Source organism: Trifolium pratense, linkage group LG4 (assembly GCF_020283565.1).
Source record: "Trifolium pratense cultivar HEN17-A07 linkage group LG4, ARS_RC_1.1, whole genome shotgun sequence".
Classification (NCBI taxonomy): domain Eukaryota; kingdom Viridiplantae; phylum Streptophyta; class Magnoliopsida; order Fabales; family Fabaceae; genus Trifolium; species Trifolium pratense.
In genome coordinates this window covers 32115608-32259254 of record NC_060062.1, presented here as the reverse complement: position 1 = coordinate 32259254, position 143647 = coordinate 32115608, and the positions used below count along the sequence as shown (strand labels likewise).

Below are 143647 nucleotides of genomic sequence, written 5' to 3'. Positions count from 1 at the left end.
TCAGTAAAGTTCATCCATCTGTGTTTCCCTCCTACCCACATGTATACCAGAACATCGACTGATCTCAATATAGATCTTACCTTCAGTGGATTAGTCAAAAAGTTCACAGACGCCTCTTTCATCACAGAAGTTCCCACGCACTTAAAAATGTTAAAAAAAAATTCAAAACAAAGTCATGTTTGTATTTGAAGCCTAGAATTTTCGACAATAAATTATATGCTCCCTAAATTTATTTATTTATATTTTTTAATATATATAAAATAACTAATTAAACCACTAACTTTGAGAGGAGAAAGAATTATGTTGTGGGATTCATGACATTCATTGAATAGTTGATGAATCTGGACAATCAAGATTTATCAAGTCCAAATTCATCGACTATTCAATGAATCTATAAAATAGTTTTTGCTTATAATTAAGAATGTAGTGAGTGTATTGTTTTTTAAGTTAAAAAAAAGTAGTACGTTTTTTTTTTCTAAAATAATTACAATATCATGATGATGATCATAATCACAAAAGGCAAATTGAAAAGAACAAAACATTTTCCATAAAAAATGATCAAACAGAACGAAACACGTGTAAATGGTTGAATACTGAAGGTTCCAGCTCATGCTAATGATGGTACGAGAAGAAGGACCACCTCAAGCCAGACGCCGAAAAATGCACTTGGAGTTCGACACGCTTACATTCCCGTGTTAATCTTTTTTTTACAAATCATTCCCGTGTTAATCTAGTAGTAGATTTTTTTATTTATTTTTTTTTTGACAGAAAGTTAATCTAGTAGTAGATGATGGAAGTTTCATTTGCCATTCAAAAAATATAGGGTTAATTATATTTATGCTCCCTTATCTTTATTTTAGATTTTAAGTTGATCCTTATCTTTTCTGCAAGTTTTAAGTTAATTTCTCCCGTCAAATTTTTCAGTATTACCGTAAATTTGGACATGTGTCATCTGTCCAAGTGTGATTTATGTTTGTCACGTGTCCAAATTTAACGGTAGTAGTAAAAAAATTTGCGGGAATGACCAACTTGAAACTTACAAAAAAGATAAGGGATTCACTTGAAACTTTTAAAAGATAAGGGACCAGCTTGAAACCTAAAATAAATATAAGGGACCAAAAATGTAATTAAGCCAAAAATATACTCTCATATACTATTAAGAGTCCAATTTTTTTTAACCCATGATTTTTAGAAAAAATGCTTTAGTAGTTAGAATTCGGCCGTGAAATAAATAAAATTTGAGTAAAATGTTGTTCTTGAAGTGGTAAAGTTTTTTTTTTTTTAAAAAAACAGACGCTTCAATAGTGTTCCTTTTAAAATTTTATTTAAAAGTTAATAATGCTAACACTTAAAAACACTTTAACTATAATCTGATTCTGACTATGTAAAGAAAAATTGGGAAGTGTGTGTAGAGTGAGTATTCAAAGTATAAGCATAAGGGAAGAGAAAATCAAACACTCAAAGAGTTGAATTCACCTCTTAAGTTTGGAATACCAATAAATTTGTATTCTAATCCGTTTACTAACGGGTAATTGAAATATTCAATTATCTTATTCACGGATATTCATCGCGGATACGAATATTTTTGTCATTCCTAATCCCCAAATTCACTATAATTGATTTTGAGATGTTACAAATTTAAGATCACAAAACTTCTTTGATCTAGACCTAAGATCAACAACTTTCAAGCTCATAGAACATAATGCACTTAGTCACAACAAACTATACTCGATCAATAGTTACGTATTGACTTGAACAACTTACAAATATATGTTTGGTTTGATTCTAAGCTTAAGAAAAACTCAAGACAAATTGAGAAGCTTTAATAAATACCATTCTATTTACAATAAGTGAAAATCCTATATCTTGACAATGATAGCTGAGAATAAGAGTGATAAAAAAAGGTCAAATGCATGTATAGGTCGTTTATATGTTTTGTATTTGTAGTAGTTAGGTCCTTTATTTTTTTTTAGGTAATAGTTAGGTCCTTTAAGTTTTTTAGGTAACAAATAAGTCTTTCAAGTAAATAAATAAATAAATCATGTATTTAGTCTTCCAAAATTTTCAACCTGTGAGTGATTCTATGAAGTCCCGATACGTGACACGATACCGATACGTCAATACGTAAAAATTTTCAAAATTCCCATTACGATACGACCGCAATACGTTATTTAAAAATTAAATTAAAAATTAAAAATACAAATATAAACATAATTAAAATTGACAATGATAATAAATTAACATTCAAATTACTCAAACCGCGCAAACAAGTGACAATTACATATCTTAAGTTAAGTAAGTATTACCTAGGGATGACAACGGGCGCCCATGGGTGCGGGTTTGACACTTACCAAACCCACACCCGAAATCATCACCTAAATCCAAACCCAAAGGCTGTTCGGGTGGCAAAACAACACCTACGCCCACACCCATTGGGTTCGGGTTTTTTCCACCCAAACCCGCAACACATTTGAAAATAATTTGCAAATTTAAAAAATTAAATTCCAACATAGACTTTGAATTAAATTACAACTAAAATTAAGGTCTTCCAAGAAAATTCAAACATAGACTTTCAAGAAATTACAACATAGACTTTCAAGAAATTAAATTACAACTAAAATTTAAGGTATTCCAAGGAAATTGAGGGAGACTATGAGGGTAATTAGGTAATTATAAAATATTTTGGGTGGGTGTATGGGTTTCGGGTGTGGGTTTGACTGATACCAAACCCACACCCATATTATTGGGTTTTTTTGCCATCCCTAGTACTACCCCAAAAAAACATAACTAGTACCATCCAAAAAAACATCATCGGTACCACCCAAAAAGACATAGTTGACAATCTATAAAGAACATCATACTCTAACATTTATTATTTAAGAAGAAACGCATATTGTATCAATCTCTTCTCCTCCATTATTTCTACCATCAAAGAACATTAATTGTCCGATACTTCTCCAATACGCGTATTGGAGAAGTATCCGACACGTATCGGTAATTTTTTAATTTAAAAAATAGTATTAATTGTCCGGTACTTCCCGATACTCGTAATGGGATATATCGGACGAATGTCGATATCGGACACGTATCGGACACGATACTTTATCATTTTTAGAGTATCGGGACTTCATAGGAGTGATTAGATTTATAAGGTACGCGTCGTCATAGAATAATAAAAGAAATTTAATTAGGTTCATCACTTCAGCAGTAGCCAATAGCTCATTGGTTAATTAGATTCTGTTCATTGAATTCTGGGTTCATTTCCCGGTTGCGGAAACTTTTTGTTGGTAATTTTTTTTTTTTATGATTTTAGGAGAGGGTTTGTTTGAGGAGTACAAAAAGTAGAGGATTTGATAATTTTATTTTAGTTTTAAATGTAGTTTTGGTTACTCTATTTTATAAAATGCACAATTTTAATTCCTTGTTTTGTTTTCTGTAATTTTGGTTCCCATAATTTAAAAAATGAGTAATTTTGGTTTCCTTATTTATTTTTGTGCAATTTTGGTCCGCATATTTAAAAATTCAAACATTTGGTCTCCATTTTCATTTTTCCTTCAATTTTTATAACATGACTCATTCTTTAAATAAAATCGGTTTAATTACCTTTGTAAGTGCTTTAATAGGCGTAAAGTCAGGCTGGATACCAAGTTTTCAAAAAAAAAAAATAGGCGTAAAGTCTTTTTTGCCTAAAACTACCATAGTTGGCGGTCTAGTCCGTTACTATGTTTGGGTCTTGTATGATTGTTTGTATTTTTTCATGTAACTCTTTGTAAACTTTGGTAGTCTATCTTAGCACATATTGTATTGAGTAGGCTGTTTTTTGTTAATATATATTTCATTTTGACTTTAAAAAAAAAGAAGTCTTTTTTGCCTTGAACTGCGGCACCATCCTCTCACCCTAACCCTACATTTTTATAAGGTTAATATAAAAATATCTAAAATTTCATTTTTAGACCCTATAAAAAATTTCAGCTAGTTTTGGCTCCTCAAATATTTTTTGTCATGATTTTTTGTTTCTACTTTTCAGTCAACTCGTGTATATTATTCAAAATTTAAAATTTTTTCTGCGGTTATATTTAATACATTATTAGAGTCCTTTGCAAACGTTTCAATTTTTTTAACAGGAGATAAATTAAGGGTCCCCCTAATATGCACCCCTTTCTTTAGGGTCTATCGGTGGACCTTTTCATTTGACTTGCTATAGCAGGTTGCACCCATTTTTGGACAGTGGGCCCACAAGAGAGAAAAACAATTTTTTTAAAAGAAAATTGGTTGATTACGTTTTTGTCCTTGGATTGATTCCCAATCTCTTTCCTTCATTCACTTGTAGAAAAGTCTCAAAATGCATTCTCTTCTCTTTCATCCTCTTCTGATTCTTACTAGATATTTTCATCTCACTTGCTTTACTTTTGTTCTCTCACAAGCAAACATAAAAGTCCAAAATACATGATTTCTAGTACTACCAGTAGCAACAAATCTAAATTTATACTCCAATTTCTTCACTACAACAACACAATAACTTGAAATTACAACAAAAAATTAAAATTTGGGGAAAACATAATTTAGGGATTTAGGGTTTGCAGTTGGGTTACAATTATCAAAGAGAGATGAAGATAACATGGAGTTGGCCACCGGAATCGAAGAACACCGGTTGGTGTTTTGAGAGAAAGAGTGAGAGACCCGTGAGAAGAGTGAGTGAAGAGCGAGAAAGAAAAGGAAAAACCGAGAGAATTTTGAGGTTTTGGGGTATTTATACGCATGATGAACCTGTGCGAGTGCGACTACTGCAATACTCGGTAAGCTTTCCATAACAGCCACTAATCTTCATCAGACAGCATAGATTCCTTCCTACCCATAACCTATTAGCACCGTCTGATCCATCCGACGACCAAATTTAATCCAAACTACTTTCTTTTCTTGGCGCCTTTGGGCCTGTATGGACTTGGGCCTCTTTTTCTATACTTGCACAACTTATTTCAGGTTTGAACCTTCCCTGTCATCTCGTTTATATATTTAAATAAGTCATTTTCCCCCGCGTAACGACTCATGAACCCAACATTGGTTGTGATGACCATGTCTTAGCCCTTTTTAGGTTTTAATCGGTAGATTTTGTCAAACTTCATGGCCCTTTCATTAAAACTATGATTCCGATGAGACTGTTATTACGATCTGTCTATACATTCAGAGTCCGATGATCAAAATTATTTTTCTCAATTGTTTATTAGTCCAATTAGGTGATACTGAACGGTCGGATTCATAAAATTCGAAATCTCCTGTTAAAATCGGTAGTTTTTGTCAAACTTCAAGACCCTTTCTTTAAAACTAAAGTTGTGGACATGGTTTGGCAGCATGATATATTGGGATAGATTAGTGGTACAAAATTAGATTCCAATCTCTAAATCTAAGTCAAATTAAGATAATGATTGATAGAGAACTAAAAACTAATGTCTAGTTAATCTGTTACATATTATTATCACTGTCTGGAAAAATATTTTGGTACTAACAACATTAATGTGGTTTTAAATTGTGGTTGCAAATGGTACTAATTGTGAATATGAGCCAATACGGCCGATGCAGCCTCAATTACAGATGCAGAGATCTTTAAAACCATTTTAATGAGGCTGCACTTGCGGTTGCAGGCTACAATTTAAAATTACGAGCTTGAGTGCAAAGGAATGACAAATTAATTTGGTAGGTTCACAAATGAGAAGCCACTTTGTTTTAGAACTTGTTAACCAGAAAATTAATTTCAAATGATGATTGGTGATGAAAACAATTCAATACTCATGTCTTTAACACATGAGAAGACACTAGGACTGGTTTTTATCCATCAAACTATACATAAAATGCGACACTAACATTTACAAGCCAAATTAGATACACAATATTATGTTACAATAAGGTCATGGCACATCATTAAACACATGGAAGATAACAAGAATCAACATTATTTTTGAAAAATTTGCATAGTAGGAAATGCAAAAATAAAAATAAAAACGAAGGATCTTCTGACTTTGCCTGATGCTGATGCTACTGCTGCTCGGACTGTTGAGATTGTTCTTGTAATTCACCTTGCCAAACCCAAACAATATCTTGAAGCGCAGGCCTAATGTCATCATTCAGTATTTTCTGATATTCCAATGTATCTCCATTTGATTTTTTCACTTCAACCAAATGAAAAAATGGAGTAACCTCAAAAATCTCAGCATCAATACACAATATCCCTTTTCTACCTTCATCAACTCCCTCTAATTTCAATAAACCAGCCGCCCTTTTCTTTATTTTCATCTTCAGTCTCTTAGCAATCTCTTCCATCCTCGAAATAATTATCGATGCGGGTTGTCTCGAAGTAAACCTAGCTTCCTTTTTCTTAAAACTGTCTTCAAAGAATCCACATAGATTAAAACCAGTTGAAAGAGAGATAATATCAAAGGCATTTATGCTCACAGGTACAACCAACTCTTGCTTTTCAGTTTCATCCCTTTCATCAGAATGATTTGTCACATGTGTAGGTGTCGTGTCGGTGTCGGACACCGACACACCTTCAATCAGATGTGTCGGTGCTACAGAGTTTGTAGCCAAGGAAGAGATAGTATTGTTTTCCACTTGTTTTTTCTGTCTACCATTTGATCCATACTTAAACCAAGAACATTGTTTAATGTTATCTATACATATCCTAGTGTCAGGATTTGGATCCAACATCTTACACAATAGTTTCCTAACATTTCTCGGAAACCAATTAGGACACTTAAACTCTGCATTACTTATCTTTCTATACAAGTCCATCAAATTGATGTCATTAAAAGGTACATAACCAGCAAGCAAAACAAAAAGAACAACTCCACAAGACCAAATATCAGCTTTGGAACCATCATAACCCTTCCTTTTGATGACTTCCGGAGCAACATAAGCAGGTGTTCCACAAGTTGTATGTAACAAACCGTCTTGCCTTTTTGATTCAGCAAAAGCACTTAAACCAAAATCTGATACTTTCAGATTTTCATTCTCATCTAATAGAATGTTTTCTGGCTTTATGTCTCTATGGTATACTCCTCTACTGTGACAATAATCAACTGCACTAATTAACTGCTTGAAATATTTGTGTGCAATATCTTCTTTGAGCTTTCCTTTTGATACTTTCTTGAAAAGCTCGCCACCTTTAGCATATTCAATAACAAAGTAAATCTTGCTCTTTGTAGCCATGACCTCAAAAAGCTGTATGATATTGGGATGTTTTACGAGTCTCATGATCGATATTTCCCTTTTTATGCTATCAGCTTGATAATTTTTTATAACCTTATCCTTGTCAATCATTTTAATAGCTACACTTTGGTTAGTTACTGTACTTCTTCCATAGTAAACTTTTCCAAATGTTCCTTGGCCTAGTAATCTTCCTAATTCATATCTTTGCATCAACACTTTTGATGTATTCTCCATAGTAAGCCTTAAAATTAGGATGAAATATGAACTAAAATAGCACTTCCTTGGCTAGTTAGAATTTGTTAAATGCGACACCGAAGGAGGTCCGAGATTTAAACCCTGGAATCTAACATAACCACTATCATTTGTCTATTCAAAAGATAATAAGGCACAACAAAAACCAGTGTGCCAATGCATCAAGGATAGAATGTTATGGTTCTTAGAGACAGAGCACATTGATTTTCCTTTGTGTCCCTTGTCTGAATTCTGAAAACCAAAACCAAACAACCATTAATACTCAATTCAATTTTAGTTTCATTTGATTGTTGTATATAAGGAGTTGCTGGTTATTACTTACAAGCTATGAAGAATGGATACAAATACAGACACAAACACCGGACACAAACACAATACAGACACTGACAATAACACGTCAACACCGCTAATAATTTGAGAAAATGACAAATTCAATGTAAACACAAGTGTTGGTGTCGTGTCGATGTTGGACACTGACTCCGGGACGCAGCTAATCCAATGAGTGTTTGTGCTTCATAGCTTACAAGTGAGTTTTGCACATTGATTAAGAAATAATATATGTTTAATTTAGTAATCAGAATCACAATATTCAATGTTTTGAGTTTTTAGTTGAATTTTTGATAAAGTGTGATTTTGATCACAAAGTTAAAATTGGATCTGAAGTCAAGTGTTTTTATATTAGGGTATTTTTCAGAATTTTCAAAATATATGATCTTCAAGCCACTAGGTTTGGTTAAGTGGTGAGAGATTTGGGTATGTCAGATGTCTTGTGTTCGATCTCAACTCCATTGTAAATGAAAAAATATATATATGATCTTCAAAAATTATAAATGAAAATTGAATGCCAACAACAACAATTCTAGAGTTCAAGCATCAAATTTCCAAATCCAAAATCAACTAATCTCTCAACTTCACTCACTCTCTCACTCGATGATTGTTTGCAACCAAAACACACAAATTTGACTTAAGTGGTTAATTAGCTTCTAGCTTAAAAATTAATCTCTAAAATTAAGTTTCAAGACTAAATTCACTACACTGGATTAACAACTTTATGCGCATAAATCATCAGAAAATACTAGAACTAAAGCAATAAAACCGCTAATTAGACAGGATCAAAACACAGACAAAAAAAAAACATAAAATGAATAATGGAAAGTAGTAGACCTAACCTTGAGAATTGAGAAGATGCAGTAACGCAGAGAAGGAAATGAAGAAAAGTTTCTTTTCTTTTCTTTTCTTTTCTTTTTTGATGATGCTGAACTTTTGTGAGATGAAAATGAATATAATAATTAACTATTACAATTTTTTCTTTTTGAAACAATTAACTATTTCAACTTTTTCTTTTGCCAAAAAAATAAAATAAAAAATTCTAATCAATTAACTTGTTATTACAACTGGTATCACTTTTCTGATAATGAACAACTCTCAACTCTGGTATTACTTCATCTTAGTAATTTTCAAATAATTCTATACCTCGTACGTATAATACATTAAATGATAGAAGAACTAAATAAAAAAAAAATAAAGAATGTGAGATTCAGTTACTTTGTTTCAAATCTGTAGATCCAATAGAAGAGAAGAAGAAATTAAAATAGATCTAAAATATATATTAGAATATATTTTACACCTCCTTGTTCGATCGGTTTCGGTTATGAAGAGATAGAATTTTAGTGACTCGCATCCGCCCATATACAACCATTCATGTCTGATTTTTCTTAACTGTTGACCCGAGACACGACCCGCACCCGACCAAATGCGTGATCAACAAACCGCTTGGATACATGTCCTAACTCCTTTACCAAAAACATAAACATTACAAAATTGTAAAGCGTGATCAACAACGACATTTGATAGCGGTCCATGAACAACTAACCAAAGAAGAATTTTATTCTAGATAGATGGAAAAAGGTCACACCCAAAAGACAAATGGTCGGAGGTTTCAATGACTCCACAACCACCTTTACATAAATCCAAGTGCAAAAAAGTCATTCCGTGACGAATCAAATTATCTTTCAATGGTAGTCCACTACAAGAATTCTCTGCATTTCCGACAAACAATTCCTACGAAAATTGCTTTCGTCACCCAAGAATGCATTTCCTACAAAATATTCGTAGGAAATGTTTTTTATGTTACCAAGGGAGCAGTTCCTACGAAATTTTGATGATTCTAGGAAGCAATTCCTATGAAAGTTTGGTAGGAAATGTTTTAAATTTTTTATTTTTTTTTAAAAAGTAACCAGCAACGATCACAAGCAGTATATATAAAGGTTAAGGTTACCGTACAGTGAGAGAGCACAATAAACAGGATATTCATGGAATATGCTCTTAACACATGTATTTGGAAATTTAATAGTTCCACTATTACATGGTCAATATTGGTATTTCTCATCAATTAAAATAGTTGTATTATTAATTTTTAGTTTAAAATATATGCTGGCTCACCGGATTAATAAGTGGTCGAACGTGGAACAATGCTTAAAATTATCAGAAATTATAACGATTATCAATAATATTTTTTAGGGTAAATGATCATTTACCCCCCTGCAAAATAAGCAAATTTTCATTTACCCCCCTATGCAGATTTTTTTTCTGTTTACCCCCCTGCAAAAAATAGATTCACTCATTTTGCCCCCTGTGTGTACAGCAGGACATGTGATTGTGCAAATTTGCTGACGTGGCTTGTACACGTGGAAAAAAACATTTATATTTATTTTTAAATTCCACGTCAGATAATATTTTTTTCAAAAAAAAACTTTTCCTACAAAATTAATAAAACAAATTTTTTTTCCAAAATTAAAAGAAAATCCTACAAATAAATATTTTTTCCCTACAAAATTTTTAAAAATTCCTACAAATAGTTTTTTTTCGTACAAAATTATTATTTTTTTCCTAAAATAAAAAAATGAATTTTCATATTTTTCTCCCAAATAAAGTTTATTTTCAAAATAAAGATTTTAAAAATTTATTTTCAAATCTTTTTGGTTTAAAAAAAAACAGAATCTTCGCCGGTTTGCTTCCACCGTCGTGATCATATTCGTCGTCGTCTTCTTCAATCACCGGAATCGTCTTCTGCTTCTTCTATTTTCCTAGTTCTAGGGAAAATGATTTTGGTATAAGAGGAAAACTCGAATAAAACTTCTTTTTCTATTTTTTTTAATTCAAAGAGATTAACAAAAAAATAATGTTTTGTTTTTAAAAAATAAAGATCATGTTTTTTTAATTCAAAAAGATTTGAAAATAAATCTTTAAAATTTTTATTTTGAAAATAAACTTTATTTTGGAGTAAATATTTATTTTGGGAGCAAAATAAGAAATATCATTGTTTTTTTGTTGGAAATTTTTTAAAATTCTTTGTAGGAAAAAATTTTTTATTTTTTTTGCAGGAAATTTTTTAAAAAATTTATTTGTAGGATTTTTTTGGGAAAAAAAAAGAAAATCCATTTTTTTATTTTGTAGGAATTTTTTTATTAAAAAAAATATATTATCTGATGTGGAATTTAAAAAATAAATATTAATTATTTTTTCCACGTGTACAAGCCATGTCAGCAGATTTGCACATTCACATGTCCTGCTGTACACACGGGGGGCAAAATGAGTGAATCTTTTTTTTGTAGGGGGGTAAACAGAAAAAAAATCTGCATAGGGGGGTAAACGAAAATTTGCTTATTTTGCAGGGGGGTAAATGATCATTTACCCTATTTTTTAAAAGTAAAAATTACGACTCTTCACATTTTTTCAGATAAAAAAAAAGAAGACATTATTAACTTCAATTTAGTACGAGTTACATATTTATCATATGTTGTATTAATTAAATCGGTGTTAATTAAATGATTTTTTAATCATAAAAATGAAAATAATCATTAAATTAGAGTTTCAAACATAAACATAAATTATCGATAATATTTTATATATTTTTTAGTTACTGATCTACCATGGACCAATTGAAGAAGTGATTCATATTCGAAATTGTCATGCTTTTAACACATATATGTGCACTAAAAAATGAACGGGAAAAAGAATTTTGATGATCGGACTCCGAATGAGTAGACAGAGTAATAACAGTTTAATCGTAACTTAGTTTTAATGAAAGGGTCATGAACTTTGATTGAAACTACTGATTTTGATTGGAGATTTCAAATTTAATCTGAAATTCTGGCACACTAGTATTACGATGTTGTACTCAACGCTTCACCACTATAGTACACTTTTAATGCGTGAATCAATGATCCAACATCCAACCGCGCATACACAAGGAATAATAAACTAACAAACTGAAAATAAATTAACACAGTAATTTGTTAACCCAGTTCAGCATAAGCCTACTCTGGGGGATACCAATCCAGGAGTGAATCCACTATGATAGTATTAGTTTGAAGCCCTCAATAAACCTCCCGTTTATGACTTCTCACCTAATCACCACCCGTGCTATATCCTACCTAAGACACACTTAGGTATGAGAACCTCCGCTCACCTCCTCTTGACCACAGCCACTGTGATCGTACAATACTAGATTTAATATGTGAAGACACACTTTAAAACACTCACACCACTTCCGTGCTTAAAAGCTTTGGAATGGTATACACACACTATCTCCTTGCTTAGAAGCTCCAGAGATATTACAATGCACAAACACACAGTTCCTAGTCTAGTGGGAAATCAACACAAGACTTAGAACACAATAGACACAATACTAAAACCTAAACTCACGCTTTGTAAGACTCAAATCTGGTTTCAGTGACTTGAACAATGGTGTCAACATTCTTTAAATAACCTTCACTAGCTCAGGCTAGGTCTTAAATTAGGCTTCAATAGCACAGCTTGATTAATGGTTCCTTCAAGGAATATTCTTCAATTAAAATGTTTTGTTTCCTTAACTTGAAGATCTGATTAGCAAGCAAAACTTGATCACGAGATCCATTAATAATTATGCGTGACAACGCTCCTTATCACAAACGAACATTTATTGTGGATTCCATATTTAGAACTTAGGCGCGAGATCTCACCATACACAGGCCCGCCCTACTGGATGTGGTATCCAATGTTGAAGCATTGTACCGAACATCTTGCTTATACTGGATGGTGGAAGCATGTAGTTCCACATCAGAAAAGATCACATGTTTTAGCAAAATGAGGCCAACCATACAACGCCAACATAATCAATCTGACTGTTCAATATCACCTAATTGTACTGACAAATGAACGGGAAAAAGAATTTTGATGATCAGACACCGAATGGATAGACATATTGTATTAACAGTCTCACCGGAAACTTAGTTTTAGTGAAAGGGTCATGAACTTTGACTAAAACTGCCGATTTTGATTGGAGATTTCAAATTTAATCAATCCGACAATTCAATATAACCTAATTGGACTGACAAACGAATGAGAAAAAGAATTTTGATGATCGTACTCAGAATGGATAGACTGATTGTAATAACAGTCTCATCGAAAACTTAGTTTTAATGAAAGGGTCATGAACTTTGACTGAAACTTCCGATTTTGATTGGAGATTTCAAAGTTCATCAATTTCAATATCACCTAATTGGACTGAAAAACGAAAGGGAAAAAGAATTTTGATGATCGGACACCGAATGGATAGACATATTGTAATAACAGTCTCACCGAAAACTTAGTTTTAATGAAAGGGTCATTAACTTTGACCGAAACTACCGATTTTGATTGGAGATTTCAAATTTAATCAATCTGACCGTTCAATATCACCTAATTGACTGACAAACGATTGAGAAAAAGAATTTTGATGATCGGACTTGGAATGGATTGACCGATTGTAATAACAGTCTCACCGGAAACTTAGTTTTAATGAAAGGGTCATGAACTTTGATTAAAACTACTGATTTTGATTGGAGATTTCAAATTTAATCAACCCGACCGTTCAATATCACCTAATTGGACTAAAAAATGAACGGGAAAAAGAATTTTGATGATCGGACTCCGAATGGATAGACAGATTGTAATAACAGTCTCATCGGAAACTTAGTTTTAATGAAAGGGTCATGAACTTCGACTAAAACTACCAATTTTGATTGGACATTTCAAAGTTCATCAATCCGACCGTTCAATATCAGCTTATTGGACTGACGAAAGGGAAAAAGAATTTTGATGATCGAACACCGAATGGATAGACATATTGTAATAACAGTCTCACCGGAAACTTAGTTTTAATGAAAGGGTCATTAACTTTGACTGAAACTACCAATTTTGATTGGAGATTTCAAATTTAATCAATCTGACCGTTCAATATCACCTAATTGGACTGACAAACGAATGTGAAAAAGAATTTTAATGATCGGACTCGGAATGGATTGATTGATTGTAATAACAGTCTCACTGGAAACTTAGTTTTAATGAAAGGGTCATGACCTTTGACTGAAACTACCAATTTTGATTGGAGATCTCAAATTTAATGAATCCGACCATTCAGTATCATCTAATTGGACTGATAAACGAATGGGAAAAATAATTTTGATGATCGGACTCCGAATGGATAGACAGATTGTAATAATAGTCTCATCGAAAACTTAGTTTCAATGAAAAGGGATGAACTTTGACTGAAATTACTGATTTTGATTGGAGATTTGAAATTTAATCAATCCGACTGTTCAATATCATATAATTGGAGTGACAAACGAATGAGAAAAGGAATTTTGATGACCGGACTCCGAATGAACAGACAGATTGTAATAACATTCTCACCAAAAACTTAGTTTCAATGAAAGAGTCATTAACTTTCAACATGATGTATTTTTCTTTACAAATGTTGTTATTTTTATCTTTTGTTTTGAGTTTCATCTTTTATATAAATTATTTTTTTTAATTTTTATACAACAAAAAAAGGAAAATATTTCCTAGAGAAGCAAAACGAAAATTTGAAAAAATTGGGAGAATATTATTTAATAACCTCAAAGCAAAAAGAGACACTTAAAGGAACAATATTATTCCAGATAATTTCATTATGAGCAACCACTACTAGCGGAACAAGGCAAGTTAGCAAATGATAAGCTCAGCTAAATACCCTTTATCAAGATCAGAATATCAACCTACAAGAAAAATTGCTCCAAAACATAATTAACAACACTTCAAATAAAACTCATCCTCCCATGCAAAAAGACATTGACGCCATCTTCACCCCTCTTCCCCCATCCTATACATGTCTACCACCGAAATAATTATTTTTGAGCTTATTGCAAATTATTGCCTAAGGGTATGTTTAATTATTTTTGAGATTATACAAAAAAATTTGTACAAATAAATAAATTTTTATGTAATATTCATAGGCTATTTTTTGCTAAGGAGAACTTATAAATTAACATAAAAATTTATATATTTGCATAAACTATTTTTCATATGTTCAAAAATAAGATAATACAAACATGCCATAATTGCAAAATTTAATTATATTAGAAATAAGGTGACCCATGTTATTGCAATATTTTTCGAAAATTGCTTTTTAGGCCCCACTAGTTGCTCCGAAACCCCCCAAAAATCCCAAAATGCCCCAATATATGTCTAAGTTCCATTCGGATTCTATCTACCGAATTCAATTTAGGACCCAGCAAACCGCACGAACAACAACAGAGGCACACACAGCAAGCAGGTTGTAATCTAGATTCAGTTTCTATCTTCCAAAATGCATCGATTCGGTTGCAATTATGCTTCCTGAAATGCCAACTTATTCCCTTATTTGAGTTTTGCTTCCTGGAATTGCAATTATTCATGTTCGGAATTATGTTAAAATCAATTTACAGATTGATTGGATCAAGTTACTGTCTTGCTTAGGTGATGTGTGGGCGATAGAGTTTTGATTCTCCCATGGTTTGTGTTGTTTCATTCAATCTTGCAAAGTTGCCTCTTGTGTTGTTGTTTTTGTTTGTGTTTCTGGTGTATGGGCTGGTTTTTGTGTGTTTTTCTAGCTTTCTTTGCGAAACAAAGCGAATTCGGATCATAACTTCTGAAACTAAGAGAATTGATTTCACGGTGAAGGACCGCCTACATCTACAGCTTATGTTGTTGGAAATTATCACATGATAGACAATCCACATATTGAAGGAAGAGGGTTTGGAGCAGAGTTTGAGGAATGGTGGAGACTGTTGGATGAAGAAGGTAGCGACATAGTGAAGAACTTAGGAACAATTAAATTGTTGTGTTGTTGATATGAAATGTTCCTGAAATTGTAATTCATAAAGCATGAACTTTTGGTGTGCATACCATAGGGATTGTGCGACTGTAGTGAACCTGGTGACTTTTGGTGTGCATACCATAGGGATTGTGCGACTGTAGTGGAACCTGGTGCGTGTCGATTTCGGTTCGTAAATACCGAACGACGATATTCTATTATGTTTCGGTTCCTAAATTCCGAAACCAGTTAACTTCGTATTGTAAATTTCGAAAATGGTAGACGTTGGATCATACGTTCTGAAATTGTGCAGTATAGGTGAAAATCTGCATTGAAATCAATTGATCCACAAAAATCTAGGATGTGATTAGTGAATAAAAATTTTGAATGCACAAAAATCTTCGGATCTTACGAAGATTGAATCCTTGCAGCAGACACCATTAGTTTTGCCAAACCTTTGAAGTTGCAGCAGAAAAGATGAGTTGGAGAAGTGGTTATGGAAAATGCCATGGCAAGATTGTGCATTTACTTTACTGAGACAGATTGAGAGAGATGAGATGCGACTTTATTGTCTTACTGGTGAGGTGCTGCCATAGCCACTTTGTCTCTCACTGCCACAAAGGTTTTGTTTAAGCTGTTTGCTTCTTGCTTAGCAGAGTTCGGATCCTATCTGCCGAAGGTATATTAGTTTCGGATTCTAACTACCAAAATTACCTTAGGGGCAATTTTGTCAGTTTGGGGGGCCTGAGAGCAATGCAGCGGGGCCTAAAGAGCAATATTCATATTTTTCCTACAAAGCCCAATTAGATTAGGCTGGCTCGTGTAATTGTAAACCAGATCTTATTTGATTTGGGCTTTGCTCATCTTAATGTTTTTTGTATTTTCTAACAAAAAAGTTAATCAAGAATAAATTATTTTTTTACTTCTATGTACATATTTTAAAATCTCCAAATAGTTCAGCAACCTCCAAATTAAACCAATTAGTTTTCTATCTAAAATCAATTTTATGCTGCAGAAAATAAATTCCACCACACCTAATAGTATGTTTAGTTGTGAAAAAAAAAGTAAAATGAAAAATAAAATATAAGAGATAAAAAGATATGAAAAATTAAATTATATTTCTTATCCTTGTATATATATATAGTGACAACTGTATTTTGAATTGAGATTTTAAAATTTTTTACAAGAATTTTTATGATAAAATAATATTGTAGTATATAATATTCAATCAAAACTTTTAGGGTTAAATATGTTTTTTGTCCCTATAATTTTTCAGAATTTTGCTTTTAGCCCTTAAATATTTTTTTTGCACTTTTTGATCCCCGAAAAATTTTCTTTCTTCAGGACAATGAAAGTTATTGTTATTTAATTGAGATTTCTCATAATATATAAAATGTCTCTTGGTATTATAAAATCTACAAATTTTAATGAATTCTTTCCTAGTGAATTTTCTAAAACATTTTAGTTAAAAATACACATAAAATACTCTTTCAACAATTTTTACTAAAAAACTTTACTAAATCATAATTTGGACATACGATATGGTGCATTTCCTAATTTACTATAAAATTTCTTAGCTATTATAAAGGTCGGGATTACATAAATTATTTTTATGAAAATCTAGTTTTTTATTTTGTTTGTTGACAAGTGACAACCATTATCTAAAACTAATAAACATACAAACTCATAAACATGTTAAAGTTATAAAGTTGAACTCGAGTGAAAGTTTTTAACAAAGTAATATCAACATTGTCAATTGAGCTAAATTTTATAAATATGGATATCTAATGTTTTTTTGTTTGTTGTGTTAACCCTCCGGTTCTAGTGGAAGGTGGTCATAGTAATTCAGAGTTTGATCGCGAGGTAAGTAAAATTTGACTAAGAAATTGTTCAATCCATGAAATCGAACTCGGGTTTTCCTGTACAATCCGTCTATTGATAAAATTCGTTAATCACTTGAACTCAATGTATTCGTTCAAATATATCTAATCTATTAATTAAGAAAAAATTATAAAGATGTTTCATCCATGTGATCATTGAATGCTAAAGTTGCTTCTGAGATTGGTCAAACATTTGTAACAACTTGAGCTAATATAATCGCATGCATATAGTTAATTAAGTTCAATATGCATATAAACTTTGTTGATAATATAATCTAGAACGAACAATAGATAATGCTATATCATTTTCCTTGGTTTATTTGTTAAAGATAATAAAAAAAATCCATATCTTAACCGTGGCTGGAATATTACGAATACATCCATATATATAGCATAGCTAAGTTTCACCTAAATAAATTGTCCTAGATCCATTATTTTTGGTTTGATTTGATCTGAGCTCTAATGTCGTTAACTAGTCATTATTCATGTCAACTAGATCATAAAATGTTACCATACCATTAAAATATAGAAAATGTTACGAGTGATGATTGAGATAGGCTAACTAATTTGATAAGTTTGTTCAGAAAATGCCATTTGGGAGTTGTTAAACATCCTGTTTGACTCTATTTGTCTTTTTAGGCGGCAACTTAATTGAGTAAGAAGTTTCCTTGGTTCATGATATATACAATCATAATTCAGACTATAATTTTTTTTTTATAACAAAAAATTTAGAATGAGAGAATAGTGTCCGGTCCAAAGTAGGAAAAATTTTAGAATTTTTAGAATACTTAAAAAAATAATTATATTTATCTTCTTCTAAACATTAACAGAGCTCGAATTTTTTTATTTTTTTTACAAAATAGAGCTCGAATTTAAAACTACCCGGTTCTAAAACTTGTCATTTTACTATAGTGATCAAATCTTTAGACTTGCATAATTCACTCACACTACTTATTATTAAACTAAGGTATTTATTTATTATTATTCCAAAAACGTGACATAGTTTATTTTGTTCGATAAAATTAAAATACTCATCATTTTTCCTATGTTAAGAGAGGGGTGAGAATATATAGATCCGTAACAATTTGACAAAATAATTTTAAAATAAACAAGGAGACCTGCTGACCAAGGCATGTGTTTCGAGTTGTAGTACCACCACGTGCCCATAATTAATTGCAGAGTTTGTCTCACTCACTATATAATACAATGGCCATGGCCATGTTATTTTGATCTGGTTGTAATGACTTTCCTCTTATTATACGAAGTCCTGATACTTTAAAAATTGTGAGATATCGTGTCCGATATGTATTTTGTTGTGAATTCGATTAAATCACACCAATAATCTTGATGTGTGGAGCAAATACAATTAATCAATCAAATACGTGAGAACGACAATAATAATCAAACCAAAAGATAAAACGGCGAAAGAGAAATGATACAATAAAATTATTTACCCAGTTCGGTAAAAAACGACCTACTTTGAAGGATAGAGCAGTTCTTCGTTCCATTAACAAACTTGAAGTACTTGTTACAAAGAAACTCTTCAAAGAGATTACAAGAATTAACATTTATCCTAATTCGACCCTTTGCCCGAATTTCTTCCCATGGACAAAAAATTCAATATGAAAAGTGTTTCCCAAGGTGATGAATCAATCTCAACCCTAGTGTTTGCCCAAGAGAAGTTCTCTTATAAATCCTAGTCTTTTGTTGTCTTCAGAAACCCTAAAATCCCCTTAAAAAAGCCAAAAAACGCACAACCTATATATAGGTCGTAGGCGCTATGCCTAGGCGTAGCCTCCCACGTCTGGGCGTGAGTAGGCAGAATCTCCCAAAACATGATTTTCTGATTTTTACATGATTTCAAGGCAATATTCAACATATCTAATACTGATACTAGTCCGATACTTTCTGATACGCATATTAGAGAAGTATTGACAATTAATATTATTTATTTAAAAATATATAACCGATACGTGTCAGATACTTCTCCATATGCGTATCGGAGAAATATCGAGCAATTAATTTTTTTGATGATGAAAACAGAGGAAATGAGATTGATACAATTTGTGTTTCCTCTTAAGTGGTGAATGTTAGAGCATGATGTTCCTCGTATTGGGAATTTTGAAAATTTTTCCGTATCGCCGTATTGGTATCGTAACGTATTGGTATCGTGTCATGTATCCGAGCTTCATAGCTCTTACTATATGGATGATGATCAACTAAGATGCGTGTCTAGCTCTTACTATATGGATGATGGTCAACTAAGATGTCATGTATCCTTTCAAATCTGATGTTGGCTAGCTTCTGTCATAGATGTCACTCCACACTTTGACTCCATGACAGACATTTGCCATTTGGCTAAGAACAATCGGTCACCACAATGCAAGGTAGTGATTAATGATGTCTTGATTCATATCTTGTATGCCATTTGGATTGCCATAAATAAGGTTAGATTCAAGAATGAGAAGCCTTGCTGGAGATCTTTAGTGTCTTGGATCTTTGCTAATATTACTATGGCTGGTAACTTCACTAGCAAGTTATCCTTCTCTGCCTTGAGGGACTTTATAACTTTGATGAGATTTAATGTAACTGTTCACTCTCCTAAACCTACCACTCTCAAAGAAGTAATTTGGCAACCGCCCTTATCCAATTGGGTGAAATGTAATACTGATGGTACCTCAACCAATTCTTCTCCTGCTTATGGTGGTTTGTTTAGGAATTCTGATGCTGATTTCTTGTATGATTTTGCCGAGAACACAAGTATTGCTTATGCTTTTGTAGCTGAGTTATGTGGTGCTATGAATGCCATACAAATTGTAGCTTCTAAGAATTGGAAAAACCTATGGTTGAAAACTGACTCCACCCTAGTGGTCTTGGCCTTAAAATCCGCTTTCCGGGTTCCTTGGGCTTTAAGGAACAGCTGTCATAATTGCTTATTGCTCACCCATTCCATGAACTTCATTGTCTCCCATATTTTTAGAGAAGAGAATTTTTGCGCTGATGGCTTAGCTAACGTATGTATCTTATTAGACGGGCTTACTTTTTGGAATGAATTACCTCTTGTAATTAAGAACTACTTTGATGCAAATAGGCTTGGTAAACCCTTCTTTAGAGTTGTTTATAGTTAGGGAGGTTTGGTCTATGTCCCCTCCTTCTTTTTGTAATCTCCCTAACCTAAGTCAATATATATAGTTTTTGAGGAGTGACACTTTGCTACTACTCTCTTTTTGGGAGAAAAAAATGTTATAAACCACTGGAGACTAGATTGAAACAAATGTGGGTGCAGAAAGAGGCATAAGCATCATTGATCTAAGCATCGATTATCATCTACTAGTTGCTTTTTTGTATGAGGGAGGATCGATAAGCATCATTGATAGACCGGAGATACTACCCTTAGGTTGATACATCTGTAATTTCTTTTTTCTTTGTTGCTAAGGCCCTCTTTTTCTATAAAAATAAAATAAATAAATGATCTTTTTTACGAACATAAATGAAAATTTATTTTAATATTGAAATCATTGTAACTAATGATATATTTTCAACGTCTCAATTTATAAGTAAAAACAAAACTCTTTTTTTTTTCTTCCAAATTATAAGTAAAAAAACGATTTTTATTATTTTTAAAATTTACTTTTACTTATTCTCATAAAATTAAATACAAATTATTTTTATTATTTTTAATGACCAATAAAAATTATTTTTACATTTGATATGTATTGAGCAAAACTAGATGACTATGACAGTGAGGCTCGAAACTATTGCGGTGGAGATAAGTTCTTGGTGCAGTGAATCAGAGTGGTGAAGGTTCCTGCAAAACACTTTAGTTAGCACTCCAATGCTCAAATTAGTATATGATTCAAAGAGGAACGAAAGTGAAAAGTGATTGAATTATGTACATTGGCACCAAAGCTTGCCTTTAGGTAGGGGAGATAGTTATAACGTCTATGACAACTGACGACAAGTGACATTTGAGGTGAGGGTAACTGCTGAAATGGATCTAACTGTTCCAAGGGTAGTTTATCTTGCTATGTTGTCGGGCTTGAACCTATACTTCCATTAATAATATTTTTTTTTGCTTACAAAAAAAAAGAAGCTACGGGGGTTGTACATGAACAATGGTATTTGTTACCCTTGGCTTGCTTGAGACGTCTCCGCGAAGGAGTGACTTTGGGCCAGATTTGGAGCTCTTGGACATCGTGGATTAGTCCTTGGCTCAAATAATATTTCTCAATTTGGTCCCTCTGTAACCATTTGTTTCACTTATTGTCAAATAAGTCTCTGTCTTAATCTACTGTCTATCTAAACAGTCTTTGACATTTTTAACTTACCATCAAATTAGTCTATAACTTTACTATTTTTTTTTTTATCGAATAATGATTTTTTTAAGCTGACCATTGACTACGTGACACTTAAATTGTGTCATGTCATTTACCACGCGAAACTTAAAGCTCCACAACACATTTAATTGTGTTATAAAATCGATGTCAACAGAGGGACTATATTGAAAAATATTTGATAAAGACAGAAACAAATTTGAGATATTAAAAGAGTCAGAGACGTTTTTGAGATGAGGTTATAGACACAGACTAATTTAGTGGTTTACCCAAAAAAAAAAAATCATACTTCACTATATATGTTTTACTTTTTCAATAATTTTTTTAAAGGAAAATTGAATTATAAAAAGTATAAAAAATATTCAATTCTTACAATAAGAAAAAATTTAATTAGATGTTTTTTTTTTGGTATTCTACATTAGATGTTTTGAAAACAAACTAATATGTGAGTTGTTTTGTTTATAATTTGAAACCTAAAAAATATTTAAAAATGGAAAAAGTATCATTTAACTCAAGAGTATACTTCACTTCATCCTTTCATTCCTTAGAAATCTCACTTGTTTCTAGAATAAATCTATCAGTATCATCATCATCATAATTAATCGTCACCTCTACTCTTTGTATCTCCACTTTCTCCATATCTTCAATGGAAAACAAATATTTATAATAATTTGAGTTCCTATAAAAAAATTAAAAAAAAACAGTTTGATTTTGATACTGTAAATATATACTTTCTTCAGCTTTCGTCTCTTTAAAATTTACAGTAAAATGTAAAACAAAAAAAAAATTACAGTAAAATGTTATTTTTTATCCCTGTCATTATTAACCGTGTGTGTATCACGAAAAGTCATGGAATCATGCATTTATTTATTTAGTATAATCCTAGCTATGTGACATTTATTAATATTAAACTTAATTTCGTCGTTGTGTAATTTCGGTTATATTTGAGTGAATTTGCTTATCTGCTTTTGATTTTCCTGATACATTTCCATATCCATTGGGATATGCAGGTTTTAAGACGGATTCGCATTTGCCGTGTCAAGGGATTTAGGGATGTTTTTAAAGAGCACGGTCGTATCTGAGGGAGGGCGAAAAGGGCGACGACCCTAGGCCCCTACAAATTAGGGCCCCAAAATAATATTTTAGGGGTATATTAATATTATATCTGCTAAAATAAATAAGGGCTTGTTTGAAATACTTATTTTTGAGCTTATTCAAAACAACTTATACAAATAAATAAATTATTCATGTATTATTATAAATTTGTCAAGGTAGTTTATGAAAAAATAGCTTATAAAAATACAATTTATATTAGTTGGAACTTATAAATTAACATAATAAAAACTTATTTTTTTTGCATAAGTTATTTTGTATAATCTCAAAAATAAGTTATTCCAAACAGACCCTAAATACCAAATTTTTTAATGGTTAAAAATAATATGCCTAATTTTGAAGATTTTAAATTTAAATTTATTTTAGATTTATATTTACAATAATACATCCTTAGGAATAATTATTTATACTTACAATGATATATCATAAGAAGTTGCAATCTAAATTAAACGTGCGTTGGAGTTACAATAATATTGAAAAAAATGGAGGGTATAATGTTGTACTTTGAGAAATATAGAAATGAAGATTTTTTATCTGGCATTAATATTGTCAAAAGTCTTGCATTTGATATATAGGTATAGAGTCGACACTTCCAAAAGCATTGTAGCTTTAGGAAAATTCAATTGATGAAAATGATAATGATGAGGAATACAATCATCCGGAGAATATTTTAGAGTCAATTATTTTTTTGTGGTTGATGAAATGACAGTAATTTCATTAAAAAAAATAGATTTTAGCAGTTGAATTCAATATTTTTTAAGAATTCAAATTAGGCCCAAATTTTATGTTTGTCCATAGGCCACCAAAATCATAGAAACGGACCTGTTAAAGAGTCTTTGATCGGTCCGTGTTCTTTTACAGGGGTTTGTTGTACGTGAATCAGGTCGTGTCGATAGTCAATTCACTCGTCGTTTTGAGTCCATGAGACCGGCTTTCCAGATTGATTGAATATCCTTATCATTGGTGGTTTGAATGCTGGACTTGAAAAAGTCGTTTTGCTTATAATTGTCATGGTTCGCTGCAGGGAGTTGATGGATCTTGGAGCGGTTTCATGTTGATATTGATCCATTCACCATATTTTAGACTTCTAATTAATGCTGCTAGGATTAACAAGTAATTAGATTTGTTAGTCTTCTTACCAAATTTAGTGTCAATCATCATTAACCCAACTAACAATCTGTGAAATCAGTTTTATTTAGTTCAGTTTAAAAAAAGAATTCAAAATCCGAGTGATTTAAGTGGTTTTTACCAAATCTAAATCTAATAGTAATATTTTTTTTCTTTCAAGAGGTGCAACACAAGAACTTCCCAGGAGATCACCCATCCTAGTACTACTCTCGCCCAAGCACGCTTAACTGCGGAGTTCTGATGGGATCCGGTGCATTAGTGCTGGTATGATCACACCTAATCTAATAGTAATATTTAATTTTGTACAATTTTTTTTTATTTCAAATTTTGTACAATTTTAATTAGACCAATTTGGATGTGAATACTCATATAATTATAATAATTCAACAATTTATTTTGTTCTGTGTCAAAAAAACTTTCATTTTGTCAAAAAAAAACTTCAACTTTCATTCAAAAGCAAATAATGCTTTTTAGCAAAGCCAAACTTCGTTATTTTACGTGGATAATTTTTTTTTAAAAAAAATAATAATAATAAGCTTTTTTTTAAAAAAATATAAATATAATTTTTTTAAAAATTTTGCGTGGATAAAAATAATAAGCTTATATTTTGGAGTTTTAAAATTTTAAAATATTTAAACCAATTTTGTTCAATTTTTAAAAATATATTTTACCCTCAAATATTATCTCCGTTAAGCAATAACATTATGTAGTTATTATCAAAAGAGTTAACTTGGATATTTTGAACTAGTTTTTTTTTTTATTTGTTAAGTAGCCAGTGGCTAGAAAATTCACCTTAAAGATAAATAAGTAGAGTGTCTCAGGTTCGAACCTGAACTCCTGCACATATAGTACGATGTCCCTACCAACTGAGCTAAGCTCACGGGAAGAGAACTAGTTCTACTTTTAAGTAATAAACTATTGAAAGTAGATTTTATTCATAGAGGACCTAATATATTTGAGTTAAAAGAAGTTGAAAAGAGTTAATCAAACAAAAAGTTAAAATATTTCTATAGAAAATACTAATATACCAATATTTGTCATATAAAAAAGAAAATGTTTATATTTGTTATATAAAAACGAAAATGTTCACTACTTAATTATTTAGATAGTTGACTTCTCCTTTTCTTTATTCAACGATCACAAAACTCCACTAGAATGTGGAAACCACTTAAAAATAACAAAAGACACCGACTACCAATTAATACAAATCTAATGTTAGAGATTCCCCTTTGAGCTTAAAAAAGTCTTAAACTACTCTTTCACTGAACCAAAACCCTTTGAACATGTCTCACACAAATTCTAATATCTACTACATATGCATATATTATATAACATAAATACACACCCATAATTTGCCAAATAGTAATTTGCCCCAACAAATTAATAAACATGACAAAGCCTTCGTACTTTCTCCAAAAACCTTCTCCCATAATTGTACAAAGACAAGAGAACAAGAAGATGATGTGCTTAGATGAGCAACTACAAAGGCAATTATCTAATATTTCATCAAATGAAGATTATCATGGCAACAAATTTGCTTCAATTCCATTTGTATGGGAATCTCAACCAGGTACACCTAAACATAGATCAAATGAAAAGTCTCTTCCTCCTCTTACTCCACCACCATCTTATTTCCAAAATGCAACCAAAAAACCTATCAAGTCCAAAAAGAGTTTGTTTATGCAAACAATTTTTCCGAAACGTACTACAAAAAAAGGTTCCGTTCTTAATCCACCCCTGACATCATCAAATTTTGTCTCTTATTCATCATCATCTTCGTCGTCATCTTTGTCATTGTCCTCTCCACGGCCAACATCATATTCGGTGCCATCTTCTCCGATGATACACTCGAGGAAGGAAGAAGAAGACGAAGATTTATACGATGTTAGTAGCTCTAATGTGTGTTTTGGCAATGTAAAATCACGAGGGAGTTATTCTTCCATGTTTAAGAAGGTATTGTTTGGTGATTTTATGTGATGTTTAGATCAAGCTACTTTTCTCTAATTGTTATGGTTAACTAATAATAAGCTATGATATAGCTAGAATTGGAAAGATTGTATATGTCAAACTTATTAATTAGTACACGCATCATATATATTTTTCAAACTTGTTTATGATAATTAGTTTGATTCTTTCTTTTTGAATCAATCCTAGCTAAAACCAAATAATAATATTGAAGGATTAAACTCACGCACTTTAAGTGTTGAGTAGTGGGAGATCATGAAAGATGATAGTTTTTTTTTTTTTGTCAATTAGTTTAATCATTAAATTCTCTTAAGGCGAATAAGTGGGAGATACCGAGCTTAAATCCCAACTCCTACAAATAAAATACAATATCTCTATCAATTGAGATATATTATTCCTGAGGACATGATAGTTCTCGTTTTCTTGTTAAAAAAAAATGATAGTTCTCGTTTTAAAACTTTAAATTGATATGCTACATTTATTGTAAGCTTTTATTTTTTTTGAATTATTTTTCCTATTTATCTGTCAATTTGAAAGCTAAATGTTATAATATATTATTTTCTTTTCAATTTTACTCTTAACTATTCATGATAGAGAAACGTTTTGGTGCAATGTAAAAATGAAGCGTCAAGAGAACAATTAAAATATGATTATAAATAAATATGATTTTGTACCCCGATAATAGATGGATTCCACTCTAAAAATTATGGTTTAACTACACATTTGGTCCCTTACGTTTATTTTAGGTTTTAATTTAATCCCTTACGTTTAAAAAGTATCAATTTGGTCCCTTACGTTTATTTTAAGTTTCAAGTTAGTCCTTTCTGTTAGTTTTGTCACTAACACCGTTTGAATAGTACACGTGTCAGCGTGTCCAAGTGCCACGTGTCAGTCCACGTATGCAAATTGACTGTCACATGTGACAAAATTGACGGAAAGGACCAACTTGAAACCTAAAATAAACGTAAGGGACCAAATTGATACTTTTTAAACGTAAGGAACCAAATTGAAACCTAAAATAAACGTAAGGGACCAAATGTATAGTTAAGCCAAAAATTATAGTATGGAAATAGTAGTAGAATTTGATCCATTCTTTTTTTTTTTTTTATTTGATAAAGAGTTTGATTTATTCTAATATCTAATTTCTCGATCGGACCGGTTCGACCGTCAATCCAATCCGATTTTTAAAATACTATATTAAACCTGTACATTCACCTTTTGGCTACGTACAAGAGTTAAAACGCTTTGATTTTTCACTCTCTGCATATGTAGTATAATTCATTTCTTGGCCAATAAGACTTCATAAAATCATCAAATTCAATCTTTTCTTTAATTTCTTGATCTCATCTTAAAATTGGAAAAGAAATAAAAACAAGTAAAATAATTCTAAAAACTAGATAAAAATATTAATTTATGAAATAGAAACACCACTAAAAAGTGTGTATAAGAATGTGACAATTTACACTTAGTTACTAAAATAGTCAATTAAAATTCATACATAAAATACTAATATTTAATCCTTATTGAAAGAGAATATGCACTTAGCGTAGATCCAGATGATTGATGGAAACATATCTCAAACTTCTCGCTCCCACCGGCCGATTGATGGAAATAGATTGACTACCAGAGATATTCGTTTCAAATAGTAGTGATAAGTCTTATCGAACGATTTCCTGCAATTCTTCCCAGTATGTCATGAGTAAAGAATCCAGCTACAACTCTCGATCTATGCAAAACGCACTGAGTTTATCAATAAGAAATGCTATTTGCTTTGTAAGAAGAATAAACCGATATGAAATGAAAGAGTTTCCGGGAATTGTCTTGATCGTCAGAGAAATGCCCAATCAATTGAATTCATACCCGGAAATCTCCTCCTTATACCTTATGCAGTGCCCTAGATTTAGCTGTTGTCAGAATTAGAAGCTCACATAGGGAAATTGGGAAAAGTGAAAGGAAACAACAAGCCCTAAACTAAATACCAACTAGCAGCTTATCAACCACCGAACACAGACTCATGTTGGCGATCCCACGGTCAAATAAGAGGAAGGTCATTCACAAAGATCCTAAACTGATTTACCTTAACAAGGTACCCTCAAACAATTTAACACAAACTGACTTGAGTAAGATCCTAAAAGATTATCAATGGTTCTTGGATCCAAGCTTATAAACCTAACTGGTTGTGAAGCTTACAAATTTGTTACACTCAAAGTACTCTACTGAATATGATCCTAGATTTCTAGAGAGCTTCAGAGTATCAGTGGAAAAGGAAGAGACAAAGATACAACCACTTAAAAGTGAGTTGTGTAGCAAAGTGGTCTCTTGAGATATTTGCTTTGTAGAAACTCAAAGGTTAGTTTGAGAAGAAAATAAAAACACTCAATATACCATAAGTATAGATGAGAATGAAGATCTTTGAGTGTAAATGTTTAAAGAAGAGTTTTATGACTTGTAGACAAAAACAAGTGATTAATGATTTGTAGCTTGAACTCTTGCTCTTCTTATGCAACAAACCATGCTATTTATAGATGGAGATGTCCTTCTGTAGTTTGAACATCAATTATAACCGTTGAGAGTATAGAAATAGTTGTTGTGAGAGAAACAAAACAGTCCATGTGAATCTGTCCTTTAGATGTTTCAGGAGATCATTCTTTCAATGGTCTCTGACTGTCACATTGTACTTGATGGCAGAAATATTCTTTAGCCAACTATCAATGAGTTGTTTCTAATCATATATCCGTTGCAAATATATTCCCCATGTGTGAAAATCAAATTGGAATGCCTTTGGATAAGATTGCCACATAAGTGCAAAAATCTGGGAGACCATTCTCCAGAATTCTGGAGATCATTCTCTGTACCGGTGTAGATAATACCCATGTGCTTAATGAGTTGTTGCAAGCTGTCTTTCAACTGTAAAACTCCAAGAGAAGCATAGAGTAGCTCTTGTTCATCAGTCCTTGCAAGTACACATGAATAGTAATTTAAGGACACCTTGCATGTGAGAATATAGAGACCCGTTATTATTTTTTGCATCTTTGACAACAAGTGAGCTTTTGCAAGATGTATGTACTTGTTGCTGCAATCTTGTTGGTCTAAATAACAACATCAGTTGTCCATGAGAGAATCATAAGCCTTGAAAAAAGATATATTCAAGTAACTCTTTGAATATAACAACAAGAGAATGTTCTCTAGACATAACTCATTTGTTACCTTAAATAACTTATTCCATTGTTATGATCCTTGATATAACTCTCATATAAAAGGTCATTCATGTCTTGTACCAAGTTGACTTATGAAAAGTGATTATCCCTAAACACGAAAACTTGGGAGAACGTCGTGAGAACGTTCTACTGACTTATAAATAATTCAACCTTTGAAATGATTTCTTCTTCAAAGTTGATTCTTGTAATTGTGCTGAACTTATATGAATGCTCTTGAGGGAAATAAACATGTTCATGACGAGAACATTGTTTCATAAGAGTTGATAATATTTCTTTTCTTTATGAGAAGATAATATCTTCTTTGGTCAATCAATTGTGAATTCTTTTTTTGTTACAAAACTTCTCACAATTCCTCTTTGATGTTTTGTTCAATGAGTATGTTTATGATTATTTAGTGGAGGCGTGAGTGTACTCATCATTGAGAATGATTAAAATTTTATGCATTGTGCATAAGCTCCTTTGAAAACCTTATGGAAGATCATTCTCAAACATTGTCATATTGACAAGCTTTGGTAGGATGATACTTTGAGTAGCTTTTGACGATCTTTCGTACATGCATCATTCCTTTTGACATTAATTGCAATTGTAATTCTTCAAAGCATGTAGTACAAAACTCAATGTTAGTTTTGTCACACAACATCAAATATATTCTTTTGTAGCTTGTGATGCAGGTTTTTCCATCTTGATTCTTCAACTACGATCCTTTTAATCTTCCTTAAATATTTAATTCCCATTGTAAACCTTGTGGTGAAGATGAAGACTATTAACCATGAAGTTCACTTTCTTGCTTGAACCTTCAATGAATCCTTGTATGATTCAAACAACAGTCTTTAAAAATCTTCATGAAGCTTGTGATACTACTATTGTAATTATCTGACGATACTCCAGTTCTTTCATTCTTAATTTGAGTAAATAAAGTGCACTTGTTGATGTGAGTGGCCTCTAGCTCGTCCACTTTTTGTCATTATCTGTTTTTGAACAAAAACTCAAGTGCAAACCATCAGTTGATCACCATTCATAAAACTTAACATTTATACCATAAGGTTTGTTGTCATTAAAACACATATCAAAAAGGATTTTGCTTCAACAAATTCAATTGAAAATAATTAGAAGTAGATCTTTCATTATATAATAAACTTGTAATACAAGAACAAGGAGGTATACTATAAACTCATGGTAATAAACTTGTCGTTCGTATTGTCGCACGAACAACCATATTCGCTTGATAGATTTTATCTCAAAGTCCAAAAGTAAAGATAAAATACATTTGATATTTCTAATAATAAAACTAAATTCAGACACACCGTCATATATACTATGAATTGCATCCACTACATTTTTTTAGTCGGCTTCGAAAATGACATTTCTAAAGCCTCTTTGACTGAATTCCTTGATAGCCTCTAGCACAGCTACTTCTTGTCCTTCTATGACAGCACATACCTTGAATCCAAGAGCTTGTTTACATTGCAAAATAGTCTCTAACCACCCCAAAATAGTCTCTAACGCACCCGACACTTGTTTTCCCAACCTCACTATGAATGGTTGTGTTTACATTGCACTTGTACCACACGAATTGCCACTCGACTGCTGCTGTTCGGTACTATTGCTGTTGTACGCACAACCTGCATTGTTTCCCATTCATGCCACACAGTTTTAAGGCCTAGTTGCTGGCCGGGTTCCCGCGCTTGATTCCACACAATATTATTCTGATTGTTCCATAGTACCCAAATCAACATAGCAAATTGTTCCACCTATTTTATCATATTTAGTTCTTTAACTAGCTAGTACCTCTGAGACACTAGTTAGCATTTTTCTTAACTAATTTTGCAGTGTGTTATATTGTGTGTTCCATACTAAATTCGTTGAGGGTGTTACCATATTATAATTATAACTATCATACACAGAATAACAATCTTCTACCAACGAATAATTTTATAGTAACACTAATTTTGCACTATACAATATTCGTCTTACAATAATGAAAAAGATCGTGGCAACGCCGAGACCCATGCATGTGCACGGGTATTATACTATAATCATATCAAAGTAGCATTTTTGTTTTTGACAAAAAGTAGCAAATTTTATTGATTTCCTTCGTTTGCGTAAATAATATTAAAATGATAGTAAAAAAATAATATTAAAAAGACAAAAAGGTAATATTTCTTAATATTTATCTCTTTTGACCCGTTTCTTAATTTTGAAATCATATTATTAATTGATTTTATAAAAAAAAAAAAAGGCATTTTAACAACTTCAACCATTTTTTTTTTCCTTTCACCATCAGTTTAATCTGATTCGGGATTCAATTATAATATCAAATGATTTCAGGCCCTCCCAATCGCAGTTGTGAAACATTCTTTTCATTCTGTTGAAGTCTTCTTAACACAAACACCCCCTCTAATTTTTTTTTGCATGACACTCACCTCCCCTCACATTGACACTGTTTAACTGTTAAGGAAAGAACATAAAATTTTGTTATTCGCTGTGATATTAAAAATACTAATTAATAAGAGACCTCGACAATTTTGATGCGATAACCAATTGACATGTTTTTCTGGTGGACTTTGTTAAAGTGGATATATTAAAAGTTTTCGATATCGACTTTTCATAATACCAACAATACCCTTTAATTCAATTTAAGAAAATTGGTTACCATACTATTCTGATAAACCATCACAAAACATTATGCGCTTCGCGGATCACACAAACTGTTTGGCAGCTAGTCATCATTATCATTATCATTATAAAAGAAAAACAAAGTTTCCTTAAAAAAAAAAAAGTTGAACTACTGCTTTTAGCGCGAGTTTATTTTTAATCTACTTTTTTTTTTATTAAGTACAGGGCTAAAGCCCATTTTTATTATACTGTTTTCTTTTTTTTTTGTTTTAATTTTTAATCTACCTTTAGCTTACAATAGCTTACAATTTAATCTACTTTTAGTTTTTGTTATAATTTTATAGGAGAAAAATGGTTTGACTAATTCAATAAATGATTGCATCAAGCTTGGGCCGTGTGATTCTATGCATTGGTGTTCCTTTTACTGTTGCATCATATGGACGATCCAATGCCAAGTGTAAGAAAAATTATCTTTACACCCCAAAATTCTTTTTTTTTTTTTTCCTTTAGAATTATTTGAAATCTCGTTGAGAGTGACTCAAAACTCTTGATTGACATGATTACCGGAAACTGCAATATTGGAGGGGTGACTCCAATTTTGACTTTGGATTGGCAGGTCCAAGTTCGTCATACATGACGGGAGGGAAACAGAAGTGCTGACTGGCTTGCTAATTATAGCATTTCAATGAGTTCTTTTAGTTGTTCGATAGTGAAGTCTCCTCCGAGTCAACTCCGTAGTTTGCTTTTTGATGATTTATCTGGGGCTTGTATGGCTAAAAATGTTAGGCTAGCTCTTTAGCTTTGTTTTTTGTTGGGCTTAGGCCCTCTTTTGTACCAAGAAAAAAGAAAGAATTATTTGAAATCTAATTTTCTAAGTAAATTTTGTTAAAAAAAATTCAGATTCTAGAATCCCATTATTTTAATATTCTTAATGGGGTTAAAAATATATTTGCTGCATCGTAAAATGTTTATTAAATTATTGAATTTTCTGACATGTATATTGTTAATTATCGGTGACTGCTCGATTGCAAGATTAGACGATCTTGATTTAAGCTTAGCATTTTAAAAATTATGAAATCTACTTTTGAACCATCATATCAAGAAAAGACCATTAATATCCTGACTGTATGAATACGGAAAAATGCGATAACAGGGGATTTAGTTTCACAAACAGAACCTGACTTAAGAAGAGAAGCTCATTGATTATTAGAAGTATTTAACTCCAAATACAATTTGAAAATAGTAGCTTCATTAAAATCTCTCAAAGACCTAATACAGAGGCCCTCCTCCTTAATAGGAATGCAAACTTTGCGCAATGCCACGGTGCAAATTTTACATTGATTCACGTCTCTCACCCAAATAAAAATTCTTATCCATTTGTCAAAAAAAATTATGAGAGACAAACCAAAAAAATATAAGGAAGTTGTATATCAACATTCCATGAATAACACTTTTCACAAGCTGCACTCTACCAACAATAAATAATAACGACACTCTCTAAAACCGACTCTTCTTCCAACCAAGGATCATCCCAAAAAAGAGAATGATCCCCATCACCCACTCGCCTAAATAAAATATTCTCAAATCATCCCGCAAAACAATTAAACACCCCAGCGCCTAATTATGTTTTTCCACCACTCTGATGCCTATCTCCCACCTTCACTAATCTCCCATAATAATCTCCCCACAGCCTTCCGTCCTCACTTTCAAATACCATTTGCCCAAAACACAATATTAAAATCTCTCATCCTCCTAATTCCCAAATTTCCAAGACTTTGATCTAAGTAAATTGTTAACCCATTTAATCTAGTGAACCTTTTGAGCCCCTTTTGAGCCTCCCCATCCCCACCCCACAAAAAAGATTTTAAAAGAGATTTAATAATACCTTAGGGAGCCTTAAAAAGGAAATAAAATAAATCGAAAGAAATGACAAGCTAAGCAACTTTTAGAAGAACCAAGCGACCACCCATTGATAGATTATGACATTTCCAAGCTAACAACCGAGATTTAATTTTCTCAATAATCTCTAAAAAGAAAGTTTTCTAGAATTACCTCCAACAAACAACCCAAGATAAGCAAACATAACCTTTCCAATCTTGAAATGTAAAACATTTGACGCCTCCATTAACCAAGATTCCGACACATGCACTCCAACCAACAAATTTTTGTCAAAGTTAACTTTTAATACTGACATCATTTCAAATAACAACAAGATGAATTTGATAGCTCAAATATTCTACTAACTCTTTTATGCTACAATTAGAGTATCGTTGACAAACTGAAGATGAGATATCTTAAAAGACAAATCTTCCCCAATCGAAAAACCAGAAAAAAGGTCAGCCTACATAGAAGCCTTAACCATAACACTCAATCCTTCTGCCGCAATAAGAAATAGAAAAGGCGAGAAAGGATCGTCTTGCCTCACACCCTCTCAAATTGAAATTCATCGGTTAGGCACCCATTAACTAAAGCCGGTGTTGAGGTTGTCCGAACATTTTGCAGGGATATCACACTATTTGTGCAGGAATCGATGTTCGAATCACGGACAATACACTTATTCACTTTAAGGTGAATTTTTTTTAGCCACTCAATTACTTGATAAAAAAATATATATAAAGTTGTTACCAAGCCTTAATTAATTGTTCTTGTTGGAGAGAAGTAAGTTAGGTAATTTTAATTCCGTGTCTACTATGCAAAGATGTCGATTGAAGTTAACTATCATTCATTAGTGTCTAAAATTATCTTGCTATTTTTAATCTACCCCCTCAATTATAACCTGTTTCCATTAAGGGAAAACAAAATTAGTCAATAATCATTAAGAATTGCAAAATCTAAGTGGCCCCTAGCTCGTATATACATTTATAGCTACTACTTGAAAACTTGAGACTAATACAAAGGCATCCAATAAATGGAGCCATATATGATATACCACTTTGCAGCCCATAGCATTTTCTCAAATAATACTCAAAGAAAACTAATCTGATCAACATATAATTTGACATTGATGTTTGTTGTTTTTTCTAAAGTCAATTGTCATTTTTCCATAAACACTAACACGTGTGCAAGTCATTGACAAAGTGAACTTTCTCTCTCTTTAAAATGGCTATAATACAACCTAATCTTTTGTTTTAATATCCTCTGTATATTTTTTATAATATACTCCCTCTCCTATTTAATATAAGAAATATTTTATTTTTTATTTTATAGAATAATTGATGTATTTAGTTCATATCATGCATAGATTAGATACATATCATTCAATATATTTTCAAAATAAGTTTCTTTTTTCATAAAAAATAATAATAATTTTTTATATTAAAAATTAACTAGAGAGAGTATATATTTGTGATCTATTAAACTATGATTAATAAATTTCAATTAAAAAAAAAAAATTAGAAAAACTTGAATTATAATTTTAAATGGAATAATTTTTTATCAGATTTTATTTATCTTTAAATTTTCATAACTCACTATTAGAGTTAAGAAAAATATATATACATATGAAAACTTTAATTTCCTAATAGTTCCAATTTTCTTCTTTTCTTACTTATAAAGATCATTGACCTACTTTTCTATTAACCTTGCCTTATAAGAACTTGTTTCATTCTTTTAAGTTTTCTCTTGTTTTGTGTCTGCATCAGCATCTAAATCAATATTTTCTATCTTCTCAACAACCACTTAATTAGATAAAACAATCACCAAGCATGTTTGGATGTCCTCCAGAGACAGGTAAATATTATTAGCAAACAAACATAATCTCCTAATTTCCTTTTCATTTCTTAGATGAAATATATATGATTTTCTATGTTCTTGGTCTCAATCGATTACTCGTGTAAACACGTGCTTTTTCCACAGCAGGAAATCCTGATCCCATGAAATAGATTTAGTTAAGGACAAGAGTACTATTTAACTTTTTTTCTTTTCTTTCTTTTTGTCAAAGAAAGACTAGATGAAATAGCAAAAATCAATTCAGAGGGAGAAACATCATCTCAAATGGGAAGGAAGCATTTTCATGGCCAAGTTATTGGAACAACCTTAAACACAGTAACTCCTTGTGCTGCATGTAAGCTATTGAGAAGAAGGTGTGCTGAGGAATGCCCTTTCTCTCCTTACTTTTCACCACATGAGCCTCATAAATTTGCAGCTGTTCATAAAGTGTTTGGTGCAAGCAATGTCTCCAAATTGCTATTGGTTTGTTCCTAATTCATACCTCAAATTAGTTACTTTTATTTTTTCTTCAATATGACTAACAAATAATTATCTAATTTAATTTTGATAAACTTTTGGTGTAAAAATTTACACCGCAAACAAATCATAATCGATCATGTTTTTTTAACCTTCTGGTTTTTACAGAAAGTGGCTCTAGTAATCTGAAATTTAGCTGAGGGGTAATTAGTAAAGTTTGACTAAAGATTTTTCAAACAATTTTAGTTTTTTTTTTTTTTTACAATGGATCAGATGATCGAACTCATGACCTTATGCATACTACATAAACTCTTCACTACTAGACCAAATCTAGCAATTTTTTTAATGAAATGACGATAAAGATTTGTTGGCATGACTTGACTATGTAAAATATATTTACATGATATGGTGTATAAATTAAATTTCATAAGTAATAACTACTGTTAATTTGTTGTCAAATTTAAATTTTTTATATTTATTTTTAGGAGGTACCTGAAGGACAAAGAGCAGATGCAGCAAATAGTATGGTTTATGAAGCAAATTTAAGGTTAAGAGATCCTGTTTATGGATGCATGGGTGCAATATCAACATTACAACAACAAGTTCAATCTTTACAAGCAGAACTTCATGCAATTAGAGCTGAAATACTAAAATATAAATATAGAGAAGCAGCTTCTTTTATTTCTTCTCAACAAGTATCAATCCCTACAAATGCAAACTCACAAGGTCTTTCTCAACCTCTTGTTCTTCCTACTTTAGATCCTCCATCTCCTTCTCTTCCTCCACCACAAAAAGTATTAGCTTCTCAATCCATTATCCTTTCGTCGTTGTCTTCGTCTTCGGGTTCCTCTGTCTACACTACATCTAAGAGTACAATGAGTCATGGATCTATTTCTAGTGAAAATATTCCATATTTTATTTAGGTTTATTTGAGTATTATTATTCATTTTATGTAGGAATAATATTATGCTTAATTTCTTAGAAGAATTGTTGTATAACTTGAACCATCTTTTTGGTCATTTTTCTTTTTCTTCTCTTTTGTTCAGTTGAAAGTTTATTGAGAAGGGAAAGAAATTAGTCCTACTACATTGATATGCTTTTTAGTAGTATATTTTGTACTACTTTTATACTATTTCAATTTTACCTGATTTGTCTTTATTTGTAAGAATAATAATGCATTTTGAATAGCATAACTTTTTTTTTTTTTGATAAGCTTGAATAGCATAACTTCATTTATTTTCAATTATGCAAGATTTATGTTATGCAACTTCAAAAGGTTCTTTAAAGGGTGGGTTTTGTTATAAAGAAAGATTTAGCAGCGTAATTTATTATCTGTCTACCTTTCGTTCATGTGTAATTATTTTATTTATATATATATATATATATATATATATATATATATATATATATATATATATATAACACAAAGGATTTTCTTTAAAAAAATAATTGAAGTTGTGAAACATCAGAAGTCTTGTTATCAAAGTCTTGTTAACAAAAGGATTTTATTTAAATTTGCAGTTGTAGTGATGAGACATATTTTTTATAAAAAAAAAACATGTTGAAATCTACATAAAATACGCCATGGATTCGAAAACGGATCTGAATTTCTGAAATTATTTATAGTTGATTTTATTAATATGAGCCGTCAATTATAAATAAACTATCAGGATTCAGACAGTGTGGAATTATATGTTTTTGTCACAGCAAATAATCACAATCCATTCGAAAACCAACCCTAATTAAAAATGAGGCATCCATCGCTAAGCTTCTTGATAGAGTACTTTTTTTATTGTGGTCCAAAGTGATTTAAGATATTACAAAAAATACACAAAATGGAAAGAAAAAAAAACTAAGGTAAAAAAGTCAACTGAAAAATCTAGAAATTGGTAAAAGAAGGTAGCTAGGAAGATCATAAATAAAAATAGTACTCCATGAGAAACGCATACAATGAGGAAGTACGATTTTATTATAGATATTGGCACAGAAGATCACATGAATAAAGTGATGAACAATTAACCATTGCACGTGGAGGGAATATTAATCTCAATTTGACTGAAACTTATATATTTGAGTTAATGAGTCTGTGCCAGCTGAAATATATATTTGAAGACAAAGTACGGTTGCATTGACGTGTAGATGTAGTTTCTGTTCCCTTGTGATTATAGTATATGTTCATACTTAGATCTAACTTATTTCAATCCTTAATATTAATTGCATGTTCATGATCAAATGTGGCTGATCTAGTTTCAATTGTGGTTACATTGAAATCGAAGCAAAAATTTCAAAAAAAAAAAAAAAAGATTTTGTTTTTAAGTGCATATTTCATATCATGATTAATTTTGATCAAATTGATGCCAAACATACAAGTGGAGAACTTTTTTTTTAAATAAATGAATTCTTACTTTATTTCCAAAAATTAATGCTCTGTTTGTCTGTCGAAACATATACTCCCTCCGTCCCGATTTATAAGGGAAAAAAGGCACTTTTTTTTGTCCCAAATTATAAGGGAAAAAACTCAAATTTGACCAATTTAATTTTAAACTTCCAGAAATACCCCTAATTATATTTTCCAAAACAATTAGTACGTAATTAATAGGATTGTAGTGCTACGTACTCCCTTCTTGGTAATGGTATTGTAGTGCTACGTACTCCCTTCTTGGTAATGGTATTGTAGTGCTACGTACTCCCTTCTTGGTAATTAATAGGATTGTAGTGCTACAGTACCAATGTTGGAGTATAATTAGGGTGAGTCACTTTTTTGCAATTGTCAATAATGGTAATGGTATTGAACAAAGTAACTTCCCTTCTTGGTACTGCTGAAGTTCTTGGTATTGAAATCTTAAAGAAGAATAGTGATATGACAATCCTATATAAAGATTGTTTTTTGTCCATCACTTTCACCCTCAATACTCTTGTTCATTTTTCCTCTGTTACAAATAATAATGGCAGCAACTCAATCTTATTTTGATGGACCCTCATTTGATTTGGGAATTGAAGAAGCAGCAAAGGAATTGTCACTTCTCATTGTTAAAAAAAAATTACAAGGTGAAATTGAAGGTGAAACAAATGCAAACAAAGAGAAACATGGTGGTTGTTTGCAAATTGTTGAACCCTATAATAGAGGGTTTTTGGATCTCAACCGAAAGGTTGTCGATTTGAACAAGTTTCCAGATGATGGGTTGAACTTTGGATTTGAGAATGAAGAATTGAACAAAGAGGTTCATAATATGCTGAAGATTTTTGTAGACTCTTCCTACTAAATGAATTTTGTGGGTTTTATTTTCTCTGTTCTTAAAAATTAAAGAGGGTTTTGTTGGTTTTATTTTCTTTCTATCTTAGTTTCGTGAGTTTTGTGTGTTTTATGGAGTACTAATCCCTTGTATCAAGTTATTTCTAATATGATCTATGAAATCATTATTATTAACTTTAATCTTTTCTTTTTATTCATTTCTTTTTATTCATTAGATTGGTGTGAAAAAGTCATTGAAATATTGAATCAAAACATAAAACAAAATGAAGATGTTAAATCCCACACAAAATGTCGATGACATACATTGAGTTTTCAAAGACACTAACAAGAATAACAATTTCTTAAACATTAAAAAAAAAAAACTCAGAGATCGGGACAAAAATTCTCCAAAAACACAGAGGCAACACATTATCATCGATCGATGTTTCGGTACCTGCATAAGAAAAAAAGTTTGTAACCAATGAGTTCATAATCTTTGCAATGAGACAAAAAAAAGAGCATATTTTTGTTTTAAAGGTTCATATACCTTTGCAGCAACGCGAAGTTGCAAAAACTCCATAAAAGGGCATTCACTGTGTTCATACAGATGGGTTGATACCTTTGCAACAACACAAATAAGAAGACAAGATTAGAATACTCCATAAATTTGCAGCAAGACAAATGCAAACAGGGAATACTAATGATTTAATACCTTGACCAACATTGTCTAAATAAGCACAAGTTTGTTGAACTAATTCCAAATCACATTTTAGGTGACAGGGCAGTTTGCCTTGATTTATCAGCACATCTTTCTTCATATGGGGAGTTTTGTACTGATTAGATCCTTTGATCTTCATTATCACAATCATAGACGCTTGGAGTGTGAGAAAAACTTTGTTAGAATCTATACTTGAATAATTATCAAAGGCTTGTTGCACAACCTGAATAAGCTCATTCACTGATCTAGCCACTTCCGTCTGTTGCAATGATTGAATAGCACTAAACAACCCCAAGTCTAAAACATTTAAATCAGGAGAGTTAGGCGGTTGACATATTAAACGAATGTCAAAGCCACCTTCAGCAGCTGCTCTACAAAATAGTGGGTCATTTATAGGTACATGACACGGTGCATTATCTTGTTGTATGTAAATTGTTTCCCGTATACTATCACGCGGCCATTTTTCTTTAATCGCCGGTAAAATCTTGTTTATGAGAAAGTTCCGACTAACTTCTTTAGTTATAGAAGTTATTGGTTTTGTAACAAGTGTCCCAGCTGGTCTATTCACACTTGACCTTATTGCAGGCTCTTCAACAACTAGAGGCCACATGCCAATTTTTCCTGAAAACGTCTCATTATTATCATCATCAAACCTAGGTCTTGCCATAGCAACTAAAAACATAACCTTAGTAATGTAGTTTTTGTTTTTGCACGTACGGTATGGATCATCCTCATTTGCTAAAAGATAATATTTCTTGTTTTTTTGGGTCATATTAAACCATTTTTCATCTATATGAATAACATTATACATTGACTTAAATTGTGGATCATGAAGAATGGTATTTTCATCAAGCATGGACAAACAAAACCTAAGACGGCTTATCTTATTATCGTCCTTCAAATATGGTTTTAAGGGACTTGAATGCCGACGCAAAATCCCTTCTTTTTTCAACTGCAACAACCTATTTTTGTTAACATTTAAGGCACGTCCTAGAGATCTATAAGTACCGCGCTTATTTAACTCAACATCACGCACCTTTTCAATATCTATCTCAATTCTTTTGCGACCAACATTTTTTGTTTTTTTATGAAGAGCATCGCCGCTTTGACGCATTTGCATCCAAATCCGATAAATCACATTTTGAGAGACCGAATAATATAAAGCCAACCTTGCGACAGTCCCGCGTATCAGCTTACCATTATGACTCTCATTTATCAGTACCTGAGAAATGGCATCTCGGTTGATATTGCTCAAGAATACACGTTTTTTTTTAGATTGTCCTGTCTCATATGAACCAATATAGAACACATTAGAACACACAAATAAAGCATGAAACCAAATAAAACCACTTCAATGAGACACGTATAGGCAGAGCTCTAAGTAAAATGACACATGTTGGAGTATGAATAAAAGGGACAACATCCTCATACAAATGACACAATACATAATAAGAATAAAAACAAAACATAATAACAATAATACCTTCTGTGGTTATTGTCTCAGTATATTCCTCTTCAACCCCTTCATCATTTGGATCATGTTCAGCTTCTGAAATTGTAGTATCTTCATCACTCATCTCTGTCTCCAAGTTTCCCATGTCTCCTCCTTCACTATTTGGATCATATTGGGCTTCTACGATTGTTGTACCATCTGCTATGTTTTGATTAATTTCAGAAGCATTTGGTACTGTATTGTGAATAACTTCAGAAGCAATTGTTATTGTATTGTCAACAACTTCAAAATCATTGAAAGGGATATTTAAATCAATATCTAAAGGCATGTTTAAATCAATTTCTAAAGGCATGTTTGTTGAGTTTCATATAATGCAGTCCTATTTGCAATTTATAGGCTTGTTTGTTTTAAATCAATGAAATTTTTTAAACATGGCGCCACAAAATTGTTTTCCCACCTATGAGGAGAAGTTGAAGAGTTACTAAAACAAAATTGGTGTTTTTTATAGTACGATACAGTATGCACTTAGGAAATAGTAGTAGGTTATTAAATTGTTTTGCTTTTTGATGGAGTAAGTTAATAAGGGTACTTTTGGAAACAAAATTATGTTTTTGATAGATTTTAGAATATTAAATGAATTTCTTAATAAGTGTGTTTTTTTTTTTTCCCTTATAAATCGGGACGGAGGGAGTACTTTAGAGTTTATAGCAAACTAGTAATAGACTTGTACTATCGTAGGGTCGTAACGTTACGACGATATATTTTTAAGTTATAATTTGGTAATCAAAATTGGAAACAAATGTTTTTAAAATTCAGATGTAGTTAATAAGTATTTAGAATTTTGTTGGAAATATGCTGACAAATATATTTTTTGCAAAGTGTTAATTATGAATTTTGATTAGTTTTGTTGGTGTTTTTGTATGTTGGCCCCATTTTGCTAAAACAAATATACTAGCAAGATGTTGGACTTAATGCTTAACCATTGAATACAACATCCAGTATGCGATGCTTTCGCGTTTTTAATCTCGTGTGGCATTCTATTTATGGAATCTCGCCTTTTTACTTGTGCACCAGGCAGTGAGCCTTTCCTAATGTTTTAGAAGGCGGTCGTGACCTAGTTTGGTTTCAGAATGCATCAACTATTTTAGAAAACAAAACATTTGATTCAAGAATATTCCTTGATGGTTCTTTCGGACCTGCTGCGTTTTTTGAAGCTCAATTCAAGATCTAGCTCGTGCTAGCTCAGGCTTTTTAAAGGAGGACTGAAACCTTGTGCAAATAACCGAAACTATTGTTCATCAAGATGTAGTCTTTAGGGTTTCGTGTCTTGTAGCCATTCTCTAGGAGAGTTGAGTATTGTACTTGGAGGAAGCTTGTAAGCAACTCCAAATTGTGAACTTAGTCAAGGGTGTTGGCTAGGTATTAGTTTTATGGGAGTGTGTCTCCTTACAGATTGTTATCGATTGTAAACACAAGTTGTGTTGATTGAGGGAAGTGAGCGGAGGTTCTCATATCTAGGAGTTCCTAGGTAGAATTTGCACGGGTAGTGTCTAGGTGATAAGTCATAAACGGGGCGTTTATTGAGGGCTTTGAACTGGAACTATTATAGTGGATTTCCTTCCTGGATTGGTATCCTCCCGATTAGGTGACGTTCTGCACCGAACTGGGTTAACAACTCAACTGGAATTTATCATGTAAAGATAGTTAATTTGGAATTTATATAAGTTAGAACTTATCTCGTATAAAACAAGTTTTGTGAAATTTTTATAATTTAGAAATTGTCTCACATATGATAATTAGTTTAAAATCTTTATAAGTTAGAATTTGTCCCGTATATGATAATTAATTTGAAATTTATATAAGTTAGAACTTATCCCGTATAAAAGTTTTTTTTTTTTTAAATTTTTATAATTTAGAACTTGTCTCACGTTTGATAATTTTTATTCTCCCAATTTTTATAATTTTTTATAGAAGTTAATGAAAAATAAGTGATGAGGGGGAAAAAATTTGAATTTGAAATTTGTTGAGACATTGAGAGAAGTGAAAAGATGTCACATGTATTTGTAGCTTAGATGACTTAGTTTTATTCAAACTGAAAAAGACATAAATGACTTAGTGACTTGGTTAGAATGGAAAATATGGTTTGATAAAACACTTTTCCACTCACAAATGCCCCAAATGGCTCATATGGCTTGGTTTCATTTGAAAAGGAGTGTACTTTAAATTCAACCATCAAATTTTTGGACATCAATTATCCTCATTTGAGACACATGGCAGCCCCTTAAACAATGGTAGTTTAGACTTATTCAAAACAGTTAACTTTCTTATATAGATTAGATAATTTATATAAATCGATCTGCTTGGTGGAACTTTTTCTCATGAAATTTTTTTTTTACTAATTTGTAATTTTTTCTTATAAATTATTTTAAGTAGCATTTGAATTTATAACTTTTTTTTTTTCCATCTTACGGTATGGGTTTGAGGTTATCATTTTTATCCCTGCTCAAATTTGGGATGAATTTAGGGAAACCCGAACTTTATGGATTTGGATTTGGGGAGGGCAAAATCCGTCCCCTCCCCGCCCCATTGTCATGCTTAATCTTATCGATCATTTTGTATCTTATTGAGGAAAATAAAAACTACACATAAAGATAACTAGACTAAAAAAAAAGAAATATTTCACTTCAAATTCATGAGCTAGATAGCCAGTCACCCGTTAATTTTATCGATCCTTTCATTTGCTATATTAACTAACTCATAGATGTATGTAATTTATCGAGGCGTGGGCCTGCTCCTCAATTTCCATTGTTGGTTAATTGCGGTTTTCAATTACATGAACTTCTCCAAGATCTGTTGGGTCACTCGTTATTGGGTCATCCACGATACTCCCTCCGTCCCGATTTATAAGGGAAAAAAAAAAACACACTTATTAAGAAATTCATTTAATATTCTAAAATCTATCAAAAACATAATTTTGTTTCCAAAAGTACCCTTATTAACTTACTCCATCAAAAAGCAAAACAATTTAATAACCTACTACTATTTCCTAAGTGCATACTGTATCGTACTATAAAAAACACCAATTTTGTTTTAGTAACTCTTCAACTTCTCCTCATAGGTGGGAAAACAATTTTGTGGCGCCATGTTTAAAAAATTTCATTGATTTAAAACAAACAAGCCTATAAATTGCAAATAGGACTGCATTATATGAAACTCAACAAACATGCCTTTAGAAATTGATTTAAACATGCCTTTAGATATTGATTTAAATATCCCTTTCAATGATTTTGAAGTTGTTGACAATACAATAACAATTGCTTCTGAAGTTATTCACAATACAGTACCAAATGCTTCTGAAATTAATCAAAACATAGCAGATGGTACAACAATCGTAGAAGCCCAATATGATCCAAATAGTGAAGGAGGAGACATGGGAAACTTGGAGACAGAGATGAGTGATGAAGATACTACAATTTCAGAAGCTGAACATGATCCAAATGATGAAGGGGTTGAAGAGGAATATACTGAGACAATAACCACAGAAGGTATTATTGTTATTATGTTTTGTTTTTATTCTTATTATGTATTGTGTCATTTGTATGAGGATGTTGTCCCTTTTATTCATACTCCAACATGTGTCATTTTACTTAGAGCTCTGCCTATACGTGTCTCATTGAAGTGGTTTTATTTGGTTTCATGCTTTATTTGTGTGTTCTAATGTGTTCTATATTGGTTCATATGAGACAGGACAATCTAAAAAAAAACGTGTATTCTTGAGCAATATCAACCGAGATGCCATTTCTCAGGTACTGATAAATGAGAGTCATAATGGTAAGCTGATACGCGGGACTGTCGCAAGGTTGGCTTTATATTATTCGGTCTCTCAAAATGTGATTTATCGGATTTGGATGCAAATGCGTCAAAGCGGCGATGCTCTTCATAAAAAAACAAAAAATGTTGGTCGCAAAAGAATTGAGATAGATATTGAAAAGGTGCGTGATGTTGAGTTAAATAAGCGCGGTACTTATAGATCTCTAGGACGTGCCTTAAATGTTAACAAAAATAGGTTGTTGCAGTTGAAAAAAGAAGGGATTTTGCGTCGGCATTCAAGTCCCTTAAAACCATATTTGAAGGACGATAATAAGATAAGCCGTCTTAGGTTTTGTTTGTCCATGCTTGATGAAAATACCATTCTTCATGATCCACAATTTAAGTCAATGTATAATGTTATTCATATAGATGAAAAATGGTTTAATATGACCCAAAAAAACAAGAAATATTATCTTTTAGCAAATGAGGATGATCCATACCGTACGTGCAAAAACAAAAACTACATTACTAAGGTTATGTTTTTAGTTGCTATGGCAAGACCTAGGTTTGATGATGATAATAATGAGACGTTTTCAGGAAAAATTGGCATGTGGCCTCTAGTTGTTGAAGAGCCTGCAATAAGGTCAAGTGTGAATAGACCAGCTGGGACACTTGTTACAAAACCAATAACTTCTATAACTAAAGAAGTTAGTCGGAACTTTCTCATAAACAAGATTTTACCGGCGATTAAAGAAAAATGGCCGCGTGATAGTATACGGGAAACAATTTACATACAACAAGATAATGCACCGTGTCATGTACCTATAAATGACCCACTATTTTGTAGAGCAGCTGCTGAAGGTGGCTTTGACATTCGTTTAATATGTCAACCGCCTAACTCTCCTGATTTAAATGTTTTAGACTTGGGGTTGTTTAGTGCTATTCAATCATTGCAACAGACGGAAGTGGCTAGATCAGTGAATGAGCTTATTCAGGTTGTGCAACAAGCCTTTGATAATTATTCAAGTATAGATTCTAACAAAGTTTTTCTCACACTCCAAGCGTCTATGATTGTGATAATGAAGATCAAAGGATCTAATCAGTACAAAACTCCCCATATGAAGAAAGATGTGCTGATAAATCAAGGCAAACTGCCCTGTCACCTAAAATGTGATTTGGAATTAGTTCAACAAACTTGTGCTTATTTAGACAATGTTGGTCAAGGTATTAAATCATTAGTATTCCCTGTTTGCATTTGTCTTGCTGCAAATTTATGGAGTATTCTAATCTTGTCTTCTTATTTGTGTTGTTGCAAAGGTATCAACCCATCTGTATGAACACAGTGAATGCCCTTTTATGGAGTTTTTGCAACTTCGCGTTGCTGCAAAGGTATATGAACCTTTAAAACAAAAATATGCTCTTTTTTTTGTCTCATTGCAAAGATTATGAACTCATTGGTTACAAACTTTTTTTCTTATGCAGGTACCGAAACATCGATCGATGATAATGTGTTGCCTCTGTGTTTTTGGAGAATTTTTGTCCCGATCTCTGAGTTTTTTTTTTTTAATGTTTAAGAAATTGTTATTCTTGTTAGTGTCTTTGAAAACTCAATGTATGTCATCGACATTTTGTGTGGGATTTAACATCTTCATTTTGTTTTATGTTTTGATTCAATATTTCAATGACTTTTTCACACCAATCTAATGAATAAAAAGAAATGAATAAAAAGAAAAGATTAAAGTTAATAATAATGATTTCATAGATCATATTAGAAATAACTTGATACAAGGGATTAGTACTCCATAAAACACACAAAACTCACGAAACTAAGATAGAAAGAAAATAAAACCAACAAAACCCTCTTTAATTTTTAAGAACAGAGAAAATAAAACCCACAAAATTCATTTAGTAGGAAGAGTCTACAAAAATCTTCAGCATATTATGAACCTCTTTGTTCAATTCTTCATTCTCAAATCCAAAGTTCAACCCATCATCTGGAAACTTGTTCAAATCGACAACCTTTCGGTTGAGATCCAAAAACCCTCTATTATAGGGTTCAACAATTTGCAAACAACCACCATGTTTCTCTTTGTTTGCATTTGTTTCACCTTCAATTTCACCTTGTAATTTTTTTTTAACAATGAGAAGTGACAATTCCTTTGCTGCTTCTTCAATTCCCAAATCAAATGAGGGTCCATCAAAATAAGATTGAGTTGCTGCCATTATTATTTGTAACAGAGGAAAAATGAACAAGAGTATTGAGGGTGAAAGTGATGGACAAAAAACAATCTTTATATAGGATTGTCATATCACTATTCTTCTTTAAGATTTCAATACCAAGAACTTCAGCAGTACCAAGAAGGGAAGTTACTTTGTTCAATACCATTACCATTATTGACAATTGCAAAAAAGTGACTCACCCTAATTATACTCCAACATTGGTACTGTAGCACTACAATCCTATTAATTACCAAGAAGGGAGTACGTAGCACTACAATACCATTACCAAGAAGGGAGTACGTAGCACTACAATCCTATTAATTACGTACTAATTGTTTTGGAAAATATAATTAGGGGTATTTCTGGAAGTTTAAAATTAAATTGGTCAAATTTGAGTTTTTTCCCTTATAATTTGGGACAAAAAAAAGTGCTTTTTTCCCTTATAAATCGGGACGGAGGGAGTATATATTTATTCACCAAGCTCAATAGTACTAGACGCGAAGGGCTGTGTTAAGAAGTAGAGGCAATTCTCACCTTACAAGCCGGTTTATAAGGTGATGATTGCCTCTACTTCTTAACAAATACTTTTTTTTATAATCGATCCGAGGCTTGGGTTTCAAATTAAATTTTGAAGCTCTAAAAATTCAGCAATCGAGTTTCGAATAGGACAGATAAAAAAACTAAATCGTGATTTTATTCTCTTAAACACACATTCTTGTTTTTGTTTTTATTTTATATTTTTGAGGGAAAATATTGAATCCTAGCTAGTTTATTTTAATGTATATACCAAGTTAAAGATATTTAGTGAACTTATACTTTTTTATTCTTGATAATAGATGCGAGACTTAAGGTTAATAGATAAATATGATATGATAAAATAAAATAACATATTTAACTTGCAAGCATAAAGTAAAAGATTTGGAAATACGTTCTCATTACTAAACTGAAGATATTTATAATACGCTCAAATAAGTATCACATAATAAGACAATCAATATTACATTTGCTTTCATTAAAACTAATAAACATTATTTTGCTAGCAAATCAACATTAGCTATTTGTAGGTTGGCTAAGTAGAGATGAACTAGGTGTTTCAGTAGATGAAATGGGTGATTCAGAAGGAGAATTTGACGATTCAAAAGGTGAACTTGGTGAATTAGAAGGTGAACTTGGTGATTCAGGAGGCGAACTGGGTGAATCAGAAGGTGAACTTGGTGAATCAGGAGGCGAATTAGGTGATTCTGTTGGTGAGTTGGGTGATTCTGAAGGTGAACTTGGTGATTCAGGAGGCGAACTAGGAGATTCAGAAGGTGGAAGTAATAGAGGTACACATGGCCATGGTATATCTGGAAATATTGGTATGCATGAAATTGGTGGTATGTCTGGGAATGGAATTTTCGGTTTGCATAGAATGCCAGGTATTAAACATTCAGAACTTTCACCGTCCATATTATTTTTCTTTGCAGCAACCTCAACTGCAAAAAACATAAACCACAAACAACGTCTCAACTTATGCGTATCTTCCATAAAATTTACAATTAAAATAGTAATTTATGAATAATAAATACAATTTTCACAAATTTTGTTAATCAGAGTTTGAATTTAAAGAATTAAATAAAAAAACTCATTTTAGAGATTAGAAAATCTTACCCAATTTCCTAGCTTCCCCGATGGAGGCGATCAAAACAACCATGACCAAGAGGCCTTGGATGAGCAAAGCTAGTTTAGAAACCATTTTTATGAATTGTAATTAAAACTATAATAAAATAAAGTTTGCTGATAATAATTTGAGTCAGAAGGTACTATATATATATACATGATAGAAGATTAAAAAAATTAAATTTGGTTATGTTTTTTTACTAAAGATTAAATTTGATCTTATGCTAGAATTGTAAATTATTTTTTATTTATAAAACATTATTTCTAAGTTATAGTTATAAACCTATAAGCATAAAAGGTAAGATATAAAAATACTTTTGACCTTTGAAAAAGATAATTATTATGTTTGACTAAAAACTTAAAAACATTTCCAATCTTTACTTTGCTTTATATCTCCATAAAAACTTATATTGTATATTTATTTTTGACATATTTTATATTCTATATTAAAATGTCCTTATAAAAATTATCACAAAAAAAATGTCTTTATAAAATAATCAGACTTTTTAGTTTTGCTAAGTTATAATTTTATACCTATAAGAGTAAAAGGTAGATATAAAAATACTTTTGACCATTGAAAAACATAATTATTCTGTTTGACTCATTATAAACCTAAAAAAAATTATATTTTGGATTGGGCCAAAGGCCCAACATACGTGGTCCTAATGTTCTAGATTCAGTCCAAACAACTCCTTCATGGAAGCTCTCATGCAAGCCAATGGTGATGGATACGTTAAGTATATAGTACACCTCCTATGGTGAAGACTCATCCTTCCATGCTCATCCGACCGTTAAATTCATCTCAACGACCATCATCATCCCTAACGACCGATGTTGTCAGTTGGCACATACGGTTATAACCGTCTTCAACTATCGAAAGGCAAGTTTTGGTAACAAGGTACACAATTCAATCACTTTTCATTTTCATTCCTCCTTGATCATATACTAACTTGAACAATAGAATACTAACATGTTTTGTAGGTATCTTTCCCGCCGTGACGCAGCGTACATGAATGCTATCACAGTCAGAGTCATCTACTTTTGCCTTGCACATATCAATTTCCAATCCTTTTTTTGGTAGAATTTTTTTTCCAATCATTATATATCCATAAAAATTTATATTGCATATTTATTTTTGACACATTTTTTATTGGATATTAAAATGTCATTATAAGATAGTAATATTGTTTTATTAAAAACAACAGTAATATTATATTCAAATAAATATTTTAAGTCATAGTTCGACTAGCAAAAAAATGTCGAAATTGTTAGGTTGAACGTTATGACCAGAGTTCGAACCTTGGCTCCCTTACTTGTGTGTGTGAAAATTTATATTGGCTTTGTCATTTTGTCTATAAAAAAAAATAAAAAATTCATTGTATACTTTATATATGAATGGAAATGATAAGAAGTGGAAGCAATCCTCACCTTGAGGGGTTGAGTTAAGTCCAACTCTCAATTTTAAAATGCTATGATAGTCTCCTTCATGATTCGCTAGGTCGCCTTCTACCTGCAGGTTTCTGAACGGGTTATCCATTATTTATATATGCGCCTTAAGCCAAAAATGTTGGCCGCGAGGGGGTGTGGTAAGAAGTCTCACATCGATTGCGAGATAGTCTGAATATATGTTTATAAATTAAAGGAAATCATCACCTTACAAACCAGTTTTGTAGGGTTGAGTTAGATGCAATAATTAATTCTAATACGGTATCAGAGTCTATCGAACCACCCACAATTTAAATCACGCATTATTTAAAAATAAGACCTGACTGAGTTTTTAAGTAAAGACAATCACCACCTTACAAGTCGGTTTTGTAAAAATAAGTTAGATTCAATATCAAATTCTAATATTTGTATTTATATATACATATTTCCCATTAAAAAAAATTACGTAATTTATCAGCAAAATGTGATTATTTAATGTAAAAAAGAAAAAAAAAATGATTTGAATTGATGGTGGTACTCCCTCCGTCCCAAATTATACTGGAAAAATCTCATTTTCTTTGTCCCAAATTATAAGAGAAAAATCATTTTCAAGAATTTTTTTTCCTTAATCTCATAAAATTAAATGCAAATTGCATTTAATTTTTTCTCTCTCCCCTTTTCTTAATAAACAACAACAAATAAAAATTATTTTTACATCTTCTCATACAACTTATTCCAAGAAAAACCCACAAAAACATATTTCAAATTATCATGTTTTATACTTTTTCTTAATAAGTGTGATTTTTATTTTTTTCTTTATAATTTGGAACGGGGATGGAGTAGCTTGGAAGTGCAATCTAGAATAAATTAGATTTTTTTTTGAATAACCAGCTCTCGTTTAGTGGCAAAAGAAACAAAGCAGCCCCAATAGTCAAAGCTACATACCACTTACATACATACATGACATTACAATTCAATCCTAATATATAAAATTTAACTACAACAAAATCATTGAATCAACGACGAAAATTAGAGTTTAAAAACAATGAAATTTGTCTCTAATTACTACAACATTATCAAACTTAGTGACAAAATCAAAATTAACAATATGTTCCATTTTTATATAGTATAGCTTTCATTGCCAATTCAATTTTTATAATACTTGCATAGCTATATTTTTTTTTCCACTTTGATGCAGTCTTAGTCCTATAGTTATTTCCTAGCTAGCTATTAGGAATTCAAAAGGCTTTGACAACCCCATTGTTCTTGGGCAATAGAATAAAATAAAAAATTAAATACCATATGGTTGAATCCTTTTCTTGCAAAATTGCTCTATGTAAATAAAGGTGAGCAATCTAAGTCAATCATTTTACCAACAAAATCTCTCAAGATTCTTTGACGTATAAATCTCATAAATATGTCAATTTTGAAAGAATATATAAATATATATAGAATGCTCCATTTGTATTGTTTAGTCTTTTCATCCATTTTGTATAAATATGACATATATAGATTGAACTTGGTTTTGTCACCATTTGCACAAAATATATTCGCATCTTTGTTTCAACGCTGCAATTAGTGATTAACTCATTTTACTACTTTCTATGTTGAAACTCGATATGTCATGGTACATTTTTTTTACTAAAACTTGATATTTGATATGTCATTTTAAATATGTGCATATATGTTGAAAAATGTTGTAAATAAATACAAAAATGTAACAACTTGTAAAATTATCTTTATAAGTTATTGAAAGTTAATTGTTGTCATAATGTGTGGAATATATCGTTAACTTATGAATGATGCGCAGAATATTAATTAATTTGTGGAAAAATTGAAATACAATATTACATTAAAAAAATATAGAGTAAAACTTATTTTAGCACATTAATTTTTCTTTTACTATTGTGATACTTGTTATAAGAAGCACGAGCTAGGTATTATAAGAGTTTAAGCATATTTAATAGTTGTATTAACAAATATCGGTATTATTAGGATGAATATTTTTATTTAGATTTGAATTGGAATATCGTGGTTGCACGTGTGAACTTTTTTATAGTGATTGTCAATTATCATCTAAATTACGGGACAAATCGTCTAAAAAAACTTGAGAAACTTCATCTTTCCAACAAAACATTGTCTTTCTTCTGTAAAAAAAAACATTGTCTATTTAATGTCAAAAAAGCATCCATCAAGCATGAAGTTTTCATTTTTTATTTTATGTTGTTTGTGAAGAGAGAGCAAGAAATAATGTTACAATACGCAATTCAAACTAGTTGGACAAGTTGGTGGAAATAATGTCATATTTTAACCGATGATTAATATTCAATAAAATAAATAATGAACTGATATCGCATTTATGTGAGGTTGACAAGTTCTAATATGTGATATTTAACACCAAAAATGAGTAAAATATGTTCTTGTGAGGATTTCCATATACATGTATATAAATAATGATATATATATAGGCCTTTGGATCTATATGTGATTAAAATATGAATTGATTTGTTTAGTCAAAGATACATATCTATTAAAGCATTCACATGGAAATATATTAGGTACATTAATTAAAATTAATCAAATTGTGTCAGTGTAGTTAATCAGAATACAACTCCTCAATTTCATTGTAAACAAAAAAAAAAATACAACTCAATTGGGTAAGATGAATAGCTCAACTGGTTAAACTAGTTCAGCTAAAGGTTAAGGAGCAGAAAGTTCAGGGTTTAAGTCATTGACAAAGAAGAAAAAAAACTAACATTGTAATATTAACAACTAACATTATTTATATAAAAAATACAATTAACATTGTAATATTAACAACTAACATTGTTTATAAAAAAAAAAAAAATACAACTCAATTGTTTGTTTGTATTAATGGGTCTTCACATGGAGTCATCACTACAAGCTAACAACTAGGATGGCAAAGCGGATTGAATTTGTTGTCCAGAGGTTTTTTTAACCTGTTGTTATTTTAAAAGGGTTTAATATCATTTTTGGGTAATAGTACACCACTTACTTACATGTGTTGATATTGTGACCGATGTTTGACAATGGGAGCAAAAGTCGGGTAACCTACGAATTTTCACATAAATCTTTCTTCTTTTCTTAACATTTATGTTATTTCGGTTTATATCAACCGAATTTTTTTTCCATGTTTAAAAATTTCGGTTTGTATAAACCGAAATAAGTTGGCCAAATTTTTTCAAACCACAAGGGGCAAAATAGGATTTTTGAAAGGTATAAAAGAAAGGCGGGGAGTCGGGAGAGAAAATATCATTTTCTTTCTAACAAACTCTCTAAAAGTTTAGTCGACCCTAAAACCTTTCAAGCCTAAATGGCCAAACCTTTTGACTAGTAATATGGGCCCAATCATGTTAACAAACCAACAATATATAATCGATATTTTCTCTTTAGGCCCCCCACGTTTCTTTTATACCCCCCTTACTTACGTTTTTGCCCCTGCACGGTGTTTCGGGTTATACGAATCGAACTTTAAAAAAATTCGGTTAATAGAAATCGTTCGCTTTTCCCTTCGAGTTTTGTTAACCGAAGTTAACTGATATAGAAACAAAAGCTTAACTTCTCCTCTCAGTTACGTTTTTTCTTCTAAACACCAACAACACCACTCCTTCTTCTTCTTGAGAGCGATTTTGTGGAAAACTTCAACATCCTACCTCAAACCATTCTTAATCAAGTAAGTTTCATGCATTTACATTCACTCTTTTCTCATTCCATGTTTTTCTTATCACATTCACTCTTTTCTACGTTTTTTTCCCTCCCTGAGTAATTTTCTATCTCAAAATTCTATGTTTGAATTGTTGAATTAATGATTAGTTGTTAGTTTAGTTAGATGTTAACATGAACAGGTAACATATTCAAATTTTCTATATATAATCATATTCAAATTTTCCTCAAAACAGAACAGGTAACAACAACATTGCTCCGGCATCCTCTCTGCTGACAACAACTTTTTTTTTTTTTGGGTAGTTTTTTAAGCAATGTTGAACTAAACATGGTTTTTAACTAGAAATAAATAAAAAATAATAGTAGAGTATTTAAAAGATAGTAAAAGCTAATTGAACAAATATATATGTATTCATTTTAACTATTGTGATTATACAATAGACACATCCTTAAGGTGACAATTTTTGTCACAACATTGCTTTGCAATTTAACTTACATTGAACTTGAATAATATTTAAATTAAACTTAGCAACAAGATAATTTTCCAAGACACAAGAAAACACTATAAAACAAATAGATTAACTAAAGAATACCACCACTTTTGGGGTATATATGCACTTATAAACACAAACATGACTTGATTAATTAATTTATATCCTTCTATGAAACACTAACATCCGACATCGATACTGACACATAAACACGATCTATGTATCGGTGTCGGACACCAGAAATATCTTTAATCTGAAATGTCAGTGTTTCTTAGATCGATCCCCTTTAATTGGCTCTCCTGCATTGCTTCCTAATCTCCCCTTTTGATCCAGTAAGAGGCTTAATATTTCCCATCTTAATTATGGCATTAACAAAATCATATTCAAAGGCTTTTGGATTATTGCTATAAGCTTTAACCAATGAATCAGTAGATCCTCCATTGTAAAGTACTTGATCAGAATGGAAAAGTCCCTTTTTGTTAATGAGATTCTTGTAGTACACGTTATCAAAATGGTTTGGAGTTTTGAAATCTAGAACAGCTACATTGTTGTCTTTTATTGTACCACTTGTTCTTGGACAGTTTCTTTGTCTTGACTTTGCAAATAAACTATCAATGTTTGTATCATTATAAATGTGATCTTTGTAAGTAATACACCTTGCCTTCCCAATTGTGTGTGCTCCTGAAAATTAGAAAGAAAACATTATATTAATACAACTATTCTAGTTAATGTGAGTTATTACATTTGTGACAAGCTAACTAGCTAGTAGGAGTATATAAATCCGTGCAAGAGACTAAAATCAAGCGTTATAATTAGGGTATTTGACACTTCGGCGACTTCACTAAAGTATTTGCATAGTTTTATCGTTTGAATCGAGTGCGATCCTATAATATCTACTATCTAGTTTTAAGTTGCCATATGCAACCGTAATTATGGTTTCAATATGTATATTAGGAACTATAATTGCGATTGCAACAAATCTCGTTTGTTTGCATTTTGCAGCAATATCAAGCTTCCCAACATAAACACAAATGTGATTGCAACTGCAATTTAGAGTAATTCGTACTAAATGCAAAAATATTATAGATTTTGATCTGCACGTCAACAGATGATCAAAAGTTCGTGTATGGTCTTCTATTATCTGACTTGCACACTTTGCATGACAAATTAGTTTCATATGTATTCACTTGAATTTCACTTGTAAAATAATAATTATATTTTTTTATGAAATAATAATTATATTTATTAACCTATAGTATTTAAACATAACCAACCAATTATATGATGTATAATTTTCTAGGTTGGTTAAACATGTTCTTTTTTGTTTTCTTTGTGAAGTCAAAATTAGAACAAAACGAAAAGTAAGCATAACATGCAGTGTACGTGGTTGTTTAAACATCACATCCAAGTCCACCAAATGTGTCATCTCAAGTAAAATAAAATAACAGAAAAGACATTGTGTTATAATAATAATAATAAATTAATAATGGAAGATATATAGAAGAAAAATGTGCAAATTAGATATAATAAGAAAAAGACATGTACCAGATAAGGCCACCATGTCCTTAGTAGAGAGTCCTTGGGCTTTAAACCTATTGATAAGGTTACTAAGGGTAGAAAAGGGAGGTGGAATAACACCACTACTTGCATCGCTAAAGCTGGCTGTTTTTGAATCCCTTCTTCCAAGTTTAACCTTCCAAAGAGGTCCTCCAAGCTGCATTTAATCATGTTAGATATACAACATATAAGTATCTTAAATAAATAGTACTCCCTCCGTCCCAAATTATAAGGGAAAATAAAAAAATCACACTTATTAAGAAAAAGTAAAACATGAGAATTTGAAGTATGTTTTTGTGAGTTTTCCTTGGAATAAGTTGCATAGGAAGATGTAAAAATCATTTTTATTGGTTGTTGTTTATTGAAAAAATGAGAGAGAAGAAATTAAATGCAATTTGCATTTAATTTTATGAAAATAAGGAAAAAACATTCTTGAAAATGATTTTTTCTCTTATAATTTGGGACAAAAAAAATGGACTTTTTTCCCTTATAATTTGGGACGGAGGGAGTAAGTTTTTGTTAAAATTTTATGAAAATGTGTGAAGTCAACTTATTGGAAATTGAAATTTTCACTTTTTGGATAAATTATTTCTTTAAATTAAATGCTTAAAGAATGTCTCGGGAGCACTGTTTAGCCAGACCCATTATATATTATACATTTTTTTTAAATTAATATTTTAATTGGAGAACAAGTCTCTTGTGCAATCATAAAATAAAGGCAAAATTATACTGCAGGTCCTTTATCTTATTTTTTTGTAACGCTTTGGTCATTTATTTTTTTTTTGTAACACTTTGGTCCTTTATCTTTTTTTTTGTAACACTATGGTCCTTTATTATTTTTTATTTGTAACATTTAGGTCCTTTATTTTTTATAAATAAATAAGATAAGGACCAAAGTGTTATAAAAAAAAAGATTAAAGTGTTACAAATAAAAAAGATAAAAGACAAAAGTGTTACAAATAAAAGATAAAGGATCAAAATGTTACAAAAAAAAATAAAGGACCAAAGTGTTACAAAAAATAAGATAAAGGATCTGCAGTGTAATTTTGCCTAAAATAAACTAAAATGTGTATATAACTTTGGAGTGTTTGTAACCATAGAGCTAGTCAAAACTTTTTGGATATTATAATATACATGACACCTCACAAACTTGACTACATCCTAGTTTAGTAGTCTCTACTCTCTAGTCTCTACATTGAGGCTGCTCTGAATTTCGATATTTTATACTTATTTTGTGGATATATAATTTTGTAGGTATCTTTAAAACATTGAGCAATCATTCTGTAATCACAAGAATTTGGTTACATACTTACTTTTATGTCACACATTCAAAAAAAATCACATAATATTATATCTTATTTAATTATTATTTTTTCCAATTTTTTTTATGCGCGACCAAAAAATGTAACTAAATTTTTATGACCATCTAAAAATTATCTTAAAACATACGGTAACAAGACTTGCAAAATATTTTTGCATTTATTTTGAAAAAATAATTCTAAGAAAATTTAAAAAATTTCTTAAAAAATTGAAGTATAGAAAAGAAAATATAAAACATGTGTCTAGCTAATTGATATTGATCAACTCACATTTGCAACAGAGTCGCGAGCAGCAATGGCTAGAATATCAGCACATGAGACCACACCAGGGCATAATGACTCCACCTTAGATTTTATGGCATCAATCACTTCAAAACCTCTCAATGAATTATTGTTGGGGGGTGCAGTCTTCTCTCCTTTTGTAGAGGAGGTGTCATCAAGTAACACCGATCCATCACAACCCTGTTTTCAATAAGCAATAAGTGATTAATAGAGAAGCATTTTAATTGCAAAACTTTATATAGTCAATAAATTCATCAAATTAATCTTATGTTTACTATGTTTTAGAGCAATAGTAGATAAATAGAAATTTGGATTAAATTTGGATTGCATGCAGAAAAAATCTAATGACTGCATGCAATTGGTTATTTTTAAATCGTTTGATTAAAATAATTAGATAATTCCAAAAAATTTAATAAAGTTTGATGTTTTAAATGGGTCAGGATTGAGTGCAGTCAGTGATTTTTTACTGTACTACATTCGGGCACGTCTGAATTGTTCAATGTCAGATTCGGACAATTAGATTTAAAATTCAATTTTAATTTTAAAAAGTAATTAAAAATTAAACTTAAAACTCAATGTACCAACTGTATATAATTGACTGCAGTGAATCTATTTCCCTTTTAAATAGATGACTACATGCACTCACAAACACACATCCATAAAGTAGTTACTTGTAAGCAATATGGGGTGTATATTTAAAGAGTCTAAAGTTGAATATAATTGTTAGTTAGTACACTTACAAACAATAAACAAGTTTAAACATCAAGCCTCAAAAAGGCATTTTGGAATTTACTGTTTGTTTGGAATATGCTTATTCTATTCCAATGAAAGATTAAATGAATGGTTAAAACTTATGAATTGACATAGTTGAAAAGTTGAACTCCTGCACTATATCAAGCTACACAAATTTGGTAATTTTTCTCTTTCTTTTTGTTTTACAAAAATTTGGTTTTATTTTTTTAGCCTAGTAATTAGAATTGCATTTTTAAGATGAATAAATGAAATTTTTGGAGTTCGAACTCCAACCTCTATGTATAAAATATAATGACTCCATCAACTAAGTTAAATTAATTGAAATAATTTCATTATTTTTCTAGATAGATACATCCAACCTAATGTTGGGATGTGGAAAATTGCATAATCATGTAGGCATTAGAGTAAGGTCATTTTTTTTATTAGAGCACGGTCTTTTCTTTTTTTTTGTCAAGAAAGTTATTTTACTTCAATTTTTAATATGCTTGAAATGTTTCATTATTGGTACCGTAAAGTCAATCACTAAGGCTCCTTGAAAGAGATAGGAACAGAATAAAAATTATATAAATAGTCAATTAGCTTAACGACATGAAAATAGTATATAACTCTTATATTATTAATTTATTATGCAACAACTAAGATTATCTCACTATTAGTCAAAAGAAGAAAAAAACTAAGATTATCTCACTAATCATATTTACTCCAAATATCAAACTACTAAAAAATAATATATTATTGTCCTCATGACCTTAGCTCAGTTGGTAGGGACGTCGCACTATATATACAGGAGTCGAGGTTTGAAACCCGAATACCACACTTATTCACATTTAAGGTGAAATTTCTAACCACTAGACTACTTTAACCAAAAGAGGAGTGCTAGCAACACACTCTTTAACAAACACACTCTAACACACTCTCTTCTATTGGTTAAAATTTATATGGGTCCCATAAAAGTTATATGGGTCCATATTTTTTTATGGGACCCATGTGAATTTCAACCAATAAAAAAGAGTGTGTTGGAGTGTGTTTGTTAAAGAGTGTGTTGCTAGCATTATTCATAGTCAAAAATAATAATATATTAGTACTTCAATTGTTGAGTAGCCTCACTCAAAATTGTTGCTCAATTCTCTCACTAAATTTAATTGTCCTCAAAATTGTTGTACCATACAGGTCCTATAAAATTATTTAACGAAAAAATATACTCATTTTATAAACATTTTTTCCATATAATAAAAAAAATAAAAATTATGTGAATAACAAGTACTTCTTACAAACTTTGGGCGCTCTTAAGGGAAATAATATATGTATTCATCCATTAAAAATAAATGAATATGATATGAGCAATTGGTGATCATGGTTCATATTAATATTAATGATATATAACTATAAAAATTTATAAAAAAAATGGAAAAAGAGTTAGTTTGAAGAGTAAGTTACATTGACAAAGCAATCATGAAAATGAAGGCGGAGAAGAGATCCTCCCATGCGAGGTTCTTTAGCGACAGCGGAGTGAACAACGGAGTTGACAGCATTGAAAAGATTTGGACATTTCTTAGCATAGAAGTTTTCAGAAAGTTGAGCTGAAGAACTTCCTAAAAGCAAAAACATGAACAAAACAAAGCAAAAGTGTAGTAAAGCTTTAGAAGAAAAAGAAAGTGCCATATTGATATGTAGTATAAGGCTTTAGAGTTTAGAAGATGGATGGCTTTGGTCTAACAAAGTGAGTGACAATATATAGAGATATGAGATGTCAAGTTGGCAACTCTTACCTTCACCTAATCCTAAAGACTCGACAAATAATTAGTGCATGCATGGCATAGAACATTTCTAATTATAATTATTAAGTTAGGAATGCATGTGGATTGAATTGACCAATTGATAAGGATGAAAGTTAACAACTTTTTTTACTTTTGTAATTTGGGAAACATGTTCCGGTGAAATGAACTTTGTCCTTAATCATTACATTTGTTGGCTATTTTGATTAATAGAATATATGCCAATATTGACAATTTCAAAAGTTGCAAAATAAAGCCCCCAATAATCCATGTTGTATAGTATTTAATATTTATTAAAAAATAAAGTACTATTCAAAGAGAAATGCTTTTCTTTTTTAAGCAAACAAAGAGAAATGCTATTTGTATTGCGCTTAGAATCAAAGCTAAAACAGCTAAGATCTATTATATACCATACATATAGGTGATGATCGTGAAGATACCATGCATGCTCCGAAGGACGGGCACCAGTTTGCGTAGGACATCCTATATGATCGATGACATTGTGCAGTCGCATATTTCTGACAGTTATCGGACGGTCCGTAATGAAAGTATATTTTTATTTTATAAAAAGTAAAGTTTTAATATCTAAATTTTGAATCGTTTGATCTCAAAATTGTATGACTGGTCAAAGACTTCACCTAGGATTTAAACTCTATTTTGTACGGATTTTTCTACACTACCCCTTGAGAGAAAGAAAGATGGAAAGCAAGAAAAACATGGAAACCACTAGATGAATTTGGGTGAGGGTATAGTCCGAATTCATTCATTGATTTTCGTATTTTTCTCTCTTCTCTTTTTTTTATCTCAAACCAAACACACCTTTAAAGTCGTTAACCAATTCCAAATTATTTTTTTAAAAAAAAAATCCAAGAATTAACACACAAAAATATGTGAGTAGTGATTCGGATATACTTGGTTTATTATACCATGACAAAAATCATGTGTTGTCGCGGATACTTTCAAGATTTTGTGTGGCTATAATCACACCAACCTAACCCATATTATGTTTTTATAGTAAAAATATATTTTATAAATAATTTTAAGTCATTTTGTATACATATTTGTATAATATATTAATGTAAGTATTAGTTTAGAGTTTATTATTGATGACGGTAAGTCTCTTGTACATATAATGGTTTAAGTATTAGTGCAAATAATAGTTTATAGTCTATTATTGATTATTTCAAGTCGTTCGTTATACATAGATTATTATTTTAAGTCATATAATTTAATTTTATAATAATCAACTTTGACTTTGTCAAAAATTGTGGAACTAATTAAATTAGCTTATCAAAATAAATTATAAGCTAGTATAATTTTGGGTTTTATATATCATGTGAAACATCGAACAATAGTAATATGCATGATTTAACAAATATTCCCTCCGACCTTAGTTATAAGCAAAAGTTACTTTTTAGTTTTTAGATTCATTGAACAATTGATGTTTCTAGCCTATATTTAAGCTAGATACATTAGTTGTTCAATAAATCTAAAAAGTAACATTTGCTTATAAATAAGGCTGAAGTGAATATTAATTCAATAAGCTATAGTTATTTATTTTATATTTTTCGAATAGAAATTTTGTGGTTTTTTGAATATAGTTTGTTGATTTTTTTTTTTAATAGAAATTTTCTCGTTTGTTGGTTTGTTGTTCTTTTTTTTTTTTGGATATACATGTTGTATTAGTAGTAATCTCATATATTGTTTTGTTTAACTAAATTATTAGGATGGATATTTTTTTCTTCAGTAATACCTAAAATTTATAGCCCCACTGATTATTCGTGTCTGGGTCTGCTCCTGCTGTCAATTTGTAATTGTGAAAAACATGTCACCTCCAATCCACGATCCATTTACTTAGTTGTATCATTCTCATTGTTTTTTTCCCAAGTTTGTATTGGTTCCTTTTTTTATAAATATCATATCAACAAAAGATACTAAAATATACACAAGCCAACATTGACTAAATTTGAAATTTAGATAGGCTGTTTAGTCAACAAAACGAAAACACAAAAACGAACAACCATGCATTATGCATATATTATTTTACATTTGTATAACCATGTTTATCCATAACTCAAGTGGCTACCCTAAAATTAAATAGTTTTGTTGAATTTTGTTCACCTTTTCCTTACCACACACTAACCATGAAACATTAATCTTATTTGTTTTTCATTGAAAATTTATCACTAATAGTCAACAAAATTAAATTAACCTACTCAAAGATATATATATTTTTAAGTAAAAAAAGTAAGCAATTAGCAACTAATTACAATAATAATTAACTACTCAAGTGACCAAAGAATACATGCATTATATGATGTACACAATGAAAATGATGCAGTTACTGCAATTGTTTCTGATCGTCCGATCATAAATGAATGGCTAAGATTAAATTTTATATAAAATTAGTCAAGTTAAGTATATAGATTAAAACGGTCCAATTTATTTTAGGTGATTGTGATTGTCTACTGCGCGTATCAGTTGCAGAGGAGATCCAAATTTTGTACACAAGGATGATTGATTACACCAATTTCCCTTTGTACTGTAGCTTACTATATGCCAAATGATTGCATGACGGCTGAAAAAATTACACCATTCAGAAAGCCTTATTCAAAGGTTGAATTCAACTGCCAGTTGGGATTCATCACCCTCTGCTTTTTTCTTATATTAATTATATGATGTAAGTAAAAGATATGATATAATGGGAGCTTCTAATTAAGGTTAGATAGTTTAGAAAAGTCATATATTCCTTCTGGTCTTTAATATAAGAAAATTTTCACTTTTTAAGTTTATAGAATGATTGATGTATTTAGTCTAAAAAATGACTAGATACATCAATCATTTTATGTATCTAGAAAACAAAAATTTTCTTATATAAAGGAATAGAGGGAGTAGAAAATTAAGATTTTCACATTGTCCTTTAATTGTACCAACTCTACTGTCTCTTAACCTACTCTGCTTGATTGGAGGAGAATGCAACGGAGGGTCGAGGGATAGAGGAATCGTTTAAAATTTAGTTGTTTGAAATAAATTTGTGGAGTTTAGGTAGGGAACCGGTGGATTTTGATTTCCTAAAGCCATATTTTTTTATATTTTCTACATCTAGATAAAATGTTAGGGTATATTTACCAACATAGTGTAACACAAGTAGTAGATATTTGGGTCCTTAATAATTTGGTCTCGGATTCGATCTCTGGCCGGTGTGTATGAAAAAATGTTAGGGTATATTTTTTCTTTACAGCAAATACAATATTAATGTTGATCATATCCTTATTTAATTTAAAATAGGCTTAAATGCACTTTTGATCCCCTTATTTTCAAAAAAATGAAGTTTTGGTCCCCCTATTTTAAAAACCAACTTTTTAGTCCCCCAATTTTAATTTTTTTTTAGTTTTGATCCTGTTAAGAAGTCCCACATCGGTTGAGAGATGGCCTGACTAAGTGTTTATATACTAGAGGCAATCCTCACCTTACAAGCCGGTTTTGTAAGATGAGTTAGACCCAATACTCAAATTTTAAGATGGTATCAGAGCCTCTCCACGATCCGTTGGACCACCCGATATCGGGCCACCTACCATTTATATCCGCGTACCAAGCCCAATAGCGCTGGACGCGAGGGGGTGTGTTAAGAAGTCCCACATCGGTTGAGAGATGGCCTGACTAAGTGTTTATATACTAGAGGCAATCCTCACCTTACAAGCCGGTTTTGTAAGATGAGTTAGGCCCAATACTCAAATTTTAAGAGATCCCCCATTCCATTTTAAGGCTAATTTTGTTGATGTGGCATTGCCACTAATGCATATCATCATCCAACTTTATATAAAACCAATCTAGAATTCAACTTCAAATTTAAAACAATTTCTGGATTTTCATTCAAACTCATCCAAAGTCATAATTAGTTTGAAGAGTATGAGTAATTTCTATTGAAACACAAAATCATCTCTAATTTCTTTTCGTTTTTAAAAATCCAGAAATTGTTGAGTTTGAACGGAAACCATAGGATTGATGAAATCCATACGGAAGGATTCTCTCTGACGGTGAATAAAATTCTAGTAATTGAAGGTTTGATAATTAAGGTTTCAAATTTCATATATTTTATAAGATTTAACAATTATTATTTCAGTTGAATATATAATTCTAATAATTAAAATATTTTATAAATAAAGTTTTATTGAATTTAAAAATATATAATAATCACATGGATATTAAATTTGTCCACATGAATGTTGGCACATCATTAGTTACAAGGCCACACCAACAAAATTAACCCCAAAATAGAATGGGGGATCAAAACTAAAAAAAAATGAAAATAGGGGACTAAAAAACTGATTTTTAAAATTGGGGGACCAAAACTTCATTTTTTTGAAAATAGGGGGACCAAAAGTGCATTTAAGCCTTTAAAATATAATACTAATACTATATTTGGAAGACCATGCATCTTTGAAGTTTGAACATTAATAGAATGTTGGTCAACATTGGTTTGTCTTTAAATTCTAATACTTGATTGAACTCTCCTCCCCTTCAGGTAGTTGGTACTTTTGCTAGGAACAAATTAGGGTTTCCTAATTTTAGATTTTGCTTAGGCTTGAAGGTTTAGACTTTATGTCACCTTCACTTTTGTAGTTGTTTTTTTTTCTTTCTTTTATTAATATATATTATAAAGGAGGGATCTGTTGACGTCAAGAGTAAGTGTATAAAGTTACTCCAAATCTTAACCATTAATTTTATTTAATCGGACTGTTTCACTCTATTATTACACAGCTGTCGGCGAGAAAGAGTAACACCGCCGCTCCAAGTTGAACATAACCTCAATAAAATGCATCGTTTATATAGTTTTTCTTTTAGATTTTAATCCACTTCTCTATGGAATTTTCATCTATGTGGATAACAGGGAATTTCTAGAAAACGTCAATGAAGAGATAGATGAGAGTCGTGAGGTGCTTGAAGACCCGTGTCACAGGTAAATTGAATTTGCATATCTAAATTGCAGTGTTTGTGGTATAAACACAATGAAATTGCACTGTTTTTGGTATAAAAAAATAAAACATGGGAATTCAATGTTATCCGATGAGAAAAGGATCAAAATTGTTGAAATGTAAAAGAAAAAACGATGTAAAAAATGCATCGAATCCAGAATTTCATCAAAGAAAATGGATCAGAGGTAGAATGGGGTTGTGTTGCACGGGTAGTAATTAATTAGGACAGTTAGATCAAATAAAATTAATGGTTAAGATTTGGAGCAGCTTTATATACTTACTCTTTGAATCAACGATTCCCTCCTCTATATTATATAGTATATATTAGGGTTTGCAGATAAACACTACAAAATTTTAGAGTTTCACAATATAATTTTTTAACTTAAAATTATCAAACTAATGATATCTAAAGATCATACTAATGAATGTGTCAAAAAAAAAATCATAATAATGATGTCATAATTTTTTTTTCTTTTTTTTTTTGGTATACTGATGTCATAATTTTTTTAAAAAAATATGTGACGTTAACTTTTATAAAAAAATAAGACTAAATTATTATTCATACATAATATAAAGATAATAAGGAGAAATATCTTATTCATATATATATTTTAAAAGATTAAATATAATTGTGGTCACTTTTTTTGTTGTTGTTTATAAATGATTGAACTCATGACTTCATGCATACAATTCCTCCGGTTCTTATTATAAGAAGAAGTTTACTTTTTAGATTCATAGAATGTTGGAGGTATCTGATCCATATTATTGCCTAGATACATTTAACATTCCATGAATCTAAAAAGTAGATTTTTTCTAATAATAAAAGACCGGAGGGAGTATACTATCCAAGACCATCACCATTAGACTTAGTAGTTTACAATTTAGTCTGATTTTTGACTTTTGTAGTTTTTTTTTAAAATTAAATTATGGAAAATACTAACTAGTGCCCCTGAGTACTAGTTAAGGAGCTAAATAAGATATGAATGTATTGAAAATTGTGTAATTTACTTTTTATACGTATAAAAAATGTTTTTTTTCAATGAAAAAATTACTCCTTTTGGTATCCTTAACTAGTGCCCCGGGGGCACTGGTTAGCATGACCCTTGAATTATTAAACTAACGATTAAATAGTTATGTTATTAAATTAATGATGTTTTGAATACCAAAAAAAAAATTAACGATGTTTTAAGGAATTAACAATTTAATGGGAATGGGAGTAATTAAGGGTGTTTCAAAGGAAAAAAACGAAAAACGCGTTTATATTTAAGGCAAAAAAATTCGAAAAACGCGTTTCGAAATATTTATTTAAGTGTAAAAACGAAAATTCAGGGTGAAGAAAAGATTCGTGTGGATGAGAATTTTTCTTTTTTTTTTTTGTGGTAATTTTCCAGTTATAGTGAATGAGAGCCCATCAACGAAAATACATATGTTCTTAACACAAGGAGATTTACTAGCTCCTCTTGTTTTTGTTGGTTGCGAAGGGTTTTGGTGGTTTGATGTGAAGAACAGGAGATTTAAAATATTTTTAATCTTCAATATGCGGATGACAATTTGTGTATAAGAGAGACATTCATGGCAAATCATTGGACCATTAAAGCCAGACTCCGTGGTTTTGAAATGAGCTCTGATTTGAAAGTTAGTTTTGTGTATTTGAATTTCGATAGTCCTTAGTAGTTTGTTATCTATATCTATAATATATAATATATATAAAGATGATAGAAATATTTTTGGTGTCGATTTTTCATAATACCAACAATACCTATTATTTTTTTTATCAGCAAAAATATTTTATTAACAAACTCACCGTAATCTTTTACTAGTAAAAGGAAGGTTGAATTGCTCATAGGCCTTCATTGTGATGATGTGGCACTTCTAAAAAAACTCCATATTTTTATTGAAAATTTACCAACTTCTCTTAATTATTATTAAAAATATCTAAAATAAAATTTATCCTCCACAAATTAAATTTCATGTCTAATGATTAATACATGAATAGAAAAAGAAACCCCCATAATTCCAAAAGACTATATTTTGGCATATATAAAATGATAAATATGGATTAATAGAAAACGTAAATGACTAAATAATTAAGAGTAACCTAAATATCCATATACTTGCCCAAATAAAAAACTTAATTCGTATATATGGATCAATAAAACATTCATACGTAAAAACAAAAAAAATATATCCATATGTCACTAAAATATGTACATATAAATTATATGTATATATAATTTTTAGTATTGTTATTAAATATATATAATCTAATTTTCTAAAAAAACCAAGATAAATCATATTAATATGTTATTACACATTGCAAGAGGTTAAATCAACAATCAAACGATTAGTTTATAAAAAAAAATCAAACGATTAATTACAAGGGATAAAAACAATTATGATTGACCCTTAGGTATTCATATGATGCAACTATAACTGCAAAATTATTATTATTATATTATACAATTAACCCTCATGATTGTTGGAGTTCCTTTCAATAATTATATATAAAAAAAACTGTATGTTTTACCACAATGGTCTTTATAAATATTGATACTCACATATCACTACTTGCACATGGTCTCATATTTTGTAATCTTATTTTTTTCTTTTTTGTGTTTTCTAACCTTCTTTGTAGTAATTTCATCAAGTTATGTCTACTCTTGAGTAAATCAACTACACTATCTTATTGTTTCAAGGAAAAATGTAATTCTATTTTCAAATGTATTTTCCTCATTGTTTTTGGGATAGGTTCTTTTTTTTCTTTCAAATATAGCAATGAAATGTATATTCAAGAATAACATTGCGACAATGAAAAATATATATAACTGCAATTTCTTAACTTTTTTTTAGTGGTACTTGGTTTTAATAGAGAAGATTTGGAAATGTAATACAAGTTGGTCGTATGAAGCAATTTTGGAAGAATTTAATCTCTACTTGGTTAGAGGTGTTTTCATATGCTTAATCATCTTGGTTAGGATTCAAATAAGTGGATTGAGCTGGTACGAAGGTTTTCAAGTTTGCAATTGAGCTAAGTTGTATTTTAATTTCTTTATTACTTTTAGAATAAACTCATTTAAGTCACTAAGAAAAATCGTAAGATTCCATTTAGTTTCTAAGACAAATATTTTGTTTGATTGATGAAGGAAAAGTGGCGTAGCAATTTAGTCACTACTTTACAATTTATACTTTTTTATTACACCAACATTTTAACTACTAATTTTGATATTCCATTGCTTAAAAAGACACATAAAATTAAAGATGCAAACAAATTAAAGAGAGGATAGTGGCATAAACCTCACTAAGAAAAATAAAATTAAACCAAAATAGAAAAGAAAAAGAATTAAGCATATGGTGAAAATGATAAACGAAACCACTAGCTAAATAATTCTGACAAATAAAAGGCAAATAAATCTTAATAAGTAATATAAAATGTTATATTATATTTATCTATTTTATTATTTAAATTACTCTCTAAGCATAATAGTATTTAGGAGATAAGATATTATAGTTATGAGTGAGTACATAGTGAGATAGTCTTAAGAATAAGATGACATGTTGAATGTTAAATTCTTATAATATCATGCAAACTAAAAAAAGAAGAATAGTATTTCTTAATCTTTGTACTTTCGAACAGGTGGAGGGTGTTGAAGCCCTAGATTTAGACCCCCAAAAATAATTTTTTTGGTAAAGGATTTAGGCCCCAAATTTTTTTTATCACCTTTATACTATAAGAAAAAGTTTACAATCTCTATTAAAAAACCTTTTCATCATCTCTTTTAATTAAATTAAATCATTTTAATTTTAATTATCTTTAATTAAATCATTTTAATTTTAATTATCAATATATCAAATTATCACTATATAAATTCTTACACAAGGGACCAACTAACTAAAATGAAAAATTAAATTAAAAGGGACCAACTAATATATAAAGATTTATATAACCACAAAATATTCATGACTATTGAAATTCTTTCAATACTAATAAAAAAAAACGTGTGTCTCTCTTCATTGCATAGTTAATTGGTTCCTAAATGAAAAATTTAATTAAAAGGGACCAATATAACCACAAAATATATTCTTTCAATACTAAGAAAGAAAAAAAAAGTGTCTAAGACTATTGGAATTCTCTTCATTTCATAGTTAATTGGTCCCTAAATGACAAATGAAAAATTTAATTAAAAGGGACCAACTATCGATATCGATTTATACATATCCATTAGAATTATCAAAAATTGGATGGATTTTCAAAAGAAATTGGATGTGGCACTCTATAAAAAAAAGTTTACAATCTCTATTAAAACCTTTTCATATTTCATATTAGAGTTACTCTAATAATAAATAATAAACAATAATAATATATATTAAAAAAAAACTAACACAATTTATTGTTGTTGAATTGAGACAAAAATGAATTGCAAGCAATGAAAGGTGGAACGATGCATCATGTTATTGTTTTATTAATTGCATTGCAATATATTATTAAAATATATATTGTATGTTACAATTACCTATTAATGCAATTGAAAACAAAGAATTCTTGGAGACACTAATATTGAATATGTAAATTTAGCTAATTATCAAACACAAGCTCTATATAAAGTTAACCCAAAAGCTAATTATCACCACCATATTGAATATGTAAATTTACATTGAATTAGCTTCTATGTTTTAACAAAATTTTAATTTATCTATCTCATGGCAAAAACTCTATGGTTTCATTGTCTGACATCTCCATGAGAAAAAGTTATGCATTTTCACCTTTCATATGTTAAAGTTACACATTATAGTCTCTTGAATTGATTTAAAAGCTATCGTGTGCATATATATAGTTACATCATAAGTATATTGGTTTTTGTCCTTGGTAGGTGATGGTGTCTAACCTCTTAGAATATCAGGTATGTCTACATGTGATTGATTAAGAAATTGATATACATATATGTGATAGTTGCCTATTAATATGTTTGTAAATTGGAATTTTTCTACTACTCTGAGTTTAGAACATCTCTAATAATTTTTTATATTTCTTTTTTAGGTTGGATATTTTTTTAAATATCAACCGGTGTTTTGTTCGATGATTAATTAAACTTTGAGTTGAATCGATTAATATGAATATGACTATTTTTTCATGTGAAGGAGGAGAACAGGATAAAACATACTTCTATTTTTGCTTACGTTACATCCTTGCTCCTTATAAAGCCTATGAAATGACACCTCATGTAAGGATGTGTATTTAACTCTAATGAGAGTTTGTAAACCATCATTTTTTTATTGATATAATCACTACAAGAAAATAAGCATTTTGCGACGGTTAAAATTGCAGTTTGCAACGGTTGAAACTGTTGCAATTGTACATTTGCGACAGTTGGCAAACCGTTGCTGATTTGTGTGTCGCAAGAGAACTTTGCGACAGTTCTGAAAACCGTCGTTACAACAGTTTCAAACTGTCGCTATGTTTTTCCCCACATAACACTAAATTAATGTTGCAACGGTTACAAAACCGTCGCAAACTTGTTTTTTTTTTTTAAAAAATATTTATTTAAAACATTTTTTATTCATTGTAAAGAAAACATTTTTTATTCATTTTGATGACTTATTAAAGAACAATCACAATATCCTTATAGGAGTAAAGAAATTAAAACGCACAAATATATAAATATAAATAACTTAATCTCATTTATATAATTCATTCAATAGTGACAAGATTCATATAAATCAAAAATTTAATTCAAGTACATGAAGTTCCAAATGAAAGAAACTAATGTAGTTCAAACATTCAAAAACTATAACATAAATGTTAGTAGAGTGGTTAAATATAACATTACGTCAATAAGTTCAAAAAATATCTAAATATCCCTAGTATGTGATGTTGCTTCATAATCCTTAATTAGTGTTAACTAGACTCAGAAACGCCTATCATCGCTTGACTCTTCTTATTCGGTTACCTGAAAAAACATAAGTATATATTAGCATACTTAAAAAAACGAATTGAGATGTACAAATTGACTTAGTTCATGGCATAAAATTGCATAGTTCATGCCCCACACCTGATCTGCCATCTAGTAGCATGTTGGAAACTTTACTTCACATTCATACCACTGATTTACTTCACATCCATTCCACTTTCTTCAATCACCACCATTTTCCACAATTCAATTTTTACCCTAACTTTGGCTACAAGTTCTCACATCTTTAACCTTTCAAAGGTCCCTGTAAAATGATTTATATGTTATGATTTATTTATATAATTCGCAAAAATGTTGGTCTAACTTAGATCAATCAATAAATCCTATTATGCACTAACAAACATACCAATATTTAATCGGGATATAAGGTTCAAGCACTAGACAAAAGTTTACAATAATGTACCAAAGACCATTCATCACACAAGTAGTACCAATCAAAATTAAACTTATATTCTAACATGCACAATTGTGCCTAAATTCAATAGATAGATCAACAAGTATAAGAGAATCTTACCTATGAAGAAAGGTATGAGCATTGGACCACAAAACCAATAGGACAATAACCAGAATTGAAATGACACGCATGAGTAACAAAGTGATATTCAAGCAGCTCAAAAAACCCAAACCACAGTTCATACACTTCCATAAGAACACATCAGCAGCTATAATTCACAATCGCCCATCAGTTAAATAAATAATAATGCAACAAAACACAATCAATTCTTCTTACAAAGGCATAAACGATGTTTCATGAAGCCAATATATGATCAAAGGTTTATATACTACCTTTCATACCATGAGAGAACATATATAAGCACCTCAAGGACCAACTTCTTGAAGCCAATATATGATGACAAGCTTCAATATCTATCATCTACATATGACCAAGTTAACTTGACATTCCCACTGCAATATTAATAAAATTGTTAGGAAAAATTTCCAAAACTCATAAGCCAAAAGAAGACTGTTTAAATTGCAAAATTGTTAAACTTTGCCTTGTTGCTGGTTCAGAAAGGCAAAAATACTTGTTATTAGCTTCACTGTATTCAAAAACATATATAGGAATTACAGGAATAAGAAAAATAATAAACATATACATATTCATTTCACGATTATTTTCGGTATAATGCAAATAAAGTGTGACACAAAATTATTTGTTTGAGTTGATTTTACGGAATAATTCGAGGTGAGTAGTCTCGAACCATTCCCTTACATACCCGGCTAAATTCCCTATCATATCAGGGCTAAAGCGTACGGTCATACCTCATCTTATCGTTGTGTGAAATTCTATATAGAATTTCAATCCAGCTCCAACTCCTACATAAGGAAGCCTTTCTGGTGCCTTATAGACCACAACTTAACATATTATTCATCATAGACATTTAGGATTAGAAATCTAACACTTGTGGCCCAAAGTCCACTACATTTCAAGATCAACTGTCAATATTCTTACCCTGTCCTGAATTAACTTATAATGCATCTAGTCCATAGTATTCTGTTTGTTTTCCCTACCCAACCTATGCAATTTATTAAGCTAACTACTATATTTGTCATTCCTATATGATCTTATTCCATTAGGGACATTACGGTGTCCCAAAAGCATCCGGAAATGCAAAACAGTGCAAACGGGGCTGCTGGATGTAGCTCCAGGCGCAGGAACAGTCTGGGAAACACTGTTATTTGCGCTTCCAGCGCAGTGATCCGCGCCCCAGACGCAGAGGGCAGAATGCCCAGGTGGCCAGTTTCCTGCAAAAAATTCAGTTTGTACCATTATCCTCACACAGTCTTAGCCATACTCTAGATGCATTTTAGTGACAATTTAGGCCCACAGTTAGTAGCACAACAAGGGCAAGGGAAGTCACCAAGATTCATAAACAACATGCATTAAATCTATACAATTTGAGAGAACTAATCTAAAGGGGCAATCTCATCAAAGTGCAATTTCTCATGAAATAGTTTCTAGTTCTAACTACCCGTAAACCCAATTCTCCATGAGAATAGTGGGGAGACTATATTGGTAAGGATTTCTATCTATGGAACTCACCTCTGTAATTGTAGCTCTCTCAACACTTGATTATTACAACCACAACATAGTCTACATCTAAAGCTTGTTCTCCAATCTAGTCTAGTGCTCCAATTGAATCTCGTCTTATAATTCTTTTCAATCCAAACTTCCAACCTCATGTGTCAAGGGAACTTCTGGAACTAAAAAGGAAAACGAAACTTCAAGCTTCAGGTACCCGTTTGTGCGGCTTGAGCGAGTAAAACCCGTCGGGAAAATCCTGCAATTTTCACAGCATCAGAGACCCAACTTCAAACGAGTTTTCAGAGCTCGTTGCTAAACCAAATGCTATGAAACGAGTGACTAAACTGAAGAAAATTTCGTCTAGATTCTGAAAATTCAGCAATCGTTCAAATCTGGATTACAGAGTGAAAGTTATGACAGAAATACTGGTCATAGGTCCATACGAATTTTACCTAGATTACCTCCAGTACTTGAAATGCTCCAACCCATAGTAAAACTCATGAATACAAGCCTCAAGAGTGAAAAAGGATTCTGAATAGCAAAAGAAACAAAGCATAAACTGAGAGTGAAACAAAAACAAAGGGGCTTTTAAGGGGAAATAAAAAAAAATGCAGTAAAAGAAACAAAAAACAAAGCATAACTTGATACCATAAAACAACTCACAAAGGGGCTTCTTTGATTCATAGAGAGAAGAATTGACTCGATACATAACAACAAAACAACAAGCTAAAGATAAACAACAGAGAGATGGAGTTACTCGATACCTTGGAACCGCGGAGAACGACGAAGAAAGGCGGAGGATTAAAGGAGAATGGCGGAGGAATTGAAGAAGAACGACATAGATATTGATGGATTGAACGAAGGAGAACAACGAAGGGGTTTGAGGTTCTTCGATTAGGGATTCGACGGAGGGGTTTGTGGTTCCATATATGCGATTCGGCGGAGGATTTGCGATTCACCGGAGGAGAGTTTGTGAAATCTGGGGGAAAGATAAACTCTATAGAAAAATAAAATAAAAAATAATTTGAGTGAATTTTTGATTTATGAGAGAAAGAGGCAAAATTTTCAGTGGGCGGGAAAGCCAAAACATTGCAACGGTTCACATAATTGTCGCAAAATTCCAAAATTAAGTCCAAACATTGCAACGGTTGATCTAACCGTCGCATAAACTGTTGCAAAATTCTAACATTTAGCACATTGCAACGGTTTTGGTCAAATCGTCGCAATGCAAGTGTCGCAAAGTGACAATTTTCTTGTAGTGAATGTTTGTAATTAGACAACTTTTCTTTTTCATTTATTATTTTATTAGTCTAATGTTTTAGCTTATTTGTTTCTTATTTTCTTTTTCATTTATTATTTTATATAAGGTAGAAGATTTGTATAAAAAATTGATGATTAATAGGAATATAATTATTTTTTTTCATCTGAATAAGTTGAAGAGGATAAAAGAGACTTCTATTTATTGATTTTGAAGTGCCTTAAAATTTATATAGATCGAGGGTATATTGATGTTGGAGGCATTCAATTAAAAGAGGACAATCCAAATAATTTAGAAATATAAATATGTGTCTCATTTTTAAATATTATATTGTCTACAATGTGTAGGTGATCTACTTGATCTCGATCAAGAGAAATATAGAAACAAAAACAAAGTAGAAATTAAAATAAGTTTTTTTTTTTTGTAGTTGACACTCAAGTCATGCGGTTCTTATAATTGTAATACATGCAAGAAGTATATTGATTCAACTTGACTTAGAGGTTGTCCAAATATATAATCTTCATGCATTTATCGTATAACATTTGCCTAATCCTGGATGGTTCAATATGAATATATATGAATTTTAATAGACGGTCCTATTTTAATCTACGCATGTCATCTTATTCTTACAACCATAAAATGAATCGATGAAAAGAATTGTGCTAAATACTTTTTCCTCCCACTTAGAATTGTACTAAAAACTTTCTAAATTAAATTAAAAAAAGACAAAAATTATTAAATAAAAATTGTTGATGCTCATATGTCAAAATAAATTTTAGAAATTATTAAAACCGTAGATGTTAAAATATATTTACATATATTTAGAAAATATAATCACACATATATTTAAACATATTTACACACAACTAAACTTCACCAATAATTCAAAAATTATTAATTTAATTTACATAATAATATAATTTTTTGGATAAATTAAGTACATATTCTAAAAGATTGTTTACGTTACGGCTGAAAATAAAATAGTGGAATATTTATAAGAATAAGATGACATTTCTTTAAGCAAATAAGAAGATGACACATGTTAAATCTTAAATTCATCTATAAGACTTTCTTTACCTTAACCAAATAACTAAACCTAAATTCAAATATATAAAATCTTCGTCCAAACTTATATATTAACAACAACAAATATTCGAGTTTATATAATATAATAAGAAAAATAAAATAAATGTTCAAGAAAATATTAAATAAGAGGGACAAAAACTAACAATAATTTTGAAGAGACACAAACGTCGCCAAGAAAAAGAAAAACAAACCAAAAACAAAAGGACCAAGCAAAAAAAAATGTGAACCAAACAATAGACTAAAAAATTGGGACTAATAAAGTTAGAATAAAATTTCACCAAGTGAATAGTGAGAATAAACTCCAAGAGAACGAGCGATGAGTAAGTAGATAAGCTATTTGGAACCTTAAATTGCATAGAACGTAGTAAGCAAATACACTATTTGATACATAATTTTCAAAAAATGAGATCACACGGAACAAATAGGCAAAGCCACCATATATGAATCATATTCTATAATCAAAACTTGTTTTAACATTTCTCATGAGCAATATTGTCTACCAGTATAATTAGGTATGCCTCTAACTCTTATTGAAAATAATAAAATAAGGAATACATCAAAAATAAAAAACAAAGTGACATTTGACTATAAAATTGCAACTCATATAAAGAAAACTAAAATCTTATATGATTACACTAATAAAATAAAAAATGATACATCCTTTCAAACTTATGAAATATTATAAGAGATCTATTATATTAAAATATAAACAAATTACGATATAATAAAAAATCTAATATTTCTAAACAACCTTTTTTTTACTCATATACTAATATTAAACATAATCATATTTTAAAATAATATATATTATTTAACTATATGTGATTATAGTTATCACAATCATTATTTTTTTATTTATAAAAATATTTTAATTATATATTTTAATCGAACCCGTGCAACGCACGGGTTTATTCCTAGTATTCATAACATGACATTTTTTTTTCTTTTTTACATAAGTTAGATGTAAAAAATAAACACAAAAATGAAATAAAATGAAAAATAATACAGGAAAAGCAAAACTGAAACAAAGTCACACTAAGTTGCATAATCCTCTAAAAATTGAAACAAAGAAGTGAATGGAAGAACGCAATGTTACTATGGACAACACAGAATCAAAGGGATTGGAAGCTTCTTTACAAAATCTAATTCATCTTCACCATCACAAATCTCTCATACTCGCCAATCAATCCGGTCAATTTCCCTTTTCATCATTCAAAAATTCAATTTTTCATTCATTCCAATCCCTAATATTAAGAAAGTGTTCATTTTTTCATTTGGGTATTATGTGTTGTTAAAAGCAGAGAAATCGAAGAAAGATGCAATTAGAAAAGCAGAACGAGTTTCTGATCTGTTGGTTGAAGCTGTGAATGGTGGTGTTCAAGATTCATTCATTTATCAGAAACGAATTGAGCTTGAAATTCGTGCTCTTTCTGCTACTATTACTAGCTTTACTAAACAAACGGATCAGTGGCTTAATGCTACTCATTCTCTTAACACAGCTCTCAAGGTACTTTCTTTTTTTTGAATTTTTTGGCGTTTTGTATATTTCCTCAGTTTTGTGTTTTTTCATTGTTTTTTTTAATGGATTCATTGTTGTGTTGAACATTGAAAGAAAAAAAAAAACTGATTTTGCATAAAATTTGGATTGAGGCCAACTCAACGTTATAAACCAGCTTGTAGTCTCCTCTAGTTTATAAACAGAATTTTAGGACACACCCGTCATGCCAAAGACTGGATGTTTGGAGCGTGACCTGATTTTAGGACACATTTTTAGGTCATATATCATGTAATGCGAGACTTTCTGTTGAGATATATCAAGTGTGAGTTAAGCCCCGCATTAGACGGAAGAATTGAGATTAAGCAATATATAAGTGAGAGGCCCATAAACCTAATGGCTTAAGGTTTTGGGTGAAAGTGTGGTGTCAAAAGTCACTTGTTTGGTTGCTCTTGGCCCAATGCGTTGATCCAACCTAGTGAGGCTCACCTTACGTTCCAACACTTTCAACCCCTTTACGCCCAGGACATGGCATCTAGAGCATGACACACTAGCGGATGACCTAACTTATATTGGATAAAGTGATAAACTCTTATACCATCTTAAAATTGGATTTAGACTTAACTCAACACTACAAAACCAATTTGTAAGGTGATGGATGATTTCCATATACAAACACATCTAATGTGAGATTCTTAACAAATAATCGAGTTCAATCATGTTAAACTATAATAGTCGTGTGGATAACCTAATGTTGTTGCCTAGTAAAAATAAGTTTTAAATAGCTGTTGTGGTAATGATCAGGGTTGCAATCTTTGACATTCTGGATTCTTTCTCTTCCAAAAAGGTAACAACTTTGGCGATGTATATATAAGGGCTCTGTCAATCATATGCATTTCTTTTAGCAAAATGAAAGTAGAAAGAAATATAGGTATCCTTGGAAGACAAAAACTTGCATTTTCATTTAGAACCATCAACGTTGAAGAAGATTTTCAGTTTGATAATTTAACTGCAAGAGTTGAAGAAAGAATGCATGACTAAAATTAACTATTGAACATTTATGACAAAATAAAGGAAACTGTATGCAAGAAAGCAGAAATACATCTAGTTATGAAAAGATCATCCCAATGGCTATTGGATAAGGTATTAAAGTTTTAGAAACTCATCTAATGAATTGCAAGGTAAAATATATATTGAGAGTGATAATTTAAGACTACATCTAAATATCACATTGGTCAGCAATCAGGACTGATCAATAGCAGTTACGCAATCAAATGCAGCTGATGCGATCTCAATCAAAGTTGCAAAGAGACATCACATATTATGATGTCGCAACCCTATCACGGTCACAAACCTATATTTTAAAACCATGAATGGATTATGGAAGCATGTTAGGTCCGAGAATATGTTTAGAGATATTCTTTACTGAGAGGTCCCTACTTAGATGCCTTCTCCAAAATAAATTGCTTGAGGAGAGGTTCTACTGCAGTTGGTTTGTTGGCCTCGAACATGGTTGCTCTGATAGGAAAGTACATGTGAATTTCATCTAGAAAGATAGTTGTGTGGATCAAAAGACTAAATCTATTTTGGTTGATATTGTTGGTGTGGCACTTTTGGGTTATTCTAGAATATATGATTTGTAAATGATTATCGTTGTCATTTGTTCCAAATTATGGTGCATCGCACATTAAAAACTGTGATTTATATGCCTGCTTTCTCCGTTGATTTACTTTTCAGCAAAGGCATTTCTTCTCGTCAAACTTTCATTGTGCTTTTGTTCGTCTCTTTTATAACATTGACAGAAGAAAAACTTGTGTGTTTTAGTTCTATTGCTTGTACATGTTCCTAGTAAGGTTGTTGAAGTTTCAAGGATGATGTAGGAGTTTGATTATAGAAATAGGTGGCACCATTACCAATCTTGTTCCACAGAAACAGAGATAAATTGAAACAAGATAAATGGTTTATTACCAAGAATCTTTTCTTTTTTAGAGATTCCTTGTGCACAATCATATGTGCAAAGAACAAAGATGGAGATAGGAGGAGAATGTTAATTTCTAGTGTCTTATTGAATTTTGCATATATATTATTATAATCTGTGTATTGTATGTTTTCTTTGGAGTGCATGGTTAATGGTCAAAGTCAAGTCATCACTTTCCAAATTGTGTTTACCTTATTATTTAATCATTTGTTTTGAAAAATGTGCTGAACTTTGTGTAAACTTTGATCTGAACTCATAGGAAATTGGAGACTTTGAGAATTGGATGAAGATCATGGAATATGATTTTAAAAGTATCAATGCAGCTATACAAAACATTCACCAAGAGTGATCTTGCAGGTTGTAGCATGTTTCCGTGTAAGAGTCATCATGTAATTCTAATACCTTTCCATTCATTTTCCTATTCTAGGCATAATTCCCAATATCATGTAAATTTTTATTAGATAACAGCTTGTTTTTCAACAAAATAAGCAGCATAAAGTAGAAACAACCTTGTATCCTTACTCTGAATTTAATTTATCTAAGTAGTGGGTCACATATTAGATATTAAACAGATAAATTGCAATATTTGTAAACAATACTTTTAAATAAGAAACGAATCCTAAGCACTAAGAAAAATTATAAATCATATATTCTAATGATATCTTAATAACGTCTTAGGTTAAATATAAATTTAAAATGTTATGTGAGCATAGCTCAGTTGATAGGGACATTTCATGCTTTATGTAGGGATTGGAGTTTGACCCCTAGTACTCTCTTATTCATCTTAAATATGTGAAATTCTTTTTTTTTTGGTAAGTAAAAAGGTGAAATTCTAGTATTAAACTACTTGACCAAAAACATAAAATATTAATTTAAAATATATTTAAATGCAAAATCTTCAAAATATATTTAAACATATTATTCTCAACAACAAGAAGCAACTAATCATAAATTAATAGCAGAAACAACCATTGATGCAATCTAGAACCAGGAAAAAAACAGAACAAGAGTGGAAAAGGACTAGACACAGCGTTAACGCGATAATCATTCTCAGCTGTCTCATAAAAAATGAATGGCTGAGATTAAAATTGTGTTTAATCTACAATACTAATCAGCATTGTCTGATCGCTCTTGTCTTCGGCTCATCACATTGCTAATTAGTGGTGGCCTACCCATCAGATCACTACTCCCACGACCAAAACTCTGATTTGGCCCCAAGATTCGTATAATTTCCTCTTCTTTTTGTGTTTTCTTTTTTGATAGAAGTTCCTCTTCTTTCTGTTTTATTTCTTGGTTAAATTGGGTAGCCTGATTTTTGAACCAATCATCTCCTAAAATAGTTCCTAATTCACACTCTTTAGCCTTTTGAACAATGTATTCAACGTTTCTGATCAAGAATCGTAGAGACAAATCAGTCAGCCTGTTATGGAGTTTGGATTCGGCTATCAACTTGCTCTCTAATAGCCAAATAATCAAACCCATCTGCCCTGAGAGATTGGAATAGGAATGAACTCTATCCTCAATTTCAGGATATTCCTTCAATGGATCCCCATAATCTCCTTCAAACACTTGCTCCAGGGTCTTCCGTGACCGACTAGCAGCACAGAGATAATTTATCATGTAACTGGTGATCGGGTGAAGTTCACCTTCGAGATTCACTTTGAAATTTGCCGAATCAGATTCGTAAATCCATGAAAATACCTCTGATCGCTTCCCCCAATATCTTCCAAACTGTGGTTGCTTTGCTTCGCAGCAACCCACTGGATTGATCACGGAACATAGACTCAATCTCTGGAATTAGGTGATCACGCATTGTTTCAAACATGTTGAGGACTCTAGGCAGCCGTTCAGGCGATTGGCTTTCAATAGCAATAGCATCCCTGAAATTGAGCAGCTGAAGTGTGGATTCCCTACAAACATCCGTAAACGATAAATCAGCAGTGGAGAAGAACCCAAAGAAAACGCAATCACAGGGTTTGCATTCAGCGGGTAACAATATCTTCAAAGCCAAGTTGGAAGCTTTGATCCATCTTTCAATCTCATCTTCGATTTCTTTCCATGACAACATCTGAAGGTCTTCAACGCTGAGTTTCTTGAACCCTAATCTTGAGAGGCTTTCAACCAAACATTCCATCTGGGAACTGCTTTATACATCCGAGAGTTCACTCTTAAACCCGACACTAACCATCCACTTGGCTGTTTTGTGAATGTTGTCGATTGTTTCAGTTGGCAAGGCGATGATCATGAAGTCGGTGTCAGACACATTAAATCCACTAATCCAGAATCATCACTAGGGTAATCTTTCAACTTTTCCATCAGCATTTCGAAGAGAGTTGAATTTGCTTGCCGAAGTGCCTTCACATAATCACTAGTTTTTTTCAGAATACTACTTCCGATATAAGTAATGGCCAGCTGTGGTGAATGTTGATCGACGATAACGTTCAGATTTTGATCTTGAAGACTAGTAAGATATCCATTATCAGTAGTACTGAGCAATTGTGGTGAATGTGACTCAGCTTGAATTGCATCATTTATAGAAGAGAAATGAGAACAAAGAATAATCAAGTAACCGAAACCTACTCCTGGAATGCATAATAGCAATTTAATCTTCATGAGTTGCAGAATTAGACTTCCGAGGAAAAAATACATAAGATCGATTTCAAATCCAGACAGAGTTGTCCATTATAAAAAAGATATAATTATTTTATTTTAAATAATAATAAATTATAGAGGGTAAAAGTGAATTTTAATTAAAAAGTAAGAATAAATATGATACAAAATATGATAAACTATTAGCAATAAGCTCATAATCTACTTAAAATAAAAACAGTTATAAAAAAAAGTCTTATGTTCTTTTAAGCTTATAAGCAACTTTTTGACCTGGCAAAAAAACGTTTATGTCTGCCAACTCATTTAAATCAATGGGATGTGAGGGAAATAGGCCAGGTAGATTATTGATGAACCAGTTATCTCCTAAAATAGCTCCTAATTCACTATCTTCAGCTTTTTGAGCAATGTACTTCCTGTTTGTCATCAAGAAACCAGAGTGCCACAGAGGTAACTTGTTATATATCAATACATTTTCATGGTATTTGGCTATAGCGGCCAACTTGTTCCATAATAGCTTCATAATCAAACCCATCTGTACTGAGAGATCGGAACAGGAATGCACTCTATCCTCAATTTTAGGATATTCCTTCAATGGATCCCCATAATCTCCGTCGAACACTTGCTCCAAGGTCTTCCGTGACCGACTAGCAGCACAGAGATGATCCATCACGTAACTGGTGATCGAGGGAAGTTCATCTTTCTGATATATTTCCTCCGTTGAATCTTGCGAAATCTGATTCCCAAACTCTATGAAAATGCCTCTGATTGCTTCCCCCAATCTCTTGCAAGTTGCCATTGCTTCGATTTGCAGGGATCCACTGTATTGATAAGGGAACAAAGACTCAAACTCTGGAATTATTAGGTCACGCATTGTTTCAAACATGTCGAGGACTCTAAACAACCGCTCAGGTGATCGACTTCCTATGGCGATAGTATCAGCGGAATCCAGCAGCTGAAGTGTGGATTCCCTGCAAACATCCATAAACGATAAATCAGCAGTGGAGGAGAATCCAAAGAAAACCTGATCGAAGAGTTTGTGTTCGGCGGGTAACAATATCTTCAAAGCCACGTTGGAAGCTTTGATCCATCTTTTAATCTCATCTTCAATTTCTTTCCATGACAACATCTGAAGGTCTTCAATGCTGAGTTTCTTGAACCCTAATCTTGAGAGGCTTTCGACCAAATATTCCCTCCGGGAACTGGTATATACGTCGGAGAGTTCACACTTTAACCCAGCACGAACCATCAACTTGGCTGTTTTGTGAAGGTTGTCGATTGTTTCAGTTGACAAGGCCATGATCATGAAGTCTGGGTCAGACACATTAAATCCAGAATCGTCACTAAGGTAATCTTTCAACTTTTCCATAAGCATTTCCATGAGAGTTGAATTTTCTCGCCGAAGTGCCTTCACACAATCACTAATTTTTTCCAGCATACTACCTCCAATATCAGCAGTACTAGTACTGGGCAGTTGTGTTGAATGTGGATCGACAATAACATTCAGATTTTCATCTTGAAGACTAGTGGGATCGTCATTATCAATAGTACTGACCAATTGTTGTGAATGTGACTCGGCTTGAATTGCATCATTTATAGAAGAGAAATGAGAACGAAGAATAAAAATTAAGTAACCGAAACCTACTCCTGGAATGCATAATAGCAATTTAATCTTCATGAGTTGCAGAATTAGACTTCCGAGGAAAAAATATATAAGATCGATTTTGAATCCGGACTGAGTTTCCCGCGACAAACTCAGTGACATGATAGCAAAAGCAGCACATGAAAGTAGACTATATGCATCTGGTTTTCCCTTCATTAATTTATCGAAGAAGAATGAGTAGAGTGTAGTGATTGTTAATACCAAAAAAGCTGCGTGAGCTTTAATCCAATGACTTGTTGAGTGTTGCCATTTGTTTGCAAATAAATTCAAGAAGCCGATGATGAAGCTGAAAAGGCTATATAGAACAATCTTCAAGACATTCCAATGTCCAAAGAGATAGTTGAAGGAAGAGCTGAGGATATTTTCTCTTTAGGCCCCCCACGTTTCTTTTATACCCCCCTTACTTACGTTTTTGCCCCTGCACGGTGTTTCGGGTTATACGAATCGAACTTTAAAAAAAATCGGTTAATAGAAATCGTTCGCTTTTCCCTTCGAGTTTTGTTAACCGAAGTTAACTGATATAGAAACAGAAGCTGAACTTCTCCTCTCAGTTACGTTTTTTCTTCTAAACACCAACAACACCACTCATTCTTCTTCTTGAGAGCGATTTTGTGGAAAACTTCAACATCCTATCTCAAACCATTCTTAATCAAGTAAGTTCCATGCATTTTGATGGATTATTTCGCAAGTGAACGAATTACCACGTAGTAATAAAAATATCGATCCACAGGGATTGTGTGATCAAACTAGTCGAATCGTGTTCATAGACATTATACCGAAAATACACATAAATTGGGGGTATGTTGAGTGATCAATTGGTAGAAAACGAATGCTTAGAGAATAATGGAAAAATGAGGTAGAATCATCGGAATCATCTAGTCTATAGCTAACCGCATGCAACCTACAATGTCATAAGAACTACTCAAGTGTTCACAACTAGATCGACAAATTAGTGAATCGCAATCTCTTGTCAAAATCCACTCTATTCGTGGTCGATACTCCCCCGATCTCTCGGGCGGAAGCTACCTACAACGAATGATATTAACGCGCGTCAATCGTTCGCTACACTCTATGCCTCAATCTCTCGACCGGAGACACTCGAGTGCTCAATACAATTCAGTTCAGACATTAAATCAATACTCTCGCACGTGACTTAACTCAAAATCAATATAACACTAATGCAGGATTATAAAGCATTAAAATCAGATTGTATTGAATGAACACTATAAAGAGAGTACGATCTTACAACATTTGCAGGTTACATTCAGCTGAACTACATTCTAAACTACCCTAGATCCTACCTCCAAAGGAGTTTAGCTCCTCATCGTTCTTCGTTCGCTTCCTCGCTTCATCGCCATGGCTTGTGAATCCATGCTCTCGATGTGCTTGGAGCTCTCCGCTGGAGTGTTGAATCACGATCTTCAAGTTCCAAAACCAGAATGTAGTGAAAAGTTGCAGAATTTTTCAACCGAAAACAGAATTATGCAGAAAATATATATACAGAAGGCAACCACGCCGCACGCCAGATCTATCACGCCGCGCGTGGTTGCAGATCCATCAACTACGCCGCGCGTGGTAACAGAATCACGCGGCGCGTGATCAAGTCAGAGAACAATCTTCTTCTTCAATCAAGGCTTCACGCCGCGCGTGGTCAAAGCTACGCCGCGCGTGGTCAAGTCAGAGAGCAACCCAGTTCCTGAACAAAGCTTCACGCCGCGCGTGGTCAGGTATCACGCCGCGCGTGATCAGAGTGAAAATCTTGGCTCCCTGTGAGCTCCATCACGCGGCGCGTGATGGGCTACGCCCCCAGCGTAGTGAAAATCATTCATTTCCTGCAGTTTTTCCTGTTTTCTTGCAAAACAAGTAATCAAGCTAATGGTTAGATTTCTCTCATATTTATTGCTAAAAACCTACTAAAATGTATCTAATGTTGCTAAAATAGGCATGGATTAGAGAGTGTGACGATTTGTCATCACAACCCCAAACTTAAACCTTTCCTTGTCCTCAAGGAAACAACTTTTACCTCAAGCTTTTGTGTCAAGACCTTGGCATTTTCCTTAAATTCACTCGAATCATACATACGTGAGACTCACCTGATGATCAATGATCCACCTGCAAACAATGCTCAATTGCACAACCGTTCTCGCAAGACATTTTCAAGTAGTTCACACTTTCCGACCAAGGCTCTTATGATTTCATCACACTACTCACATGCACTCTTCAGTTTGGGTAATTCACTCAAATCAACACATCAATGCAAGTCAACAATAATTTTGCAAGTAGTCTAAGAATTCATCCGGTTCACTTTGTGCACACACATTAGAGGTCTTTTAGGGTTAGAACGTGGCTTGGCTAGGGTGGATGGTGACATTTTTGGATAAGTAGTAGAAAAACTTGGAGTTAGATCCCCCTATGGTCAAAAATTCATAAACCAACCCTTTTCTTTTGAACCAAAGTGGACTAGAGAACATTTTATTTCAACACACAAGTTTGCAATTCTTTTTGTACTCAAAGCTATCACTTCTTTTTGCATTTCTTTTCTATTTTTTCTTTTTTTCACATGCATCTCTTTTTTCATTTTTTCATTTCTTTTCAACATATCTTTCTCTAAACCCTTGAATCTTTGAAAAATTTTCAATTTTTTTTTCAACCAAGAAACTTTTTGTAAGTTCTCTAGTACCCTCACCCCAAACTTCATTGTTTGCTAATTCCAAAGAGCAACCCCAAACTTAGTGGTGAGCATTGCGCGTCAACCACTAATTAGGTGCCTAACCTCCAAGAAAGTCATTCCTTTTTTTCTTCAAAAATTTCTTAAGGTTTTGCAAAAATAACATATTCTTTTTTCAGCTCAAATTGGTTAAGCAAATGATATATATGTAAGGGTGGATAGAAAGGCTCAAGGGTACCAAAACAACATGCCTCGTGTGTGCTACAAAATTACCAATCAAATAAAGAGACGACAAGCAAAATCGAGAGACAATACACGAGTGGATATCACACATAAAAAGGATGAGAAGTGTTTGGCTCAATACCTCACGGTTGGGTCGAATCAAAGAGCCGGTCAAAAAGTGTGCGTTCCCGTCCTTTGCCTCTTGATCACATGAGTGCAACAAGCTATTGCACTGCAAGTTTCACAAATCACACACGGAGAAAATCAAGTAATTGATACTCAAGTAATTAGAAAGAACATGCCAAACTATTGAAACAAACTCTAAAAGTAAAAACCATTCCACCATTATACAAAAGAAGATTCAAATTCAGAGTACACAAATAAAACATCGAGCCAAATCCAAGCAACATCAAATTATTATTCATAAAGTAGCATAAGAGTGAAAGGGAAGAAAGGACCGTAAACTCATGGGTTGCCTCCCATGCAGCGCTTCTTTCTCGTCATTAGCTTGACGCTTCATCATCACAAGTTAGGGAGGATACTTCAACTTTGATTCAACCCGGCTCCTCTTGTTCTCTTCATTCAAAGGAGCAATATTGATATCAATAGGTAATGATTTCACACTTCCCGAATCACTCTTGAGATCTTCCCCTTTGGTCTTCAAATTGGTTCTTTCCTTCTTACTAGACCGTGATGGAGATTTCTTAGAACCTTTCTTCACCGAAGCTTTAAATGTTGAAGTGGAAGACTTTTGAGGATTGACAACCGGCTTGGGCTCTTCTTCTTTGGCCACCTTGTGCAAACAATAGATAGGAACCACACCATCCAAGACCCACCCTAGGTCGTCATTCACTTTCTCCGCTTCTTTTAACAAGTCATTCTCTTCTAGTGGAGTGAGCAAATCACTTATGATCATGGGTTTCCTAGAGTCGCCACCCAAAAACACATACTTCCATTTAGGAGGAAGTTCTTTCAATTCCGGTGGCTTTTTCATCGCCTTTGGCTCTTCCTCCTCTTCTAGGGGGTTATCCAAGTTTTGAAGAAAAATTTCAATCTCATGCTCCCACTCTTCTTCTTTATCATCTTTTACCACTTCCTCTAGCACTTCCACTTTGAAACATTCGGATACCACTCCACAAAATTCAAGGTCTTGGTTATTGACCTTCTTCATCCTAGGATAAGGCATTCTAGCATATGGTGAAGGAACTTGAAACTTGGGGCCCTTCACAAGAGGTTCCTTGCCTTTCTTGGCACTAGACTCATTCTCCACTCTCTTTTCAACTTCACCCTCATAAGCTTTTTCTTCCTTTTTTTCTTCTTTCTTATTTTCTTTTCTCTCTTCAACTACACCATCCCTCATCTTTTCAACTACACCATTTTTACTCTCATCCTTCTTAGGATTCTCCACTACTTCCGGTGATGAAACTTCTATATTCCTCAAATTAATGGAATCACAACTTTCATTACGAGGATCCGTGGTGTTTCCACAAAAACCACTTTGAGTTTGTAGAGAAGAGACTTGCCTTGCTAGTTGACCCATTTGGTTTTCGAGATGTTTGATGGAGGCTTCATGACGTTCGCTTGACACTTCTTGGTTTGCCTTCATCACCTCAAAATTGCCTTGAGTCATCTTCATGGCCAAGATAAGAGTATCTTCAAAAGATTCAAGGTGATCTTCATAATGTTGATCTTGAGGAAATGCTTGATTCAGATTAGCTCCATAAGAACAATTCATGTGATTCTTCACTCCAAGATTGAAGGTGTTGAAATGAGGATTATTTTGAGAGGTTGCTGGCACCATACATTGAGCTTCTAGTTGTTTGGTAATGATTTGTAGAAAGATATTATTGAACTTGCAACTAGTTAAGAGTGCCTCTTGATTGTATGATTCAAACATGTCTTCCTTCCACTTTACGATTTGCTCGTGCTGTTTTCTCAATCTCAGAATCGAATTCCAGCTCAATGGGACCTGTTCTCCGCATGCACAAGGAAGCAAACGAGTAGAACGCTCTTGACAGAAAAATGTAAAAACAGAAAAATCAAAGAAAACACAGAAAATATGAACACTATCGCCTTGTCGAATCAATCACAATCCCCGGCAACGGCGCCAAAAACTTGATGGATTATTTCGCAAGTGAACGAATTACCACGTAGTAATAAAAATATCGATCCACAGGGATTGTGTGATCAAACTAGTCGAATCGTGTTCATAGACATTATACCGAAAATACACATAAATTGGGGGTATGTTGAGTGATCAATTGGTAGAAAACGAATGCTTAGAGAATAATGGAAAAATGAGGTAGAATCATCGGAATCATCTAGTCTATAGCTAACCGCATGCAACCTACAATGTCATAAGAACTACTCAAGTGTTCACAACTAGATCGACAAATTAGTGAATCGCAATCTCTTGTCAAAATCCACTCTATTCGTGGTCGATACTCCCCCGATCTCTCGGGCGGAAGCTACCTACAACGAATGATATTAACGCGCGTCAATCGTTCGCTACACTCTATGCCTCAATCTCTCGACCGGAGACACTCGAGTGCTCAATACAATTCAGTTCAGACATTAAATCAATACTCTCGCACGTGACTTAACTCAAAATCAATATAACACTAATGCAGGATTATAAAGCATTAAAATCAGATTGTATTGAATGAACACTATAAAGAGAGTACGATCTTACAACATTTGCAGGTTACATTCAGCTGAACTACATTCTAAACTACCCTAGATCCTACCTCCAAAGGAGTTTAGCTCCTCATCGTTCTTCGTTCGCTTCCTCGCTTCATCGCCATGGCTTGTGAATCCATGCTCTCGATGTGCTTGGAGCTCTCCGCTGGAGTGTTGAATCACGATCTTCAAGTTCCAAAACCAGAATGTAGTGAAAAGTTGCAGAATTTTTCAACCGAAAACAGAATTATGCAGAAAATATATATACAGAAGGCAACCACGCCGCGCGCCAGATCTATCACGCCGCGCGTGGTTGCAGATCCATCAACTACGCCGCGCGTGGTAACAGAATCACGCGGCGCGTGATCAAGTCAGAGAACAATCTTCTTCTTCAATCAAGGCTTCACGCCGCGCGTGGTCAAAGCTACGCCGCGCGTGGTCAAGTCAGAGAGCAACCCAGTTCCTGAACAAAGCTTCACGCCGCGCGTGGTCAGGTATCACGCCGCGCGTGATCAGAGTGAAAATCTTGGCTCCCTGTGAGCTCCATCACGCGGCGCGTGATGGGCTACGCCCCCAGCGTAGTGAAAATCATTCATTTCCTGCAGTTTTTCCTGTTTTCTTGCAAAACAAGTAATCAAGCTAATAGTTAGATTTCTCTCATATTTATTGCTAAAAACCTACTAAAATGTATCTAATGTTGCTAAAATAGGCATGGATTAGAGAGTGTGACGATTTGTCATCACATTTACATTCACTCTTTTCTCATTCCATGTTTTTGTTATCACATTCACTCTTTTCTACGTTTTTTTCCCTCCATGAGTAATTTTCTATCTCAAAATTCTATGTTTGAATTGTTGATTAATGGTTAGTTGTTAGTTTAGTTAGCTGTTAACATGAATGCATGTGATATTAGGTTTAATTTGTGTATGCAATTAGATGGTATTATGGTGTACACTAAGTGTTTGACAAAATGTGTAAGTAAAATTCAATATGCTTCCATATGAATAATGTTAACCATAGGTGTTAGGATTAAATGTTGATTGAATTATAGTTTGAATTTATCATAGTTTATAAGATTGTATTGAGTGTGAAGATATTTTTCCATGTTAGGATAAATATGGAAGAAAATGTTGGGAGAGGTAGACATGGCAAGCCAAGCAATGCAAATGCTTCCGCTCGTAGAGAGCTTGCTGCAAATCGCTCTGCCAAACGAGGTCGTAGTAAGCAACAAGGACCAATTCCGGCGCGAGGGGCACATGATGCTGAGGCGGGTGGTTCGCGTACGCGTACACGGTCACGTTTAGGCCAAGCACAAAATGCTGCTGAGGATGATGATTTTGACGCGGATCAATTTATAAATCAGGATGCCGAGTATGGCGAACCTGAAGAACCGCAACCTGATGAACCGCAAATTGAAGAACCGCAACAACCACCACGACGGAGACCGCAACAGCGACCACGACAACCACGACGAGATGCAGCAAATGAGGGTTATGGAGGAGGACCAAGTGATATGTCATTATTAACACAATACGGAAATCATAGGGCGGTTCCGATATGGAATGCAGAACCAGATGATCACGAGGTACCGTTAAGTGTATTAATTGTTTTATTAAATATATTAATTGTTTTAAATACTGTGATTATGTTAATTAAGTTTTCAATGTTTTGTGTTGTTGGAATTTTTCAGGTTTTAAAGAGGACTCTGCGTTGCCAAGCTAGCGGTAAAAAGGTTATAAACATCGTCAAACCGCCTCGTAGTGAGAGGTGGTTTTGGGATCCAATTGAAGCATCAGGATTGGAGCCGCTTACCCGTGTCAATTTTAGCGTACTTGACTATGGGGTTATATGGGCATTTGTTGAAAGATGGCATTCGGTGAACTGACTTATCAACATCTTATTTATCGCTTCCCATCCTTTCACCAAGTCACCGTTACCGTCCTTCAAGTAACCTTTCAACACACCATGACATGATTCAGCTCTATTCGTGGTGTGATTCCCCATGTGCATATGTTGGTCTACCCAAGCATTGACAACCCTTTCTTTATCAGTGTCTAGGACAGTCTCTTCAACATAACGCAAAAACTTTGGCCATCTCGCACAAAGCTCCCTAAACACCATAACATTGTCAGCATATTCTTTTTCCGTTGGCGACTCCAACACATCATTAAAAGCATCGGTGATTTGATCCCACACATCAGTCTGCTTCTCATTCTCTCCATTCTTGATTTTCACAATTTCCTTCATCTTAGAGCTCACGTTCTTTTTTACATGGAAACGACAAACCATTGCAGCCGATGTTGGAAATACCTCGGAAACTGCATTCATCAGAGCCAAATCCCTATCGGTGACAATCACCTTCGGTCTAACATCCTCATTCCTTAAGAGACTGACACACTGCTCTAGAGCCCAAGTGAAGTTGTCTTCTCTTTCATTGGTAAGCCAAGCAAATGCAACATTGAAAGATCTCCCAGTTGATGTGAATCCGACAATCTCAAATAACGGCATTTTGTATTTGTTTGTTTTGTATGTCGAATCCATCAAAAGCACAATAGGAAAAGAATTGAACAAACTTATAGATTTAGGATGTGCAAAGAAAATGTCTTGAACATGTTCGGATCCGTCTGCAACAACCGTTCTATGTTTGAAAAAATACCCGGTCTCGACAAGTCTTTTGGAGAGGTGTTGCATTTTAGTCATTGATGCCCTCATTTTAAGTTTTAATCGATGACTTAAATTGTAGAGTTGCTTTGCCGTTGTCATGTTGTTTGGATCCCTATCTTTCAATGTGGACATTATATTCTTAGGCGGAACCAGATTCCTTTACATTTCCTCCATACATTGCCTTTCTTTCGGTTTGAGACGACCGACAATGAGATGGCCTTCAACTGCCTTGTCCAACTCGTGGTTATGTTTTCCGTTTACAACGGTCAAATGCCATGTTTTATCGGCATGACAATAACCACAGAGTCGAAATGGACAGCCGCATTTCCTCGTGCCGGTTTGATCAGATTTTAGCTTCTTATTTGTTGACACGTACCGGCCTCCCCGCTCGCAATCCAACCTGAAATATTGCTTCCTCTTATCGCTGCCGTTGTCGGATTTGCCAATTACAATTGCAAACTTTAGCTTTAAGGCAATCTCCCGAGCCCATCTAATCAACTCATCTCGGTCAGGGGTTGCCATTTCAGTGTAAAAATGATCCGATGTATCAATCTCATATGCAACAGGTCTAGATGGAGGTTTATCAGGCGGAACCTCAACAATTCCCGGGGCACAGATACCTAGCACAAGCTCTCGTTTGCCCGCCATAACTACATAATATAAGAGGGATAAACACATAATTAGCCGCATATAATACTTAATACATATAAAATTGGTAGCACATTCTATAATCCATAACAGCCAAGGCAATGCAAGCAAAACAGATAGACCTAAGGCAATGCAATGCAATGCAAGCAAAACAGACAGTCAAGGCAAGTAAAGACAGTGCAAAAATTAAAGTTCCAGTAATTTCGGTTAGTATCAACCGAACGAATCCTTCGGTTAGGCTTGGCAAGCAAACACGTTTAAACCAACACAAAACCAAAAGTTCCAGTCATTTCGATTCGTATTAACCGAAGGATTCCTTCGATTTCTATAAATCGAACGATTTTGTGTCAGAAACCTACCAACCTAGCATATATGACAGTTGAAAATAAAAGAAATTAAACGGAAGATTACCTTAATATTGTGCTTCAAATCGCGTTCCAACCCTTAGCAAACGTTCCAAACTTGATTTTAAGCAGCGATTTGAGTGAAAAACGGATTGGATTTTGGGATCTCTTTTGGTAGTGTGGGGATGAAGTATTGAAAGTGATGAAGAATGTGAGAGGTTGCTTTCTATATAAACATACTTTGATTCGTAAAACTCGAAGGACGAAGCGAGTGGTTTTTAAAAACCGAAGTTTTTATTGTTTCGATTCGTAAAACCCGAATTCGCTAACCAAAAATTTGGTCATTTTCGAAGGGCAAATTGGGATTTAAGGGGGGTATAAAAGAAACGTGGGGGGTGGGGAGAGAAAATATCAGAGCTGAGACCATAAAAGAGCAGTCCAATAACAGCTGAAACAGAACCCACAAATCTCCACACCTTTGGCTGCATAACCCATCTCCAAATTTGGATTAGAGTATTCATCATGTTGTCAGAAATTTGTAAGAATTGATTTCACAGCAAGAATGAGAATGAATTTGTGTTGAGATTGTAATTTTTATAAATGAAATGGATCACTCTTTTTCCATACAATATTAACTAAAACGCGTCTCACAAAAAGTTTCCTTTTTTCAGAAAGGTAGATTCGTCCCTACTTCCTTCCTCCTTTCTAAAATAGATGACAAAAATAAAATAAAAATTTGTTCTAGAATGATTGATATACTCAACTTTCAATATAATATTTTACGATAAGTCACTAGATTTGGTCTAGTGGTGAGTGATTTTGGTAGTATGCTATAAATCCTGGGTTCGATGCTCAGCTCATTGTAAGCAAAAAAAATATATTTTACAATTATTTGTATCTCTTATAATATAAAGTTTGTTCTATAATATTTTTGGTTTGTAACCAACACGAACACAAAAGTCTCTTTTTAGAATTATTCTAAGAGAAAGACTTGGATAGGCACACGCCCAAATCATATTTTATTTGGTCACACACTCAAAAATTTAAATCAAAAGTAATATAATCACATCAATCAGCATCATTTATTTCTTTTCTTTTTGATTTTTGCTTGTTTATGTGAGTGTGCCTAACACCTCATATTTATATTTGTGTCTATCAAAGAATTTCTCTTATTCTAACTACTTTGGAATAAGCTGTTTGGATTTTTGGAGATTGTTGGTTCTGTCTTGTGGACTTGTATAAGTTTCTGCTTGTATAACAGAAGTTTTTGAAAATGCATTTTAAAAATAAATTGAATACTTTCAAAAGAATAGAAATTACATTCTCTCTAGCCAACTTCTATAATCTTTCTATCAAAATTAAAAAGAAAATTCATAATAAAATGTCAAACCAGCCACCAATATACAAAGTAAAATTGAAAATAAAAAATTGCAAATGTGCTTCAAAAGTAACATGGCATCAGAAAAAAACACCCCAAACATATATACCAAAATCAGAAGTTCAAAAGTGCTTAACTTTTTTTTTTTATTTTTTATTTTATTTTAATGTTTGTATTGGTTGGTTCACATTTGATAGCCAACAATACACTCAATTTGAAAACAATTGATGCAGTCCTTATCAGAACATGAAATAACACTTTAATATCATGGTGTGGTTTTGATCTGCAATTCGGCATGAAATCACTAAAACTACATAACTTCTTCCAATGTTTTGCAATCTACCTTTTACATCTATGTATTGTGCTTCTCTCTACACCTTATGAACATAAATTCATCTCAGCAAACAATGTATAAGGAGATCAATAAATAGAATGAAAAGGCTAAGCAATAATAAAAGACAATTTAGTAGTAGTATTAATATAATGTCATTCCAATGAAACCATTAATGAATCTCAACCCTAATACAAGTTTTTTTTCCTTCCAAAAGTCACAACTAGAGCATAGAAAAACCTAAAATTGTGATATAGCATAAACTTGGCAAATGACAATTACTTCTAACGAGGTATGCTTTTCATCATATTCAAGATAATAAAGATTATATAAACTTGCCAAGTTAAAAAGCTTAAGCTAAGTAGAGAACTTCATTCTTCAGGAAATTTGAACATTGCACACCTATACAAAATAAGAACAAAATTAGGAAACTCATGATAAAATTACAACATATAAGCAACATCACTACATATAATTGTTAAGTGACAAATGATATCAAAATTCTTATGATTGTTAAGGAAACATATATTCAACAATCAACAAAAAGAAAAATTTAAAAAAACATCTTGAGTTCCACAAACTAGAAAGTTGTTTGGTCGATTATTAGTGTCATAGTAGATAAACCCTTTCTTTGAACAATACTCCAATATACAGTATCCATTATCAAAGTATTTTAATGGCCAATATAAACTAATATCCCTATACAAAAGCCTTAGTCCACAAAACTCCAGTGTCATCATTCTTCATGATCCACACACACATCCACTGAACTAGGTAAAGACGCATTGCATACATAAAGAGAGTCCCTGAATGCTCCCATGCTAATACTATTATGCATGAATCCATGTCGAAAGAAAGTTGGAGATGGCAAACCTATTAATTGCAACTTTTCAGTTTCAAAGTTGAAACACAAAATTCAATATTTCTTATCCGCAAAATATATCCAATGAAGTGCCTCATTCACAAAAGTGGGATATTCGAGACTTTTTATTGAAGAAAAGTTACCATCAAATCTAACATTCTTCCATGTTGGTGTTCCTACCACATTGATTTCAACATTCAAAATTCTATATACAAACCATTGCAAGAATTCACCACATGAAATCCATCATCCCACCAATCCAGTTCACCATCACGAAGGGGAAGCTTGAATGTAGGTTCAAGCTTCAAAATATTGCTGCATTTACTGTCAAGTTCTGGAAGCTCATCCTAAAGAAGGTACATGGTTCTCGAGACTAGTTCTCGATCAGGTGCACGAATCAGGAAACCAATCGTGACCGGTCAACGTGCAATTTGGCAAAATGTGGGTCTGAAATCAATGTGTTCCAAGTTCTACAAACATGTTTACAAATGAGAACAAGCTTGATCGGATGTCGAAGAAGAATGTCGGTGGTGATTGGCAATTGAAGATCAGCAAAAGAAGGGTCAAGTTCTCGACTTTCTATGTCATCAATTTTTTCTTTCCCTCTTTTGCTAGCCCTATTGAGCCCCTTTTCCTTTCCATAGCCACACACTGAGGTACAAAAAAAAAATATATATATAAAGCACACGAATGTGGAATCATATTTAATTGAGTCCATTTAATTTTCTGTTTAGGAAACAAGTGTAATTAGGGTCTTTGACATCCTAGTTGTTCCGCGTAGTATCATCATAAGCTTGAGTATTTTGGACCAGTCATGGCACTAATTTCCGCTAGGGTTATGGCCTTCCCAAGAATGTGTTGTGCGGGGATTAGCTAATTAGACTAACCATCAATTAGGAATTCAAATTTCAACAATCAAATATGTTTATCTCATCCCGCACTTGAAAGGACAAGTGAATAGTTGATACTCTATGCTTCCCTTGGGTGTTTACAGCTGGTATACAACTTACAACAGCTCATTAAGCACGTTGGCTTTATCCACACCGGTGGAGAGAATGGTCTCCAACATTCTGGAGAATGGTCTCCCAGATTTTTACACTCATGTGGCAATCTTATCCGAACTGATCTAATATTTTTTCCACACATGGCCAAAGGCTTTGCAACGGATATATGTCAGAAACAACTCATTACAGTTGGCATAAAAAATATCTTTGCCATCTTGTAGTGCATCACAATCAGAGACCATTGAAAGAATGATCTCCTGAAGCATCTAAAGGACATATTCACATGGACTGTTTTGTTTCTCTCACAACGACTATTTCTACACTCACAATAGATATGTGTGATGTCCAAGCAACAAAGGATCATCTCCATCTATAAATAACACGTTCAACCAATTTGAAGAGTAAGAACTTGAAGCACACAAAGGAAATCATACTTATTCAATCTTAAGCAATCAAGCTCTTCTTTTTCACTCATACTCCAAGCTCTCTAGAAATCTAGGATCTATATTCTTTTGAGTATTTTGAGTGTATTTCATTTGTAAGCTTCACAACCAGTTTAGGATTGTTTTAAGCTTAGATCCAAAGAACTCTTGCTAAATCTTTAGATCTACTTAAGTCAATTTGTTAGAATTGTTTGAGAGTACCTTGTTAAGGTAGACCAGCTTGTGACAACTGGATATTTTATGATCTCGATTTTAGATCAAACGGAAGATTGTAATCTTGGTCTAGATTATAGTGGACAATCTCACGCAAGTGGGGACTAGAGTAGCTCATACTATTAAGGGGTGAATCAAGATAAGATTCTTGTGTGATTCTCTCTTCCCTTAATCTTTTATTTTTACAAACACTTTACACACAAATCACTTATTTACATTTGTGTTTTGAGGAGAATGTTCTCGTAACAATCTAAAGGCTTGCTATTGTAGTTTGTTATTTATCTAACTTGATTTGCAGATTAAAATTTTAAAAGGTCACAATTCAAAACCCCCTTTCTTGTGAAAAACTTTGTTACATCACAAACAACCACCCATCACCGGCGCCGGATAGCACCGATCGGAACCAGCCAGTGGCGAGCTTGAACAACTAGAAAATGACCTGAACTGGGTAGGGCAAATTCGAGCGGTGGAGCTATGAGTGTGGAAGGACTTGAGCGATGGTTCTGTTAGGATGAAAGGATGTGATGCAGTGGTGAGCTAGAGAACAAGGAAGATCGGCACTCTACTTTTTATTTTTTTAGGGTTTCTCTTTGACATATATCTATTGCTCTCTATATATTGAGCTTTTTTTTTTTCTCCCCCTCAAAAAAGTAATTGAATATTGTGTGACCCACTGCATATTAGATATTAAAGTGATAATTGCAATATTTATGAACAAATACTTTTAAATAAGAAATAAATCCTAAGCTATTCTAAAAATAATTATAAATCATAAATTATGTGCCCGTGAATATAACTTATTTGACAGTGACATTGCATGTTATTGCAGCAATCGAGGTTCGAACCCTCCACTTAATAACTTTAAAAAGTAAAAATTTAGTCACTAGACTACTTGTAAAAAAAACATAAATTATACTGTAATATTCTATGAATAATTATAAATCATAAATTCTATCATGTGTTAATAATATCTTAGTTTAAATGAAAATTAACTAGGGCACCGGGTGCACTATTTAACATTTTCGCAATAAGTATAGGAAAATTACATGTGAATGAAAGACGGACAACAAACTATACCGCCTTTTTGAATAGCAAAACCAATTTTCTATTAAAAACAACATTCATTGTTCAGTTGACACTGACATTGCATTACATAATTGCAAGGATTAATGTTCGAACATGGTATTGTCAACCTCTTCTTCTAAACACTTGGGCCATTTGTGGTAGCTTAACACCTGCGGTTGACAGCAGTACTTCTTCTTTTTGTTTTTGCTTTTTCAACAGCAGTTCGTCTTGTTTTTGTTTTAGCTTTTTTGACAGCAGTTCCTCTTCTTTTTGTTTTATCTCTTGGTTAAATTGGGTAGCCTGATTTTTGAACCAATCATCTCCTAAAATGGTTCCTAATTCACACTCTTTAGCCTTTTGAACAATGTAGTCAACGTTTCTGATCAAGAATCGTAGAGACAAATCAGTCAGCCTGCTATGGAGTTTGGATTCGGCTATCAACTTGCTCTCTAATAGCTCCATAATCAAACCCATCTGCCCTGAGACATTGGAAGAGGATTGCACTCTATCCTCAATTTTAGGATATTCCTTCAATAGATCCCCATAATCTCCTTCGAACACTTGCTCCAGGGTCTTCCGTGACTGACTAGCAGCACAGAGATAATTCATCACGTGAATGGTGATCGGGTGAATTTCCGCATCGAGATTTACTTCCTCAGCTGAAATTTGCTGAATCAGATTCGTAAACTCCGTGAAAATGCCTCTGATCCCTTCCCCCAATCTCTTCCAAACTGTGATTGCTTCCTTTTGCAGGGATGCACTGTATTGATCACGGAACAAAGACTCAAACTCTGGAATTATTAGGTCACGCATTGTTTCGAACACCTTGAGGACTCTATGCAACTGCTCTGGTGATCCGCTTCCAATGGCAATAACATCCGCGAAATTCAGCAGCTGAAGTGCGGATTCACAACAAACACCCATAAATGACAAATCAGCAGTGGAGGAGAACCCAAAGAAAGCCCGATCGCAGAGTTTCCTTTCAGTGGGTAACAATATCTTCAAAGCCACGTTGGAAGCTTTGATCCATCTTACAATCTTGTTTTCGATTTCTTTCCATGACAACATCCGACGGTCTTCAATGGTGAGTTTCTTGAACCCTAATCTTGAGAGGCTTTCGACCAAACAATCCCTTCGGGAACTGCTGTACACGTCCGAGAATTCCCTCTTAAAACCGGCACTAACCATCAACTTGGCTGTTTTGTGAATGTTGTCGATTGTTTCAGTTGGCAGCGCCATGATCATGAAGTCCGTGTCCTCGGACACATTAAATCCACTAAATGCAGAATCATCACTTAGGTAATCCTTCAACTTCTCCATAAGCATTTCGATGAGAGTTGAATTTTCTTGCTGAAGTGCTTTCACATAATCACTGAGTTGTTCCAGCATACTACTTCCAATATCAGTACTGGTCAGTTGTGTTGAATGTGGATTGACAATAACATTCAGATTTTCATCTTGAAGACTAGTGGGATCGTCATTATCAGTAATACTGGCCAATTGTAGTGAATGTGAATGTGACTCAGCTTGAATTGCATCATTTATAGAAGAGAAATAAGAACGAAGAATAACAATTAAGTAACCGAAACCTGCTCCTGGAATGAATAATATCAATTTAATCTTCATCAGTTGCAGAATTAGACTTCCAAGGAAAAAATACATAAGATCGATTTTGAATCCGGACTGAGTTTCCCGCGACAAACTCAGTGACATGATAGCAAAAGCAGCACATGAAAGTAGACTATATGCATCTGGTTTTCCCTTCATTAATTTATCGAAGAAGAATGAGTAGAGTGTAGTGATTGTTAATACCAAAAAAGCTGCGTGAGCTTTAATCCAATGACTTGTTGAGTGTTGCCATTTGTTTGCAAATAAATTCAAGAAGCCGATGATGAAGCTGAAAAGGCTATATAGAACAATCTTCAAGACATTCCAATGTCCAAAGAGATAGTTGAAGGAAGAGCTGAGACCATAACAGAGCAGTCCAATAACAGCTGAAACAGAACATACAAATCTCCACACCTTTGGCTGCATAACCCATCTCCAAATTTGGATTAGAGTATTCATCATGTTGTCGGAAATTGTTAAGAATTGATTTCACAGCAAGAATGAGAATGAATTTGTGTTGAGATTGTAATTTTTATCAGGAAGCTGAAATGAAATGGATCACTCTTTTTCCATACAATATTAACTAAAACGGGTCTCACAAAAAGTTTCCTTTTTTCAACTCTGATTGCGTACACATAGTAGTAGTACAAATATTTGCGGTCAGCTGCCTCCATTTGAAGAAAGGTAGATTCGTCCCTACATCCTTCCTCCTTTCTAAAATAGATGACAAAAATAAAATAAAAATTTGTTCTAGAATGATTGATATACTCAACTTTCAATATAACTAGTAACCGACCCGTGCGATGCTCGGGTTTGGAAGAACGTCATATGTATAACAATTATGATTGTTGTCAATCATGGATGCTATGAGCCAAATGAAGTTAGTCATAAACATACGAAAATTAATCAAATTGGTTCATTTGGTGGAACGCCAAATTTATTTCAATCATGGATGTGATGATAATCAGTCATTTGTTAATTTTAATTGCAATTTCATTGTAGTTTAATAAGTTTTAGGTAGAATGCATGGTCAAAGAAAAGAAGATTGGAAGAAAAATGACATATCAAGAGTTTGAAGACTAAAAGATCAAAAGAGGAAAAACACTTAGAAAAATTCCAAGTATGTGAGCCGATTCTCGCCCTACTTCTCTGTTTTTCTCGCGTTGCTATAATGATCAAATAGGGGCGCAATTAGCTGCTGCGCGTGTACATGACATCAACCACATGATTTGCTCCTACGCTGACACGTCATCATAAGAAAAGACAGATTATGCATTATAGGGACGCGATCTATTCTTAGTGCACGATGGGTACTTGCTTTTCAACATGTTATAGGGAGATGATTCGTTCATTCCTTTAAGGGTTGCGATTTGTTCCCACGGGCATATAAAAAGCAACTTTCTTTTGTAACCTAATTGACGCAGACTTTGGGAGAAAGAAGAGAAGGAACAGAACGCGACGGCAGTGGCAAGCAACATAATTTTTGGTTTAATTTCTTCTCTTATTTACTCCATGTTGCTTATTAATTTTATTATGAGTAGCTAAATCTCTATTGATTAGAACTAGTAGATGATCTTCCTTGAATTGATTTGAATCATGTAAATTGTTGAGGATCCTTGGGACCTTTTTAATATTATTGTTATTCAGTTATTTCTGTGCTTAATGCATTTTATGAATTGACGAATTTATGAATTGAATTTAGGAATCGAATGATTACTAACCATAACTTTTGAAACCCGAATTTGAAATAATTGTTTGGTCAATAGTCGTTTTAGAGATATCGGATTATTGTACTATGATAAGGAGAATTAACGAGCATAAATCTTTCTATGAATTTGAATTGACCTAAGACATTAGGAAATTATTTTTATGGAAAAGGGTTCTTAGTCATTAACACTGGTCTGAACTATTTAGTTAATTCATCGTGACAATAAGAGTGAAAAGGTAGCTTAGGACCGCATTTACCAAATCATGAAGATGAAGTGAATCGAAAATTCTAATCATCTCTTTAATCGTTTGCAATCATCACTTTTAATTTTAATTGTTTTATAAACCAACTTTGCTTAGCAAATCCCCCTCAATTTACATTCCTAAATACGATACAATTGTTTTGCCGAGATTGGAACAATCCCTGCGGTCGATTATTAGTGTCATAGTAGATAAACCCTTTCTTTGAACAATACTCCAATATACAGTATCCATTATCAAAGTATTTTAATGGCCAATATAAACTAATATCCCTATACAAAAGCCTTAGTCCACAAAACTCCAGTGTCATCATTCTTCATGATCCACACACACATCCACTGAACTAGGTAAAGACGCATTGCATACATAAAGAGAGTCCCTGAATGCTCCCATGCTAATACTATTATGCATGAATCCATGTCGAAAGAAAGTTGGAGATGGCAAACCTATTAATTGCAACTTTTCAGTTTCAAAGTTGAAACACAAAATTCAATATTTCTTATCCGCAAAATATATCCAATGAAGTGCCTCATTCACAAAAGTGGGATATTCGAGACTTTTTATTGAAGAAAAGTTACCATCAAATCTAACATTCTTCCATGTTGGTGTTCCTACCACATTGATTTCAACATTCAAAATTCTATATACAAACCATTGCAAGAATTCACCACATGAAATCCATCATCCCACCAATCCAGTTCACCATCACGAAGGGGAAGCTTGAATGTAGGTTCAAGCTTCAAAATATTGCTGCATTTACTGTCAAGTTCTGGAAGCTCATCCTAAAGAAGGTACATGGTTCTCGAGACTAGTTCTCGATCAGGTGCACGAATCAGGAAACCAATCGTGACCGGTCAACGTGCAATTTGGCAAAATGTGGGTCTGAAATCAATGTGTTCCAAGTTCTACAAACATGTTTACAAATGAGAACAAGCTTGATCGGATGTCGAAGAAGAATGTCGGTGGTGATTGGCAATGGAAGATCAGCAAAAGAAGGGTCAAGTTCTCGACTTTCTATGTCATCAATTTTTTCTTTCCCTCTTTTGCTAGCCCTATTGAGCCCCTTTTCCTTTCCATAGCCACACACTGAGGTACAAAAAAAAAAATATAAAGCACACGAATGTGGAATCATATTTAATTGAGTCCATTTAATTTTCTGTTTAGGAAACAAGTGTAATTAGGGTCTTTGACATCCTAGTTGTTCCGCATAGTATCATCATAAGCTTGAGTATTTTGGACCAGTCATGGCACTAATTTCCGCTAGGGTTATGGCCTTCCCAAGAATGTGTTGTGCGGGGATTAGCTAATTAGACTAACCATCAATTAGGAATTCAAATTTCAACAATCAAATATGTTTATCTCATCTAATTGGAGTAACCGTGACTTTCCTACGAAACTATGCTCCGCCCTCACAACCTCAGCAACCAAGTGCGGGACGCGGATCATTAGGTTTATAGGCGGAGATGAAGAATAAGAGAATCAATAAATATGAAAGATGAACGAAATCATCTGAAGGAAATCCTGAAATAGAATGAAAAGGCTAACGAATCATCGCCTTTTTCTAAACCTAGACAATAGTAATATAATGTCATTCCCATGAAAGCATTAATGTATTTGAAGTCTAAGACAAATTCCTTTTGTTCCAAAAGTCATATATCTAGAGCTAGTCAAACAAGATAACACAAGTTATAGAGGTCGCAAAAGCAATCGAATGCACAGCATCAGTATGTGCCTGACCTTACAATACCTTGCCAAATCAAATGTCCATATCAGATCACATTTTAATATTACCAACACTACATAACTTCTTCCAATGTTCTGCAATCTACCTTTTACATCTACGATTTAATTAGTTATATAGTACTTCTCTCTACATCTTATGGACATAAAAATCATCCTAGCAAACCATGTAAAATAGTGCCAAGATTGGCAAAAATAGCCAATGCAAATACTGATGCAAGAGTCTGCAATTGTTTATTTGAACTTTATCAGATACCAGAGCCAATACAATACATGGTTCGTTATATCACAGTAAGAGATTAAAAATCCCTTTTATAGGAAGTGATGAAGAATAAGAGAACCAACAAATATGAAAGATGAATAAAATCATCTAAAGGAAATCATGAAATAGAATGAAAAGGCTAATCGATCATTGACTTTTTCTATACCTAGACAATAGTAACATAATGTCATTTCCATGAAACCATGAATGAATTTGAAGTTTAAGACAGATTTCTTTTCTTCCGAAATTCATATAGACTAGAGAGGTAGCCAAACAATATAACACAAGTTAGAGAGCTCGCAAAAGTAATCGAATGCACAGCGTCAGTGTTGGCCTGACCTTACAATACCTTGTGAAATCAAATGTCCTTATCAGATCACATTTTAATATTAGATAACACTACATAACATCTTCCAATATTTTGCAATCTAACTTTTACATCTATAATTTAATTAGTTGTATTGTACTTCTATCTACACTTTATAGACAAATAAAAATTAGCTCTGTGCTTTAGATTAAAAATTTCGTTAAAAGAAATCACAGATAGACAAATAAAAATTAGCTTTATGCTTTAGATTAAAAGGAATATAATTAAAGAGATCAAAACATAATGACTAATCTTGAAGCACACAAAGATTAGCAAAACATAGACTTTCTGTTACACAAGAACATGGAATCCAACGGCAAAAAACACCAAAAAAGCATAGTAACACCCAAAGTTATAGTCTTTCTACAACCATATAAACAAACACTTGCACAAAAGAGGATATAATTCTCTGGCCAACAACATAAGCTGAGCATAGCACAACCCACTAATAACAACACATGATTCCGACCTATAATTACAAGTACTTAAGCAACTGGTTTTCTTCTTGGACTTAACCAGAACAATCAATCCAATAAAATGGCATGGAATTGTACTCGCTTATAAACTCATGCTCGGAACATCTCTAATCCAATATCTCATCCAATGTAGGACTCTCTTAACACTAACCATTCCCCCATTTTGAAAACAATTGATACAGTCCTTATCAGAACACATTTTAATACGATGCTTTTGTTCTTAAATTTGGCTGCAAATTACTAAATCTACATAACTTCTTCCAATGTTCTGCAATCTACCTTTTACATCTATGATTTAATTAGTTATATAGTACTTCTCTCTACACCTATGGACATAAATTCATCTTAGCAAACCATGTAAACTGTGCATCAGATTGGCAAAAATAACCAATGCAAATACATATGCTAATGTCTGCAATTGTTTATTTGAACTTTATCAGATACCAAAGCCAATACATGGTTCATTATATCACACAATAAGATATTCAAAATCCCTTTTATAGGAAGCGATAAGAATAAGAGAATCAACACAAATATGAAAGATGAATGAAATCGTCTAAAGGAAATCCTGAAATAGAATGCAAAGGCTAACAAATAATCGCCTATTTCTAAAGGAAATCTCAGCAAACCATGTAAATAGTCCATCATTGGCAAAAGTAATCAATTCAAATTTCAAATACAGATGCTTGAGTCTATAATTTAGTTGAATAAGAAATTGATATATGAAGCATAGCAACCTTAAGTAACAAAATAACATCTAAATTGATATGATTCTTAAGGAAACATTCAAAATAAAAATAGAACGATACTCCAATATAGCAGTTCCTTGATCCATAGTAGTCCACGAAACTCCAGTGCCATATTTTTCCATGATCTATACATCCACAAAACTAGGTAACTATGCATTTCCTACATTAAGCGAGTCCCCTAATGCTCGCATGCTAACAACTTCTTTGCGTCAAATTCCATTACCATAGGAGCAAGGAGAAGGGAAGAACTTCAACTTCTCACTTTCAAAGTTGAAATACATAATTCAATATCTCTAATACTAAAAATTGATCCAATGAAGTGCCACAATCACAAAAGTCGGATATTTAAGATTTCACTCCATGTTAGTGTTCCTACCACATTGATTTCAACAGTCATATTCTTAAATATATCGGAAACATAATTGTTCCAAATTCTTATAACCGAGTTGCAAACTAAAAGGGTCTTTGTTGATTCAATCACACAAGCAAAGAATTTCATTGCAAGAATTCGCGACATCAAATTTACAATTTTTTTCTTGCAAACAAGCAAGCCATGTTTCTCGTTTGTTGTAAAATTCTCGAGGCTCACTCATCTTCAAGAAGCTACATAGTTCTAGAGACTAGTCTTCATCTCTTCGATCAGATATCAAAATCAGGAAATCATATGGTGACAACTCAGGTGACAGCTCAAAGTACAAATTGGGAAAATGTGGATCCGAAATCATTGTGTTCCATGTTTTACAAACAGACTTACAAATAAGAACAGACTTGATTGGAAGTCGAACCAGAATGTCGGTAATGATTGGAAATGGAAGATCGGCAAAAGAAGTGCCAAGTTCTTGACTTTCTACTCCATCAACTTTTTCTTTCCCTGTTTTTCCTCTTTTTCTAGCCCTAGTTGAAGGGATTGAGTCCCTTTTCCTTTCCATAGCCACACACTAAGCTACAAAAACAAAAATAAAGCACACAAAAAGGAAATCATGTTAATGGGTTCCATCCATTGATTTCATATTTCATTTTTACAAACCATTGGAAACTCACACACAAAGTGGAGGACCGAAATTCGAACACTGGTCATGAATAAAGCACACAAAAGGGAAATCATGTTAATGGGTTCCATCCATTGATTTCATATTTCATTTTTACAAACCATTGGAAACTCACACACAAAGTGGAGGACCGAAATTCGAACACTGGTCATGAATAAAGCACACAAAAGGGAAATCATGTTAATGGGTTCCATCCAATGATTTCATATTTCATTTTTACAAACCAGTGGAAACTCACACACAAAGTGGAGGACCGAAATTCGAACACCGGTCATGGCGTTTGACCTAGCAATTTCGGCATTGCTGCCGGCTGAGCTAGAATTTCATATTTCATTTATCTAAACAGAATATTAATCTTTAATTGGTAAGCTGAATATATTATTCAAATCAAACATTAAAAAATAAAGTCTGAATTTTGCAAAATTAATAAAAAATAAAATAAAAACTTCAATTAAAGAGATTTGTTGGCTAAACTAGGGTTTGTGAAAACTGAAAAATACAGTAAAATAATAATGTTGATATGAAAGTGTACCTGAGTGATGGAGAGGAAAAAGCAGAGGAGTTGTTTATATGCAAATGTGTTGATGGTGAAAAAGGAAGAACAAGTTGGAGAAGTCACAAAAAAGAAATGGATTGAAGGGTTGGCGGCGTTTGAGTTCAATCTGTCCATTAAAACGCCACCAATTTCAGTAAAATTGTACGTCTTTTGAAACGAGTAAACCTCCATTAGCTGCTGTTTTTGGCAAATAGGTATTTCTCAATTTGGTTTTACATCTGTTTCACATTAAGTTTTTGTCTTCATTCACTTTGGGTGTGTTTGACGAGTTCACTAGTTTATAATTTGGTTTGGCAAGCTTTTTTTTTCAGCTTATACAAACAGCGGAATTTTTATGTATTATTATAAGTTTGTCAAAGTAGTTTATGATAAAATAGCTTATAAAAATACAATTTTGGATAGTGTGAGCTTATAAAATAACATAAAACCTAATTTATATTGCAAAAGTTGTTTGTATAAGCTCAAAATAAGCTAGGCCAAACGAGCTTGTTTGATAAAAATAGACGTGTTTGATAATAAACTTATCTAATTAGCTTATATCGTTTTTTGAGATGAAATTTAAAGTAGCAATATGAACTCATAGCTTATAATTTTTTACATTTTATATCATTTTTACCCTTTTTTTCATTTATTATTTCTCTATTTTTTTTAAATATAATAATTACCCATTAATCGTGTATTTTTATGTCATTTTGTATTTATAACAACTAAATTTGTCAAACACTTTAATTTCATTCTACTAGTTTTCCAACTATAAGCTATCAATCATCAACTATCAGCTATCAGCTATGAGCTAACTTATAGCTTATTTTTACATAATAACATTTTCAACTTACCGTCAAATTATTCTTTGTATTTATCAATTTTTTTTATCAAATAGTCATTGTTTTACTTTGAGGGTTGACTACTTACTGTTTAAATTGTGTGATGTCATTGTTCACCTGACACTTAATACTCCACTAGTTTGAGATATTGAATGAGATATTGAAAGAGTCAATGAGTTATTTAAGAGGGAATTATAAAGACAAATCAATTTGGTGGTTTCCTCCTTTTAAAAAAGTCTATGTGAGTATGAATATTAAAAAAAAATATGTATAACTATTACAAAATTTGTTCAAAGAGTATGTTAGGGACTAAATTGGGGATAAATAATTAAATATAAGAATAACATTGATATTCTAATCATTTACCTTGATAGCAAATGAACTGAACCAAACCATTTATATAATTCAGTTCAGTGTATATGAACCTAAAAGATTGTACGCGGTTAAATATGAGAATCAATTTGAAAGTTTAATAGACTCAGCCAATCAGAGACCTTTTAAAAATATTCATAATCTTACGAATCTATTTGAAAGTGTCTGAGACTTACTTGATGGCTTATGTAAATTTTATCTACTTTTTATCAACAAATTATAAGTGCTGCAGTTTTCGCTTCATTAACCACACAGCATTCATTATATTGAGGTTTCTCAACCCCAAACCTCCAAATCCCTTAGCACGAGTAACTATCTTCCATCTCAACGCATGAACTTTCTATCATGATCATCAGCCTAAATAAAGGATCGTTGCATCCGATGTATATTCTACAAACACAACTTTAGAATAGCATTTGTCATCATAGGATAAATTGGAATTGCCTTTTGCAAATGTTACTCTCCCTGAAACTGTTTGGCCTTCCGGGACGCAAGCTTGGTACTTATTTGATCAATGATGTAATTAGAATCTGCTTTCTTTGGAGTTCAACCATAAGAGGAACTCCAAGGTATTTCCCCAAGCATGTCATTTCTTTGAAACCCGAGACCCGAACAATCTTATCAATATATTAGTCTTCACCACACTAATATTCTGGCCTGACATCTTGCAAAACAGCTCAAGAAATCTATTTAAATGACGAAATTGCCTCTATGTTGCCTGTCCAAAAAGTGGTAAATCATTCGCAAACACAAGGTGCGATATTATTGGACCCTCCCAACCAGCTTTCAACGACTTCCGATGACCCTCCTCCACGGCTTGAGAAATAATGTGAGACAATTTATCCAAACAAATAAATAAGCTTTCAACGAAATTAATCATTTTTCAAAAAACCGCACACAACTTAAATAAGACACTTTTAATAAGACGGACGGAATATTTCATATAGTGTCATAGTTATGCTGTGACATCTATTTCTTTTCTCATTCTTTCTTCACTGTTACTCGATTTCAAGATAAAAAAGAAATAGTAAGTGATAAAGAAAGTGGCAAGATAAATTGAGTTGCACTACCTTGGAAAGTATAAACTAATAATGATTCATATTTGTAAGCTAACCATACCCTCATTTTGAAAAAAATTGATGCAGTCCTTATCAGATCACATTTCAACTTATGAGGAGTAGAATAAAAAGGATAAGCAACAATCATCCTCTTTTTCTAAACCTAGACAAATAATGTAATATATCATTCTCATGAAACCATTAATTAATTTTGAAGTCTAAGATAATATTGTTTTGTTCATACAAAAGTCACAAACAGCTAGAGCTAGCAAAACCAAAAATTGTGATACAGTATGACAATTACTTCTTAGATCGTATACTTCACCATATTCTACACCATCAAATTAAGAGAAGTATAAGCCAATTCAAAAATCTTGAGCCAAGTAGAGAACTTCATTTTCTTCTGGCAATTTAAACTTTGCACACCTATATAAAACAATACCAATATTAGTAAATATTGTTAGAGTAGTAGTGGGGTCATTATAGTTTCCAGCTTCTGTTTTTACTCTCTCTTTATGTCTACTATTTGATAATTACAGAAGATCCAAGGATAAAGAAAGATTAATAGATGTAATTACTAATTAGAGATGAAGTTTGTGTCCACATGAATTTTTTTTTCTTCATAAACTGCAAGAGTCAAAATGTAATTGAATATGGTAGATATGAACAAACTATGAAGCATAGACATAGACACAGACACCATGTGTCCGACCGACACCGCGACACACCTAATCCGAGGACTCGCCACGACACGACTCGGCAAGGAGTGTCTGTGCTTCATAGGAAGAAAGAGTAAAGGGAAGGGACACACATTGTCACAGTGTAAACTAATTTTACACTTGACGTCGAATGATAATATAATATTTTGCGGTTGTTTCTAAATTTGGTTAAAAAGTGGAATTATGTAGCAATATAACGAGTTTTTACTAGATGTCGGTTTAAAACTAATTTACATCGATAGTACATCCCCAATTAAACTTGTGAAGAAAACCTAAAATTCTAACATATATATAAACAATACCAGTACCACATAATGTTTCTACCAAATGACAAGATATATAATTTAGTTGTATAAGCAATTGATTGATGAAGCACGTGTAACCTTAAGTAACAAAATAATACTATCAAACATGTTATGATTGTTAAGGAAACATTAGATTCAATAATCAACAAAAATAGGAATTTTAAAAGCTATGCCCTTACCGCGAGTGGACATTCAAGTTCAACACTTCAATATTATCTCCTTTCACAACATCTTTAAGTGAGATAAGACTTGGAATATGAGGAATTACTTCAAGTAGTTTTGCTTTAGTTCCGCAAACTAGGAATCTTTTTAACCGATTCTTTTCAGGTTTACAGTAGGTAAACCCTACATCAGAATGATACTCCAGTAAGGCAGTAACCTTTTCAAAGTGTATTACTGGCCAACATAAACTAATATCCCTATGAGGTGCACCAAAAGAATGATTGCTAAAAACCTTAGTCCATGATTTTTTAGAACCATATTTCTTCATGACCCACACTTCGACATAACTAATTAAATTTACATAACATATGTAAAGAGAGTCCTCCAATGCTCCCATGCTGACACCCTCTTTGTGAGGCAGCGGAAGTCCATTATGTGTGAAGGAAGGAGAAGGGAAGAGTTTCAACTTCTCAGTTTCAAAGTTGAAACGCAATATTGACCATCTCCGACTGTCAAAAAGTATCCAATGAAGTGATCCATTCAAAAAAGTGGGATGTTCAAGCCTCCATGTAAAAATACTACGATCAACTCTAACATTCCTCCATGTTGATGTTCCTACCTTATGAATTTCAACAGCTATACCTTGAAACACATAGTTATCATAATTGTTCCACATTCTTATCACCTTATATTCATTAGTTTTAGGTTGGAAGCCAATACCAGAACATATTGGTCTCTGACTTTTCTCCGGCGTCCTAGTGACCTTAGGAAGTCTTATAAACTCACTTGTAATTGGGTTGCAAACAATTAAAGGATCTTTGTTGATTGGATCACACAAGCAAAGCAAGCCATTGCAGGAATTAGCGACAACAAATCTATGATCTTTTGGTTTGCAAACAAGCATGCCATTAGCCTCATCTCGTTTGTCTAAAACTAATTTGGCATCACGAAGAGGAAGTTTGAACGTAGGTTCAAGCTTCAAAATACGATCCCATTCATTGTCAAATTCATGAAGCTCATTTTCAAGAAGGCACATGGTTCTTGAGACTAGTTTTGGATCACATGTCCGAATCATGTAACCAATTCGTGACAACTTAAAGTGCAATTCGGCAAAATATGGGTCTGAAATCAATGTGTTCCAAGTTCTACAAACACGCTTACAAATGAGAACAGATTTGATAGGAAGTTGAAGTAAAATGTGGGTGGTGATTGGAAATGGAAGATCAGAAAAACAAGAGCCAATTTCTTGACTTACTACCTCATTAGCTTTTTCTTTCCCTCTTTTGCCTCTTTTTCTTGCCCTAGCTGAAGGGATTGAGTCTCTTTTCCTTTCCATAGCCACACACTGAGGTACAAAAAGGGGAAAAAAAGAAACAAAGTGAAGAGATAAATTAAACACAAAAAGGGGAATCATATTTGATTGAGTCCTTTAATTGGTTTTTTCCTTTCATTTCGTTTATCTAAACAGAATAATACCCTTCACTTGATTGAGAATTGGGCAAACATTTATTTTGGTCCTGAAAGTGTAATTTACAATCAAATTAGTCTTTTTTTTTTTTCCCGATATTAACTATCTAGTTCCCAGCAGAATAAAATCTGACCAATAATTGTTCCCACCAGTACTCGAACTCGGGTTCTCCCAAACCATTCGTTCTAGGGAGAGCTCATTAATCACTCGAGCTCAATGTCTTAGTTACTATCAAATGTATTGAAATGGCAAATACATCTTTAACATATCTTTTTTTTTCCAGGGTAAACTGGGTCTCAAAGTCAGAGGTTGAACCCAGGATACTGGTTAAACTAGAAGAGACTCACAACATTTCATCTAAACGCTCTTGGGTACATCTCTAACATTATTTTTTTGTTGGGTGTAAACTGGGTATCACCGCTGCAAGTCAAAGTCAGTCATCGAATCCAGGACATTGATTAAGCTACAAGAGACTCGCGACATCTCATCTAAACGCTCTTGGATACATCTCTAACATATCTTTTAGTAGTAACTTTAATGGACTCAATTGACTACCTAAGAAAAAATTTGAGGATTAAAATGACTAATAAAAGCAACACTCGTGAATGTATTTGCAATTTTGATATATTAAAGACCATTGTCGGAGCAAATTACATTTTCAATAACCAAAATGGTGGTTTATCCATTGAGAATTTGAAATAAAAAGAATCAAAGCTACACAAAAGATAAGTTTAAGGGGTTTGTGCAAAATTACAGCAAAATATAATGTTGATAAAGGAAGAACGAAAGTACCTTAGTTTCCAGAGATTCTGAAGTTTGGTGGGAAAAAGTAGAAAAAAGTTGATTGAAATAGAGAGGTTTTGTGTATACAAACACAAGTTGGAGAGATCACAAAAACAATAGATTGCACAGCGTAAGTGACAGCGTGAGATGAGCTAGTAAACCGTGACAACAACTGAGCTAGTTGATAGTGATACTCTTTGTTTTTTTTTTTTTTTTTAATTAATGATCATTTTTATGAATTAAAAAACGAGAATGTTAACTTGTGAAATGTGGAAAAAAATTATTGAACTTGTGGTGTATTCAATTGTCTAAATATTAAATTCTTTGTATCATTAAATGTTATATTTCTATTTTTAGGTAGCTTAACATGTGTCATTAGGGCATAAGTTAACATTACCCATCAAAAAATTATTTGTCAACTATTGTATAAAAGTTTTTTTTTTTTTTTTTGACAATAACAAAATGGTATTCATTCATTCATTCAAATTGATAGATTACATAAAAAACAACCACATAATCAACATCACTAAAAACGTAAAGGATGAATCTGCGAACAAAACTCATAGCATCCGAGTTAATAGCATACAACGGCAAAATGCCTACAACAAATAATATGATAAAGTTAAAGTCACTGAAGTATCCATGCCTCCGGATCTGCAGCGTTGAAGCCCAAATCATTGGTTGAATCTGTAATTGACTGAAACCGATCTTTTCAATAGAAATCAAATGAATACCGCACAATACGGGACAACAAAAACGTCGCAGAAGACGACGAACAACACAACGCCGCACTCAGACGACGAAATCACAAAAAAGAAAACACAAAAGAAAAACTTGATCAATGTGAAGATCACTTATTTAAATAAAGAAGAAAAGGAAAAACAATCATGAGGGGTGATTTTGGGTCAAAAATTGACCCTAAAACCACCACTCCTTGATAGATCAAGAAGAAAAAAACTAGGTTAAGGTGGGGTATAAAAGTTTAATTAGTATATTCTGTCGGTGTACAATTATATACACATATATCTAATGATATGTTGCCACATCAATTAATGGATATGACAATTCATGTGTTTTCATATTCATCAGGTGGAGACATGTATGCAGTTAATAATTATACACATACTAATTAAATTAATTGTATAATAGAGAAATAATTTTATAATTTTTTTTTATTAATCCTCTAATTCTAAGAAAAATGGGGCGCGATTCAGAGTTCGGTTGCGAGTTAAATAAAGTCTAACCAATAAATGTTCTCACCAAAAGTCATATTCGAGTAAGCTACTAGATTTGATCTAGTAGTGAGGGGTTTACATTGTTGTCAATGGTGAAGGTTTTTTCTCATTGATTTCTAGAAAAGAGGGTTTTTCTGTTAAAATTATTGACATGCGTACTACCTACGTACATACATAAATAAAAAATCATATTTGTGAACTTTGAAGATCATTTTTACGTAAAACTTAAAGATCTGTCTTAGAATTGAGTATTGGGTCTAACTCAACCCTACAAAATTGATTTGTAAGGTGATGATTGTCTCTACTTTATAAACACTTATTTAGGCCATCTCGCAAGCGATGTGGGACTTCTTTAACACACACCCTCGACGAAGTGGCCCACCAAATCGTGGATAGGCTCTGATATCATCTTAGAAAATGGGTATTGGGCCTAACTCATCCTTACAAAACCGACTTTGTAGAGTAGAGTTAGGCCCAATACTCAATTCTAAGATGGTATCAAAGCCTTTTCACGATCCACTGGGCCACATGTTATCAGGTTTCCGTTATTGGGCCACCCACCGTTTATATCCACGCACCAAGCCCAATAGTGCTGGACGTGAGAGGGTGTGTTAAGAGTCCCACATCGATTGCGAGATGACCTGAATGAGTGTTTATAAGCAAGAGGCAATCCTCACTTTACAAACCGGTTTTGTAAGGATGAATTAAGCCTCTCACCTATTTCTAAGAACCTATTTGTATCTTAAAAAACTTAAAGAATTTATCTCATAGACACTTAAAATTTAAAAAGACTTATACATACATGCATTTTGCCTTAAAAGATACAATATTAGTTTAGCTCACAAGAAACAATCATGTCTCTCGAACAATGTCAAGAGGTTAACTTTGATCCCAAAATAGATTCCATTATTATAAGAGCTTTGTGATTTTTCCCTTTTCTATCATGAAAGGATAAAATATAAATATTTTTTGGTAAAAAACTGAATGATAGGATAAAATATAAATATTATAAGAGCTTTGTGATTTAAATATTATAAGAGCTTTGTGATTTTTCCCTTTTCTTATTTGATTTACTAACTAAGGTTGCCAAAGGGCAAACACAATATGTTGATATACGTAAAGAATATTTAACAATGATTCATGTTATATGAATAAATATTTATAATTTCTCTTAGAGCTAAAAAATATTTAATCGATGTAAAGTGTGTTTGAGATTTGTACATTATATAACAATTAAATTATATTGTATTAGTTATATACAAATCCGAAAAATATGGCTAAAATTCTCAAAAAAAATTATACCGTAATCATCTTTCTTTTTATATTTCTTATTGTGGTGGACATTGACGAAAAGCCAACCGGTAAGCCATTGTTTCATCATTTACAGATTTTCTTATTTAATTCAAACAATATTTTGTATCCATATTATTAACATTTTTTTTTTGTATCCATATTATTAGTTAAAGCTTTCTTAAAGATATGTGAACATGATTCCGACTGTCTAAGAAGTATGTGCAATTATCCAAAAATTGTGAGATGTATTAACAAAAGTTGTGAATGCGTTCGTATGATGTCACTTTTTCTATGAGTATTTCTAAGAGGTCATTTGGTTGAGAATTCGTTCTTCAACTTAGAGGTTTTCGGTTCGAGACACGACACCGAGAAAGAGACGAAGAGACAAAGAATGGGTTCTGGTACTAGTAATCTCTTCCACTATACTATTACTCCATGAGCTATCATTAATTTATTATGCTGGGACTTAATAATTTCATTTATTTTTTCATTTTCTAATTTTATTGAGTTTGTAGTTTTGAATATAGGCTATTATATAGGGTAAAGAAATTAAATAAGAGAAAGAGAACAAATTATTCAGATCTTTCTTATTCTCTATAAACTTTGGGGGTATTATCATGACCTCCAATTTTTTATTCACTTTACATATCCTTTCCAGCACCACCTATAAGACTATACTGTATTTGATAGTTGAGTTAAATAAAAATTGTTACTTGTAGCCTATAATTTTATAATTATATCATAACATTGTTATAGTACTTTTTATTTGTTTTACACTTCAAATTATATTTCTTTTTGTCTTTTATACTCTAAAATAAATTATTTAACTTTTTTTTTCCTAAGTTAAAAGAATAGTGATCTTTAGGAATACCAGTCTAGGCACTTCCAAAAACCCTCATCGTCTACCATATTCCCATAATAACAATATTTAATAAAAGGAAAAAGAAATTACAAGAGAAATCATTGGGGGACATAGAACCTGATCCAATAAAGTGCAGGTCAGCCCAAATGCGTGAAGTTTGCTGAATGAGAATTTTTTTTTCTACCCCAACATTTAACTATTTACCCCTATACATATTTTAAAATATTCTCATTCTGCCCTTATTTTACTATATTATTTTTTATCATTATTTATTTTGTCATTTTCTGACTTTTCCGGAGGATGTTGTACACCGGTAAACTCTTCTACTTTTCCGATTTGTCGGTTACCAGAACACTTCGAAAAAAAGTGTTCAAGTATGTAAAAATTTTCTAAAATTTTTTTTGGTTACTGGAACACTTTGGAAAAAAGTGTTCAAGTATGTAAAATTTTCTATTTTTTTTGGTTACCGGAACACTTTGGAAAAAATGTTCAGATATATAAAATTTTTCTAGAATTTTTTTTGTTTACTGAAACACTTGTGACCGTAAATTTTTTCTAAAAACTTGTGACTATTCTCGACAAACATGTCCGCTTGTGATGCCATAAGTAATCAAATACTTTATTCCTTTGTTCAACTGATTTCTAGTGGCAATAGATTTGGACTTATATTTGGGTTGAAATCTTCCATTTCCTTATAATTGGTGAGATTCGGGTATTGAGTGGTTGAAACTATGAAGTAGCTGTCACCTAGCTTGATTGTATAAGTCAAATTTGCGAAATAGCGATTTCTAGCACAACCGCAAGTTACAGGTACTAGTAAGGAAAGGCTTGGCTTGGAATCAGCTTTTGCAATGGATAAAGGACTCATATCAAATATATCAGATATGTTTGTTAGGCTCAAGAAATTTGGAGATTTGGCAAAATATGTCACATAGGTTTCACATTAAGGAGGTGAATCGGCCTTGCATGAAAAGTTTATTTCACTGATTTGTAGAGCTGCAGCTGAGATATTAGTGACAAAAAAGCAACATAAAAATAGGTATATATAGTAACGTTGCATATATAGTAACGTTGTGGTCCAGTTTGGTCCAAATTTGGAGATATAGTAACTATTGCAATAGTAGAAAATAGGAGATAATACCTTAGGCAAACAGCATATATAATACCATAGTAGAAAATAGGTCAAAAATGGTATATATAGGGTCTGTTTGGTAAAAATAAGCTATAAGCTAGCTGATAGCTGATAAGCTAGCTGATAGCTGAAAAGCTAGCTTATAGCTGATAGCTGAAAAGCTAGCTTATTAAAATTAAAGTGTTTGGTAAAATTAGCTTTTAAAGTGGTTATTAAATATAAAATTACATAATTGATAGTGGGTAGTTTATTTTTTAGAGTGGGTAGTTATTAAATTAAAGGGTAAAAATGGAATAAAGTGTAAAAAGCTATAAGCTATAAGCTCAAATGCTACTTGAAATAGCATCTGAAAAAAAGCTATAAGCTAGTACAAAAAGCTTGTTACCAAACACCTCTAATTTTTTGAAACAAGCTTATAAGCTCATATAATAAGCTATAAGCTAGCTTATTTGTGTTATCAAACAGAGTCATAGTAATGTTGTGGTCCAGTTTGGTCCTTATAGTTCCGTGTTGAGCAGCAGTCTTGGAGTATGATACACGGAATTGGATTTGATGCAGTTATTGCATCAACGCAGTAACTGTTTCTAACCCCGATCCGAAATGAATGGCCAAGATTATAATCTATATAAAATTAGTTATTTTATCAGGAGTTTCTGATCTGTTGTGTGCAGCTAGGGGTGCTCAAATCCAAACCAATCCAAATAAAAACCGAAAACCGATCCAAAAAAACCGAAAACCGCAAAAAACCGAAGTTTTTTGGATGTGTTTGGATGTTCTTTTGTGAAAACCGCTGGATCGGATCGGATTTCGGATTGATTTCTTAAAATCGAACCAAACCGCATACATATATTTTAATATTTATTTATCTTTTTATTAGTATAAATATATATATTGCATTAACCTTTTTTTTTCATTTTAAATTTTGTTAATACTATATGTTAGTTTAATTTAATCTATTTTTTTTACTTTTTATATCTTTCGAATATAATTGGTAATTGTCATTCCAAAATATTAATTTTCAATATATTATATGTTATATTTTACATCAAACTTAATATTTATTTTGTCAAAAATGTCAAACTATTATTTTGTAGCGTTTTTTATAATATTCATATTTATTAAAAAAAATTACAATTTAAAATTTGGATATCCAAAAACCGATCCAAATTAAACCGCATAATATTGGATCGGATTAGATCGGATCTTTTTTATTTGTCATCCAAAACCGAACCAAACCGCAAATGAATTTATTTTTGGATCGGATGAGTTTTTGCCTCAAAACCGATCCAAACCGAACTGCGAGCACCCCTATGTGCAGCTACCATTTTGTGGGTAGTGGTTACTTCAGCCGATCCAAATCCGAATGATACCGGTACTACTCCTGTTTATGTTTTGATGTATTCGTGTCAAAGTACCGGTGTGGTGTAGACTATTTGATATTTTAAAAAAAATAAATAAAAGAATAACATGATATTATTAGAAAAATTAAAAAGACAAAACAGTTGCTTGTTGCACAAAGATCAAATGCTCTGGCTCACATCAAAACAACATCTAAGAAAATGGCAAAATTTTTAGATCACAGTAAGTAATCTAACTGATTGTCTAATCCATCATCCTGTAACCATGGCTGCTTAGCTTATCCGTGTCGTGCAATATCAAATGCTTTCCCACTTCCATGTAGCATTGATAGTGCCCAATGTGCTTGAAGTTACAATCTAATGTTAAAAAAATAAAGTACTCATTAGACTAGCGGTGAAAAAGCGAAACACGAAGCTCACATAAGCTCACATAATTAATAGAAATGAATTCGTAATGTTCACAAGTGAATCAATATCCATATATGAATCCAGTTAATGAAAATATGTTATAGCTACAAACAAATAAATATGTTAATGAAAATTGAAGTAAATGAAATCATTATGTTGATACCATAGTCACATAATTCACTTAACAGACCGTGAACCGGTTCACAATGCTTTTTCGAATTCGGTACATGCAAATTCATGAAGAATTCACTAAAAATCGCGTAACAAGAGAAAGTGTGCACTTATTTATAGTGTTCTCAAACTTTAAAACTTGTGAAACTAAGCAACGTGGGGCTTTTTTCCTCTTCATATTCCTTTGCATTCCTTCACCTTTCACAAAGCTCATTTTATTAGTTTGTACTATTGTTTATTAGTAGTTTGTTTATTTTTGAAAGGTAGTTCCTTCACTTATATTTTCTCGAGTGGAAGCGAATGCGCTGGACATTCTGAAATAACTATCAAAGTTGTGCATAATTGGTTGTGAAAGATAGAAGAAATAATTGAAAGTGATGATGAGAATGATGCTTCTTCTGAGATAGCTTTTAAGAAATTGGAGCATCTGCATTTGAGTAACTTACCAAACTATCAAATAGAGAATGGGCAAATTGTAGTTTGTTACTATTTTGTTGGATTTAGTTACTGATGTACTATTTTGTTGGTTGGACTTTTTTTTTGGGTAAGGTGTTGGATGGTTTTAGTTATTAGTTAATGGTATTAATATTTTTTATCATCTATTTTTGTTAATTAATATATTCGAACGGCTGTATACCCCCGCGTACCTAATTCTTTGAGAGTGCGTACCGACATGAATTGCGAACGGTGTGACTATGGTTAATACCAATTTCACTAGCTAAAATAGATTGTGTGAAATATAATAAGAAGGAAACAAATTGAAAATTGATTGATGAAGTGAAAGCATTATATGTCATGGTATGACAGAAGTAGCAATAAGAAACTTAGATAAGTCAATGCTCAAAAATTAGAACAATCCAAACATAAAATTTCTATTATACATATTTCTAACTATCATATCGTTTCAAACTCGATACCGAAGCACAAGATTTACCCGGATAGGAGCCAAAAAGATACACACAACTGCACTACCAGGCAGAGAAACAAGAAAAAATTGCCCACACACACCTAAACTTCAAGTAACACAGAAAACAATAAAACCAGTTTGACAGTAACATACTTAAAATAAGACAGAACAAACCACAGCAAAGCCACAGAGTAAATTGCATAATGACAAGGATACATACAGAGCAATTGAATTAACATAAATTCAAATAAGCAAATTTGTAAGAGAAACTTACTCTCAACAAACTGAAACCAAACTTTCTACATAATCCTTTGCTTCCTCGAACCACCGTATGTTGTTTCTACATTTAATTCTCTCAACTGTTTTATCATTTAAATTATAGATAAATGCCTGGTAGCGATCTTTCCGTGATTCATCTGCAAAGATCGCCATATCACCATTTACATAAAGGCACGCCAATTGAAAACTGGCATGCATTTGAAGATTCTGGTAACTAATCTTAAATAATTGAGTCCAAGACTCTCGAACCCCGTACTGCTTCATTTGCCATAAAACAAATTCAGTTTTGTTGGAATCATGATAAAAACATAGACAGTCCATCAGAACCCTAAGAACCGGCTTAAAAAGTGGCACCTCATCATCAAAACCTGGAGGCATCAGAAACTGCTTGTATGTCTCTGTTGAAAGGTATAGCGAAACAATAGAGTTGTCGACAGCCAACCAATTAACGGTGCCACTAAAATGCACACCATCAGTAATACGTTGTCTATGATAATAAGTATCAAACCAATTAAAAGGAACAACAGGAAAGCTCTGAATATTTCTCCAACAATTATCACCACCACCACCACCTACACTGAAAACTTTAACCTCGCTTTTCCATGAACCTTCTTCTTCTTCATTATCTTTAGCACGAAACGCTACAACCTTGTAATCTCTGGTTGAAGCAGTAGCATCATAACCAAACGTGAAGTCAAAATGGCCTAAATCAGGGTTGCGCCCGTGAGGTAACAACCCTAATTTTTTAGATATTTTTCTAGTGGCAGGGTTCCACAAAGAGAACTCAATAGCAGTTCTAGAATAGTAAAGCAAGCAGAGCAATCCGTTACAGGAACCAACAAGCTTGATATGGTCGATGGATGGAATTTTTGGTGAGTCATAAAGGTTTTTGATGGATGGATTTTTGAGTATACGATACACGGGGAAAGGTACGACATTAAAACATGATAAAGCTGGATACCAAAACAAAGTGAGGTGTGGGTTTTGTGATGAATTTTTAAGATGCTTATCGATGAAGTTTGAATCAGATATGAAAGAAAACCATGACTTGCTTAGGCATTTGAGTCGCAAGATTGTTTTGACGTCAAAGAATGGTAGTATTTCGGCCAGGAGTTCTTCGGGTAGAAACACCATCGGCGATGAGGATGAGTTCTTTCGACGACGACGTGGCTTTTTTCTTTGAGTGTCGTCCATCATCGGCGGCAGTAGTGAGCGTTTGTTTTGATGAAGAGAACGATAAATAAAGAAGGTAGTAAGAAGAAGCAAAATAATAGGAACTGTCGTTTTGGATTTGGTTGAGATTGCGTAATTCAGGCGCTTCTTTTGGTTTCATTTTGCTTTCTAAAATTTCAAACTTCATTTTGCTTCCTGAAATTGAGCTATTGGTTGTTCAATATGGATCCTCGGCTGCTAAAATTTCAATTCTTTTTTTTTCTTCCACTTTTATCTTGTAATTTTTATTAAAAAATAATACAATTTTGTTTTGATTAGAATTCAAATCCGCGACTCATTAATGCAAAACAATATTTTCAACCACTAAAGCAAGTATATCAATTGTAATTAAAATTATGTGCAATAACTGATAAGCACCATCGATTTTCCGGAACTCTTTTTTACAAATTTTCCGATTTAAATTTGTTATCGAAAAACTTAGGCAAAGTGTTCCGAAAGATGTTCAGGTTAGCTACGGTTTAACCCTGGCTAAAAGTTCAAAACTCATTTTTAAAATTTTTCGAAAGAGCTAATATAGGAATATTGATTTGTTTGTAGGACTAAAGAGATAAATATAACGGTAGGAAAAAAATTCACAATTTTATTCGTAACCTTCCAAATTGTCTTTTTACCCACAATTTGGATTTGTTTTTATAGTACCTACAATTTTTTATTTTTTTTATAAAGTATAATACCTACAATTTGGTTTTCGTTCCTAAGGGCCCGTTTGGTGCGCATGATAGCATAGTGACAGGATAGGATATAAAACAGGATAAGGATAGGATAGGATAACAGCAGGATAACAGTTATACTCAGTTATCATATCCTATGTTTGGTGCACACAGGATAACAAACATGATAACTATTATATTTTGTTTTTAATACATACTTGCTCATAATAATATGATAAGATATATAACATATTTAATTGACAAAATTACTCTTGTAAAACAATTGTTATTTTTTTAAAATTATTTTGTAATACTTTGAATTTTTTAAATAAAAAATATAAATAAGTAATCAAATAACTTTATATAATTTAAAATAAAAATCATGAGAAAATAATCAAGTTTAATTTTTTATATGAATCATGATCAAATAAATAACTCAATAATATATACATGTTAGATAAGCCAAATAAATATATGATATATCTCATACGTAAATAATAAAACTATTATTGCAAAAGAATTATATTTAATTTTTAATAAAATTTAAATTAATATCCCTATTTATCAATTTTTTAATAATCATTTTACTTTAAAATATTGTAATTTTAGTAAAATTTTGATTTTTTAGAATATGTAAATTACAAAATTACCCCTGTGAGAAAATCACATATATATTTAAAAATTAATTATTTAATTATTTATATTTTATTAATTTTATTTTATGTATTTTAAATATATTTTATAAAATAAATCAGTAATTTTTTTTCTTCTTATCCTATCCTGCTGGTAACCCAGCTCAAATTCAGGATAAGAATTATAACTAGAGAGACAGGATAGGATAAGCTTCAGGATTAACTTATCATATCCTGCTGTATCACCAAACACTGGATTGCGGCAGGATATGATACAGTTATCCTATCCTGTCTCTTATCCTGTGCACCAAACGGGCCCTAAAAGTAAAAGATACCACGTAAATATTTGCATTTACAAATAACATTCTATTATATTTTTAATTCTGACAAGTTTTTAATATTTTTTTAGCATAATATATATATATATATAGACAAATCGTAAGCATAAAAGGTTCATAACATCTTCTTTACCTAATTACCATAGACGGAAACATCATCCCCCTTACCCTAATTTTTTTTACTAGTTCCCTTACCCTAAATTTTGATACTAAAAAAAAATCATATCTGACATTAAAATTTGATTTTATTCGATTCAATTTAATGCGAATTAATTTATATTGACATTTGAATATTTTTCAAATTATAATATTGTAAAAATTAACATTACTAAACAACAAATATTAATCAATTTTCTTTTTGTAGAAGAAGTAACAAATATCACTAAAATTAAAACACACAACTGGTGAGTTGTCTATTCGAATTCTAGTGAAGGACTAGTAGAGCTTATTGTTAGAAGAGAAAAAATAAACAAGAGTGCAATCAACAACACAAGAATATAATGTGGAAATTTCAAAATCGAAAAAAAAAAAAACCATGATCTTTGTTAAAATAGACAACCATAAAACACTACAAGAAAAATGTTATTTAGCTTCAAGGTTAGACCATTTCTAATGTTATTAGTGTCGGTTTAGGGTCCAAAAATTCCAACACAAATGGCTTTTTTGAAATTTAATTTTTTAAAAAAACTTTGCATCACTAACATGGACAATATTGTGGACGCCGATGTTTTTAAAATATAATATTTAGGACCAATATTAAATAAACATTGAAATATATGTACATTGTTGGATATTTGAATTGGCCTAATTTTGCTAAAACAAATATTCTAACAAGATGTTGGAAAACATGTTACAACATCCTTTTTGCTAAGGAAATCTCGTGCATTTAATATTAGCATCTGCTATATATGGAAATCCACTTATGAACGCGTTTATTGAAGATTTGATCTAATCATGTGTTTTTGAGATAAGTCAAACTTAAAGGAACAACTGTATGACTATACTTATCTCATAAAGTCATTCAAACACTTATGGAAAGTTTTGATCTACCTTTGACGATAATTGAAAATGGATCAGATCACTTTTATGACTCTCAAGGAGCGTCCTATCTATTCTGAAGCAAGTGGAGCGTGCTGGCTCACTATATATATGAAGACCAAGACTAAGTATCTCATTGAAAATATTGAAATATACATTTGAGTCTATGTTAAGTAAAAGTGTCTTTATTTGTTATCTGTGATTCTTACTTGTAGATTCTATAACATGAGTTAAAAACTGAGTTTATTGTGTTTGATTTGTAAAGTTACTCCTTATGGAAAGTTTTGATCTACCTTTGATGATAATTGAAAATGGATTAGATCACATTTATGACTCTCAAGGAGCGTCCTATCTATTCTAAAGCAAGTGGAGCGTGCTAGCTCACTATTTATATGAAGACCAAGACCAAGACTAAGTATCTCATTGAAAATATTGAAATATACATTTGAGTCTTTGTTAAGTAAAAGTGTTTGTATTTGTTATCTGTGATTCTTACTTGTGGATTCTATAACACGAGTTAAGAACTGAGTTTATTGTGTTTGATTTGTAAGGTTACTCCTAAGCTTTGAAGTACGGAGTTAACCAAGGTTGTCAGAACCAGACCGGTCATCGAACCGGCGAGCTCACCGGTTCAAGGTTCAATTGGTCGGACCGGGTTCAATCGGGGTCGAACCGTTTTTAATTAAATATATATTTTAATTAATATATAAATAAATATATATGAATAATTGCTCAATGTTTCATCATTTCACACATTAAAAAGATAAAATATCACAAGACAAAATAAAATAAAATTTATAATTCAAACCAAATGAAAAATAGATGAAAAACAAAAGTCTTTCCTATTCCTACGACGTCGTTGTTTTGTTTCAGATTTTTTTTTAAAAAAATAAAAATTAAAACGACGTCGTTTTGCCCTATTTTATTTTATTTAAAAAAAAAACTGCAAAACCGCTTGAACCGCCCGGCCGGTTTGCCGGTTCAACCCGGTCCGACCCCGGTTCACGCGTTTTTTTGCCGGTCGGTTTCCTATCCGTTTTATGCTCAAAACCGAACCGTTTTCATGACCGGTTCACGGTCCGACCGGTCCGACCGTCCGGTTCGGTCCGGTTTTGATAACCTTGGAGTTAACTGTGTGTGATTCACTTGAAGTTTTTAAGCAAGAGTGAAATATTGTCTAGGTGATTGTCACCACATCATTCCCAACATTATATGAACAACACAGGTTGTGTTGGTTGAGTGGAAGTGAGATGAGATCTCATGTCTAGGAGTTCCTAGGCAGAAGTTGCATGAGTAGTGTCGAGGTTATAAGACGTAAACCAAGGGTTTGCTGGAGGTCTTAGTGTAAGACGTAAATCCAAGGGTTTGCTGGAGGTCTTAGTGACTAGAGCTATTAGTGGATTTCCTTCCTGGATTGGTATCCCCCAGAGTAGGCAGTTGGCTGAACTGGGTTAACAATTACTTGTGCAATTTATTTTTTTTTCTGTCAGTATTACATGTTACGTCAGATGTGCCAACAATAAAGTACAACATCATTCATAAAGCAGTTGTTGGGACATCTGTGGTAACATCATTCAAGTGATACCAGAATTTCATACATGTTTAAGACCAATCTAGGAGATTAAAATAAATAAATAATATTTTTACACTAAATAAATAAATAATATTTTTACACTCTAGCATAACTCATCTGCCACTGTGAAGCTGTAAGGTATTGGGTTAATCCGGAGTGGCACCCACTACAACAAAATTGTTCTGGAGCGTCGGCCAAAATGAGACGCTAAATGGCAAAAAACGGACGCTACAAGGTACTTAGCGTCGGCTTAACGTCTAGGTCATGACAGACACTTAAATGCCTGAAGCTAGACAGTTGCGTTCGGCAGACGCTATTTGGCGTCCGTCTGAGGAGACACTATGTTTAGGGTTGTAAATTTGCATCCGGTGGAGCGGATCTCCGTGGAGCGCAGCTATGCTCCATTTCTACTAGCTCCTTTTATTCCTGTCCATTGAACAGATGAATGACATGTGGGAAACTAAAAATAGAGGGTTGAGATTTAAAGGTTATAATTAATTATTCTTTTAACAAAAGATTAAGAAAAGGAACCCAGAAACGACACATGCGCCGCTTCTTCTTCTTCTTCTTTCTCTGTACAATCATCGTTTCATCTTCCCCTCGCCGCCGCTCGCCGTCATCACAACAGCGGCGTCCTTCCTCCATTCTTCTCCACACACCACCTCGTCATCACTACTCTGGCTGTTTTCACTACATTTGAGTTGAAACAAAGATGAATTTTGACAAATTTTAATTATATAAAAAGATAATTTTTCAAACCATTTAAATTAAAACATCTGTTGTAACTATGAATTGGGGAATTTTCTCACTGCATTTGAATTAAAACTGTTTATATAAGGATTTTCTCACTGTATTTTAAAGAAGGGGTCAATGTCAATTTAACATATTTCAAAGAAAGGATCTAACATTACACTTATAGCAACTGTTTTAATTCAAATGTAGTAGTGAAATTTTCATGGATTCAAATGAAGCAAATGAGTGAAAATTACATGGCAGCACAGTAACAACACAATTCTTAATTCTATTTGAATTTTTCTCTACTTGCAATAACAAAGAGGACCAAGAATAAAAAAGAGTGTAGTTTTGAAAAGGAATAATACCTTGATCATGAATATTAGTAATGACGTTGGGTTGCTCTGCAGCAGCTTCGACATGGTTGGGTTCTGTCATTGCGGCAAAACGGGCCGGCGGCGAATGCGAAATGACAAGATGTTGAGGTGGTGCGTGTGCGTGGTGGTCGATTGAGAAAAGGGGAGGAAAACCGCCGCCCTATGATGGCTGGAAGGGGGTGGCAGTGACGGTGGCTGAGGTTGACAAAGTGACGAAGGAGGAAGATGTTTTTAATTTTTAATTATTTAATTAAAGTCATTAAATTCCAACCATCAGATTCATTTTTGCCACATGTCCTCAATCAATTAAAGGAAAAGGAAGAAAAGGAGCTCTAGGAAAAGGAGCAAAGCTGCACTCATCTCCGTGTGGATTGCCCCGTTCGAAGCTCCGAAAACAAAGATTTTATCCCCGTGGGGATGGAGGTAAAAATCCCCCGCAGACACTTTGGGGCGGGGATCGGGGACGAAGCATCCGTCCCCGCGGATTATGTGTAATTATTAGTAACCAAATTTTTTTGCAATGTTTTTTGATTATGAATACATTATGTGTTGTTTTTATTTTTTAAAAAAGAAAGATGCAAAATATTTGTTTTTTTACATAAGACAGAAAAAATAATGTCATACTACTGTCATAATTTGACCGAAAAATATAGAAATTTTGTTAATATATTTGATATCTGTGGATCTCCGCGGGAACCGTGGGGATCTGTGGGGATGAGGACAAATATTCCCCTTGGGAACGGGGATCTAGGCAAAATCTCCCCTGCATGCACTATGGGGCGGGGAACGGGGAAGCTTCCCTGCACATTCCCTGCCCCGTTGACATCCCTAGCTATGTTGAAGCTACAAGACATCAAATCCAATAGCACACATCCCTCAAAATCTTAAGATCATAAACTTTTTGAGTTGGAAGAGTCGGATTGAAATGTAATGAAATTGAGAGAAAGGCTCACATATAGAGAAGAGAAGCAAAGGACGACAACAATTTAAATGAGTTTAGCACCGGCAACACTGATAGACATTTCTTTATCATGCATTTTCAGAGTGGGACTGCAATGTGGGCATTTGATCCAGGACCACGCTATGCGTGAGGGTGAGTGTTGAATATGTGAAGTTGTGTTGTTGGAGATTGTTTGAAGTCCCACATTGCTTAGGTTCCCGGAGTGTGAAGTGTATATAAATATGTGAGGGCAATCTCACCCTTTGAAAAACTATGGCTCTTTTATTTGCTCAATGTGAGGGAAGAAAGAACCAATTAAAAACATAGTAGATTCAATAAATTCCACAAATACTAATAGACTTTAGCAAAATCTATAAACAACAAGCATGTACTTTCTCCAGCATGTTAGAGATGAAAAGAAACAGCCACAGTGTATATACATATATGGATCACCCACAGTGTAAGCATGCTATTTTATACACTTTCATTCCAAGCATGATTTAGAGATGCAAAACATGATTCTAAAATACAAAGCATGGAAGATCACAACCGTATCAGACAATCAACCAAAGAGTCACACAACACAATTTAATCCCAATTTTCACACTTGTCGCAATGAATAGAATAGAATAGAGTACTGATGCAAAAATCTAATTACCCCGAAATTTCCTCAAAGGAAATTAATTAACCTTCAAGAATCAAGCAACTTCATCATTTAACCAAACAACAACAAAACCTTAAATTTCATTGAGAAAAACAATAAACAAAGAGCAATAGCTACGAGCCAGTAAATTTAGGGGACGTATGGTGGCAGAAAAGTTGAGGACGACAAACTGTTGGGGACGAGTGATGAAAGCTACGAACCAATAAATTTAGTCTCACCTTCAACATTGCTTTTCGACTCTTCTGCTTTGCTTTGAGCCTTCAGTTCCACATGCATCTCAAAGTCCAATTAGAGGGCAATATGTATATAGTTTTTGCAATTGACGATACATTCATAATAATAAAATGCAAATTGTGATTTATTTAGATAAGCTATAACTATGATCCTAAAATCTGTCACATTATTTCATTTTGCATACTTTCGCGAAGCTAACAAATGTGCAAATGATTTGGCTAATATAGGATGCACGTTGGATTACGAGATTGAGATTGCGTACTATGATAATTGTCCATCTTAAATTAGTGAAATTTACACTAATGATAGGTTGGGTATCACTACCCCTAGATTGATTGAGCTGTAATTTTTCTTCTTCGGGCGTTAGCCCTCTTCATTATCAAAAGAAAAAAAAAATATAATAGTTTAGATCAATTTCTTGGCTCAAAACCCTTTTCGATGATAACATTATAGAAAGTTTTTCACACGTTACTTCTAATTAATACGTACGATTCAATATGTGTCTAAAACCATTATTTATTGAACATTCATCTCAGTTAAAGTTTTAAAAGTTAGGATTAGTAATCATTTGTTACTTGAAATCAATTCCACAAATTTGTCAACTTCTAAAAAGCAGTAAACATATAGATAATTGAATAATATTATATTTACAATTGCATATGATCCTCAACAAATTTGTAGAATTAAAGTAGTTTATCTACAATATGTACATTGCCCTTTGATCTATGAAGCAATTGATTAAGTTTTTACTTTGTTTTACTTGCTTGAATGTCATGACCATATGTCAAACTAAATTTTACCTTGTGAATCAAGTCATCATCAATCAAAGAGCTACTTAGTACTTATCCATTTAAATAAAGAGTTCATGCACTGCCTTTTCTAAATTCATGTACAATCTCCAAAGCTCAAATAATCTTCATATTTGAGAGGCTTTCAAGATCTGCAAGTGAAGAATTCTTTTACGAGTGAGGAATAAACATAGTCGGCTACAACTACACTGTAAAGAAAATTAAAATTAAACAAACAAAGAAACATGAGATAATTGGTCGCTAAAATATCGGTCGCTGAATTGGTCGCAAAGGATCGGCGACCAGGGTTTTCGTCACTCCACAATATTGGCCGCTAATTTGGTCGCCATTGGATTTAGTGACCGATTTTTAAGATTTTCGATCGCTAAATCGGTCTCTAAAAGGAAGATTTCGAGTAGTATACGGTATTACCAAATAAATTAATTTTGTATGGACTAAGTGCAACTTGTAATTTGTTTGAAAAATAGAGCATGAAATAAATTAAATGTATAAAATGTATTGTTTGAAAAAATAATAGTAGAAAATGTATTAAATGATACTAGAGAATACGTACATGAATATAATATTTAAAAAACAACCTCTATACACGATCAACCGAACTAAATCAAACTGAACAAAATCGATTAGTTTGGTTCGGTTTTATTTTAAAAAAACACCAAAAATTGAATCAATGAAGAGTTTTCGATTCAGACACTTTTTGAACTAAAAATTGATTCAAACCCGTCCAATTACACCTATGTAATATTATTGATTTGTTTGAACAACAGATTGACTCAAAATGGAATCAAATTAACTAGCTTACAAACTCCCCTACACATGGTATATTGGTATGTCAATTGACTATATATCCCACTTCTTAATTTTAAATATGACCATGTACCTACTGTCTTAATTTTTTTTTTTTAACTATGACCTTGTACCTACTGTATTTTGGACATATTATTGATATATGTATCATGCATTGATTCCTAAAAAATTAATTAATCGTAATAATAACTTATAGATATTTATTTATCGATACTTTTTTAGTAAACTACTTTGGATACTCCTTTGATCAAATATATTAACTTTTTAATTCATTTTAATTTTTTTTTTTGTTTTCAGCGCGCACCAGTAGTCCAGCATCCAGCTAGCCCACCAGATCACCTAATTTAATTCGAGAATCAGTTCTAGTATTAGTGGTTCCAACTCTTCTTGATCGCAATTGCATAGGACCGAATCGTGCTATATAAAAGGAGTCCTGATCGTGCTTGACCAGAAGTGTGCGACCGTGCCGGCGTTTGTGTTTGCAAAGCCCCTGTTGAAACGGAGGGGGGTTGTGTACCTGCAGGCACTCCGACACTCAAGTCAGTTAAGTGTGGAGTGAAGGTTTTCTTAGCTAAAAATATGTGTACCTTGTGAATGGAGTAGAGTCACATATATATAGCCCCCAGCACAGGGCCAATGCCCTTGATGGCATTAATGGCCATCAAGTGGCTGCCGGAAAACGGCCTGGAGGCCTTGATGTGCAGTAAATGCTCATCATTCCGGTTAACGGTCGTTATGATACGTGAGAGTATCAGACCGTTGAAAGTCGAGCAAGGCTCGCGGGCTTTTCATGGTGGGCTAGCTCGGGACGTTATTGTTCGACACCCTCTTCTGCCCGAGCATATGTGCTCGGCCCAGAACAAGTCCTAATATATATATGTTCGCAACATGAAGATACGTTAGTATATTTTACCAAAAAAAAAATTAAATAACAACAAAATGGGTTCTTTGGTTTAGATGTGGCTCCTAGCTATATATTGTAGAAATACAATATGCAAGCAACATACTGAAAACTCGCTAATTTTTTGTCCCAAAAGAAAATCACTATTAAGAAATAAAACTACAAATATAAAATTCATCTCTAATTTTTTTTCAATGTTTTATTTTTTAAAACAACTAATGTTAGTAAATAGTAATTATTTGTTAAGTTAATTTCTTTTCCTTCATTTGAATTTAAATCGGATCCTTCAACTCTTTTAATTTTAAACTAGAGCCGGTTAACTATTCATTCTCTACTTTCTTTTTTTAATAATATGTTAATGTTAAAGTTCGTACCAATATCATGGTAAAAAAAAATAGTACGTTAATGTTAAAGACTCCAAAATTAGAGATCATTTGATATCTAAGTTTGTCATTATATTAATATAGAAAATTTATTTAGAATTAAATATTTAAAAAATTATTATATAATATGGTTAAAATATTAGTGGAATTATTGTGTTTTTTCTTATAAATTTATTTATTCAATTTTTTATGTTTTAGTGATAAATAATGGTCCCATGTATATTTTTTCTAAAAAAAATTATAAATTTTATTATGAATATTTAGGATAATTTTAGTAAGTTTTTTTTTTTGGGTAAAATAATTTTAGTAAGTATTTTTTGGTACAAGATGAAGAAAAAAGGAAAATACAAAAAGAAAATTATCTAGAAAAAATAGTCCCACTAGCATCAGCTAGCAGGAGAAGACTCATTCCATCCGGCGGAACAGCTATAGGAGAATATGCTTCAGGGTTGCGAGCTCCAAACTTGGCCAAGAAATCTGCACAAGTGTTCCCCTCCCGAAGAGTATGCAACAACCTAACCCTCCAGTTTCTAGTGAGAAGATCCTTTATGTTATAGATAATCGCTGCATAGTGGTGCCACTCATTTACATGATTAGATAACAGCTTAATCACGATTTTGGAGTCAAAATAGCACCACAAATCCTTAACGTCCAGCTCCCATGCCAAAACTAAACCATGGTACACTGCCAATAATTCCGCATGAAGGATATTCGAAAAGCCTATATTCCAGCAAAATTGTGCACCCACGCCCCGTCAGAGTTCCGTATCAAACCTCCGAAGCCAGAAATACCTGGATTGCCGATGCTACTCCCATCAACATTCAGAATCATCCTGATACCACCATGTGCCTTCCAGCGAACCATTGTAGTGGTTGGACTTATGTTGGGTTTAAGAAAACACGTTCTTAGCAGTTGAGCCAGGTTCTCGGTGTTCGTCCTTAGAGTAAAGTAAGAGGTTACTTCATTTTCCATACACAGGAGATTCCTCGCGCGCCAAATCCACCACACTACAACTAGAAACAGAAAACTAGAGGGACATAATTTTAGTAAGTTTGATACTATTTAACTTTATACCTTAAAAAAAATTAACTTTATTATTATTAGTGGCTAGTAGTAAACTTGATAGTAATATTGTTTATGCTTTTTTTTTTGATGAAAATTATTGTTTATGTTTTTTTTATTAATTATTTCTATATTCTTATTTTTATGCGGTTTAATTTCTTCTTATTTTTCTACATTCTTTCTATAATTTTTTTATTGACTAAACTTTCTATAATGTTTTATTACTTTTTCCCTTTTTTTAGTAATTTTTTTATTGTTCTGTTTTGTTTCTATCTATAATTTGTTTTGTTCCTATTTTTCAACGTATCATTTTTTTTTTGTATTTATCTTATATTTTTTCTATATTTGTTTTTGCATTTATCTTTTTTTTTTGTATTTATCTTATTTTTTTCTATATATTTTTTAATATTTTTTAGTGAAATTACAATGAAGGATATAAAATTTGCAACGTGCTTAAAAGCAATAAGGATAATTTAGAAACTTCGGTGATAATCCATTTTAATATATTAGTAATAGATTCTAGAAAGGATAGTCTATTAAATTTTATAATAATGTATAATTTCTACACAATTTCTAATTTTTTAGTTGCAATATTCAAAGTGATTTTACAAAAACCTTTAAGTTGTCTAGTGGTTAGAAAATCCACTTCAAAAAGATGATTTCAAGAGGCATAAAAAAGATGTAGTTTGCATCATTTTTTTTAAGTTGTCTAGTGGTTAGAAAATCCACTTCAAAAGTGAATAAATGGAGCGTCCGAGGTTCGAATCTCAACTCCTGCACATATAGTGTGATGTCTCTGCCAACTAAGTTAAGCTCACGGCGACTATATCACTTTTATTTATAACAATGTTATATAAAGGGTGTGTTTGATAACACAAATAAGCTAGCTTATAGCTTATTATATGAGCTTATAAGATTGTTTCAAAAAATTAGAGGTGTTTGGTAACAAGCTTTTTTTACTAGCTTATAGCTTTTTCTTCAGATGTTATTTCAAGTAGCGTTGGAGAAATTTTGTCATTGAAGAAAGGGGATGAATGGATACAAGGGGTAGCTAACGTTAAGAAAGAAGTAAAAGATCATTTTTCGAAGCATTTCTCTGCGGATTTGAATAGCAGACCTTTCTTGCAAGGTATTAATTTTAATATGCTCTCTGCTGAAGATAATGCTTTTCTATTAGAGCCTTTTATGGAAGAAGAAGTGAAAGAAACAATTTGGAGTTGTGATGGTAATAAAAGTCCAGGGCCGGACGGTTTTAATTTTAATTTTTTGAAATCGTGCTGGTGTATTGTGCGCAATGATGTGATGGCGTTTATTAGGGAATTTCATGGTAACGCTATTTTGCCTAAAGTAGTTACTGCTTCTTTTTTAACTCTTATACCAAAAACGGATCATCCCCAAAACCTCTTTGATTATCGTCCTATTTGTTTGATTGGGAGTTTATATAAAATTGTCTCCAAAATCTTGGCTAATAGATTGAAAAGAGTTTTGGGGAAGTTGATTTCCATCTGTCAATCGGCTTTTCTACCTAATAGACAGATTCTAGATGGTGTAGTAGTCCTTAATGAGATTATTGATTTCGCCAAGAGAAGAAAGGATAATTGTTTACTTTTTAAGGTTGAATTGGAGTTTTTTGGAGCGTATGATGAATAAAATGGGCTTTTCTGAGTGATGGCTAAGATGGATCAAGCATGTATTTTCCAAAGTTCGATGTCTATTTTAGTGAATGGAAGCCCAACCGAAGATTTTAATGTCGAAAGAGGTTTGAGACAAGGTGATCCACTTTCACCTTTCTTGTTCCTTATTGTAGCTGAAGGCCCCGCGGGGATGATGAGAAGAGTTGTTGAGATTGGTAGATTCAAAGGATTTCATGTAAATGATAATATCCAGTTTCAGATTCTTCAATTTGCAGATGACACTATTTTGATGGGGGAAGGTACCTTGGACAATTTGAGAACTATTAAGATGTTGTTAAGAAGCTTTGAACTTATGTCTGGTTTGAAAATAAATTTTGTCAAGAACAAACTTTATGGGTTTCATGTTGATGGTAGATTTTTGGAAGTTGGTTCAACTTTTTTATCTTGTCGATCAGACGTTATACCGTTCAGATTCTTAGGTATACCCGTTGGGGCTAATCCTAGAAGAAAAGAGACTTGGAAACCAGTGGTGGAAGCTATGGCGAGGAGGTTAAGCTGTTGGAATAGTCGCCACTTATCCTTTGGGGGTCGCATCACTCTCATTAACTCGGTATTCCTCTGTATTTTTTTCGTCCTTTAAGGCTCGTAGTTGTATTTTAAAACAGTTAGTGAGGATTCAACGAAATTTTCTATGGGGAGGGGGTATTGAAGATAAGAAGTTGTGTTGGGTTAAGTGGGAGCAAATTTGTCTGCCTAAGGATCAAGGAGGTTTAGGTGTAAAAAATCTAGAATTTTTCAATGTGGCTTTACTCAGCAAATGAAAGTGGAGGTTTCTAGTTGATGGAGAAGCAGTGTGGTCTGACTTGTTGAAATTCAGATATGGTCACCTACCCACAAGACTGATGACTGAGGCATCAAATGTAATAGCCCAGGCCCCACCACCTTAGGTGGTTCCGACACTGCCACCTCACGATCTTCTCTACCCCCTTCACTAGTAGAGTTTTTGCCTTCCATGAGAATCGAACCACGTACCCTGGGGTTCAAATACGTGTTCAATCCATTCTCACTACCAATTGGAATGGTGTGGATCCAGTGTGGATGTGGCAGTGGCGTGATATCCTGTCTGATATTGAAAATCGACAGCTGCTTGAACTTCAGAATTTGCTTACAGGTATCTCATTACATCCGAATGGTGTTGATAGGTGGAGGTGGATGCCGAACTCGGTTGGTATTTTCTCAGTAAAATCTTGTTATACCTTGTTGCTTGAATTTCAGAACTTTGGTAGTTTGGATTCTAATGTGCTGGACGCCATTCGAAATTTGTGGAAAAATGATTTTCCATCGAAGGTTAATTTTTTTGGCTGGAGGTTATTATTACAGAAATTACCTACCAAGGCAGCTTTAAACCAGAGAGGTATTTTACTCAATCTGCATGATCTCCCTTGTATTTTGTGCTTTATGGACATTGAAGATTGTTCTCATCTTTTCTTTCGTTGTTCTTTTATCAAAGATGTATGGAATGAGGTTTTTAAATGGGTAAGATGTAGTTTGAAACCAGATTTGGAAGGATGAAATCACTTTATGCACTTCGGAAATATGCTTAAATCTAAAAAAGGTACTCATATTAGACACTTGATTTAGTTAGCTACCACTTGGTGCATATGGAAGTTTAGGAATAATGTGATTTTCAATGGGACTTTGCCTAATGCTGTCTCTTTATTGGACGATATTAAAGTGTTGTGCACAAATAGTAACAGAAGGTAATAATAACGAAATTGCAAACAATAAGAACACAAGAAGTTTGATAACGGAGTTCCCCTTAGGTACGTCTCCGGCTGCAGAATTCGCTACAGCTCGTTTCTATTAGATGAAAGAATGAATTAGGGTTTCAGTGTTACAAGCGGTATATATAATAACAAGAGAATGTCGAAAATACCCTTGTACCATACCGCGGTTCGCTTCGCTCCGCTAGCTCAGCTCCGGGCCGCCCCCAGCCTCTTCCTGATGCATATATGAACCATACTCAACAATCTCCACCTTGGTGAATATCAAACCCATATGAAGAACCTCTGTATGACATCCGCATCCTTAGCGCTAGGGGGGGGGGGTCGTTTCCTTCTTAACACTGAGAAACATGTAACAAGTCCAAGCAATGCTTGAACTTGTCACTGGTGACTGGCTTGGTCAACATGTCAGCTGCATTCTCTGAAGTATGAACCTTCTCAAGTAATATCTGTCCAGTTGTAAGTAGCTCTCTGATCTTGTGAAACCTCACATCAATATGCTTAGTTCTGGCTTGATACACTTGATTCTTGGCCAAGTAAATGGCACTCTGACTATCACAATGCAGTTGAACTCCACCTTGCTCAACACCCAATTCCTTCACTAATCCTGTAAGCCATAAGGCCTCTTTGGCAGCTTCAGCTACTGCCATGTACTCTGCTTCAGTTGTTGACATAGCCACTATAGATTGAACTGACGATTTCCAACAAATAGGTCCTCCTGCAAGAGTAAACACATAACCTGTAGTAGACCTCCTGTCATCCATATCACCGGCGTAGTCTGAATCAACATATCCTACAACTGAAGGATTACCCTTTTCACTGCTAAACATGATACCATGACCTGTTGTACCTTTCAAGTACCTAAAAATCCATTTGACTGCTTCCCAATGATGCTTTCCTGGCTTAGACATAAACTTGCAAACTTGACTTACAGCTTGTGCCAAATCTGGCCTTGTACAGACCATAGCATACATTAAACAACCAACAGCACTGGCATAAGGAACCTTTGACATATACTCAATTTCTGAATCTGACTTCGGACACTGATCCAATGTAAGTTTAAAGTGATTCGCCAATGGAGTGCTCACAGCTTTCGAATTACTCATGTCAAACCTGTTTAGTACCTTTTCAACATAGCTTTTCTGAGAGAGCCACAATTTTCTAGCTCCCTTGTCCCTGTGAATTTCCATCCCAAGAATCCTCTTAGCAGCACCTAAGTCTTTCATGTCAAATTCTTTACCCAACAAAATTTTCAGTTCATTTACATCATGTAAATGGTTAGCAGCAATTAACATATCATCAACATAAAGTAACAGAAAAATAAAAGAGCCATCATCAAGGCTCCTGACATAGACACAACAGTCATACTCACACCGCTTGTAGCCAATTTGAAGCATGTAGGAATCAAACCGCTTGTACCACTGCCTGGGAGATTGCTTTAGACCATATAGAGACCTCTTCAATTTACAAACTAGTCGGCCTTTTCCAGTGTCACTGAAACCCTCTGGCTGCTCCATGTAAATTTGCTCATCTAGATTACCATGAAGGAATGCTGTCTTCACATCCATCTGTTCTAAATGCATGTCTCGGCTGGCTACCAAGGCTAACACTGCCCTGATAGAAGTATGTCTAACGACCGGAGAGAAAATCTCATCATAATCAATCCCTTTCTGCTGTGAGTACCCCTTTGCTACAAGACGAGCCTTGAACTTTTCCCCTTCTTTTTCTGTTACTGCTGGTTTTCTCTTGTACACCCACTTGCAACCGATAGCCCTCTTGCCCTTAGGAAGCTGAACAAGCTCCCATGTCTGATTTTTCTGTAACGACTCCATTTCTTCCATCATAGCACCCATCCACCTTTCTTTCTCCTGACTGGCCATAGCCTCTCGAAATGTGGAAGGATCTCCAGAACTAGTAAGAAGTGCATATGCTGCCAAGTCTTCGTACCCATATCTTTCTGGTGGCTTAACGGAGCGTCGTTCTCTATCACGGACAAGCTGATAATCATTTTCTCCAGCTAAATCTTCAGTTGCTCCACCTAAAACTTCAGTGTCATTATTAGTTGTTGTAGTTTCAGGTGGTTGTTGATGTACCTGTGATATGTTATTGGTTGGTGTCGGCTCAATTTCTACCTGAATGGCTTCTTTGTTAGGACTTCCTCCTGCTGATTCTGTCACTTCGGGTTGTTTCAACATAAATTGCTCATCAAAAACAACATCTCGACTCAGAACCATCTTCTTTGAAACCGGATCCCATAACTTAAACCCCTTCACACCTTTAGAGTAACCGACGAAGACACACTTCTTCGACTTTGGATCAAGTTTGGATCGATCTTCACTGGATATATGCACAAAAGCTGGACACCCAAAAATCCTTAAATTGTTAAGATCAATGGGTTTACCTGTCCATACCTCCTCTGCGACTTTCCCCTCCAAAGAAGCCCGTGGTGACCTGTTAATAAGATAGCACGCCATGTTAATTGCCTCTGCCCAGAAACCTTTTGAGAGTCCTGCATTCAACCGTAGACATCTTGCCCTTTCAGTTAAAGACCTGTTCATCCTTTCTGCAACACCATTCTGCTGTGGTGTCTTGCGAACTGAAAAATGCCTCTGAATACCATGTTGCTCACAAAATTTCTGAAACTGTGAATCGGTGTACTCTGTCCCATTATCTGACCGTAGATACTTGATTTTTCTGCCTGTCTGATTCTCTACCTCTGCCTTCCACAATTTGAACTTTGAAAAGACTTCAGATTTGTGCTTCATGAAATAAACCCAAAGCTTGCGAGAAAAATCATCAGTAAAAGTGACAAAGTACCTTGACCCTCCCATGGATGCTTCTCTAGTTGGTCCCCACACGTCAGAATGTACATAATCAAGAATCCCTTCTGTTTTGTGTTTCCCAGGTTTGAACCGAACACGACACTGTTTCCCAAGAACACAATATTTGCATAAATCCATTTTGCAGCTACGAACACCCTTCAACAGACTCCTCTTATGAAGTTCTATCATCCCACGTTCACTGAGATGACCCAAACGCAGATGCCAGAGTTTTGTTGCATCATTATCAAACTCAACCGACGCAACATCACCTACAACAGTATGCCCCAACAGCTTGTAGATGTTACCTGCAGTCCTCTTTGCTCTCATCACTGTCAATGCACCCTTGCTAACCTTCAAGATATCCCTATCTCCATCAGACCTGTATGAGTAACCATGTGCCTGTAGAGTACCTAAGGAGATCAAGTTCTTTCTCAATTCTGGAATATATCGAACATCATTCAGTGTCCGCACACCACCATCATCCATAGCAATTTTAATCTGCCCTATTCCAGTGATAGCACAAGCTTTATCATCACCCAAATAAACAAAACCAAAACTGCCTGACCTGAATGTAGTGAACCACTCCCGATTCGGCGTCATATGATAGGAGCAACCAGAATCAAGAATCCACGCATCTGTGCACTTGCTAGATGAAACACAAAGTAAGTCTCCCTCACTGCCAGAGTCATCAGTTTGAACTATATTGGCTGAAGTTGATGCCCCTTGCTTTCTGTTTGGACAATCCCTCTTCCAATGGCCAATCTGTTTACAACCGTAGCACTCTGCTGTTTTCCTGTTCTTAGATTTATTCCTCTTCTTTGCAGGACCTGTGTTACCCTTGTTCCGTCCACGATCTGAACCGCCCTTCACATACAAACCGTCGCCTTGACTACCGCCCTCTGTGTTATGCCTCCTTTGATTATGAGACAACAGTGCAGAACTAATCGAAGCGAGAGTAATAGACTCTTTACCGTAAGTAAGGGTAGTCACCAAGTGGTCGTATGACTCTGGTAACGAGCACAACAGTATGATTGCCTTGTCTTCATCGTCCATCTGAACCCCAAGCCTCGTCAGATCGGTGAGAATGTTTTGGAAGACGTTGACGTGTTGTTGCAAATTTGATCCTTCCTCCATCTTGAGACTGTACAACCGTTTTTTCGCGTACAACTTGTTCATAAGCGATTTCTCCATGTACTGACTCTCCAATTTATCCCAAACTTCCTTCGGAGTTGTTAGATCAAGGATATGATGCATGACCTCGTCTGAAACGCACAAGCGTATCAAACCCGCAGCCTTCTCCTTCATCTCTGTCCAGTCGGTGTCGTCCATGTCTGCCGGCTTCGTCTCGCGCAACGCCTTCTGTAGACTCTGTTGCGCCAACAGATCCTTAACCCTTCTCTGCCATAATCCGAAATTGCCCGTCCCGTCGAACCTTGCCACTTCGAATTTCGCAGGATTAAGCGTCATCACTGATACCAATTGTTGTGCACAAATAGTAACAGAAGGTAATAATAACGAAATTGCAAACAATAAGAACACAAGAAGTTTGATAACGGAGTTCCCCTTAGGTACGTCTCCGGCTGCAGAATTCGCTACAGCTCGTTTCTATTAGATGAAAGAATGAATTAGGGTTTCAGTGTTACAAGCGGTATATATAATAACAAGAGAATGTCGAAAATACCCTTGTACCATACCGCGGGGGGCTATCGCCCCCCGCACCCCCCTAGCGGCCCCCAAAACATCTGGTCAGCTCCGGGCCGCCCCCAGCCTCTTCCTGATGCATATATGAAGCATACTCAACATAAAGCTATATCTTGGGTTTGGTTTAGTGGTCGATCCGGACGCCATTCTTTGTTGTCTTTTTCTGAGTGGTGTTTTGATCCTTATGGTTGTTTTCAAAGCATACTATAATTTGCTTTGCATTGTAAGGGATTGAGTACCCCTTGTATTCCCTTATAATACTATTTTGCTCATCAAAAAAAAATTTCATTTTATATTTATTAACCACTTTAAAAGCTAATGTTACTAAACACTTTAATTTCAATTAGTTAGCTTTTCAGCTATCAGTTATAAGGTAACTTTTCAACTATCAGCTAACTTATAGCTTATTTTTACCAAACAGACCCAAAGTATTCATCGCAATTAATAGTGACTAATCTCCATTAAGTTGGAATTTTTTTGGCACTCAAGATAATTAGTCCTCTTCTTTAGATTGAATTTTCTCTTTGTACAAACCCACAACTTATTTAAAGTGTGAAAGTCTCTTAACCAATTGTATTGAGGTGTTATTAGTTCTTAGTTTTCCATGTTAATTAGTGTGTCTGAGACACTAATTAAAAATACAAAAAAGGAAGTTTTGCATTAAAAAAAAATATATTTTATATTTTATAAATATTAACTACACAATTTTTAATGTAACTTTACTATATTGAGTATTCTTAACTAGTGCTCCAAAAACATCAGCCAGGATTTTCCTTAAAAAAAATTGAGCACGGGTTACAATGTGTGGCTTTTCCTTTTCCATTTAAGACAATAATATTGATTAATTAATATATTAATAACGTATGTTCAACTTGAAGCCAATCTTATAAAGTCAATGGTATAGGGCACAATAATTTTGTTGTAATAAGCTAAAATATTAGAGTTAGTAGAAAACTACATAAATTAAACCAATGACCCATGTACCTTATATCTATATAAATCATCTCTTAGGCTAAGCTAAGAGAGCCATATCTTAGCCAAAAGAAAACCACATAATAATGGCTTCTAGTCAAATATTTGTTGTTATGGTGACTTTGGTCACATTATTGATCCCTACCAACTCATTGCTCACTCCTCATTTTTATGATAATGTTTGCCCTCAAGCATTACCAGTCATAAAGTCAGTTGTTCATCAAGCAATTCTTAAGGAAAAACGTATTGGTGCATCTCTTCTACGTTTGCATTTTCATGACTGCTTCGTTAATGTAAGTTACTATATTAATTAATTATTAAACATTCTTTATGCTAAATTAGCAAGAAGTTGAACATCTATTAACAATTAACATTAGTAGTATATATCTTTAAATATGTATCACATTAACGACTATCAATAATTGTTTTGTCCATATTGTAATAATTTTATAATTTAGGATTAGTCTTTATAATTACACGTAAGATATACTTTATTTACAAAAAAAGTAAATAAAAAAATCCACAATTCTGAAGTGTTAGTGCACGGTGTAGAATATGAGAAGTGGTTACTATTATCCTTTGAATAAACATAATTTTGGTATTTTTGATTATTTTGTATTTTTTAATTGATTTTGTGGTTCTATAAATATTGTTTCCTAGTGATGATGAAAACAAACTTTTAATCTAACTTAAAAAGTTACACCAAAACAATCTACAATTTTGGTTTTTACGTTTGTACTTATTATATATATACTTGAAAAGTTCTTATTTTGCCCCATTAGAGAGGATGACATGGTCTCCATGCATGTAATAATCGTTCTTCTATTTGTTGAAGATTAAAAAAAATATTCTCCGTCCTAAATTATAAGTCCTAAATATTAAAAATAAATGGAGGACTCAAAATAAATAGAGGACTACAAAAAGAAAATTAGACTCGATTGTGGACACTCAAAATATGTTAAGAAATTATAAATGAAGGACTCTGCCATTATGTGGCATGGCATCTTTAGACCCTAAAACACGAGAGTAAATTATTGTTGTCATCGGAGGTTCACCAAGTTTTTTTTTTTTTACAATAAGCTGTAGATCGAACCCAAAACTTATAATATATTACATATTGTTTGGACTTTAGAATAAATAAGTCTACCATAAGATACATTTTTTGTTTGAAAAACCATATTAATTATTGGTGCGAAGTATCCACCAATCTTGTTAATAAATAGTAATATGTTAACGTAAACTTAATTCAGTTGGTAGGACATCGAATTTTATATGTAAGGGGCTAGAGAACGAACTCTGAACATTTTATTTATTTAGTTTAATAGTGAATTTTATGGGTAAGGTTCCTCTCTGGTGGAATTTTGACTGGAGGGCCTCCATTGTGCATCCCTGCCCTTCATAATTTTTTAATAATGAAAAGTAAATGTAATATAGAAAAAAATAGATGGATGGGATTTCACATGAGGGAAACTTCACGGGAGAGAATCCCCTCCCGAATTTTATAGTCATTAAGCTGCCTAACCAAAAAAAAAATAGTAATCTAATATGTAAATTGGTTGACCATATTTTTGTGAGGTTTCCGCTTCCAACTATAGTTTTCCATTCACCAAGCTCGAACACGAGACTTTATTTCCTTAATTACAAGCATCTAAAAATCTTTCTAATAAGTATACTCGGATTGAAACAGATTACAAGTCAATTTTATATAAGGATGAATTACATCTTTTTTGATTTATAAATATTACAAGGTTTATTTCAGTAACTATTTAATCCAATCTGAAAGTGAGTGTAATATAGTGTAAATATTAATTAGAAAAAACTACTGTATATGCACAAACATTATAAACTAATTCTACACTACTCCGTCAAATCACTTCACTACACTACATTTAATAACAACTGTTTATTCCGTCAAATCACTTCACTACACTACAATATATAACATGGAGAAATGCTCGATTTTTATTAGATGTCACTGTAAAATTAATTTACATTGACATATGCATATTCATTAAACTCTATTAATTAACCACTGATAAAGTAAAATATAGTGAGCGTGAGCCATTTGTCAGTGTAATATTCCGTCCCTAAAATATTCCTTTCCAAACTTTGTAATAGTTGAACTATGTTTTTTTACACATGCATAGATCAGAGACTTTAGACCAATTGGTCCTACCAAGTACCAACCCTTTTATTATTGTCACTCTCTTATTATGCATATATCATATCAATATGCTGGCAATAATTGACACTTAATTATTTTATGTA

The 143647-nt window shown here is 32.8% G+C and overlaps 16 protein-coding genes, 2 long non-coding RNA genes, 1 other non-coding gene and 1 pseudogene across 26 annotated transcripts in view; 7 read left to right on the top strand and 13 right to left on the bottom strand.

Annotated features, from left to right (window-relative positions):
* Positions 1-5764: 5764 nt before the first annotated feature.
* On the bottom strand, positions 5765-8920 carry LOC123924629 (CBL-interacting serine/threonine-protein kinase 2-like). Its single transcript, XM_045977576.1, has 2 exons — positions 8625-8920; positions 5765-7686 (listed from the first exon to the last, which is right to left on the bottom strand). Exon 2 carries the CDS (start codon positions 7435-7437, stop codon positions 6031-6033), a length of 1407 nt encoding a protein of 468 aa, XP_045833532.1. The 5' UTR covers positions 7438-7686; positions 8625-8920; the 3' UTR covers positions 5765-6030.
* Positions 8921-24203: 15283 nt separating this feature from the next.
* On the bottom strand, positions 24204-24322 carry LOC123882504. The gene has a single exon (XR_006799834.1). It is a non-coding gene; the product is annotated as a 5S ribosomal RNA (ribosomal RNA).
* A 974-nt stretch (positions 24323-25296) lies between these two features.
* On the top strand, positions 25297-26150 carry LOC123923707. Its single transcript, XM_045976423.1, has one exon. It carries the CDS (start codon positions 25434-25436, stop codon positions 26019-26021), a length of 588 nt encoding a protein of 195 aa, XP_045832379.1. The 5' UTR covers positions 25297-25433; the 3' UTR covers positions 26022-26150.
* A 9212-nt stretch (positions 26151-35362) lies between these two features.
* LOC123882494 (LOB domain-containing protein 13-like) lies at positions 35363-37215 on the top strand. 3 transcript variants are annotated; one of them, XM_045931362.1, is made up of 3 exons: positions 35363-35572; positions 35788-36034; positions 36514-37215. In XM_045931362.1, the coding sequence occupies exons 1-3, from the start codon at positions 35556-35558 to the stop codon at positions 36949-36951; spliced, it is 702 nt and encodes a 233-aa protein (XP_045787318.1). In that variant the 5' UTR covers positions 35363-35555; the 3' UTR covers positions 36952-37215. The 3 variants fall into 3 exon arrangements, with proteins under 3 accessions (XP_045787318.1, XP_045787317.1, XP_045787319.1); XM_045931361.1 differs by having other exon boundaries at positions 35387-35572; positions 35784-36034; XM_045931363.1 differs by having other exon boundaries at positions 35387-35572; positions 35702-36034.
* A 2644-nt stretch (positions 37216-39859) lies between these two features.
* Positions 39860-41874, bottom strand: LOC123922494. Its single transcript, XM_045975210.1, has 2 exons — positions 41462-41874; positions 39860-41259 (listed from the first exon to the last, which is right to left on the bottom strand). Exons 1-2 carry the CDS (start codon positions 41781-41783, stop codon positions 39860-39862), a joined length of 1722 nt encoding a protein of 573 aa, XP_045831166.1. The 5' UTR covers positions 41784-41874.
* A 2689-nt stretch (positions 41875-44563) lies between these two features.
* Positions 44564-46578, top strand: LOC123922493. The gene is made up of 2 exons (XM_045975209.1): positions 44564-44976; positions 45179-46578. The coding sequence occupies exons 1-2, from the start codon at positions 44655-44657 to the stop codon at positions 46576-46578; spliced, it is 1722 nt and encodes a 573-aa protein (XP_045831165.1). The 5' UTR covers positions 44564-44654.
* An 8043-nt stretch (positions 46579-54621) lies between these two features.
* LOC123921203 (peroxidase 4-like) lies at positions 54622-60431 on the bottom strand. Its single transcript, XM_045973640.1, has 4 exons — positions 60069-60431; positions 57867-58058; positions 56266-56434; positions 54622-55401 (listed from the first exon to the last, which is right to left on the bottom strand). The coding sequence occupies exons 1-4, from the start codon at positions 60291-60293 to the stop codon at positions 55007-55009; spliced, it is 981 nt and encodes a 326-aa protein (XP_045829596.1). The 5' UTR covers positions 60294-60431; the 3' UTR covers positions 54622-55006.
* A 10631-nt stretch (positions 60432-71062) lies between these two features.
* LOC123921201 lies at positions 71063-74484 on the bottom strand. 5 transcript variants are annotated; one of them, XR_006813987.1, is made up of 7 exons: positions 74139-74390; positions 73827-73905; positions 72612-73630; positions 72135-72254; positions 71863-72010; positions 71430-71592; positions 71063-71327 (listed from the first exon to the last, which is right to left on the bottom strand). It is a non-coding gene; the product is annotated as an uncharacterized LOC123921201 (long non-coding RNA). The 5 variants fall into 5 exon arrangements; XR_006813985.1 differs by having other exon boundaries at positions 73393-73630; positions 73836-73905; positions 74139-74381; XR_006813983.1 differs by having other exon boundaries at positions 73393-73630; positions 74139-74380.
* Positions 74485-76717: 2233 nt separating this feature from the next.
* LOC123922991 (biogenesis of lysosome-related organelles complex 1 subunit 1-like) lies at positions 76718-79841 on the top strand. The gene is made up of 3 exons (XM_045975641.1): positions 76718-76909; positions 77020-77225; positions 79451-79841. Exons 1-3 carry the CDS (start codon positions 76795-76797, stop codon positions 79538-79540), a joined length of 411 nt encoding a protein of 136 aa, XP_045831597.1. The 5' UTR covers positions 76718-76794; the 3' UTR covers positions 79541-79841.
* A 457-nt stretch (positions 79842-80298) lies between these two features.
* LOC123922492 (exocyst complex component EXO70B1-like) lies at positions 80299-81325 on the bottom strand. The gene is made up of 2 exons (XM_045975207.1): positions 80893-81325; positions 80299-80849 (listed from the first exon to the last, which is right to left on the bottom strand). The coding sequence occupies exons 1-2, from the start codon at positions 81323-81325 to the stop codon at positions 80299-80301; spliced, it is 984 nt and encodes a 327-aa protein (XP_045831163.1).
* Positions 81326-81432: 107 nt separating this feature from the next.
* On the bottom strand, positions 81433-83617 carry LOC123922491 (exocyst complex component EXO70A3-like). Its single transcript, XM_045975206.1, has 2 exons — positions 82072-83617; positions 81433-81773 (listed from the first exon to the last, which is right to left on the bottom strand). The coding sequence occupies exons 1-2, from the start codon at positions 83615-83617 to the stop codon at positions 81433-81435; spliced, it is 1887 nt and encodes a 628-aa protein (XP_045831162.1).
* Positions 83618-90147: 6530 nt separating this feature from the next.
* Positions 90148-90915, top strand: LOC123922989. Its single transcript, XM_045975640.1, has 2 exons — positions 90148-90615; positions 90721-90915. Exons 1-2 carry the CDS (start codon positions 90148-90150, stop codon positions 90913-90915), a joined length of 663 nt encoding a protein of 220 aa, XP_045831596.1.
* Positions 90867-93253, bottom strand: LOC123922988 (protein FAR1-RELATED SEQUENCE 7-like). The gene is made up of 2 exons (XM_045975639.1): positions 92754-93253; positions 90867-92344 (listed from the first exon to the last, which is right to left on the bottom strand). Exon 2 carries the CDS (start codon positions 91824-91826, stop codon positions 90867-90869), a length of 960 nt encoding a protein of 319 aa, XP_045831595.1. The 5' UTR covers positions 91827-92344; positions 92754-93253.
* LOC123922490 lies at positions 91854-92342 on the bottom strand. Its single transcript, XM_045975205.1, has one exon. The coding sequence runs from the start codon at positions 92340-92342 to the stop codon at positions 91854-91856; it is 489 nt and encodes a 162-aa protein (XP_045831161.1).
* Positions 93254-97904: 4651 nt separating the features above from the next.
* LOC123922987 (exocyst complex component EXO70A3-like) lies at positions 97905-101234 on the bottom strand. Its single transcript, XM_045975638.1, has one exon. The coding sequence runs from the start codon at positions 100050-100052 to the stop codon at positions 98106-98108; it is 1947 nt and encodes a 648-aa protein (XP_045831594.1). The 5' UTR covers positions 100053-101234; the 3' UTR covers positions 97905-98105.
* Positions 101235-105008: 3774 nt separating this feature from the next.
* LOC123922488 lies at positions 105009-106257 on the bottom strand (annotated as a pseudogene).
* A 2800-nt stretch (positions 106258-109057) lies between these two features.
* LOC123919671 (F-box/kelch-repeat protein At3g06240-like) lies at positions 109058-112635 on the bottom strand. 2 transcript variants are annotated; one of them, XM_045971644.1, is made up of 3 exons: positions 112458-112635; positions 110215-111542; positions 109213-109437 (listed from the first exon to the last, which is right to left on the bottom strand). In XM_045971644.1, exons 2-3 carry the CDS (start codon positions 111531-111533, stop codon positions 109377-109379), a joined length of 1380 nt encoding a protein of 459 aa, XP_045827600.1. In that variant the 5' UTR covers positions 111534-111542; positions 112458-112635; the 3' UTR covers positions 109213-109376. The 2 variants fall into 2 exon arrangements, with proteins under 2 accessions (XP_045827599.1, XP_045827600.1); XM_045971643.1 differs by having other exon boundaries at positions 109058-109437; positions 110215-112635.
* Positions 112636-114737: 2102 nt separating this feature from the next.
* LOC123923675 lies at positions 114738-115734 on the top strand. Its single transcript, XR_006814464.1, has 2 exons — positions 114738-115044; positions 115144-115734. It is a non-coding gene; the product is annotated as an uncharacterized LOC123923675 (long non-coding RNA).
* Positions 115735-120226: 4492 nt separating this feature from the next.
* On the bottom strand, positions 120227-121227 carry LOC123922487 (F-box/kelch-repeat protein At3g23880-like). Its single transcript, XM_045975204.1, has 2 exons — positions 120350-121227; positions 120227-120230 (listed from the first exon to the last, which is right to left on the bottom strand). Exons 1-2 carry the CDS (start codon positions 121225-121227, stop codon positions 120227-120229), a joined length of 882 nt encoding a protein of 293 aa, XP_045831160.1.
* A 20098-nt stretch (positions 121228-141325) lies between these two features.
* LOC123881753 (peroxidase P7-like) overlaps positions 141326-143647 on the top strand; it is a 4312-nt gene continuing 1990 nt past the window's right edge. Inside the window, exon 1 of the mRNA XM_045930490.1 lies at positions 141326-141672. Coding sequence (XP_045786446.1) covers positions 141466-141672 — 207 coding nt within the window. The 5' untranslated portion in view covers positions 141326-141465. The remainder of the gene's footprint in view (positions 141673-143647) is intronic.

Bases quoted from the DNA above. Each gene is read 5' to 3' on its own strand.
- LOC123924629 (XM_045977576.1), bottom strand. From the start codon at position 7,437: ATGGAGAATACATCAAAAGTGTTGATGCAAAGATATGAATTAGGAAGA.
- LOC123923707 (XM_045976423.1), top strand. From the start codon at position 25,434: ATGACAAAGCCTTCGTACTTTCTCCAAAAACCTTCTCCCATAATTGTA.
- LOC123882494 (XM_045931361.1), top strand. From the start codon at position 35,548: ATGTTTGGATGTCCTCCAGAGACAG. The intron at 35,573-35,783 runs GTAAATATTATT...TTTTTGTCAAAG, and splicing joins TGGATGTCCTCCAGAGACAG to AAAGACTAGATGAAATAGCA. The intron at 36,035-36,513 runs GTTTGTTCCTAA...ATTTATTTTTAG, and splicing joins ATGTCTCCAAATTGCTATTG to GAGGTACCTGAAGGACAAAG.
- LOC123922494 (XM_045975210.1), bottom strand. From the start codon at position 41,783: ATGCCTTTAGAAATTGATTTAAACATGCCTTTAGATATTGATTTAAAT. The intron at 41,260-41,461 runs GTATTATTGTTA...CATATGAGACAG, and splicing joins TGAGACAATAACCACAGAAG to GACAATCTAAAAAAAAACGT.
- LOC123922493 (XM_045975209.1), top strand. From the start codon at position 44,655: ATGCCTTTAGAAATTGATTTAAACATGCCTTTAGATATTGATTTAAAT. The intron at 44,977-45,178 runs GTATTATTGTTA...CATATGAGACAG, and splicing joins TGAGACAATAACCACAGAAG to GACAATCTAAAAAAAAACGT.
- LOC123921203 (XM_045973640.1), bottom strand. From the start codon at position 60,293: ATGGCACTTTCTTTTTCTTCTAAAGCTTTACTACACTTTTGCTTTGTT. The intron at 58,059-60,068 runs GTAACTTACTCT...TATTGAAAACAG, and splicing joins TTCATGATTGCTTTGTCAAT to GGTTGTGATGGATCGGTGTT. The intron at 55,402-56,265 runs GTACATGTCTTT...TCTAATTTTCAG, and splicing joins GGACATGGTGGCCTTATCTG to GAGCACACACAATTGGGAAG.
- LOC123922991 (XM_045975641.1), top strand. From the start codon at position 76,795: ATGGAAGAACGCAATGTTACTATGGACAACACAGAATCAAAGGGATTG. The intron at 76,910-77,019 runs GTCAATTTCCCT...TGTTAAAAGCAG, and splicing joins CATACTCGCCAATCAATCCG to AGAAATCGAAGAAAGATGCA. The intron at 77,226-79,450 runs GTACTTTCTTTT...CTGAACTCATAG, and splicing joins CTCTTAACACAGCTCTCAAG to GAAATTGGAGACTTTGAGAA.
- LOC123922492 (XM_045975207.1), bottom strand. From the start codon at position 81,325: ATGGAATGTTTGGTTGAAAGCCTCTCAAGATTAGGGTTCAAGAAACTC. The intron at 80,850-80,892 runs GTATTTTCATGG...CAAATTTCAAAG, and splicing joins ATTGGGGGAAGCGATCAGAG to TGAATCTCGAAGGTGAACTT.
- LOC123922491 (XM_045975206.1), bottom strand. From the start codon at position 83,617: ATGAAGGGAAAACCAGATGCATATAGTCTACTTTCATGTGCTGCTTTT. The intron at 81,774-82,071 runs GTCAAAAAGTTG...TATGCATTCCAG, and splicing joins CATAAACGTTTTTTTGCCAG to GAGTAGGTTTCGGTTACTTG.
- LOC123922989 (XM_045975640.1), top strand. From the start codon at position 90,148: ATGGAAGAAAATGTTGGGAGAGGTAGACATGGCAAGCCAAGCAATGCA. The intron at 90,616-90,720 runs GTACCGTTAAGT...GGAATTTTTCAG, and splicing joins CAGAACCAGATGATCACGAG to GTTTTAAAGAGGACTCTGCG.
- LOC123922988 (XM_045975639.1), bottom strand. From the start codon at position 91,826: ATGTCCACATTGAAAGATAGGGATCCAAACAACATGACAACGGCAAAG.
- LOC123922490 (XM_045975205.1), bottom strand. From the start codon at position 92,342: ATGGCGGGCAAACGAGAGCTTGTGCTAGGTATCTGTGCCCCGGGAATT.
- LOC123922987 (XM_045975638.1), bottom strand. From the start codon at position 100,052: ATGATGAATACTCTAATCCAAATTTGGAGATGGGTTATGCAGCCAAAG.
- LOC123919671 (XM_045971643.1), bottom strand. From the start codon at position 111,611: ATGATTCCCCTTTTTGTGTTTAATTTATCTCTTCACTTTGTTTCTTTT. The intron at 109,438-110,214 runs GTAAGGGCATAG...TGTTTTATATAG, and splicing joins AACTTGAATGTCCACTCGCG to GTGTGCAAAGTTTAAATTGC.
- LOC123922487 (XM_045975204.1), bottom strand. From the start codon at position 121,227: ATGGTGTTTCTACCCGAAGAACTCCTGGCCGAAATACTACCATTCTTT.